Here is a 106,334-nt window from a genome sequence, read left to right on the forward strand (position 1 = left end):
CCAGCGATTAGTTCTTGAGATATCGCGGCAACACCGTTTTCCAACTCCAAAAGCAGATTTGCCTGCTGTGACCTTGGAAATGGGGTCAAGGTCACCAAAACCGACTGGTGTCTGCGGAGTCTGTATATACACCATAGTTCCAAATATGAAGACAATCCAGTGATTATTTCTTGAGATATTGCGGCAACACCGTTTTCCAACTCCAAAAGCAGATTTACCTGCTGTGACCTTGAAAATGGCGTCAACGTCACCAAAACCGACTGGTGTCGGCGGTGTCTGTATATACACCATAGTTCCAAATATGAAGACAATCCAGCGATTAGTTCTTGAGATATTGCGGCAACACCGTTTTCCAACTCCAAGAGCAAATTTGCCTGCTGTGACCTTGAAAATGGGGTCAAGGTTACCAAAACCAACTGGTGTCTGCAGAGACTGTATATACACCATAGTTCCAAATATGAAGACAATCCAGTGTTTAGTTCTTGAGATATCGCGGCAACACCGTTTTCCAACTCCAAAAGCAGATTTGCCTGCTGTGACCTTGAAAATGGGGTCAAGGTTACCAAAACCAACTGGTGTCTGCAGAGACTGTATATACACCATAGTTCCAAATATGAAGACAATCCAGTGTTTAGTTCTTGAGATATCGCGGCAACACCGTTTTCCAACTCCAAAAGCAGATTTGCCTGCTGTGACCTTGAAAATGGGGTCAAGGTCACCAAAACCGACTGGTGTCTGCGGAGTCTGTATATACACTATAGTTCCAAATATGAAGACAATCCAGTGTTTAGTTCTTGAGATAATGCGGCAACAAACTGGTGGGACGGACGGACGGACGGACGGACGGTCGTGAATACTATATCCCCCGCAAAAAGAACAGAATCATATCAAGTAATATAGCTGCTACGTACAAATAGGATTATCCAGTTCACACACATGGAGGTCCACATGGAAAAGCTATCATTTGGCAATACATAACAAAAATAACACAGCTGAACTGTAATTCTACATGGCTCTAACTCACTTAGCATTCATGCTTCTGGTTTCAGAAAACACACGCTTACTTTATTAAATGATAAAAGCTGAAAGTCTAATTGTTCCAGCTCCTTTTCAAAGAAAAATACAAGTACTACCAGTTTGGATCATGTCACTCATGTTTCAGAAAAACCTTCTCACAGCATCTGAACTTTACACTAGAAAGTCCCATGGTTCTAGCTCTGTTAGTAACAAATGTATGAGTACAGCCAGTTCGGATTACCCAACTTCTGATTTAGAAACACAATGTTCCTGCAATAAACCAGAAAGTCCCATAGTTCTAACTCAGTGTAAAGCAGAGTAATTTGTACTTTCAGTTTGGACTATGTAACTTCAAGTTTGAAAAATATGGTCTCGTGTCAAAATAAAAATCCTATCAATGTAACTTCATTTACGTCAAAGTTTGTTGTTTTGGAAAAATTAAAACTTTCCCAAAGTCCTAAACGCCAGTGGAAGAAATATAATTTTCAAACTTTCTTAAATATACAAAGGCATCAGTTCATGGGAAGATTGATATATGTGTAGAATGTTTGGTCCAGAAATACTTAATCATCTTTATGTTATCTCCCATAGACAAACCCAATTTGTCGTCATGGAAACTGGAAAAAAAATGAAATCTAAAACATTAATAAATAAATAAGGCACTAAACAAATTCAAGGCTTAGACTGATGTCTGTGCAAAGTTTGGTCCAGGAATATTGAATGGTCTTGGAGTTATGCTCCAGAAGCAAAAAGTAGACAGCACCCATTGCTGTAGCCCCTTCCCACTTTGCTGTGGGGGATAATCTTTCATTACAAGTGTTTAGAAAATATATAAACCCAGTACAGAAGACTTTCAAGACATGATTGAACATAGTGTTGATGTATAGGCAGTAAAAGGGGGATAATGTCACATTATACTTATGCTTCTTTCAAATGTCTTTACATAGCATATTATATGCAAATTACTTTTGAAATGTACCCAAAAACAAAAAAAGATGCAAAATACAATGTTTTTAAAAAAAGAAAGAACTTTCAATGTCTTCTATATGAAGAATCTTTGAAGAAATAATTTATAAAGTAACTTCTTTTTACTATTTTTTAATCAGAAGTACAATCTCATCTGGCCGCAGTCAAAGGACATATCGGTAATGGCTAACATGGTTTGGTGTATAAAGAATTGGTGGTTCAGAGCAACAGGGATTTGAAGTCCCAAATCAAAGTAAACAGCACTCTGAAAATCCTGAATACTATATGATTGCCAAAGCATTTAAAGCTGCAGACACAAACTTTGACAGTAATTGGATGAGCAGCCACTCGTTATTATGTTATCTTTGGTACCCAAATCAACTATTGCTACGACTAATAACAATAATAAATAATAACTCCATTCTGGCTTAGAGCCACAATCCCGCCCCCCATCTTTGTAAATAACTGAAGCACATGCCTGCCATGGACTGCTATGCATCGTGTGTGTGTGTGAGATGGCATGGCAATCCAGGCCTCAAACAGAAAAATAACTATACACCAACACAATTAACATGAGTTTGGTCGGGGCTGATAAAAATTCTATTCTAAATTTTTAAATAAACTAGTAGTTTGTTTGGTGAAAAGTCAGAACAAAACAGTTATTTCTTTCTAACTCTACTCTTCCATTAAAGGCACTACAAATTATCACAGGTTGTTGAAACAAACACTGCATATTACTTGTCATCAATCTGCAGTTATGGTAGTCACATCAGGATGTCGAGCATGTGCAGTCAAATTAGCAATTTGTGAGTATTGTCTTCTTAAACTAACAAAATTTTCCTCTAGTTGTTCCTTCTTCATATCGGTTTGTTAATTACCCAGTAAAGATAACAGATGCTTATCTATACACAGACTTAACAGTGCATCATAGAAATATTAGATGATGAAAACAGAACATAAAAGAATGGAAAGAATAAGTACCATGACACAACTATTTCACACAAGTCAATCAACAACGGAAGGGAATTACAATTGACATTCACGATGTGACAATAACATGATTTTGGTCTCTCAAAAGCCAATCTACATGTAACAAATAGTACAACAGCACTGTAGTTCACCTGCAGATGTAGTCAACAAATCAAAATGTTAACATACAACCCTTGCTATTTAAACATTTTCTGCATATACTAAAGCCAAAAGTTTTAACAAATATGGTTGGTTGGTTGTTTTGTTGTTTAACGATGACCTCAGCAATATTCCAGCTATATGATGGCGGTCTGTAATTAATCGAGTCTGGACCAGACAATCCATTGATTGATATCATGAGCATCGATCCACTCAATTGGGATTGATGACATGCATCAACCAAGTCAGAGAGACTGGCCACCCAATCCCGTTAGTCGCCTCTTATGACAAGCATAGTGGCCTTTTACGGCAAGCATGGGTTGCTGAAGACCTATTCTACCCTGGATCTTCACAAATATGAAACAAGTATCTAAATTTCCACAAAGTTTCCAAATCTGCAAGAACGCATGTACTATTGCATTTTGTGGAGAAATGGCTGAGCATTGCCTATTAAGAGTTTTTTTTAAAAACTACCATAGTCAACACAATGAAAGTCTCTTTCAAACCTAATTAACACATTCAACTTTACTGGTCAAGTGGTTTAAGAAGATGCATTCTGAAAGAATATAAGAGCATGTTCCAAAGTGCAAAGGTAAAATGAAGTTCAAAAATTAAAATATGACAAAAATGACCCTCATCTGCTGAGTCCAACTACTAACTACACATGTACCAGCTTTTATTACATTTTGAATAGCATTTTGCCATAGCAGCCAAGATATAATGGGATTCAAACCTCCTAATAATTGTTGTGTCATCATTGGTGGGAACAAACATGTGGAAGTTTCAGTGGTTTCTGAGAAGAAGATGTTGTCGCCAGACATAATGCATCATGTATTCTGTCATGTTTCCATGTATTGCCATATATGCTCACAATGACTGAAATTCTGTGATCACCATAACCCCTTCATGGTACCAGTTCCAGTAACTTTTGTACCAACTAGATTCTGACTTGTATTTTTACTCACATCTTAGCTTCATTGTTACGCTATAGGCCCCTCTTTTCATTGCATCAACTCATGCTCTGAGCCAAGATATACATTGATTATGTATTACTTTGTGGTTTGTTAATATTAAAATTAAATATTAATAAGTCATTTAGTGCTTGCTTTTGATAGAAATAAAGCTGTGATTGGTTCTGCTGAAAAGGTTGTTCCATTCCATCAGCAGGACCCCCAATCACCAGCTGCCATGTCCTCCTGGAAATGGTGGCGTCACGGAACCTTCATATTACTGTTGGTCACACATAAATTGTCTGAGGTTATAGTGGGGAGGCAGGTCTGTGACAAGTGGGCTCTTAGACGAAGTAATGCAGGATAAGTATACAAATATATAAAATTAATTTTTAAAACTTTTTTACTCCTTAATGCATCTGTATCCAACGGTATGGAGGTGGTGGTACTTAAAAAAACACTCTCACAACTAGCAGTACGATGCAATTCTTCTGTGCAGATCAGTAACTGATGAACCAATCCTGTCCACGGAACGGTAGCAAGAGTATGAGTATGTCCGGGTAAACAAACAGTAAGAGACAATAGCATGCGCTAGGGTCTAAACACTGGGTCACCAAACCATGAGTGCGTAGAAGCAGAGAAAACACCCTTTAACAAGCGACTAATGAAGCGAGTCGGTTAAGGCTGGCTCTGAACATGATTAATTGCATTTATGGCATCACCTGCTGGGCTACAACCAGCGGTCCTGAAACTGCAAAATCCCTTGACGTCTTCGAAAACCATGTCCCTCAGGTAGTGGCTAGCGAAGACCTCGACCTCGAAAAACATCCTTCCATGATGGCTCTATTTGAAAAATTACTGTAAAAAGCCATCGTCGAAGCAACCGCCCGAATCTCATGGGGGTAATTAGCTCTTGGCGTCTCGAGATTAGCAATCTCTTAAGCCTGAAGGATGACAGCTCGCAACCATAAGAAAATAATATTGCGGCTGACTTCGTTTGTGGATGTCTGAGAAATGGCTATAGTGGGATCTTGAGCCTTTTCTGTACAATAGGTCTCAAATGATCGCCACTTATCATCATAAAGGCCTGGAGTCAAAGGTCTATATGCCATAGCAATGGCCTCAGCCGCTCGTGCCGAATAGCCTTTCTTGCCAAGGGCTCTTTGTAAATGAATCAGACGTGCAGATGCAACCTGCCTGGTGTGCGGTGAGGCCACAGTCCCTCTTGATCCACCAGGTTGAAGAACCTGAAAGTACTTTTTGAACAGAGTGTGAGTGAATTGTCCCCTGATTCTGCAGATATCAGACCACTGTGATGTCAGTGGAAATGGTTAGTTGGGTTTTTCTAAGGCACGATGTGTTATCACCAGTATGAGCACCTCCAACTGTTTGTCAGGTCCTAGGCTGATGTGAGCAGTCCCAGGAGCTCTTGCCATTGGTGAAATGTATTGGGCTGCTGAAGAACGGGTAGCAGATTTAGATTATTATTTTAGGCCGGCAGACCAATCTGTACAAATACACTGCATGGCTAGCGTCAGGTCAGTTGACCTAATTCTGGTATAGTCAGGTATGTTTACAGTCAGCGAGTTCTTGGCACATGAAATTTAAATCAACCTTTGCAGTAACCTTGGGTTCAGCATTTTGCCGGAAATGAGGTTCAAGCTCCACACATATATGTATATTAGACAGAGAAGTGGCGTTTCCGAGTTCTGTGTAGAATGAGATATTTGAACATTGAATGATTACTGATTAAATAGGGAGCAGGTGGTGGGAAATTTCACAGAGCCCTCACTATGAGGCTAGGTGCTGCCATTGTATGAGGAAATGTCGAACCTCCATTGTATGAAAGCCAGTCGGGTCTCGATATCTGGATAGACTTGGCTTAGACAACCCTGTCATATGATGGAGAGTGGAAGGTGCACGTCTTGTAGAAGTGTAGACAGGCGCTGCTGAAGGTCATTACCAACGTTGTTTGCTGCGCTTGAGCCATAGACGCGAATGTAGAAGCTACAATAGTGCTCTGCACTTGAGCCACAGACGCCAGTGTAGAAGCTACAATAGTGCTCTGCGCTTGAGCCACAGACGCCAGTGTAGAAGCTACAATAGTGCTCTGCGCTTGGGTAGCTTGAAGTGTCTGTAGGATGTCGGAGGTCCATGTGGGTGTGGACATCGCCCAACCCGTGTAAGTGGTGGGCTGGGTGGTAATGACAGGGGAGGTCAGCAGGTAAGACTCCTGTGAGACCAACATTTACTTCAAGTGACCGGAGAGATAGCTGAGCCTGGCGCTTGGACAATACCTGCGGATACCCGTTCTAACTTGAGGGGAAGTGGTGAAAAAATATTACACATTAGCCCTGAGGTACAAGGTTGAGTAGAATTTAAGAATCGTAGGTGAGGAACTTCAACTTTTTTTACCATAGCAAATAGTACAACGAGCAAGTATAAATTGAAAACCAATTTAAGTTGAAGTTGTTAATGAATCGATCATCCAATTATAGAAAAAACAAAAAAAACTTGATTGTTATAAAATAATGGATATACGTTGTAAACCAGGAATAGTGTTACATTGTAACAGGCAAGAAAACAGTTGAGAGTGCCAGCAACTTGTATAAATCAAACCAATTTATGGTAAAGTTGAAAGAAGTATGATACCCAATTATAGAGAACAAAGATTAAAATTCAAAATAATGGATATATAGCGTACTATAATACATGTTTTACATTATAAATGCCAATAGACGGCTACATATATATATGCACAAAGCTAATATCTAGCCGACAATGAAATACAGAACGAAAAAGATGTCACATGTGAAATACTGTGACAACTGTTGCCTTCATGTGCTGATGATAAATACTATTGCATATAAATGATGTCAAACCAAACACCACCTGTTCACAGGCAAGTTGTAGATCACGGGAGACAGCAAAAACAGCCAAAAAAAAGGGGACCAATTTAGCAGCAGTTGTTATCAGTCCTATGAAAGTCCCGGGACGTCACCACTTCCGGGATGACATGGCAGCTGGTGAATGGGGGGCCCTGTTGATGGAATGGAACAACCCTTTTTTTCTCTCTTCTGCAGAACCAATCACAGCTTCATTGCCATCAAAAGCAAGCACTAAATGCATTAAGGAGGAATGCAGGATAAGTTAAAAAATGAGGTCTCTTAAAATGAACTGATATTAGTTTTCTCAGACTTTCTTATCCACTGTGAGGATATGTTTGTAGTTGTCCCAACAATATTGTTTTATTCTTTATAACTGAAAGATTGGGGCATGGGTTAATATCTCATGGACTGATGATTAGTTTTTTTTGGATGGGGACCCTTTCCTTGTGGCATTTTGGTGAAATGACACAGACAGTGAAATATGCTTACACATGCTCCCCACAGCCCCAAAGAAGCTATTGCTTGGAGTAATATCAATATTTAAGTGAGCCACCACATTAGCTATATTCACAACCAAGTGCTTATTAGTGGTCTCATGAAAAGAGAAAATACAGGAACACATTTATCAAACACAACAAGACATATCTCTTTATCCATGATAGTAACACAAATCAACAAACATTTCAATCATAGAAAATCATAACAACACAGTAAAACAACACATGCCTCTTTCCACACAGTGAACATGTGTGTAATACATATATTAGCATTAGCTCTCTTTCTGTCTTTAGTGATACTCTTGTAGACAACAGCTCATAGTAGCCTGCTGATATTATGGTAGCCCAGTGCCATTGTTGTAGGCTGCTGCAGCCCTTCGATGTAGTCTGGTTGTAGTTGTTGCCACTAGTGTATTTCATGTATGAGACAGAAGCATTATGTAAAAGTAGAGTCAAAATATGTATCAAATAATGAGTGTATGGCTCAAGTTTAATTTTCAATAGACAAGGAAACCCAATTCAAGTGACCTAAATTCAAAGCTAATTATTTCTGAAAAAGGTAAATATATCTTGATATTATCTGTACAATAACTTCTGAGTACGTTACAGAAAAATGTAAAAGCACTTATAATACATTGAAGATGAGACCACCCCCAAGGTAACCTTTTTTTAATGTTGGCGAACCAAACTTCAATCAGTTCATATCCTGGTAAAGCTAATTATAGAATTTGAATTTGCTATGAGACATCACATTATTTCAAAACACCCAAAAGGAGGCCACATTTAAAATATGTCCTAGAGGAGTAAGGTCCTTGGTTAGTTAGTTACTAGAAAAAAAGAAATGGATGACAACTGTCATGTCTATGAATGGACAGAAGGAACAGTTGGGAAAGACACAGCCTGTGTGTACAGCTTGACTTGGAGGGCCATCACTCACTGATGGTGATGATGGGGTGATGTTGAGGGGTTGTAGTGTTACAATCTCACTCTAATACGATACCTCTCTGCATTAAGATCTGAGGACACCTTCAAAGATTGCATCAGATGAACCCTGAGCAAACTTTGCCTGCCTGATCTAAATGGATGATGCATCGGTTTCTTGAGCCAATCAGATGTCAGCTTTCCAAAATGATTCGACTTCCTTCCTTTACCAGCTCAATTTGGAGAGGGTGTATAACATATCTACCACAATATATTGGCTCCATTTCATTTTATGGCAGTTGGAAGACCCTGATTATATTTGTTTTCCAGATAGAGAAATCACACATGCATGTCTGAATATTTTGCTTACTCATACTGAGAATTTAGAAGCCTCGAGGCTGATTGGCGGATTAGAAAGCTCCCCTGAAGTGACTCCTTATGGAGGTGTCCTTAGATTTTCGCACAGAAAGTTGCCATATTTAAGTGAAAATCTGACTGTAATGAGTTTGGTGATGTGGGGTGGGGAAGTTGATGGGTGTTGGTTCTGGTGGTTAGGGACACTTACACCCCAAAAACAGGCTGCTAATGAATAAAGATAATATTGCAAACGAAATGTGTAAGTAGATTATTCCAGAACATTTACTTTTCAGGCAAGTTTTCATTTAGATGTATTCACATACCTTCTATCTGCCATCAGTAATGTGACACATGGAACCATGCATCCTGAAGACAAAGGCAGTTTATGGTGAATGGCTCAATTTGAACTTAAGATTTGGCAAGTTATGAATGTGTAGTAGATAGTAGGTATTAAACACACTGCACAAAGCAGGCAGCCATCTGCAACAAGCTGACACAGAGAAATATGCACACATTGTCCTGGGATGTGAAGACAAAACAACATGAAAATTATCAAACACATAAATTCCACAAAAAGGTAAAAATCTTGAAGCATAGGGTTTATGTGGCATTTCATGTGCGGCTTTCATCGTTCACTGAAATGCTGTTCTGAAGTGGCACAAGCTCTATGACTGGACCCTTGTCCGTGTTAGAAACCACTGGCACAAAGATCTGACTGACTGGAACAGTGCTGCCTGAAGCTGTCTGAATCTGGAGCTGCACTGCATCTGTTGTGGGGGCTGGGACAATGTTCTGGGGCTGGGTTACTTCCCCTTGCAAGCGGTTGCTGACAGGAAGTGTGCCTGTGTGTGTGGAGTTGCTGAGACTGCTGGGAAGAAGGAAGTCTGTGGCTGCATCTGAGAGGGTGGGTATAGCTGACTGGTTGAGAATAACATGCTGGACACACCCACTGCCCTCTGAGGGCGTGGCAGCTCCTGATGCACCAGTATCCACTACAGGAATCACTGGCTGCAGTATTTCTTGAACAGGAACTGTTTGTAAACCTGCAATGAAATATGAAAATATATGAACATCCCAAAGGGTGAACTGAGTTCTATTCTGGTCTCTGAAATGCATTCATATATAAAGAGAAGCCTGGTTTGTGGGGGGATCAAACCTAGGCCCTCAGGGTATGTAATTGTTTACATTAGCAGTTTATTGTCATCAATGATATGCAGCTGGCGTTTAAAACATCATCTTAACCTATTCATATTATTCACCATATGGATACCATTTCAGGGGGAGCCAAAAACTTAGAACCAAACAACCTGGGTAAGTGGGAAGACCCCACGTATATACAGTCGGAATGCATCTTGTTGTAACTTAAAAGTTATCCGGACATTGGAAATAGCAAGGCATGATCATGCACCATTACCATTTACATTTGGATTAAAAGGTAAGTACAAAATAAGCTGAACTATTGTTTCAAATTGCACTGTACTTTAATAGCGATGACTGTGTGATGAACGGTACTAGAAATATATGTATTTATAAAGTGAGACGTATCAAGTTGTTAGAATCTAAGGTTGTTTGGAACTTGCTTGCCAAGGTGTTAGAATCTACATTGAATAGCCTCAATTGTAATGAAGAAGTTTATCCCAAAGATCTTGTCCTTGTGCATCACAACAACTTCTAATGCCACTCAAAGAAGAATTAGTGTGTTGTTTGTTGTGTAACTGTATCAAACAAGAACACGTGTAATACCTTCCATTTTGAACATGCAATCTAACAACAGAGAGTATTTGCTATTATTGTACCTGCTACCTTAATAGAACACTATGTAACATTGATGGAGAATCTACATTAGGGGCAGCAGTAGTCCTGTACCTGGCACAACATCTGTCTGTTGCAGAGCAGCCTCGTCCAGGCTCACATGGTCCGTACTTGTAGGATTCACATAGATAGTGTTGAAGAGCTGTTCAGCTGTCATGGACCCTCCACTGTCATGTGTCTCTGCTGCTTCCTGCAATAACCAAGGAATACTACAATACATCAGCTGGTAAGGAGGCAGACGCTTCATCTGGAATACTACAATACATCAGCTGGGAAGGAGGTAGACGCTTCACCTGGAATACTACAATACATCAGCTGGGAAGGAGGCAGACGCTTCACCTGGAATACTACAATACATCAGCTGGGAAGGAAGTAGACGCTTCACCTGGAATACTACAATACATCAGCTGGGAAGGAGGCAGACGCTTCACCTGGAATACTACAATACATCAGCTGGGAAGGAAGTAGACGCTTCACCTGGAATACTACAATACATCAGCTGGGAAGGAGGTAGACCCTTCACCTGGAATACTACAATACATCAGCTGGGAAGGAGGCAGACGCTTCACCTGGAATACTACAATACATCAGCTGGGAAGGAGGCAGACGCTTCACCTGGAATACTACAATACATCAGCTAGGAAGGAGGCAGACGCTTCACCTGGAATACTACAATACATCAGCTGGTAAGGAGGCAGACGCTTCATCTGGAATACTACAATACATCAGCTGGTAAGGAGGTAGACGCTTCACCTGGAATACTACAATACATCAGCTGGGAAGGAGGTAGACGCTTCACCTGGAATACTACAATACATCAGCTGGGAAGGAGGTAGACGCTTCACCTGGAATACTACAATACATCAGCTGGGAAGGAGGTAGACGCTTCACCTGGAATACTACAATACATCAGCTGGTAAGGAGGCAGACGCTTCATCTGGAATACTACAATACATCAGCTGGGAAGGAGGCAGACGCTTCACCTGGAATACTACAATACATCAGCTGGTAAGGAGGCAGACGCTTCATCTGGAATGCTACAATACATCAGCTGGGAAGGAGGTAGACGCTTCACCTGGAATACTACAATACATCAGCTGGGAAGGAGGCAGACCCTTCACCTGGAATACTACAATACATCAGCTGGGAAGGAGGTAGACGCTTCACCTGGAATACTACAATACATCAGCTGGGAAGGAGGCAGACGCTTCACCTGGAATACTACAATACATCAGCTGGTAAGGAGGCAGACGCTTCATCTGGAATACTACAATACATCAGCTGGTAAGGAGGCAGACGCTTCACCTGGAATACTACAATACATCAGCTGGGAAGGAGGCAGACCCTTCACCTGGAATACTACAATACATCAGCTGGGAAGGAGGTAGACGCTTCACCTGGAATACTACAATAAATCAGCTGGGAAGGAGGTAGACGCTTCACCTGGAATACTACAATACATCAGCTGGGAAGGAGGCAGACCCTTCACCTGGAATACTACAATACATCAGCTGGGAAGGAGGTAGACGCTTCACCTGGAATACTACAATACATCAGCTGGGAAGGAGGTAGACCCTTCACCTGGAATACTACAATACATCAGCTGGGAAGGAGGCAGACGCTTCACCTGGAATACTACAATACATCAGCTGGGAAGGAGGCAGACGCTTCACCTGGAATACTACAATACATCAGCTGGGAAGGAAGTAGACCCTTCACCTGGAATACTACAATACATCAGCTGGGAAGGAGGTAGACCCTTCACCTGGAATACTACAATACATCAGCTGGGAAGGAGGTAGACCCTTCACCTGGAATACTACAATACATCAGCTGGGAAGGAAGTAGACGCTTCACCTGGAATACTACAATACATCAGCTGGGAAGGAGGCAGACGCTTCACCTGGAATACTACAATACATCAGCTGGTAAGGAGGCAGACGCTTCACCTGGAATACTACAATAAATCAGCTGGGAAGGAAGTAGACGCTTCACCTGGAATACTACAATAAATCAGCTGGGAAGGAGGCAGAAGCTTCACCTGGGATCTGAGGACATCCCTTTAGGGGTCACGTCAGACAGACCTTGCGCAAAATATGACCAACCAATGGAATGACCAATCAGAAGGCAGCTTTCATTAGCTTTATGGCACTAATTTCAAATTGGCGAGAACCCTTCGAAACATATTTTGACAAAGAATCTGGAACATTCTGGAAAAGCTCCTAGATGGATTCAGTTGTTAAACACACAACTATTGTTCGGAATACCCCCTGTTAGCTTTCGTGGTTGCATGATAAGAAATCACATTCCGATGGTCTCTTTCATGATCTGGTAAGCGACACTCTGATTGGTCGGATGAAAGGTCGTTCTGATGTGACCCCTAATGGGATATCCTCAGATCTTTGTTAAGCGGTAACAAGAACTAAGGTCTGATTTTAATGGGATTGGGAAGGAGGCAGACGCTTCACCTGGGATACTACAATACATCAGCTGGTGCTGACATAACCTTAGCAAATCTGGGATACAAACTCACAATCATAGAATTCAGGCAAACCTAAGGAATTTAACTGCACGGCAAATTGAGGCACCCCAGAGAGAGGAGCTGAGCTTCTCTGGGTTGCGAACTACATGCTGCTCCTGTGTATGTTTGTGTGCTAAACTCACGTGTGTCCCTGATGGATCGGACTGTCCTCCGCCCTTGTCATGTCTGTTCTTGTGAGACTTGAGGCTATAGTTGGTTGTGAAAGACTTGTGACATCCCTCCTGGGAACATGTGAATGGCTTCTCACCTGCATGCAAACACAAGGCAGATTCAGGCAAAGGAAACAACAGTGCATACACCCTTAAGATCCGCGTTAGAATGGGCCTTCAGCAACCATGGGGTCGTTAGAGGCAACAAACATGATTGGGTGGTCTTACTGACTGGATGGTGGGTTGATGCATGTCATCATATCCAATTGTTAGATCAATACTCAAGACATCAATCACTGGAATATGTGGTCCTGACTCAATTATGTATCTTCACTTCTTAAAAAGTGTCTTGTTTTCTAATGAAACAGTCCTCAGGTATAGAACATGTCTCTCAGTCTGATAAATCTACTCACACTAAGACCCATGCCCTTGCAGATCATGTACACTCCCATGCTACAAGTAAAGGGACATTTGAGGCGTCGCACGTTTGGCAAGAGACCATTGCATTTGGTTTAGCACATCTAACTTTCGACCTGCGAAATACTATGATGTGAAACTTTGCCCACAGATTGATGATGTCATCAAGTATCGTGTGCCACATAGTTTGTTGTCATCTGCTCTGTTTCTCTTGATTTCTGCCACTGACTTATTCTGTCTCCGTTATCATCGACCTGCATTTGAAAGGTAAACCCTGTATTGAAATAAGTCAACTGCTGGATCTACCCAAGAGCACAGTGCATGGGGTGATTCATCACTTTAGTTCGGAAAATCAGCCACAAACTGGTAGACCGAGGATTTTAAGCAAGCGTGACAGAGGTGTGTTGATTCGTAGTATCAATAGACGATCATCGCTTACAGAAATTACTAACAACTTTAATGAAAACAGGCCTGTATCCAAGAGAACTATTCAGCATGAATTATATCGGGAGGGCTATCACAGAAGGATTGTTCTCAAACTCAAAATCAGAATTCAAGAGGTCAACAGGAAAAAACAAGTTTTGTGGTGCCAATCTAAACTGAGAATGCCAATTTTTGGATTCTGGGATAAGGTAGTGTTTAGTGATGAATCTAAGATAGAAATCGGGACTGACAACCATACTTTTGTGTCGCAGAAGGTGAGAGAAGACTGGTACCTAGGATACCTCAGTCCACCCCCTGGCAAACATCAGAGTGTTATGCTTTGGGGATGCATAAAGTTTGAGAGGGAAAATTTGTGGCCAGTAATTGCTTGACACTTTCCAATCTGCAAGAAGAGATTCGTGACATATTGGATTCTTTGACTGTGAAAAGGGAGCATGAACTATCCTCCAGATTAGACCACTGTGATCTAATGTTTGTGTCACAGAGGCTTTGGGGGAGAAAATCAAAACAGTGTAAGGTCACACTTCTGGATACCAATAACCGGGACCGTATATTAGATCTATAACTTAAAACGAATAAAGAATTGATCTATGTCATTGGAACACATCTGCTATCTTCCAATGCTTTAGATAGTGTATATATAGATGCTCTTGACTTTACCATGGCGCTGTATGATCAATATTCACACGAAGGTGACACTATTCTCCTCGGGGATTTTAATGTAGATCTGTGCAAACATCTTCAACCCACAAGAAAACGTGTGTCATATTTACAGAGAGCACTCACTGAAATTCTATTGTTCCTCTTGACAATCAGTCTCAATATACATTTTCAACAAAGAATAATTCTTCGAGAACTCTCATTGACTATGTGTTTGTACATAAAGAATACCTCCCTTGTGTAACTGGACATATGATTGACACTAGTGTGCCCTACAGTGTGTCTGATCACTCGCCTATAATTGTGTATCTTAATGTCGCCGGTTCCAGTAAACACTATGGTGGTGACAAGTGAAGTTGACTTGATGCTCTACTGGTATGAGACTGAGAACCATCTCCGAGAGACATGCCTTGATTTGTCATGCTACTTAACTCCTGCAGAATATATCAACTCCTACACCGACTTTATCGTACAGGCACTCAAAGATTCATCAATCAACAGTATACCATGCTCCAGATATCGCTCATACCTGAAACCATATTGGAAAAGAGATGGCTTGAAACCTCTCCATAATGAAATGAGACGATGTCGCAGACTCTTTCTTCAACGACGCCAGAGAACATATGCTCAGCGTTTGGCATGTATTTTGCTGACTTAGCTACACCTGTAATGTCTGATTGTTTTGATAACTCTTTTGCTTCTGATGTAACTGAAAGAGTAGAATTAATCGAAAAGATCTAAAAAAATCCTGATGTGGAAAAGCTTGATTGACCGCTATCCGATCCTTTTACCTCCCGAGAGGTTTGGTGGTCAAGTCATTGAAAATGGGAAAATCCCCTGGTCCAGATTGCCTAACCAATGAACACCTTAAATGTGCAGGTAGATCATTATTTGGCCATTTAACTACAATGTTCAATTGCTATAATTAAATATGTATATATACCATCTTCTTATTACGTGGGCAAGATCTTACCAATTCACAAAGGCCATAGTAAGAGCAAGTCTGACCCAAACAATTACAGAGGGAAAATACTTATTAACATAAACCATAACAATGGCTTGTATATTGGTAGGTTGAACCCAATTGCAGCTGTGTGAATACTACAGAGAGTTATCTTGCCATGTGCCTTATATGGATGCAATGTATGGGGGCAACTTACTGGTAAAGAGTATGAATTGCTGGAAATACCACAGCGCTACTTCAGTCAAAAAGTACAGGGTCTACCAAGACTTACATCAAGCGAAGTTGTATTGGATAGTCTAGATCTTATTACCATTCAGGCATAAAAGGATAAACAAGCTCTGCTCTTATTTGGTAAACTGTGTCGATCTAGCTGCGACTTCTATCGACAAAAGATGTTATAAATCTCCCGGTTTTAACATGCTGCGCCTTGTACATAAATACCATCTTTTCCATGTCTTGAATGATTACATAGCTAATTGTAATGTTCCCAGTAAATGTAAATGGACTAGTCTTGTGAATGAAAAGATAAGAAATGTAGATTCTGTAAGGCTTTTGAAACAAATGTGCGACCGACAGGACCTGTTAAGATATACTAGTATCAGGTCAGAAGGTCAACACAGGATTTGGCAACTTTCTTTACGATTTCCTTCAAAGTTTTACGTTCTGTCTAATATGGTCAAAATAGGATGCTCTAAGATAGAATCGCGAGAATGTCATTGCGGAACTGTAGCCCATGACATAGTCAAACACATTTTTATGTCATGTACTATTAATATGCAAGAAAGAAATAAAATGTTCAAAAATATCTTTGATATCACAGACACGAATTCCTTTGTTGACCTTTGGTCAAATGATGATGATGTTATCATGTCTTTCCTCTTAGGTGGACTGCCTCCATTGCATGAAAGACCTTGAGCTTGAGATATGGGGCGAAACTATGTTACTAGTCTCTCATTACATTAACAAGTGGCAACACTTGTTCATACCCTCTTCACTATGACATGTAACTACTTTGTGTAGTTTTAATCTATATTCATGTATCTACAATGTATCTTATATAATGTATCTTCAGTACTGGAGGAAAACAAGACAATCTATCTATCTGTGGTGTTACAAACAAGAAGACTGTCATGATGCCAACTCTTCCTTAAACCCACAGGTAACAAATTCCTTGATGGGTGAGCGACCTTGACACTTGTCACATTCTTACTCTGATATGCAGAGCTATGTCACATGCTCGAGTAACTATGTGGCTTCCAATACGTGATGCGTGGAGGATTTGAACTTCAAGGTGCAGTCAGAGCCTAACAATCTCTCATAAAGTATTTACTGGGACACACTGAGCAGTAGCTTGTGGTGACTCTCGGAGGAGCAAACCTTCAAGTTAAAAAAAAGAGCAACAAGATCCCAGCAATCCCTCAGAACACTATGTGACACAAGGGAAAATGTGGCAAATGTTTGGAGGATCAGAAAATCTTCCACAGAGATATCCCTCAGATTATAGCTGGCGAAGATGTCTGTTCACCAATATCACATGATGACATCTCCCACTGAACAGTTGACAGTGGACCCTTGATCATTGATGCCAAGGCCCTAATTCCATGTAGATTATGTGCCTGAGGAGGATCCTTAGGTGCATGTTGGTATGCTTGCTGGATTGTTTCCCTGAGCCAGAATACCATTGTGTTCTTAGTGACTTCATCTTGGCTCTAAGACTCCAGTGGAAAGAACAGCCACTTCCACTGCTTCCTGGTAGACCTTGTCACATTCAAGTATTGACTGGACATACTGGTAAGTCAGCAGTGTCATCATGCCCCATACCGATCACAGCGGAGATGTCATCAAATCTTTATCTAATTCCAATAGTTGTTGGTGTTTGGCAACAAAACCCAATATGAGGCCCATGTGAAGTTTGACATCTGGTCCGGATAGCAAGTGTTTTGCTGGTGTAAAACAGTCCTGGGACACTGACATACAGAGCACCTAATGGAGGGTGAAGCCTCCAATCCAGGCGATTGTGGTGGTCATCATAATGCTGGATCTCAGTAAGTTGCTGATGTCGATACCACGGACGAGCCAGGATGCGGGACAAGGAGAGACGCTGGTGTAAGACCAAAGCACTAATTGTAGGCATGGAGGGTGTTGGCCTGTCAAGGGCAGGAAACAGCCCCGATCAACAATGTTGCCACCATGGTTGTCGCCCCCACGTCAAAACTCTGGTTCAATTCCCCACATGGGTACAATGTGTGAAGCCCGTTTCTGGTGTCCCATTCCATGATACTGCTGGAATATTGCTAAAAGGCGGCGTAAAAAACAAACTCACTACTAACTCAAGCATCTTGATTCAGAGAAGATGCCAGCCTTGAAACAAACCACGAGGCACAACTGCAGACAACACAGAATGAGGAGACACTCTGGTAGAGGACAGTCCTGGTGACGATAACATCCAGTACACCCGAGCACTCATACTCATCATATAAATAAAAAAGGGAAGAATTAACATTCTGTCACCTGTAAGGACCTGCTTATTAAGGCAACAGATGGAAGTAGTAATGGTGCAAAGTTCACTAAGCTATGATGTCACTGTAATCTCATTGTGTGTTGTCACACTGCAGTATGATGTCATCAAAGAAATGGTGTACATGAGCAATGTAGGAAATTTGTAAATGAGGGATATATGTAAATGTGCATGTTTTTATAAATTTGCATAGAAATATGCAGTCTAAAACAAAGAAACTATGAAATATTTTATCCATATGCATGATGGAGGTTAAAATGTTTTAAAAAGTCAACACTATATTTCATATTTTTATGCAACGCATATTTCCCTATATGCCTGTCTAGTAAAGTTTAAGTTGGGCATGGTTGGTGAAAACTTCTACCAGCACAACAAAACACACAATGACCACATTCTTTGTTCAATGTGAGATCCACTCATCTAGGTCTAACAAATACCTATCTCCGAAACACTTCAATACTCACACACAGAACAGCAGACATCATGAAGCGTTAAGTTCCTATTGAAACCTCAACCAAAAGAAGAGTGAACTGTGATCTCACCTGAATGAGTTCGAGAATGTGTTTTTAGATGGTGACTTGCAGCAAAAGCTTTTTGACAGCCTGTTTCACTGCACCTGAAGGCATAATCACAAAAAACATGTATGAAACTGGCAAAAAGAAAATGTTGTTACTTGTTACTTGGAAACATAACCTGACAAAACAACACTTGTCAGGACTGCACATACTGAAAAAGCAAAATACAGTGATAATTTTTTATTAACCTGTAGAGGTTATGAATTCTCTGATGAAATCCTCCTTGGGGCACTTATTGCATTTTCCTTGCTCAAGAAAATCTACATGACATAGTTGTAACCATTTTCCACTTCGTTTTTGTATGATATATGACCACCCTTACGGGGCCTCACCCTCCACAGCCCGTCACGCCAGGGGGAGCAACTCTCACCCAAATCACTTTCCATATGTCTAATGCTGACGGAATGTGGGGAGGTGGGTGGCCGTGCCCCAAGGAGGATTTCATCAGAGAATTCATAACCTCTACAGGTTTGTAAAATTCTCTTTCAGATTAAATCCTACTTGGGCAGGAATCAACATCAGCTTGGTGAACACCCTCGCGGCCGTGGAGATCCCAAATGGTAGAACCCTGAACTGATTACACCTCCCATCGAAAGAAAACCTCAGGTATTTCTTGAACTCTGGGTGTATGGGTACGTGGAGATAGGCGTCTTTTAGGTCTATGGACGTTAGCCATTCTCCTGCTGAGATCACTGAGCGCAGTGTCTCCATCCTGAAGGACGGTACCACAATAAGTTTGTTCAGCCTTCTCAGATTGAGAATAGGCCTGAACTCTCGATCTTTTTTTGTGACTAGGAAATATGTCGCCCTCGCTTTCCTGTCCCACGGAAACCGGTTCGATCGCAGCTTGCGTAAGAAGTGCGTCGACCTCGGCACGGAGGAATTCCACCTTCTCTCGGGTAGCAGGCACCGGAGTGTGCTTTATCCCGGAGAAGGGGGGCTGATGGCCATCCCTTAGAGTGGACAGGGTCCAGGGATTGGATGTAACTGTCTCCCATTCCTTCAGGAATAGAGCCAGTCGGCCGCCTACGGGGACATCCGGCTGTCGGCAGTGGACCCCGGCTGTCGGCAGTTTGGGCTCTTTAGATACACAGCCTGCTCTACAGCCTGCTCATACCCATAACAGCGCACATCATCTGCAAGGTACAGCTACGAATAGTGTCCCGCGCAAGATGACTGTGAACTTCCCTAAGTTGCGCGGCCAACTCCGAAGAGTCGGCCGGCCCCTCCCCACCTAACTCGCTCTGTACAGCCGACAGATACGTGGAGTGTACGGACACACGGAGCTGTTGGCATGCATTACAATATTGCTCCTCAAAGCATATGTAAGCAGCCTTCAACTCCGCACTGCACGCGGGAAAGGGGGGCAACCGCCGGCCCTGCTTGACCTTAGTCAAGTTGGGGGTCAAAGACCCCCAAGTCCAAACGCATTCATCCACCACAGGTACCTCAAAGTCACCATCCTCTGCAAGTGGGTACTGCTTGATAAGTTCAACAGGTCGAACTTCCTGCGGGCACCCGACAATAGAGGGTTGATGACTTCATGCACCAGGGAGGATAGAACACGGAGCCGCACCTGGGGCGCCTTGCTAGGAGCAAAAGCGTCCCCCGGAAGGCGGAGCTCAGTCGGATCAGACTCGGGCATGGGTTCAGCCACCTGAGGCAGTACCTGGACAATCCTGTCCCGCAAGTGCCTCAACGAGGAAGCAAAGGAAAACGTCCCCGAGGTCCTCCCCCCCTCCTCCATCCACTCCTCCTCTCTCGATTCCGAGCCGAAATTAATCGACTCTTCCCTGAGAGATGAAGCAGACAAAATCAGAAGGGGACGCCCGAAGGCCTGGGCCCTCGCATCCTCGGGCTGCACCCAGCACGAAGCCTAGTCCCGGTCCCGAGGTGCCAGGGGTTCAAGGGATCTCACCTGGCTCTGGGCTAGGTATCCACTAGAGGAAGCCTTGGCCTCGGAAGAGGCATCTGGCTCCGCTAGGGAAAACTGGGCATCGGTAGTACACGGGCCAGCGCCCGCCACCCCTCCGCTGGGGAGCGACCTCGAGCCGGAGCCGAAGCCTGGTCTCAGATGGTCCCCGAGACCAAGTGGCCTGCCTCGGCCGACGCCGGGCATATCACGAGGTCTCGAAGCTGCATCCGGCGCCGACAACGGGGAAGGCTCAGCCCACAGCTCCTACCGGAGCTGAGACTTCACCTCCTCCATCATCGACGCCATCTGCCATCAGTAAGGCAGAAATTTCTGCCAAAGACGGTGCAGGAGAAGGTGCAGTGTGCGTACTACGGGGACCCTTGAGCCTTCTCCCCCGGCCCCCTGAGAGGGAGCGGAGGAGACAGTCTCGGCAGCTTTTTTACCCTTTTTAGATGGGGGGGGGGGGGGGGGATTGTCTTAGCAGATCTGATATCGACCCCCGCCTTTAAGAGACCTTTTAAAGTGCATTAAGTCTACTTGTCTCTTCTTTTGGGCCCTGGGGGTAAAGGCAATGCGTATCAGGCATATGACTCTTCGTCATGCCCATCCTCCGCCAGACATTTCAGGCAGCATTTGTGCCGGTCTTGGGTGGGAATGGATGCAGAACAACCCGTACACAGTTCGAAGGTCTGTAAAAAAGACCGTAATTTCTGAGTTGGGTGGGAAGGGTATTAAAGTGTATCAGTGCGATATAAAGATCGGAAAGATACATGCATAAATTGTGAAACTAGAAGCAAAGGCGTAATGTAGAATGCGATTTGTAACGCGATACTAATACCCAATGTCGTAGTATAATTATAACACCAAAAGGGCGTGTTACGCGCGAAGGTGTAAAACCCGTAAAAAAGGTAAGTGTAGTTATAAATTGTAGTCCAATGCTGTATGATATAACAAAACCCCAAACCGTTTCTAATGGCCTTTGTGTTACATGTATCAGACTGTGGAACTACAATATGGACGCTATTACGACCATTTGAATTCAAAGGTACCATACACTTGGCGTATAATTACAACTCCATAACTTTACAATGCGAGGTATTAAGCCATTGCAATGAAAGAAATGTACCATACATACAGTTTGGTCAGCCATGGTTCTTGTCGAACGATAGTTTCTTATACTCTTTTTGTCTCTTAAAAAAACCCAGCACGTCTGTCTTATACAGATGACATAAGTAAAATGATTTGGGTGAGAGTTGCTCCCCCTGGCGTGATGTGCCATGAAGGGTGAGGCCCCGTAAGGGTGGTCGTATATCATACAAAAACGAAGTTTTTTGAGTGGTAACATTTTTTATTAAGGAAAATGGTTACAACTATGTCATGTAGATTTTCTTGAGCAAGGAAAATGCAATAAGTGCCCCAAGGAGGATTTAATCTGAAAGAGAATCATACATTCCAATGACTACATCAATGTGAATCACTGAGCATGTTTCGTATATTGCTGCTTTGAACAGTATTTCAGTTGCCATGGTTATATCACAGAGTGTCAGCTTACTGTTTGCCAACAGTATCATAGCCGAAGCATACTAATTACTATCATCATGTAATGTGTACAGTGGACTTTCTGACACCACATAGGGTGGGAATAAATGTAAGTTACAAGCTCGAAACCAGTAAACATGATAAAATAGGAGTAAAGTATATTATCCGATTTACTTTCAGTAAGTCTAGCTTCTGTTAAATTACTGTATGTCTGCATGATCTGTGGTAATGGTCACTTTTGCTAGCATAGAAGCACATTTCAAGTCATTAACTTTTTCTTTTTTTTTCAAATTTACTTTCAATCTTAAATTAACTCAAAATATTACAGCTATTTTTTTTACACCAATAGGCTGACATCTCAAACGCACATGAACACATCACATGTGACGTCATAGAGATGTAGATGTACCATTTGTCTTGTACAGAAGTAGCATTTAAAGTTTGGAAATCACGTGCAGCATATGGTGATAAGATTAAAGATGCTATGTGGCAACACTTGACTGATTCTTAGTTTTGTCATAAAATGGTACACATTTGAAGCATCTCTTCTTAACTTACATACTTCTCCATATGTTTCTATGGAATGCGTTTCTTTTAGCAGTGAGTATATATTGTTTTTAGTATTACTAGAAAAAAATACCTTCACACCTGCTAAAGTGAAACTTCAGTGATCTAAATATTTTGTTTTAATAATTGCAAAGTTCCAAAAACCCACATGTTCCGCATATCATGTACATTATGGAAAAGTAGCCCAGTGAAAATGAGGGGTAGAATAGGTCTTCAGCAACCCATGCGTGCCGTAAAAGGCGACGATGCTTGTCGTTAAAGGTGACTAACAGGATCCAGTGGTCAGGCAAGCTGACTTGGTTGATGCATGTCATCATATCCGAATTGTGTGGATTGATGCTCATTACATTGCTGAGTGTGGGGTTAAACAACAAACAAACAAACATTGTAGAGTAAGGTCTTAGACTTTTCCAAGCATTAATTGTCAGGAAGATCAAATTTAGTCAAATCTAAATATTTATTAGATTTGTATACTTATCCTGCAATACTCCTTAATGCAGTTACTGCTGGTATTTTTACAGGAGGGCGACCTGTGAGAGGTCCAGTTGCTGAAGAAAAGTTGTTCCAATCAGTTGTGTGGCAGTTCCCTCACGCAGTCAGCACGTGACCAAGAAGTGATGACATCACACAGAGCACATTACTGCTTCAAAAACAACATCTGAAACTTCATGGGGAGGTAGCGCAGTAAAGGGAGGGCACTTTAGACGCAGTAATGCAGGATAAGTATACAAATGTAAAAAATATTTAGATTTTACTAAATTTTTTAACTTATCCTGCATTACTCCTAAGCATCTTTATCAGACAGTACGTCAGGTGGGCATACCTTTAGATCTGATAAATTCTCAACAGGCACCAGTTTTAGTTGAGAAACTAGAACTGACTACCAAGTCAATTCGTGCAGCATGCAACCTTCTAGTCAGGGGAAAGTTCGAAAGGTTGGCTCCGGACATGAGGAAGACTCAAAGGCACCTAAGAGAGGAGACCTGCTGGGCAACCACCGAAGAACCAAAGCGACAATTTGCAGGAAGTGGCTGGCGAGGACGGTGTCTGAGCAACAGAAGCAGCCCTCCATAATGGTCCGGATGAAGTAGTTGCTGTGAAGCTCCAGGGTAGTATCTTGTCTGGGTTCCTGGCTCTAGGAGGGTCCAGTCCAGCAGCCTCATAAGCAAGAAGAATATGGCCAAAGCCATAGGGCGATCGTGTGGCGGCTGACGTTCACCTGCGATATCCTAGATACTGGGATGAAAAGGCGGTGGTGTTGGCTTCAACGATCCTTGGAGCCTTGACATAGGAAAAGTACCTTACATCGTCACCCCCCATTATCAAAGAGAGGGGCAGGAAGTTTAAGCATCTGTCCACCTGTCCTGGGAGTTGATTCTTGGCTATGAAGTCCCAGCAAAGCCCCAGATGACTAGCTCAATGCTCTGTGCTCAAATCTAACATGGGGAGATGTCCAGAGCATGTAGCTCACTCACCCATGTCGTTGTAGTCAGTGCCAAGATGAAGACCGTCTTCTTGTTAAGGTTGTAGTAAGACGCTGAGTAGAGAGGCTCAAAGTGTGTGGCTCTCAGCAGGGTAAGCACAACGCTCAGGTCCCACGCCAGGCGGAGCTGAACTTGGCCTTCTGGTAAAAGTACCTCAAAGGAGCACCACTTGAAGAAGGTCTGTGTGCAAAGGGGGGTGCCTTCGCCGCCCTTTGCTGAGTAACCCTTAGTGCTTAGAGCTCTTTGCAGATGGACCAGGTGTAAAGATGTGATCAATCTGGAGATCTATACTTTGATGGTGGAACAGCAGGTTTGGCCAATCTGGTAGTTTGAGGTGGTCAATGGCAGATATCTCCATGAGATCCACGAATCAGCCCCTCGCTGGGTACCAAGGTGTTACTAAAGTCAGAGCAAAGCTATGGGTTGGCCTGATCTTTGAAGAATCCTGGGAAGGAGTACTGGAGGTGGAGAAGCTTACGCTCTTAGCCCTTACTACGGGACGATGAATGCGTCCACTGCCCAAGTCTGTGGGTCTGGGATCAGGGGAGACAAAAGGTATAAACAGGGAGTTCTGGCAAGTGGTGACAAGAGATGAAAAACCTCGGAAGGAAGCTTCCATACCCAGGGAGCCGAGAGCGTCTTGTTCCCTGATGGCGCAGGCACCAGACCACCGTGAGGTTGTCGGTGGTGATGAGGGATTAACAGGGGGGTCTCTGATCGTATCTTGCCTTGACGATACATGGAAAAATGAGTTCACCTGCAAACCAATGCCAAACTCCATGTAAACGAAATAAACCCCCTCCTCAACCAATTGCTGAGGCATTGACATTGCTTAGTGGGCAGTCAAAGCTGTATCCAAAAGATAAGGCTAAATATATCTGTAAAACTGTGGTTCTGAAAGATCGCACCGTTGGAAGTAAGGTGACCAGTTCCATCCCCTGGGTGTTATAAAAGCACTTCTAATATCGAGGTGACGACGAAGGGAGATGCCTCGTTACTCCGTCTGTAGTCATCGAAGAACGATGGAACAGTGGTGGGGACAATCATAAAATGGACCCTGTATCAAGTAGATAAAGCTGAATAGATTCAAGTCCTTGGTCTGAAAGATCATACCATACGAAGTAAGGTGATCACTTCCATACCCCGAGTGTTGTACATGCGCTCCTGTTCTCATAACGAGCTGATGATGAAGAGAGGTGACACATTACTCGGAATGTAGTCATCAGGGGTCAACAGAACGGCCGAGGGAAGAAGTATAAAAACGACGCTGTATCTAGTAGCCAAGGCTGAAGATATACATTTCCTTAATCTGAAAGATTGTGCAAAGTAAGGTGTTCATTTCCATCTGGCCGTTGCATAAGCGGTCCTGTTCTTATAGCGAGGTGACAATAAAGTGTGGTGTCTTGTTACTGCACATGTTGGCATCGCAGGTCTACTGATGTTAGTGACTCCATCACATTGATGTACTACAACAGGCATCGTGTTGTCTGGTTTCAGCATTACTTACAAGTAAGCATACAAACCAATCTGTAGAAATACACTGAACAGCTCCCATAAGGTCACTTGACCTAATTCCGGTCAGAGAAGTTTACTTTCAGGGAGTTCTTGACATGTGACATGTAAATCACCCAGCACAGTTTTCGAGAAACTCACATTGTAGCCGAAGATGAGGTTCAAGCTCCACACACAGACAATCACCAGAAGTGGTGTTCCCGAGTTCTGTGAAGGTGTGAACTGGCCAAACAACAGGGTCAAGCAGAGCTTCACAAAATCCTGATCCAGTGCCGAGGTGAGAACAGTTAACAAAGGGTCTGGAAGTGTAGGGTGTTGGGAGGAACCAAAGGCCAGCCATCCTGTCGGCAAGTTGATTCAGGCCAAGATATCTTTTGGTTTGGAAGGAATCTGAAGGATAATCACGATCCCGACGATGTATGAGAATCTGTGGGAGCGGCGACAAGATCGAAATGACTTGGATCAGCATTAGGATATAGTAGGAGAGGACGAGGCTTGAGACAATCTAGGCTGGTGAGGCAAATGTCGTAATTAGAGGCCTGGAGGCTGTGTGTAAGAGTCTCTTTGAGGAACACTGGCGCTGTGAAAGAGCCATGAGCGCCAGAGGAGAGGTGGAAGAGTCTCTTTAAGGAAGGCTGGTGCCTGAGGCACTGTCAACGTACAAGACAGGGATGTCATCGGTAGAAGAATCATAAGCCCATAGGGCATCACCGGTGGTGGAGACGAAGTCGTCAGCATGGGGGACAGCAGGGCAGTGGGGCAGACTGCAACGGGGCGGCAATCTTGATGGGGGAAGGTGCCTCCATGATGTCAAACATCCTGAGGTGTCTAAGAGCATGTTGTGTCTGACGTTTCCTGACTACTTTTAAGTAGAGAGAAGGCTGACAGTGACAAGGGACTGCAATAATCATGTACAAGGTCCTGTACAGTCTAGGCAGGGAGTGTGAGGATCCCAGCCCGATTTGTTCCCATGGCAAAGTGTACAATGAGGCATAAATTCTGTAATTTAAGCAAAGTCATATTGATGTGGAAAACACACAACAGGAAACAGGAGCCATATTGTAACTGAAAAATTGAAAAGTTCCTAAGAGAAAACAATAATGCAAAGGCAGTGTAAAGCAATGCTTAAAATAAACACAAAACATTAGGTAAAACAGAATAATTGACTACCCAAGGCAAATAAAAGAATTCAGAATGCAAGACATAAAATCGCAGCCACATAAATTCAAAATGGCGGATGAGTCACAAACGAGAGGGAAAACGTAATGACATAGGTATGGGAGTACCATAAAAGGCACAACCCATAAATACAACACAATAGAAGAGCAAACAATGTTGAAATAAATAAGCAAAGAATGCTGGAAATCAGTAGAGCTTAAATCACATAATACATGTCGTACGTGTAAACTGAGAAAAGCAGTAATGTGATCTTATGTGACATAATCGCTTCCAGGTCAGGTGTCGACTGTGTGAGGGTACCACTAGTCAAGTGGTTGGAACAACTTTTTTTAGCAGCTGAACCTCTCACAGATCGTCTTTTTGTCAAAAAACAGCAGTAAACGCATTTAGGAGAAATGCAGGATAAGTTAAACAAGAGTTTGCCACTAACGTGGCTATATCCCCCGCCCTTGTTGCAGAATTTATGACATACTTAAATCTAAACAAACCCTAACCTATTTTAACCGAGGTGGAACTTGTCATGGAAATTGTAAAAAAAAGATGAGTTTGGAACCTTAGTCCATCTTGTTGCCATGGAAACGTAAAAAATAAATATTTCTAAAATCTAAATAGCAAAAGGCACCAGTTCAGCATGTACCTGACAGACCTGCAAAGTTTCATGAAAAAATATTGAACGGTTTATGAGTTATGCTCCGGAAACGAACCCAACCCTCACAGAAACTAAGTCCATCTTGCTGCCATGGAAACGTAAAAAATAAAAATTTCTAAATAGCAAAAGGCACCAGTTCAGCATGTACCTGACAGACCTGCAAAGTTTCATGAAAAAATATTGAATGGTTTATGAGTTATGCTCCGGAAACGAAACGTGACGTACGGACATACGGAGGGAGCCCGTTTCTATATCCCCCGCCAACTTCGTTGGGCGGGGGATAACAAGAGTCATCAGAAAGATGACATATCCCCCTGTCAGCTGTCTGTAAAGTAATCACTAGTAAATGTGCAATTCTGTATGTAATGAGTCAACAATTGAATGTTTTTTAAGAAGCATACATTGTTTACCCACTGAATGGTTTTCGAATTCTGGCAGAAAAATTGTAAAAAATAAAAATTCGTAAAAAGAAATATATCAAAATGCACCACTTCAGTATGTGCCTGATAGATTTGCAAAGTTTCGATCAAATACACTGAATGGTTTTCGAATTCTGCCCTGGAAACGAACCCCATCCCCAATTGAGTCTATGTCCAACTTCATTCCATAAAAATAAAAAAAAATAAAAATTAGAAAAATCCCAAAATATCAAAAGGCACCACTTCAGTATGTGCCTGATAGATTTGCCAAGTTTCGATCAAATACACTGAATGGTTTTCGAATTCTGCCCTGGAAACGAACCCCATCCCCAATTGAGTCTATGTCCAACTTTATTCCATAAAAATTTAAACAAATAAAAATTAGAAAAATCCCAATATATCAAAAGGCACCACTTCAGTATGTGCCTGATAGATTTGCCAAGTTTCGATCCAAAACACTGAAAGGTTTTCGAATTCTGCCCCGGAAACAAACCCCATCCCCAATTGAGTCTATGTCCAACTTCATTCCATAATTTTTTTTAAAAAAAACAACTAGAAAAATCCCAAAATATCAAAAGGCACCACTTCAGTATGTGCCTGATAGATTTGCCAAGTTTCGATCAAATACACTGAATGGTTTTCGAATTCTGCCCCGGAAAAGAAAATGATTACCGACGGACGGACGGACAGACTGGCTGATCGCTATATCCCCCCGCATTATATGCCGGGGGGATAAAAATTAGCAATTTTCAGGCCAATGGGGTTCCACTTTAGCAGGCTGGAAATTATTTTTTCTTCAATTGATACTTAAAAACATATGCATATAATCTCAATGAGAAAACAAGAGTTTGACATACACATAAGGTTTCTCTCCAGTGTGTGTACGAATGTGTTTACGAAGATCACTCAAAGTTGTAAAGTACTTTGTGCATCCACTCTCATCACAGTTGAAAGTATTTCCGGAGTGAAGACGTTTGTGAGCACGTAACCTGAAACACAAACAAATATGTACAACTATATATACCAGCAATCTTTCTCATCTACCAAAACAATTATGATAAGACAAATGTGTATCTGGAAAAGGTTATCAAGAGGAAAACAGGGATCATATATCTCAAGTTCTTGGATTACATACACAAGTATCAAAACTAGTATTACAAGTAACTTCTTTTTGAAAACAATTTTTTCATGGAAATAAAATCAGATAAAACTAGTAAAATCTAGATATTTTTTATATTTGTATACTTATCTTGCATTACTCCTTAATTCATTTACTTCTTGTACTTGACAGAAAGAAGAGAGCTCTGTGAGGTCTTGCAGAAGAAGAAGTTGTTTCGACAAGTTGTGTGGCTAATCCCATCACACAGCTCCCACGTCACTGATAAGCACATTACTGCTACATCGTAACACCTGAAGAGGCATCGTGGGGAGGCAGCTCTGTGACCACTTTAGACATATGCCACTTTAGACGTAGTAATGCAGGATAAGTATATAAATATAAAAAATGTTGACATTTTATTAGATTTCATCTTATCCTGCAATACTCCTTAATGCAACTTTTTCTGACGGACGGCATCTCGGCAAAGCGTCTCTCATGACAACCGGCCTTGAGTGACCATTCCTGTTGGAAGGAAATGAGAATATGAGGTATGAGGTATTTCCAGGTAACAGTGCAGTAATAGAAATATAGCTTTAGCTGAAATCTAAGACTGGCGTACCGAGCCAATACAGGTAACATGCAAAAACCTTCTAGTCTGAGGTGTTACGCACCAGAGAGGTGGAAAAGGTCAGCTCTGGACATTGGGGAGCGTCAGTGGTGCCTAGAGGCGGTGAACTGCTGGGCAAACACCAACGGGCCAAAGCTGTGGACGCCTTCCACGTCACCAAGGTGACATCTCGTAGGTAGTGGCTGCCAAGGACAGTCTGGGCGCCAGAAGCAACTTTCCATGACGGCCTGGATGGAGCAATTGCTGTGGACAGCCATGGTGGAGCAACCACTCTAATCTCATGTGGGTTGTTGGCTCTACGAGGATTCAGCCGAGCAGCCTCATAAGCCTGTAGAATGACGGCACTTTGTAGAAACCGGAATGAAGAGACCTCGCTGTGCACCTCAGTGCACACACTGGGCAGAGAAGGAGCTCCTGCTCATCTTTAACACCCACAATCGAAGACAGTGGTGGGATGGTGAAGGATCTATCCGGCCGTCCTGGGAGTTGATTCTTGGCTAGGAAGTCCTAGCACAGCCCCAAGATGAATATCTCCACTCACTCTACTCTCAGATCTAACACATGTGATGTCCAGGGCATGTAGTTCGCTCTCCAGTGTCGCTGTAGCCAGAGCAGAGAGGAAGGCCATCTCCTTGGTGAGGTTGTACTCTGAAGAGGCTCAAAGAGGGCACCCTGCAGCAATGTCAGAACCAAGTTCAGATCCAAATGGAAGGAGTGCAGCAAAGCTTGGAGTTCCGGGATCTTAGTCATCTTACAATCTTCTGGGACAGCCAAGGCCGAGATGAGGGCCATGGTACTGATAGAAGGTCTTGGTCAGTCTGAAAAAGGCCACCCTTGAATTGGAGAGTGAATGAGGGTGTGAGCTCTGATTTCCAAATGTCGACAATCCATCCCAGGTGATGGAGAAGGCATTGCATGAAATCGCTGTGTAGGATGAGTGTTGCCGTGCTGGTGTCATGGTCGGGGAGCATACAATCTCTATGGCCTCTATGGCTATCAGTGTGTTGATATTAGTTAAGACTTGGGGTGGGACTTCCCAGTCGGCATCCTTTACTTCACAGCTTCCCCTTGCTGTCACCACTTCCTCCTAGGGAGCGGTCCTGGCGCGGTTGGTAGTTCCCCGGTGGTCTGCCTTTTTCACGACTTTTGCCATGAAAGGCTGAGGGGTTCTGAAGGAAACTGCATTTTGGTTGATAATTCCTGGACAGGCAAGACTTGAAGGACAAAATTATGAGACGTGTTCAAAGGTTTTGAGACCCGTCGCATACCTGGCGTAGCTGGATACACGGATGACAGTTGAAGAGGGAGGAGGACGAACATTGTTGTCAGAGTACGTTGCGTTTAAACTCAGAATCCCATTCTGTGAGTGCCAGATGGCCAAGGCAATGTGTGGTTGTGAGTTCCTCCAGAGCAGCACGCAGATGAGTTCTCATGTGATTGATCAGTTGCTGTTGTTAGGTCATAATGGTGGACAGATGGTCAACACATTTGGGATGTGGCTCGGATAGAGCCTTGATGATTGCTCGCGAGGTAGATGCTATGGCCGGCCTCCGTCAAATCTCCGTCTCTTCGAACGCTAACCTAGTGTCAGGGATGCGGATTGTAGTAGACTTGGAAGATCCCGTCATGCAGAGGAGGTCACCATCCAGGGTGTGAGCGTCGCCCGCTACCTCTAAAGAGTGGATGGGGAAATCCTTCTTCTTGTAGTGTGGACCCTTAAAGGATGGAGTAAGAGACAGTTTGGCACAGTCCTCCTCCACAGCCGTGATCATGTTTTTAAACATCAGGTCTGGAGGAATTGCGTTTGGGTGGGACCAGATGGTATTCCATTTATCAACATCAGAGTTCCGGAGATGGAGCAACAGCAGAGAGATTTGCAATGAAACAGAAGTGTAAGTACAATGAGTTCCCACCTGGTTGTGTATGCTATATCCTCAATTCCAACCACGTGGGTTACAAGGATAAATTTACGCAAGAAACATGAAAAAAAACACTTTAATAACTATAAGGTAGCACAAGTACAACAACAATAATACAGGTACAAACAACACAAAGATGCAGAACTCATGACATAGAAATCATGACCACGAAATTAATTCAAAATGGCTAATTGGAACAACAATTCGCCTGATATTTAAAACAGTAGACTCTTCTTCAGTTACTTCATAACCCCCATGATCATGTGGGAGCTGTGTGATGGGAGTAGCCACACAACTAGTTGGAAAAACTTCTTCTTCATCAAGACCTCACACAGCTCTTCTCTCTGTCAAAACAAGCAGTAAATACATTAAGGAGTAATGCAGGATATGTTAAAAAATAATTCTGTTCGGTAAATATGGTAAACATTTAAGACTCTCATTACAAGATATTTGAAACTCATATTACTTTAATGTAACAAATAGTGAATCAGTGATGGTCTAAGACTTAGAGGGAATTTAATTACATGTACCTGTAAAGTGTGTTGAAAGACTTCTCACAGCCGGTGATGTCGCACTCATAAGGTTTTTCTTTTGTATGTACTCGAACATGTATTTTAAGACTGTATGAGGTGAGGAAGGCCTTCCCACAGCCGTGCTGGTCACATACAAAGGTATATTCTCCTGTCAACAGACAACAAGCATCACTACACATATGCTGCAACAATGCAGGGGAACCAATATATACACATGCTTACTTCATGTATATGAAACAAGTTGTTGGAAAGAAACACAACTTCTCAACTAATTTTCAAAATTATCATTCAACTTCAGTTACAACTGACAACAACAATAAGTACATACAACTCTTGAAATTCCTTTCATTTCTATAATAGTGTGTACATTTCTCGCTGACATACTTCTGCTTGACATGTGATTGACCTCATATCCATGAAATGAAATGTAGCAGGATATGCTAAATAATCATGAGGCTGATTCACAAACATGAATCAATCCAGAAAGTATGTCTCATTCAGCTAATCAGAGCACTGTATGTCCTGTGTGACCTTCACTGAGGGAGCAGAAGTTATTATTCAGAAATTCAGCAAGGGCAAGCTCAAGGTGCTATGACATATGCAAATCTTTAGGCCTCTGGATGAACATTTCATGTTCAAAGCCAGTGTCCTTTAACTGATGACAATATGTTGGTTGATGTTTTCCTTGCTTGATGTGTCATATGTGACTGTGTAAATAATTGCATTATTTTGGAGTAAAATGGCATTTTGTTAAGACTTTTGCCACTAGCAAATAATTCTGAATACTGTATTTTCTTGAGTATAGTGCGCACCCATGTATAATGCGCACCCCCCTCAAGCGGATTCAATATTTTGGAAAAAAAAAAAATCAAATACCAAACGCAGAAAAAAAAATTACACCATACCCGTGGATTTGTTGACATGGTATTTCCAGTGTAACTCGCTCACGGTAATGTCTTTCCATAGGGGAAAAACCATCAAAACTCATTAATTTGTGTAAAATGCACACCCCTTTCTACACAGCTGTGTTTTTTGGAAAAAAAGTGTGCACTATACTCAAGAAAATACAGAAGTATTTACATCACATTCTGTTTTTAGAAAGCCTATGGGTAGAATGACAAATAATTCTCTCTAACTTTTAACTGATGTTCCATATTTACTGAAGGATGAAATGAACTTCTACATATCCTGAATATTACAATTTTTCTGACAGCATTTGTTTTGCTTCCATGATGTTATTTTTGGTTATTTCCTGATCTGTCATACAGTTACTATATTAGTTATATATCCATATTTAGAATATTTTCAAGTTTTCTCATTGCTATTCACTGTGGTTATTGCATTACATACAATCCCTTGGGAATCTGATTATAAGGGTTGACAGGTGGTCTGACTCAGTGACTTAGTTTATAGTGTGTCATCATACCCAAACGGCTAGATAATATAAATATCACTAGATGGTCAGGTCCAAATTTGATTATTTACATGCGGAAATAGAATTCTTAAAAGAGGTTACAGCTCTGAATTTGAACTACATTTCTGCATGAGGCAAAACAATAAATTCCAGATAAGGCAACAATAAATAAATTATAATATTATCATCCTAGAGCTATTAGGTTGAGAGAAAATTTCTGTTTTACTTTTTATTTCAAAGGACAACAATCTTCACTCTCAGTGAAACAGAAATGCTTAAATATATTTGTGACACAGAATTGTTTCCAAAGCCAAGGTGAATGCATGGATTTAACCACTTATTAGCAACTGATTGCTTTTTGTCAATGTCACCATTCACAAATTTGCTAATCACTGCAATTAGGAAAATGATGAACAACATCATTATTCATTCAACAACAATTATCATCAACATGTCACACAGATTACTTTTCAAATTTAGTAATTATAGCGAAGAAGGTCCTCTCACTAATGGATTAAATCATAAAACAAATCGTAAAGTCACTTTACTCGCAGTTGAAGTGCCTAAGATGACTAACTGTGCTCAAGTTTTTTTTCATGAAGACATATACTCTCACTGGGAGCACCTTTAGAATACAGTACCACATCTTCTCGTGAGGACGGTCTCTGCCGTAGGTCACATGTCTCAAAGACAAGCAACCAGTTCTTGTGAGAATCTGTCAGACGCGAACACGCAACCTTCAGATTGTTAGCCCGACAGCTAACCAACTGAGCTACGTCCACACTGTGAAACAAAGTGCAAATTTACCTAGTCATGCCTACGCTGTTACGGAACTGAACGAAAAGGGTCGAATAGGTGATGGACACTTACGAAGGTTACAGGTAGGCATGGTGTCTTGTGACTTTAGTCTATGGACACTTAAGAATTATCCCGATGCCATTTAGCACACTCGTCCCATTCCGTAATCTACAAGATGCCAAGTGGCGAAGAATGATACGATATGGCGCAAACTGAAAACGGCGTCAGAAGTCAGACGTCGAACTCGCGAGTACACATGAATGACATGGTATTTTATCATTCGTAGGGTGGAATTTGTGACAGAAAAGTATGGTAGGGAACACTGTAAGGATGATGTGGATGATAGTAAGGAATGAGGGAGGCATGTGCATGAGTGATCACACAACGGTGAGTTCGCTTTTGAATCAGTACTGAAAAAATGTAGCCGGTGAAAGTGGCTTGTGTGAATGTTCCAGGACAGTTTCCAGTAGCCAAAGTATTCGACACAAAACCATTTCATCCTTTTTACTTGACGTTTTTCTGTGAAGAATATTAGGAGCCGCTATAGAATCTGTAATAGCCACTAAACGGGTAGATTTACCCTAACCCTAATGATCCTAAAGGGATGATTGATCGTAAAGGAGCTCCAAGGGCTAAGGACAAAGTTCAGGTTATCTAATAGCAAGTAAACGGGTACCTAACCCTAATGATCATTAAGCCAAGGTTGATAGATCGTAAAGGGGATCCAAGGGCTAAGGATACAGTTTGGGTAATCCAATAGCCACTAAACAGCTATCTAACCCTAATGATCGTAAAGGGGTGATTGATCGTGAAGGGGATCCAAGGGCTAAGGATAGAGTTCGGGGTAACCTACCCTAACACTAGCGATATTTGGATGTGTTCAGCGCCAATATAATATCCCTAATAAACTGCATTCTTGTGCATAATAATGAAAATTAATGAACCGAAAAAATAATGTATCTATATTAGTTCCCATTTATAACCATTTTAGCCACTTGAATTACGATACAAACGAAATAAAAAATATATAAAAAATAAAAGTGCTTTCGTAAACTAGCGCTTGCTATAAAATGTGCCGCCGCAGGCTATATTTAGTAAACAAATATTAAAAACTCTCCGTACTGCTTGGCGTATTCAATGGCATTTCATGTAGAGATGATAGATCACTGGGAGGAGCTTATGCACACTCGATAACCCCTGACCTCACAAGGCATTGTTTCCCCAGTGTGACTGGCAACAAAATACTACAAATTACGTCATAGGGTATTGTCATGTGTTTGAAAAGTTTGTGGTACTGTATTCTAAAGGTAGGCCTTACATATCTGATGTTTCTCGCTGATTCCAAATAAGTACAGCAGTGATTATCATACTTACCCCATTACTGAGTATCATTTGTCTGGCAAATGCTTTGATTCACATATAATGCACATTAAAATCCTGTCAAACAATGTAAACATCTCTTCTGGACATACTGAACACATTTGAAACACGATTTTCAGAATCCTTTGGTTCTGCTGTGGACTCTCCCAAGCCTTGACGGTCAACACAATGGATGCTTTGGTTTTTACCACCCAAGGAGAAACTAACATACAAGATAAATTGGAACAAGAAAACCACATCATCACTATCCCCACCATGGGGAACAGTAGAATGTTGTTTGTTCATATAGTAGTGAACAAGAAAACCACATCATCACTATCCCCACCATGAGGAACAGTAGAATGTTGTTTGTTCATATAGCAGTGAACAAGAAAACCGCATCATCACTATCCTCCACTATGAGGAACAGTAGAATGTTGTTTGTTCATATAGTAGTGAACAAGAAAACCACATCATCACTATCCTCACCATGAGGAACAGTAGAATGTTGTTTGTTCATATAGTAGTGAACAAGAAAACCACATCATCACTATCCCCACCATGAGGAACAGTAGAATGTTGTTTGTTCATACAGTAGTGAACAAGAAAACCGCATCATCACTATCCTCCACTATGAGGAACAGTAGAATGTTGTTTGTTCATATAGTAGTGAACAAGAAAACCACATCATCACTATCCTCCACCATGAGGAACAGTAGAATGTTGTTTGTTCATATAGTAGTGAACAAGAAAACCACATCATCACTATCCTCCACCATGAGGAACAGTAGAATGTTGTTTGTTATACAGTAGTGAACAAGAAAACCACATCATCACTATCCCCACCATGGGGAACAGTAGAATGTTGTTTGTTCATATAGTAGTGAACAAGAAAACCACATCATCACTATCCCCACCATGAGGAACAGTAGAATGTTGTTTGTTCATATAGTAGTGAACAAGAAAACCGCATCATCACTATCCTCCACCATGAGGAACAGTAGAATGTTGTTTGTTATATAGTAGTGAACAAGAAAACCGCATCATCACTATCCTCCACCATGAGGAACAGTAGAATGTTGTTTGTTCATACAGTAGTGAACAAGAAAACCGCATCATCACTATCCTCCACCATGAGGAACAGTAGAATGTTGTTTGTTATATAGTAGTGAACAAGAAAACCGCATCATCACTATCCTCCACCATGAGGAACAGTAGAATGTTGTTTGTTCATATAGTAGTGAACAAGAAAACCACATCATCACTATCCCCACCATGGGGAACAGTAGAATGTTGTTTGTTATATAGTAGTGAACAAGAAAACCACATCATCACTATCCCCACCATGAGGAACAGTAGAATGTTGTTTGTTCATATAGTAGTGAACAAGAAAACCGCATCATCACTATCCCCACCATGAGGAACAGTAGAATGTTGTTTGTTCATATAGTAGTGAACAAGAAAACCGCATCATCACTATCCCCCACCATGAGGAACAGTAGAATGTTGTTTGTTCATATAGTAGTGAACAAGAAAACCGCATCATCACTATCCTCACCATGAGGAACAGTAGAATGTTGTTTGTTCATATAGTAGTGAACAAGAAAACCGCATCATCACTATCCCCACCATGAGGAACAGTAGAATGTTGTTTGTTCATATAGTAGTGAACAAGAAAACCGCATCATCACTATCCCCACCATGAGGAACAGTAGAATGTTGTTTGTTCATATAGTAGTGAACAAGAAAACCGCATCATCACTATCCTCCACCATGAGGAACAGTAGAATGTTGTTTGTTCATATAGTAGTGAACAAGAAAACCGCATCATCACTATCCCCACCATGAGGAACAGTAGAATGTTGTTTGTTCATATAGTAGTGAACAAGAAAACCGCATCATCACTATCCCCCACCATGAGGAACAGTAGAATGTTGTTTGTTATATAGTAGTGAACAAGAAAACCGCATCATCACTATCCCCACCATGAGGAACAGTAGAATGTTGTTTGTTCTTACAGTAGTGAACAAGAAAACCGCATCATCACTATCCCCACCATGAGGAACAGTAGAATGTTGTTTGTTCATATAGTAGTGAACAAGAAAACCACATTATCACTATCCCCACTATGGACAATTAGGGTCTGCGTGAACATATTCTCCTATTTTCCTCCATATCAAAAAGTGTAGGATGGTGAAACTGTGCCTGGACCATCTTACCAAAAGCATCTCCCAATGTTGCTTAAACTATTACTTTACGAAGTAAAAGACCGGTTTCCATGGCAACTGTATCACGTATTTGCGAAAACCTGCTTTTAGTAATTGATCACCAGTGTATAGAGAAAAAGTTATGTAACATAACGGCAGGCTAGTGTGCGTTGGGATCTAAGATATGTTTCTTCAATTTTGCCCTTAAGACTTAATTGCATTTTCACTTTGGTAACACCAACTGGTGAAAATTCTTAATATGGCACAAAATGAAACAGACCCACTACTAACTATGCAATATAATTTGAAAAAAGATGGCCACTTGATAGTAGGGGTGATGATACCTGGGTCACAATATGCTACACTTAGCAATACGTATATTTACGTCAAACCGCATGGAAACTTCTTGACAAATATTTCAGAGCAGTTTCAAAAGGAAAAGCTTGCTGTAGACACATATTCACAGCAGATATTTTTTGTATTGAACTTGAAAAGCTAATCCCAACACATTTTGTGATATTTGACTGACAAAAACACTGGGGGTCATTAAACAAGTAGTAAGTAATTTACTTCAGCAAGTGTAACATCTTGTTATTATACCGAAAAAACATATCGTGTATTGTATCATCACATGAAAACCCACGATGCAACGGTGCACCGATGTATCGTTTCACTCCCACTTCATAGCCATTAATGGGTTTGCAAATGTGGCCACCAAGGCGGCCATGTTTAATATGATTGGAATTCTGTGAGCAATGTTTCGAGACACCATTGCTTAGATCATTCAAACAAAGTATCAGCCAAAAGTTATGGGCAAAAATGACAATTATTATAACATGGCCCATGGTTTTACCTTGACTTACAAAAGCGGGCGTCCAGGGTACCCCCAACAATTCGCGTTAAGGGTCCTTGCACGCAATATGAGGGTCCTTTAAAGTAATGAAATAGTGTAGTGTACCATACATTATGATATATAATTACTTTAGAGCCTGAAATATATAAATAATCATGTTGACAGTGGTCATGACTGATGGGTTGAGTATATTTTTCTTATGCGTCCATTCACTACATTTGTGCTTACTGGACACACATTTGTGTGTACAGGATGCACATTTGTGTGTACAGGATGCACATCTGTGTGTACAGGATGCACATCTGTGTACAGGATGCACATTTGTGTGTACAGGATGCACATCTGTATGTACAGGATGCACATTTATGTGTCTTGTAAAACACTGAACGCCACCATGTAAAACATCAGATTGGAATTCTTTGAGCAAGCAAGTTTTAGAGACAGCATATCTTGGATCATTCAGCTCCGTAGGCCATGTAGTTTCAGAGAATATGTCAAAAATGCAAAAGTTAATGACACAGGGACAGGTGAACTAACAATGACATTTTCCATATGTTTAAAGTCGGACCACAAGACTGTGAGAGAAACACCATAATTCGGATCATTCGAAATCGTAAGCGCTAATGAGTGACAGATGACAAAAACTCTTGACTTTCAGTAGGAAGAGCTAAGAATGTACACACAACTCATGCAGTAACCTTCACCTTACTCATTAGAACTTCTTGCAACTACTAACACAGTATCAGTTACTAAGTGCAGAAGTACCCTGCAGTATACCAATCCTGTCCTGGCTGATGAGCTTCCATCTTTGTTTTTAACATGAGAGGGAGAACAACCACTCACTTTGCTGTGGTGTCACTGCCAACAGAACTTGATTTTGGCTTGGGGTATTTTGTATCAGCCGTTTGTCAAAAGATCTTAAGAGAAGGGTAATAAATATTTTGTTTTGGGTTATATCTCAATATACATGAGGTTTACATGATATATGTCCAATGTAAAATAAAATATTTTATGAAATGTTTTTGGCTTTGCAGATGTAACTTGTACTACTTCACTGATAACTACTGATATAATGAGACCTTAATTGTTAATGATGACCTTGACCTTTAACATACATGCTAATGACTTCTGATATGGTACAACTTCCTCAGATATATAACAGCTGCTGGTAACAAACCTCGGTGGGTCTTCAGATGTGTTTTCAGGTTGCCAGGTGTACTGTAAGTTCTTGAACAGTCTTGGAAGTTACATTGAAACCTGTACAACAATGAAAAAGAAATTAACTACAGCAATAACCACAGCGTTCTTGTGTCCATATAACATCACATGCCAAACACATGCATCATGTCATAGCTGTCCCGCTGTGTTTCCATCAGTATATTATCATATATACACCTGGCAGGATGAGGTGGTAATGTGGCTGTTAACTTTCTAGCACCTCACAGGCAGCTTGGACTGTATACTCCCCAGGGAGCTGAGAATGTAAATCAAGTGCACACTGATCCATTGCCTGGGGTAAATATGCACATTATTATTATTATTATTATTAGGGCTCCAAGCCGAAAGGCTGTAGAGCCCTATTGAAATCGTTCGATTTATTATTATTATTATTATTTATTATTATTTATTATTCCGCCGATTTTTGTACCACACCTGGCAAAATAACCACTGGGTCGATTATGTTCTAATTTTGTGTGTGTATGTGGACCGTTGGGTAGTAGTGCCCGCCAAAAACCCAAGGCCGTAGTCCCAAAGGCCAAGGGCAGATAACTAAAAGAACATAATTTTTTGAAGATGTATTTCGCCCTATTGCTCCGCAATGGCTTATCCGATTACTTTGAAACCTAACATGTATCTGCTGCTTGAGCTGCTTGACATTTTTTGTTCTTTGACTTTGGTCATTGGTCACGTGGTTTGGCAGCCATATTGGATTCAAGGTTTTTACAGTGTTTTTGGGGTACCTGTTTTCAAATGCAAACAACTTTGAGTCCACTGCATGAAATGCTTTCAAATTTTCTGAGAATGGTCGCCATACAGAACACATCAAACGTAAATAGCCGATTTTGGATATCCTTTTTAGTTGCGGCCATATTGGATTTTGATTTTGATCATTTTTTTCACCCAAATTTTACTTTAAAGATCATATCTTATAAGGTTCTTAACAGAAACTATGGAAAGTTTGCATAAAGTTTTGATACTATATGTACCTAATTTTTTTCTGGGTTGCATACTGAAAGCACCACCGCTTGGTGGTATTATTTGATTTTAGTAAAATGTGAGACTTGAGTGCAAATACTAAAGGAAGCGCCTCATAAATCTACCATAAACCCCCATTCACTGGCTTTGCAGATACCCAAAAGTTCTCCACAGTCTTCTTCATTATTATGTGTACTAACCTTGACGATCAGGATTAGAATTGGCCTTTTTCAACCGATGCTTGTCTCAAGAGGCAACTATGCTTGTCACAGGAGGCGACTAATCGGATCGGGTGGTCAGACTCGCTGACTTGGTTCTTCATTTTTCAATTGCCAATTGCTATGGTACCTTATTTTTGACAGCGTTGTTAAAAGCAAACCATTTGCGGATTAGAATATGGAGGTCGGAAATGGGTTAAGTACACTCTGGGAAACTGTGGCACACGCCAATTTGGTAGCGGTAATGTCCTGAAAACGGTGACTATCTTTTGACGGAGTTGGTACAAGCAAACCATATGCGGATTCGAACATAGTAGTAGTCAAACATGGGTTAAGAACACACTGGGACACATGGGGTGATGTCTCGCAAGCGGTTCCTTACATTTGATGGCGTTGGTACAAACAAACCATTTAAGGATTCGAACAGGGTCGTAGTTGGAAATTGGTTTTAACATCCCGGGACACCCAGGCACATGTCAACTTAGTCGTGGTGATGTCTCACAAGAGGTTTTTTACATTTGACGGCGTTGGTACAGGTAAACCCTTTGAGGATTCGAATATATGAACGAGGTGGGAAACAGGTTTTAGCACTTTATCTCAACAATGCGACAGGAACCCGGGGCCCGAGGAACGCAGAACGATAATCCATTTGACTGGAGCCCAACTGACAAAGAAGTTACGGCCTGTTGAAGAGTCACCAACCCGAAAGGCTGAAGAGTCCCAGTGTTAGCGTTTGATTTAATATTATTATTATTCCGCCGATTTTTGTACCAGAGCTAGAAAAATAACCACTGGGTCGATTATGTTCACATTTTGTGTGTATATGTGGACCGGTGGGTACTGGTGCCCGCCAAAATCCCAAGGCCGTAGGCCCTAAGGCCAAGGGCAGATAACTAAAAGAACAGAATATTTTGAAGATGTATTTCGCCCTATTGCTCCACAACTGCTTATCCGATTACGTTGAAACCTAGTATGTATCTGCTGCTTGAGCTGCTTGACATTTTTTGTTCTTTGGCTTTGGTCATTGGTCACATGGTTTGGCAGCCATATTGGATTCAAGGTTTTCACAGTGTTTTTAGGGTACCTGTCTTCAAATGCAAACAACTTTGAGTCCACTGCATGAAATGCTTTCAAACTTTCTGATAATTGTCTCCATACATAACGCATCAAACGTTAATAGACGATTTTGGATATCTTTTTTAGTTACGGTCGTATTGAATTTTGACTTTGATCATATTTTTCAACGAAATTTTGCTTTGAAGATCATATCTTGTAAGGTTCTCCACAGAAACTATTGCAAGTTTACATGAAGTTAGTGTGTCATATGCATCTCATTTATTGTTATTGGTTGTATGCTAAAAGTAACACCGCTTGGTGGTAATATTTGATCAATACTTTGGACACCCCTGGAACACGCCAATTTCGTAGCCGCGATTTCCGGTGATATCTTTTGACAGAGTTGGTACAAGCAAACCCTTTATGGATTCGAACATGTTCGAGGTCGGGAATGGTTTTAGAACAGACCTGGACACCCTGACACACGCCAATTTCCTTGCGACGATACCCTGCAAGTGGTGCCTACATTTGACGGAGTTGGTTCAAGGAAACCCTTTGAGGATTCGAACATGGACTTTGGGCACAGTGTTACTTGGAGCCCGCCATTGCTGCTTGCAGCTTTAATTATTATTATTATTATTATTATTATTTTTCACTTATAACTTATAACTGCCAATATGTTATGTAACGTAATGGGGGTGATATGGGTCTGAGTGGGCAAGCAGTCAAAAGTGTCGGACCAGCAAGCACCAAGTGCTGAGATCGTATGCCACTAGTGACTGGGTTGTTATAAGGCCTTGGGACCAACAATGTTTGCAGGTATTGTCACTACCCCTAGTGTACAGTACATACACCCTGGACACATAAAAGAACTGGATTGTGGGAACAAGAATACGAACATACACATGTACATGATGAAACACAAGTGTCACAACCTGTGGTGTCACACCTGGGCAAGTGACTTTGTTCAATGTGCCTCTGTTCACCCAGCAGGAAATGGGTACTGGATATGTAAGGTGTTGGTCTAGGTTAGAAGCGTGGCTATATCAGGCTGTGAGGACAAGAAGGGGTGTTGGTCTAGGTTTGAAGTGTGGCTATATCAGGCTCTGAGGACAAGAAGGGGTGTTGGTCTAGGTTTGAAGTGTGGCTATATCAGGCTCTGAGGACAAGAAGGGGTGTTGGTCTAGGTTAGAAGTGTGGCTATAACAGGCAGTGAGGACAAGAAGGGGTGTTGGTCTAGGTTTGAAGTGTGGCTATATCAGGCTCTGAGGACAAGAAGGGGTGTTGGTCTAGGTTTGAAGTGTGGCTATATCAGGCTCTGAGGACAAGAAGGGGTGTTGGTCTAGGTTAGAAGTGTGGCTATAACAGGCAGTGAGGACAAGAAGGGGTGTTGGTCTAGGTTTGAAGTGTGGCTATATCAGGCTCTGAGGACAAGAAGGGGTGTTGGTCTAGGTTTGAAGTGTGGCTATATCAGGCTCTGAGGACAAGAAGGGGTGTTGGTCTAGGTTAGAAGTGTGGCTATATCAGGCTCTGAGGACAAGAAGGGGTGTTGGTCTAGGTTAGAAGTGTGGCTATAACAGGCAGTGAGGACAAGAAGGGGTGTTGGTCTAGGTTAGAAGTGTGGCTATATCAGGCTGTATTACAAGAAGGGGTGTTGGTCTAGGTTAGAAGTGTGGCTATATCAGGCTCTGAGGACAAGAAGGGGTGTTGGTCTAGGTTTGAAGTGTGGCTATAACAGGCTGTGAGGACAAGAAGGGGTGTTGGTCTAGGTTAGAAGTGTGGCTATAACAGGCAGTGAGGACAAGAAGGGGTGTTGGTCTAGGTTAGAAGTGTGGCTATATCAGGCTGTATTACAAGAAGGGGTGTTGGTCTAGGTTAGAAGTGTGGCTATATCAGGCTGTATTACAAGAAGGGGTGTTGGTCTAGGTTAGAAGTGTGGCTATAACAGGCAGTGAGGACAAGAAGGGGTGTTGGTCTAGGTTTGAAGTGTGGCTATATCAGGCTCTGAGGACAAGAAGGGGTGTTGGTCTAGGTTTGAAGTGTGGCTATATCAGGCTCTGAGGACAAGAAGGGGTGTTGGTCTAGGTTAGAAGTGTGGCTATATCAGGCTCTGAGGACAAGAAGGGGTGTTGGTCTAGGTTAGAAGTGTGGCTATAACAGGCAGTGAGGACAAGAAGGGGTGTTGGTCTAGGTTAGAAGTGTGGCTATATCAGGCTGTATTACAAGAAGGGGTGTTGGTCTAGGTTAGAAGTGTGGCTATATCAGGCTCTGAGGACAAGAAGGGGTGTTGGTCTAGGTTTGAAGTGTGGCTATAACAGGCTGTGAGGACAAGAAGGGGTGTTGGTCTAGGTTAGAAGTGTGGCTATAACAGGCAGTGAGGACAAGAAGGGGTGTTGGTCTAGGTTAGAAGTGTGGCTATATCAGGCTGTATTACAAGAAGGGGTGTTGGTCTAGGTTAGAAGTGTGGCTATATCAGGCTGTATTACAAGAAGGGGTGTTGGTCTAGGTTAGAAGGGCAGCTAAGGCTGTCAGGGCAAGGAGAGGGGTTGGTCTAGGTTAGAAGTGCAGCTACATCTTGCTGTTAGGACGAGAAGGGGTGTTGGTCTAGGTTAGAAGTGCAGCTAAGGCTGTTAGGACAAGGAGAGGTGTTGGTATAGGTGAGAAGTGCAGCTTAGGCTGTTAGGACAAGGAGAGGGGTTGGTCTAGGTTAGAAGTCCAGCTAAGGCTGTTAGGACAAGGAGAGGTGTTGGTCTAGGTTAGAAGTGCAGCTAAGGCAGTCAGGACAAGGAGAGGGGTTGGTATAGGTTAGAAGTGCAGTTAAGGCTGTTAGGACAAGGATAGGGGTTGGTATAGGTTAGAAGTGCAGCTAAGGCTGTTAGGACAAGGACAGGTGTTGGTCTAGGTTAGAAGTGCAGCTAAGGGTGTCAGGACAAGGAGAGGTGTTGGTCTAGGTTAGAAATGCAGCTAAGGCTGTCAGGACAAGGAGAGGTGTTGGTCTAGGTTAGAAGTGCAGCTATATCTGGTTGTGAGGACAAGCAGGGGTGTTGGTCTATGTTAGAAGTGCAGCTATATCAGGCTGTTAGGACAAGGAGGGGTGTTGGTCTAGGTTAGAAGTGCAGCTATAACAGGCTGTTAGGATAAGAAGGGGTGTTGGTCTAGGCTAGAAGTGCAGCTATATCAGGCTGTATTACAAGAAGGGGTGTTGGTCTAGGTTAGAAGTGCAGCTATAGCAGGCTGTGAGGACAAGAAGGGGTGTTGGTCTAGGTTAGAAGTGCAGTGGACAGTGTGTGTGGGTGGACAGTGAGTGTGGGTGGACAGTGTGTGTAGGTCAACTGTATGTGAAGGTGGATAGTGGGTATGAGGACAGTAGGTGGACAGTGTGTGTAGGCAGACAGTGTGTGTGGGTGGACAGTGTGTGTGGGTGGACAGTGCGTGTGGGTGGACAGTGCTTGTGGGTGGACAGTGTGTGTGGGTCAACTGTATGTGAAGGTGGATAGTGGGTATGAGGACAGTAGGTGGACAGTATGTGTAGGAGGACAGTGTGTTTAGGTAGACAGTGTGTGTGGCAGGAAAGTGTGTGTGGGTGGACAGTGTGTGTGGGTGGACAGTGCATATAGGAGGACAGTGTGTGTAGGAGGACAGTGTGTGTAGGTAGACAGTGTGTAGGCAGACAGACAGTGTGTGTTGGTGGACAGTGTGTGTGGGTGGACAGTGCGTGTAGGAGGATAGTGTGTGTAGATAGACAGTGTGTGTAGGCAGAGAGTGTGTGTGGGTGGACAGTGTGTGTGGGTGGACAGTGTGTGTGGGTGGACAGAGTGTGTAGGAGGACAGTGTGTGTAGGTAGACAGTGTGTGTAGGCAGACAGTGTGTGTGGGTGGACAGTGTGTGTGGGTGGACAGTGTGTGTGGGTGGACAGTGCGTGTAGGAGGACAGTGTGTGTAGGTAGACAGTGTGTGTAGGTGGACTGTGTGTGGGTGGACAGTGTGTGTGGGTGGACAGTGTGTGTGGGTGGACAGTGCGTGTAGGAGGACAGTGTGTGTAGGAGGACAGTATGTGTAGGAGGACAGTGTGTGTGGGTGGACAGTGTGTGTGGTTGGACAGTGTGTGTGGGTGGACAGTGTGTGTGGGTCAACTGTATGTGAAGGTGGATAGTGGGTATGAGGACAGTAGGCAGACAGTGTGTGTGGGTGGACAGTGTGTGTGGGTGGACAGTGTGTGTGGGTGGACAGTGTGTGTGGGTGGACAGTGCGTGTAGGAGGACAGTGTGTGTAGGAGGACAGTATGTGTAGGAGGACAGTGTGTGTAGGTGGACAGTGTGTGTGGGTGGACAGTGTGTGTGGGTCAACTGTATGTGAAGGTGGATAGCGGGTATGAGGACAGTAGGTGGACAGTATGTGTAGGAGGACAGTGTGTGTAGGTAGACAGTGTGTGTAGGCAGACAGTGTGTGTAGGCAGACAGTGTGTGTGGGTGGACAGTGTGTGTGGGTGGACAGTGTGTGTGGGTCAACTGTATGTGAAGGTGGATAGCGGGTATGAGGACAGTAGGTGGACAGTATGTGTAGGAGGACAGTGTGTGTAGGTAGACAGTGTGTGTAGGCAGACAGTGTGTGTAGGTGGACTGTGTGTGGGTGGACAGTGTGAGTGGGTGGACAGTGTGTGTGGGTGGACAGTGCATGTAGGAGGACAGTGTGTGTAGGAGGACAGTATGTGTAGGAGGACAGTGTGTGTGGGTGGACAGTGTGTGTGGTTGGACAGTGTGTGTGGGTGGACAGTGTGTGTGGGTGGACAGTGCGTGTAGGAGGACAGTGTGTGTAGGAGGACAGTATAGTGGGTATGAGGACAGTAGGCAGACAGTGTGTGTGGGTGGACAGTGTGTGTGGGTGGACAGTGTGTGTGGGTGGACAGTGCGTGTGGGTGGACAGTGCGTGTAGGAGGACAGTGTGTGTAGGAGGACAGTATGTGTAGGAGGACAGTGTGTGTAGGAGGACAGTGTGTGTGGGTGGACAGTGTGTGTGGGTCAACTGTATGTGAAGGTGGATAGCGGGTATGAGGACAGTAGGTGGACAGTATGTGTAGGAGGACAGTGTGTGTAGGTAGACAGTGTGTGTAGGCAGACAGTGTGTGTAGGCAGACAGTGTGTGTGGGTGGACAGTGTGTGGGGGTCAACTGTATGTGAAGGTGGATAGCGGGTATGAGGACAGTAGGTGGACAGTATGTGTAGGAGGACAGTGTGTGTAGGTAGACAGTGTGTGTAGGCAGACAGTGTGTGTAGGCAGACAATGTGTGTGGGTGGACAGTGTGTGTGGGTGGACAGTTAGTGTGGGTGGACAGTGTGTGCTGGTGGACAGTGTGTGTGGGTGGACAGTTAGTGTGGGTGGACAGTGTGTGCTGGTGGACAGTGTGTGTGGGTGGACAGTGTGTGTGGGTGGACAGTGAGTGTGGGTGGACAGTGTGTGTGTGTGGACAGTGTGTGTAGGTCAACTGTATGTGAAGGTGGATAGTGGGTATGAGGACAGTAGGTGGACAGTGTGTGTAGGCAGACAGTGTGTGTGGGTGGACAGTGAGTGTGGGTGGACGGTGCGTGTGGGTGGTCAGTGTGTGTGGGTCAACTGTATGTGAAGGTGGATAGTGGGTATGAGGACAGTAGGCAGACAGTGTGTGTGGGTGGACAGTGTGTGTGGGTGGACAGTGTGTGTGGGTGGACAGTGTGTGTATGAGGACAGTGTGTGTAGGAGGACAGTATGTGTAGGAGGACAGTGTGTGTGGGTGGACAGTGTGTGTGGGTGGACAGTGTGTGTGGGTGGACAGTGTGTGTGGGTTAACTGTATGTGAAGGTGGATAGTGGGTATGAGGACAGTAGGCAGACAGTGTGTGTGGGTGGACAGTGTGTGTGGGTGGAAAGTGTGTGTGGGTCAAATGTATGTGAAGGTGGATAACGGGTATGAGGACAGTAGGTGGACAGTATGTGTAGGAGGACAGTGTGTGTAGGCAGACAGTGTGTGTGGGTGGACAGTGTGTGTGGGTGGACAGTGTGTGTGGGTGGACAGTTAGTGTGGGTGGACAGTGTGTGCTGGTGGACAGTGTGTGGGTGGACAGTGTGTGTGGGTGGACAGTGAGTGTGGGTGGACAGTGTGTGTGGGTGGACAGTGTGTGTGTGTGGACAGTGTGTGTAGGTCAACTGTATGTGAAGGTGGATAGTGGGTATGAGGACAGTAGGTGGACAGTGTGTGTGGGTGGACAGTGTGTGTAGGCAGACAGTGTGTGTGGGTGGACAGTGAGTGTGGGTGGACAGTGAGTGTGGGTGGACAGTGTGTGTGGGTGGACAGTGTGTGTGGGTGGAAAGTGTGTGTGGGCCAACTGTATTTGAAGGTGGATAGCGGGTATGAGGACAGTAGGTGGATAGTATGTGTAGGAGGACAGTGTGTGTAGGCAGACAGTGTGTGTGGGTGGACAGTGAGAGTGGGTGGACAGTGTGTGTAGGAGGACAGTGTGTGTAGGAGGACAGTGTGTGTAGGTAGACAGTGTGTGTAGGCAGATAGTGTGTGTGGGTGGACAGTGCGTGTGGATGGACAGTGTGGATGGACAGTGAGTGTGGGTGGACAGTGTGTGTAGGAGGACAGTGTGTGTAGGCAGACAGTGTCTGTGGGTGGACAGAGTGTGTAGGAGGACATTGTGTGTAGGAGGATAGTGTGTGTAGGCAGACAGTGTGTGTGGGTGGACAGTGTGTGTGGGTGGACAGTGTGTGTAGGAGGACAGTGTGTGTAGGAGGACAGTATGTGTAGGAGGACAGTGTGTGTGGGTGGACAGTGTGTGTGGGTGGACAGTGTGTGTGGGTGGACAGTGTGTGTGGGTTAACTGTATGTGAAGGTGGATAGTGGGTATGAGGACAGTAGGCAGACAGTGTATGTGGGTGGACAGTGTGTGTGGGTGGAAAGTGTGTGTTTGAGGACAGTGTGTGTGGGTGGACAGTGTGGGTGGGTGGACAGTGTTTGTGGGTCAACTGTATGTGAAGGTGGATAGTGGGTATGAGGACAGTAGGCAGACAGTGTGTGTGGGTGGACAGTGTGTGTGGGTGGAAAGTGTGTGTGGGTCAACTGTATGTGAAGGTGGATAACAGGTATGAGGACAGTAGGTGGACAGTATGTGTAGGAGGACAGTGTGTGTAGGCAGACAGTGTGTGTGGGTGGACAGTGTGTGTGGGTGGACAGTGTGTGTGGGTGGACAGTTAGTGTGGGTGGACAGTGTGTGCTGGTGGACAGTGTGTGGGTGGACAGTGTGTGTGGGTGGACAGTGAGTGTGGGTGGACAGTGTGTGTGGGTGGACAGTGTGTGTGTGTGGACAGTGTGTGTAGGTCAACTGTATGTGAAGGTGGATAGTGGGTATGAGGACAGTAGGTGGACAGTGTGTGTGGGTGGACAGTGTGTGTAGGCAGACAGTGTGGGTGGACAGAGTGTGTAGGAGGACATTGTGTGTAGGAGGATAGTGTGTGTAGGCAGACAGTGTGTGTGGGTGGACAGAGTGTGTAGGAGGACATTGTGTGTAGGAGGACAGTGTGTGTAGGCAGACAGTGTGTGTGGGTGGACAGTGAGTGTGGGTGGACAGTGAGTGTGGGTGGACAGTGCGTGTAGGAGGACATTGTGTGTAGGAGGACAGTGTGTGTAGGTAGACAGTGTGTGTGGGTGGACAGTGAGTGTGGGTGGACAGTGCGTGTAGAAGGACATTGTGTGTAGGAGGACAGTGTGTGTAGGTAGACAGTGTGTGTAGGCAGACAGTGTGTGTGGCTGGACAGTCCTCAAGATTGTCCTTAAATTCAGTTCAAAGGTAGGGAATACCACACACATGGTATCTAACAAGAATGTGTGTGGTATGTTATATATAACCCACATTAAATATCATTTAAATGTAAATACATAACAATTTATTGTTCATTAACAGAGCAAACTAAAGCCGGTAGCAAATCTGGTTCCACATGAACATGGGCATCATTGACATTACTAAACATGCGCATAATAACATGTTCCTTCTGTTGTGGACTCTGAAGATACGGGGTAGAATAGGTCTTCAGCAACCCATGCTTGCCGTAAAAGGCAACTATGCTTGTCGTTAAAGGCGACTTACGGGATTGGGTGGTTAGGCTTGCTGACTTGGTTGAAGCATGTCATCGTATCCTAATTGCCTGAATCGATGTTCATGATGTAAATCACTGGATTGTCTACATGGTCTAGTCCAGACTCGATTATTTACAGACCGCCGTCATATAGCTGGAATATTGCTGAGTGCGGCGTAAAACAACAAACCAAACCAAACCAAACCAAACCTTCTGTTGTGTGCAAATCTGGCAGCATCAATGCTCAAAATCTATATTTTATAATTCCCACAACTTTTGGTAATTCAGGCACATTGTTGTTAGTATGCAGCACAACTGTAAGAAAACTTAAAAAGTCAAACAGCGTGGCGCTTTGAATTTCAGACCAACACTTGGTCACTCGCACCACCGGTATCCCGACTGCTCACTTAAAATGGTGCAGTTTCCTTGATCTATCAGCTAAATTTGTATCAAGCACGTACAGCTTTGGAAGAGGGAAATAAGAGTGCTCGCCAAAGACGTTTATGTTAATGGTACGACCCTACACTAAAGACGTGGAAATCAACAAAATCTAGTCTGCTTGCATGTTAGTGACAGCTTTGAACAAAGGTCAAGGTCACCATTGGAATAAGAAAAGACAATCGTGATCTACTCACAGCTTTTTACACTAGAGACCGATAGGAAATGTTACTGTTCTCATTTGGGATTTTGGGGGCCGCATAAAAAGAAGTCAGACACACTTCTAAGGAGTTTTTTAATGATTTGTATTGGAACTGTTCACTTTGAGTGATCTTGTTGTGCATGTTGTTCTAGCACAAACACCTTCGGAAGCAATGTTATACAATATGCTTCGAAGATGACATTGATGGCACAACCGGATCATCCCACGTAAGTCGATCTATCGATAGTCATACATTGCAAATTGATATAACTTGATTATATAATGTCTGTAGTAGCTCGATGCATAACTAATATAGACTGCAAAGCAAATTTGATGTGTGTGACTATCTTGATTGGTTTAATAAAGAGTTGTAAATATCTCGTCACGAGATTCCTTCAGTTCTGTCTAGTAACGTTTCGTGAAAGTGAATGACGTCTTGTGATTTTTTATGAATGAATTTTTATGAATGAATTAAGTAGTTCTGGGTGACAGAGGTCACGGTTATCCAGTCAAAACGAATAAAACGAGGTCAACCTTGTATGACACACGTTTGATGTACGGATTTTGTATCTTACCACCTGTATCTTCACCACGTGGGTAATAATATGTAAGCTCTGTCACAAATATCTGGATAATATCAGGATATACTTCACATCAACTTGTGGACTGTGTAGTTATTTTATATTATGTTTACCCTACCTATTTTTAAATTTGGTGTGTCCACAAGATTGAATGCACGACTACCCTGGTATGTCTTGAAAACTGCCATGCTTGCTGCATGTGACACTCACCTCTTCACCTCCTTGGCATTAGTGTATGGATCTTGTGTCTCCAGTGTAATGATCGCATGTGACGGGTTGATAGGCATCCGCTCATTTCCAGGGTTTAAGGTCATCAATATCTGGTCGTCAGATATTGTATTATGTATGTACCTACAGAAAACACACACATTTCTATTATACACACTACTAATCAAGATGAAAGAAGAACACAACAATGCAAACATATATCTCTATGATTAACAGCTTCCGGATAATACTTGGTTATTCAGTCATGCATCATTGTCTCCCCAATGGATAATAATTGACATAGTCTAACATAAAGTCACTGAAATAAAGGTATGTACATGCCCAAATAACACACATTTTTCATGGGAACCCACAAGTCTCTTAATTTCAGGGACTAAACAAATCTGTGTAGCACTAATTTAAGAAATGTCTCAACACTTGTGGGTGTCATTACTAATTAGTGTTTACATGCTACTGTGACTTGATCAGAGAGAACGGTGACAGGCTCTTGAAGTCTCCCTTCCCCAACAGCAGCATGACATCCTTAAAAACCACTGACCAGAGGTATCAAATGTCAAGAAAATACATTGATATGAAAAAATTAATCATATATTATCATATATTTCTCCTAAGTTAAAGAGTTCTGTTTGCATCACATGCAGGAATTCCACAATACTAATAATTCTATAAGCTCATCAATATTTACTTAAGATAGGAAAATTTCATACCAAATGCTGATTCAGTCTCATATACAAATCATAATTCATACAAAGACAGATATTTTTCTAATATCTGCATAATAATCCTCAAATATGCATGTACAAAAGCTTAGTACATAACATTTCAAATACACAATACAAATATGAATAAAAAACTACAGTAGTAGTATAGGTAATGGTGACTCTGCCGCAACTCCACTGGAGCCAGATTTATGTACCTATACCACCACTACAGACGGAATTTTTTATGTGTAAATGATGTTGCGATTCAACGATAGTCATAAGAATCAAGTTAAATTGGCTCTAGCTCACCACTACCTTGAGTCAATCAATGATACCATTAGTACAAAAACGATGATGAGACTAAACTAAATTGTAATGAAAATATTCTCTTTTATTTTTATTCATACGTATACCATTATTTTTAACGAAGTGATATTCAACATTTTTACTAAGTTCTACGTTCATTTTACTAGGAGACCAGACTATATACTCTTCTTGGTAATTGGAAAGAAACAATTTATAACCGTATTTGGTTGGTTTGACATCACTGATATAATATATACCTTGTGGTAATTCTCTCCATTTGATAATTTTGTCCCTGAGCATAAATTCCATTATTAAATATTTATGTAAGCATTCTTCTAAATGTTGGTTTTGGCACGGAATAATTGTCTCCCCTGTTCTATGAACTTTTTTTCCTCGTCTTCGCTACTAATACCACTGGAGTAGTATAGGTAATGGGGGTTCTGGACCACTTCCACTGGAGCTGGATTTATTACCTATACTGCTACTACAGGTGGCATTTTTTATGCCAAAATGATTATGCGATTTAACGATAGTCATGAGTTGTATTAAACGAAACATCAATATTAATTAATAATGAATAAAATTTACTATAGCCCACAAGGATATTGGAAAGGTATAGAAGCAATAAAAAAATTAGCCACCGCGGCTAAGGTATCTAAAGATGTGGCCAAGGATTGGTTAAAGAAACAAGCGATGTGGCAAATATATTTACCGGCACCGCGTTATATACCGAGGAAGAAGTTTGATATTTTACAACGAATGAAGTTCATCAGGCTGACCTCTTGTTTCTTCCCCACGATAAGGTAAGACGCAAAACGTATAAATATGCTTTAACAGTAGTGGATGTGGCTAGTCGATACAAAGAGGCTGAGCCATTAACCTCGAAAGATTCAACAGAAGTAGCTAATGCACTGAGCCGCATATATAAACGTGGACCGCTAAAATGGCCTAAGCTATTTCAAGTAGATCCTGGTCGCGAGTTTATGGGATCGGTAACTAAACTGTTAACAAAGCACGATGTCGAAATCGTCCGTGGTGAAAGAGAGGCCCACCGCAGTCAAGCTATCGTCGAAAGATTTAACAGGACATTAGTATGGCTATCAGTATGGGGTAGAAATGAAATCCGAGCGATTGAGATCAACCGAATGGGTGACACGATTATCAGCTGTTGTATCAGCGCTGAATAATGAAGTGACGAGATTAATAGGGAAGAAACCATCCGATGCGATTAAAATGAAATCCGTGACTTCCGAATCTTCAGCACCGAGGAGAGGCAAAGAACGAAAACTTCCAGATAGAGTAAGGGTAAGATATTTATACCAGCCCGGTGAACTCGAGGGAGGCCTACGTCGCGCAACCGATCCCATATGGTCCCTTAAGACGTATAACATTAGTCGATTGGTTACGAAAGAAGGAGAGCCTATTCTTTATTATCTTAAAGATGGACCGGGTAGGGCATTTGTACGAGAAGAGTTGTTCATAGTTCGTATTACCACCATAACCATAAGCATAGGTAGTTACACCATCATTATCAATCCATCTCTTTGTATCTGAGGGGGATAATGATGTCTTGTTCATTCTTAATCCATATATCCTATGATTGTAACTTCTTAAAGAGTTCATCTCGTGTTTGAACGTTCTACCGTTGAATAATGCTTCTTTATACTGTTCGTGTTTGATATGCTTTTTTACAACATACTTCTTAACACCCTTAGCTTTTCTTATCTCTCCATTATCGGACTTCACTATAGGGGTCCCAGCACATTCATCCTTCATGTTACCTAACACCTTTTTATTTACTACGCTGTGCAGTGGAATATCTTTCGGGTAATCGCTCATGTCGTACATATCTATTTTTTCTGCCATATCTTTATACACATCCTCGGTTTGTATTTCCATCAACAAAGAATCTGTGTCGGTATATAACACCTCGCATCTATCGCCGTATTGCTTCTTAAGTTCATTGTAATAAAAGTCATACATTAAGTGTTTTGACAAGTCAAGAATACTCATACCGACGTACACCGGTCTGTTGAATTTTATATTACTCTTCTGCATATGCAACGCGGCTAATTGAATATCTGTTAAAAGCCGAACTGGCTCTAAGTTTCCTGAGTCTTTCTTCCTCATTAGATCTGACTAATTTAACATCAACACGCTTCCTTAGATTCTCCATAGTTTTACCAAATACTGAGTTATTCATGAGCTTATATAGATTCTTTTCCAAATCGCTGGTAGCTATCTTTTTAAATCTGTGTTCAGCCTTATATAGGGCTCCATCCAAGGGCTTTGATCGAACTTTAGAACTCTGTGTATTTTCTTTAGTTTCATACCTAACGATAGATACAACTGGAGATTTCTGTAGTGAACTATATATTTTGTCTTATCCATCAAATTTGGTACGAGTTTTTCTACGTTAGCTAACCTTGTATTACCCATCAAGGAGCGTTGATATTCCGACATCCAATCTTTATTAACCATTAATCTTTCGGGAGCTAGCGGATAACTGTTATGGTCTTTATGTAACGAACTTGGATATTCCAAGTCAACTTCAAGTATGTACCCTTTATTCTCATCATTATTATAGATATCATTCTCATCGACCCACTCAAAACCACCTGTGAGTAAAGGTTGACTCATAGCCCATCCGTACAAATTGTTAGCGTCGAGATATAATATGTGCTTGTCGGGTTTACTCAGATCATATCCTTCCACTAATTTATTATTAGCTTTAGAATACCTTTTGCTGCCATCGATATACCACCTCTTAATCCTTTCTCAATAAACAAGTGCATATCGTAATCTGTGAGTAGTTTTAGTTCTACGCCGGTCTTCTTCAACAATGCATCCCACGATAGTCCGGGACTGGAATAGTACCATGCTGGGTCCAAGTCGTATTGTTTTAAACATGTCTTTCTAAATATCTCGAATATATCGGCGAGTAACAGTACATCGGTTTTTAAGTACAGATCGTGATAATCACCTAAATTCTTACAACCTAATTTATCCCAGACCGTCAGAGCGTGTTCATAATCGGCATCTGTTATTTTAGATTCTGTTAAGATACTATAGAATGATTCGAGGGGTGGTAATTCAGTTTCTTCGAATCTAGACCAATCATCCATATATTCGTAAGATTATACACCTTTTCTCAGCAACAAATGACGAGTTATCTTATCGGTATATTGATTTGTTATCGCGAAGTCATCGGGATTGTTCGCATTACCTAAATTGTCCAGGGAAGATAACAGAAACTGTACGGAGTCTATGAATCTAAGTCCATTACTTTGCTTTATTCTAGATTTCCCATCCTTGTCCCTATAATGTATAGGTTTAGTCAACAAGAACGATATGTATTTTTCCATATTATTAGGAATGCACGTTAAACCGCCGTCGGTCTTTGAGATAGCTTGCATAATGAGATGTGAATCGTATCCCTTAAGGTTATGAAACACAACGGGGATGGGTATTGTTTGAGAATTCATTTTTAGTTTCAAGTTACACTCGTTATGCGCAGCTCCCCGATAATTACCCGTGACGTGACAATGATCTCTTACGGAATCCCCATCCAGGGGTTTATTACAAACATGACAACTCGTTGACTTCTTATGGGCCCTCCAATCATCCCTCGTCATACGCATGGGTTTCTTACACGATAACTTTTCCCTGATTATTCTCTCTTCGTTTTGTAGATATTCTAGGAACTTTCCCACTGCATCGGTACGTCTGTAAATCACGGGAGTGTTTGTTTTCCCATCATACCTTACAACTATATATCCAAACCCACAACAAATATGTTATTGAGTTTTGTGTGTAAAACTACTATCTTGATTATTATCTTGATTATTTTCTATGGGTTTAATAAGCGCTTCGAAGTCGGCGTAAATTACGTACAGTGCACGATTGGTTCCACAATCCAATGCAATTTTGGCAGAATCAGTTAAACTTTGCCATAAAGTGGACTACGTTTATGCGCCGGGACTATACATGTCTCCAAGTAATATGGAACTTAAGATCTGTCAAGTGATAGGCTATAATAATAAAATTGTTATTGCTACCAATCAACAAAAAACAGGTCTAATTTCAGATATTAACACCGAATTAATAACGCAAACAAACACAGGCGAAACGCGAATAGTCAAGCCACAAATATCTACTAACACAGCTACTAACGCACAACCACAACTGCCACCACATATTGCAGCTAAAAGTCTACAACATATCAATGAAAAAACAGCGCTTATAGTAGGTGGAGTTGCAGCTGGTTTACTCATGATTTGGTTAAATAGTTCTTAGCGAACTGATTTGGTTAAATAGTCTTTAGCGGATACGTACAACAGCCCTTCAATTGCTACGATCAGTGCCCACAAGTTTTGACTAAGCCAAGTGGTGGTCTTAGCTAATAAATTCAAGTGCCAGGAAATAATACTCCCTATTATACCGGGAAGTGCAGACGCGGCTTTCTCAGCGAGCTTTCCAAGTGCTGAACCTAATGCTTTTAAATGCTCTTTTTTCCACTCTTTTATACCACCCCTATCAATAGGAGGTGTGCCACCACCTGTACCACCGGTTAACGCGAGAGTCATAGTCGATATAATAAATCCCAATGCGGTTAAAATACTGGCAATGGTTATCCCCTGTTCTCTGAACAATGTTTTAATTTTATCGGCCAGTGTAGTGTCATCACTGAGGACTTGATCGATAGTTTCTCGAATTCGACTGATTTGTGAACGAAGTGCCTTTCTATTACTGGAAGCCGCTTCGAGGTGGGCCGATCTTTCGTCTTCTAAGTTACGCAATCTTTCTGCAACGCGGCGTCTACTAAATTCATCACCCTCCTGTTCAAGTTTTGTTTTCTCATAAGCTATATGCTTGTCGAGTTCTATATTATTGGCTATATTATTGATGAGTTCTCCCCGCATTGTTTGCATTGCCTTGTCAAGACCTTGTAATTCCCTAATACTGAACTCCGAGGATTGTACACTGTCCGTGGAATTATCGTAGTAGGTATCCAAGATTTCTCCGAGTCCGTCTGAGACCAGCTTCGAGCTTTCTTCTAAATTATCTATGGTACCAAGTTCATCACGCACAGTCCGAAGAACCTTAGTAGTCTTCGCGGAAAGTTTTTCTCGTCCTGAGTAGTCTACAAAACCTAATTCATCACGAACAAAGTTGATACTGTGTTTAGTGGCTATTGTAGACAATGCTAGGGGCTTACGAGTAAGATAATGCAGAAGGTCATTAACGGTTTATTGTAAAAGTTCATCGTTAAGATTCATGCCACCAAAGCTGGTTTCATCAGTACCCTCTTTGATTGTACTAGGGTTATCAAAATCATCTAGATTAAAATCATCCATTTTCACATTAAACATAAGGTTACATAATTTCAATATAACAATGTCTTCGCAATACGGACGCAAGTTAAACCCACAACGTAGACTCGGGATCCATTAGGGGTCAAAGCAATTCGTCAGTCTGTAACTATAACTAATAACCCGAGTACCATCGATCGGAATCAAACGCTTCAAACGATGTGTTAGTTCCGGGAACTGTCCAACTAGCATTTATGATTAGTTTGACTTCTACCGATGTTAACAGGGAGCCTGTTCAGAACATAGGTCGTGCTATCGTTAAGAAAATCGCGATTAAAATTAGCGGTAATGAAGTTTTGAGTATCGACGATAGCGATGTATACTATTGTTACATGGATCTCTGGAGAACGGATAAAGAGCTGGAAAACTTACAGTACCAAGGTATTTGTAATCGGAACACATTGAGACTGCGTGTAGGTGCTGAAAATGGTGATAATACCATCGTAAAAGATCTTGCTGTTGCCGGCGCATTAGGTAACTGATTCTATATTCTGCTAGACTTTGAATTACTAGATTCCCACATGCCCTTTTATCAAGCATCCCTGGGCGATAGGTTAGAATACAAACTCACTTTTAATGACTACGGCAGTGTAATCAGAGCTGCTGAAGATGCTAGCTATTCCATTGACAATATCTTGCTGGAGTATGATATGATAACAGATCCTGAATTAGCCAGACAGATTCTTAACCAGTATACAGGAAGTTTAGCCATTTTGTACGATCCTGTGCTTCAACACCGGAAGATCACGAGGAGCAAAAAAGATACTACGTGGAATATCAATCTAAACGTTCCCACGAGATTGTTGATGGGTATTTTAATGTTGTTCGAGGACCCCTCCGATGCATTTAAAAGAAATACAATCTCAAGATTACAAAAGTAGAATTGACTATCGAGGGCGTTCCTAATCAACTATATAGTCAAGGAATGCTAGCGTATCAACAATGGGATGAGATTAAAAAACTCCCTTCTATAAAACGAAGCCCAGAAGTTAACGCGGTCGAGAAAGATCTGTCTCTCGAAGGTGTATCAATGGGTGAATACCTCACCACAAAGTACGTGCTATGGCTCGACATGTGAACCACGGACAATGACCAACTACACGGCAGTGGTAGGAGAATAGAAAATGCAAGCGAGGGTGTTACTATACAGATAACGAAGCTCCAGGAATCAGCTGGTAAATTAAACATATATTTGTACGTGATTCTGGATGCGCAACTTATTATACAGCATGGACGGTTCGTGCAAGCAATCTATTGATGATCATTTACCTAAAGAATCACACTGCGCTATCATCTGCGGGCAAATGGGTTGCGGAAAAACAGCTTTTATTCTAGATATTTTAGAAAGTCATTATCAGGACGTTTTCGATCATATTATTATTCTGTGCCCGACTATAAGCGTTAATATAACATACCTATCGAGAGATTGGGTAATGAATGATGATAGGGTGCACAGAGTTGATCCGGGCGACCGTTTACAAGACTGTTTACGAGTATGTCACGAAAAATACAAAGGAGAATCAACCCTTTTCGTAATAGACGACTGCAGCGCGAGTGAAGAACTGATATGCTTTCATATTTAGCATTCTTCGGACAGCATACTAAGAATAGTGTTTGGGTACTTACTCATAAATACAACTCTGTCCTGAAAGATCTCAGAGAGCAAACCAAATGGGTAGCCCTGTTTCATTGCAAAGACAGAGATTCATTCGAGGAATGTCTACGCGAAAATGTTATTTATACCAAGCCTGAAAGAGATAAAGTCAGAAAACTATTAGCAGCAAAGAAACACTGTAAACTCGTATTAAAAACCGATCAACCAGCTGCTTATGCAATTGCTTAGCAAATTATAGCAAATATGGCAAAATTATAGCAAAAATATAGCAAATATAGCAAAATTATAGTAAAAAAACGATAAATTGAACATTAGTGGTTATTATGACATAATGAGGCTTAAAATCATCATTCTTTCGCAACAGTTTATTATTACGGGCTGTATTGGATATGCCATATTATGTTATGTTAGACTTAAATATCTCCTTAGGTATTACATTATGGAATGCGACGAACTCATCGAACAAATGCTCAAAGATGAGCCAGATCAAGATGTAGATAAATCCTTAGATAAACATAGAGAAAGACTCGCTGCTTTGGCAGCCGGTGGAAAATGTTCCCAATATTTGGGGGAAAATTATACCATCGAAAAAATTGATAACATGACCAGCGAAGAAATTAAAAAACTGTACGCGCGTTACGAGTCTAGACTGGGAGCTACCATGACTAAAACGATAGGGTCGACTATGTTACAACTATACACAGTCGTAGCTAGTATCCCGGCAGAACATTGCATGTATTTATGCGAATCTCTCGAGAAAGACCCATTCATCGAACACGCTATAAGCTCAGTGAGCTGTGAGTTTTATCATAGATACGGAATGTTCTTAGCTCCACTCACCACAGCTTTAATAACGGCTAGGTTTTGTCAATTTAAACATACATGCCCACTTAATAATAATGGAGACTCAATAAGTGACACCACAACAGATTGCGGAAACACAATCACAACAAGTGACACCACAGATTGTACAACAAGTGAACGAGGAAATACAATCACAACAGATTGTGAATGAGCATGCCAGAGTGACGAGGAAGAACCCACAAAAAATCTCAGCCAGAAGAAAGGGCGGGCTGGCGAGGAAAGTGAAACTAATGCATAATTCATATATTGAACATAGTCGTCCGATTAAAACTTGGGCACTAGTAGGAGTTGTTGCTATAGCGGTGGAATGGTTGTTTTATAAGACCGGAGAAGAGAAAACATCACCCCCGATTACACAACAAGTTCAATTAGAGGTTAGCCCCCATATAATGCTATAAGAAGCATGACTACTCCAGTTACAGACGGTAAAATGTTGGTAAATGCAATGTATCATTCAGCGGTGGTCAGTGGCTTGGCCATTGGCTATGCTCGTATAGCTAAAATGATTACTAAAGCCACACCACGCAAGCTAGATTTTAATGGTTAAGATATCGGTATGGCCATTGTTGATAGGATTGGCAATGGCTACAAAAGATATGCTCATCAAACAAGGGCTTATTCCCCGGAGGACATAATGAAGTAATTAAACATTTGAATATATTATATTCATATAACTATGGCAACAATTGCGATGATGGTCGGTGGAGGTGTTGTTAATGCTCTAGCTTTTTCGGGGAGTAATTATCTGTTTTCTACTTTGAGGAAACCAAACGCTAAAGAAGTTGAAGAGGAGTGTAAACGACATAATAAAGCATTAGAACAACTCGAAGCAGCCCAGTCACAATGGACCAGACACAGAATGAAGAGATTATATTTTATAAATGAAGTAGGCAGGGACATTCAATTCAAACGTTTAAGGATGTTGAATCTGCCATGCACGAATACTTCTTCGTTTATGGAAAAAAACTTGACCCTATGCCCAAACCAACAATAAGTCAGTTTTATACACAAAAAAACGCGAGATCGCATTCATCATGTAGGGATTGACTGGTGTGGCTATTTATAGCTACACAATAACTAATGCATAAACCATGACCTAGTTAGGGCGGGCGGGTGAGTCGTATCAGCCATGTCACACTGACTCACCAGTGGAGATGTTAGGCTGGGCATGCATTTAGACAAATGATACTAGAAGTGTATATTTATCACAATGGCAAGAGGCACATCAAGATGTAAATTCATACGCTTGGGCTGATCACAAATTTGTGGAAAGAGTTGTATGTCGGATTTTTGTGGAATCCACTCCATTGCAATTAGAAAAGGGCACATTAATCATTCGTGTTCTGTATGTGGTTCGTCACGATATGGCTGGAATATTGCCGATGTGACGTAAAGCATTAACTCACTCACTCACTCTGTATGTGGTATTTGGGGTCAAAGGTAGTTACTGTTTATGTAAGAATCACGGTGCTGACAAGAAACGGTTTCAAATTATTTATGAGAGGAAAAAGGCTTACCGAAATGAGATAAATAGACTGGGTAGAATTCAAACCAATTAGACATTAGTTCACATGTATTTATATATCACAATGACTTATGTTGTCAGACAGCTGAAAGCTTTAGCAAAGCAACATGGTCTACGTGGATATTCTCAAATGAGAAAAGCTGAATTGATCGATTTACTCGGTTTGGAATCCAAACAAACCCCAGACTGTTAGAGAACTCAAAGCTCAAGCAAAAACCAGTGGGCTGAGAGGTTATTCTCTATGAAAAAAGCTGAATTGATCGCTTTACTAGATAATAATGATGTTGATAATAAATCAGTTGACGATGTTGATAAAAGACAACAAGAATTAAAATTTGTACCTTCATCCGCCGGCATTGGTAAATATATAAGAGGTTGGAAGATGGATATTAATTCCAACATGGATGTTAATGATGTTAAGCCCATCATATCGAGTAAAATTAAAGAGGAATTAGATGATTTACATAGTATAAAATACCAGCTGACGATTAAAATGTCATTGAGTAAAAGTAACGCTGACGATAGCACCGAATATACTGAACCATATTTCCGGAGCAATCAAGAAGTTATAACTGAATCCGATACTATAAATGCATCATTAGATATATCAATTCAGAAAATACAGGAAACTTTAGAACGCTGGACTAATAGAGGTTCGGGTTGGGGTGTGGATAAAATTGATAGTTTATATTTAGATATAGCAAATTATATGCCCTTCGAAGGTGGATCTTATATAGATTTACCCCCGTATTATAAAAAAAAGAAGCCATAATTAATGTAAAAATAAATCTGATGACTTAAGAATGATGATAAGATCTGTATTGTTCCCCGCAGATTCTAAACTTGCAAATAGACCTTCTAGCTATCCCCCAAACGATGGACTAAACCTCGATGGTATAGACGAACCTACAACAATCTCACAAATTGATAAGGTGGAAAAGAAAAATAATTTAGCTATAAATGTTTTCGCACATTCTTCTAAAGGAATTGTTGTACACAGGATAAGCTCCGCTCCGGAACATATTCCCAGAATCAATTCATTTCTGATCGAAAAAGATGGAAATATCATTATACATGGATAAAGAGTTTAAGCAGACTATTATGCGATTAAACAAAACATGCAGGAAAGAAATATTTCTGCGAAAGATGCCTACATGGGTACAGCAGACAAGATCTATTAGAAGCGCATAAAGAAGACTGCAGAGGTGTTGGACAGAATGCTATCAGGATCGATATGCCTAAAAAGGGGAAAAATATATTAAAATTTGAACATTATTGTAATCAAATGCCAGTACCATACGTAATTTACGCCGACTTTGAAGCGCTTTTCAAACCCATAGAAAATAATCAAGATAATAATCAAGATAGTAGTTTTACACACAAAACTCAATAACATATTCGTTGTGGGTTTGGATATATAGTTGTAAGGTATGATGGGAAAACAAACCCGCCCATCATTTACAGAGGTCCCAATGCAGCGGGAAAGTTCCTAGAATATCTACAAAATGAAGAGAGAATAATCAGGGAAAAGTTATCTTGAAGGAATCTCATGTGTATGACGAGGGATGATTGGAGGGCCTATAAGCAAGTCAACTAGTTTGTCATGTTTGTAATTAACCACTGAATGGGGATTCCGTAAGAGATCATTGCCACGTCACGGGTAATTATCGGGGAGCCGCGCATAACGAGTGTAACTTGAAACTAAAAATGAATTCTCAAACAATACCCATCCCCGTTGTGTTTCATAACCTTAGAGGATTTGAATCTCATCTCATCATGCAAGCTATCTCAAAGACTGACGGTGGCTTAACGTGCATTCCTAATAATATGGAAAAATACATATCGTTCTCGTTGACTAAAACCATACATTATACGCACAAGGATGGGAAAGCCAGAATAAAGCAAAGTAATGGACTTAGATTCATAGACTCCGTACAGTTTCTGTTATCTTCCCTGGACAATTTAGCTAATGCGAACAATCCCGATGACTTTGCGATAACAAATCAATATACCGATCGGATAACTCGTCATTTGTTGCTGAGAAAAGGTGTATATCCTTACGAATATATGGATGATTGGTCTAGATTCGACGAAACTAAATTACCACCCCTTGAATCATTCTATAGTAACTTAACAGAATCTAAAATAACAGATGCCGATTATGAACACGCTCTGACGGTCTGGGATAAATTAGGTTGTAATAATTTAGTGGAAGGATATGATCCGAGTAAACCCGACACGCATATATTATATCTCGACGCTAACAATTTGTACGGATGGGCTATGAGTCAACCTTTACCCACGGGTGGTTTTGAGTGGGTCGATGTGAATGATAACCATAATATCAATGTGAATAAAGGGTACATACTAGAAGTTGACTTGGAATATCCAAATTCGTTACATAAAGACCATAACAGTTATCCGCTAGCTCCCAAAAGATTAATGGTGAATAGAGATTGGATGTCGGAATATCAACATTCCTTGATGGGTAATACAAGGTTAGCTAACGTAGAAAAACTTGTACCAAATTTGATGGATAAGACAAAATATATAGTTCACTACAGAAATCTCCAGTTATATCTATCGTTAGGCATGAAACTAAAGAAAATACACAGAGTTCTAAAGTTTGATCAAAGCCCTTGGATGGAGCCCTATATAAGGCTGAACACAGAATTAACAAAGATAGCTACCAGCGATTTGGAAAAGAATCTATATAAGCTCATGAATAACTCAGTATTTGGTAAAACTATGGAGAATCTAAGGAAGCGTGTTGATGTTAAATTAGTCAGATCTAATGAGGAAGAAAGACTCAGGAAACTTAGAGCCAGTCCGGCTTTTAACAGATATTCAATTAGCCGCGTTGCATATGCAGAAGAGTAATATAAAATTCAACAGACCGGTGTACGTCGGTATGAGTATTCTTGACTTGTCAAAACACTTAATGTATGACTTTTATTACAATGAACTTAAGAAGCAATACGGCGATAGATGCGAGGTGTTATATACCGACACAGATTCTTTGTTGATGGAAATACAAACCGAGGATGTGTATAAAGATATGGCAGAAAAAATAGATATGTACGACATGAGCGATTACCCGAAAGATATTCCACTGCACAGCGTAGTAAATAAAAAGGTGTTAGGTAACATGAAGGATGAATGTGCTGGGACCCCTATAGTGAAGTCCGATAATGGAGAGATAAGAAAAGCTAAGGGTGTTAAGAAGTATGTTGTAAAAAAGCATATCAAACACGAACAGTATAAAGAAGCATTATTCAACGGTAGAACGTTCAAACACGAGATGAACTCTTTAAGAAGTTACAATCATAGGATATATGGATTAAGAATGAACAAGACATCATTATCCCCCTCAGATACAAAGAGATGGATTGATAATGATGGTGTAACTACCTATGCTTATGGTTATGGTGGTAATACCGTACCGTCGGGAACTATGAACAACTCTTCTCGTACAAATGCCCTGCCCGGTCCATCTTAAGATAATAAAGAATAGGCTCTCCTTCTTTCGTTACCAATCGACTAATGTTATATGTCTTAAGGGACCAAATCGGATCGGTTGCGCGACGTAGGCCTCCTTCGACTTCATTGGGCTGGTATAAATATCTTACCCTTACTCTATCCTTTGCCTCTCCTCAGTGCTGAAGATTCGGAAATCACGGATTTCATTTTAATCGTATCGGATGGTTTCTTCCCGATTAATCTCGTTATTTCATTATTCAGCGCTGATACAACAGCTGATAATCGTGTCACCCATTCGGTTGATCTCAATCGCTCGGATTTCATTTCAATCCCATATTGATAGCCAAACAAACGCTCCGCTAATGTCCTGTTAAATCTTTCAACGATAGCTTGACTACGGTGGGCCTCTTTTTCATCACTCCTGATTTCGACATCGTGCTTTGTTAACAGTTTAGTTACCGATCCCATAAATTCACAGCCAGGATCTACTTGAAATAGCTTAGGCCATTTTAGTGGTCCTCGTTTATATATGCGACTCAGTGCATTAGCTACTTCTGTTGAATCTTTCGAGGTTAATGGCTCAGCCTCTTTGTATCGACTAGCCACATCCACTATGGTTAAAGCATATTTATACGTTTTGCGTCTTACCTTATCGTGGGGAAGAAACAAGAGGTCAGCCTGATGAACTTCATTCATTGTAAAAATATCAAACTTCTTCCTCGGTATATAATGCGGTGCTGGTAAGTATATTTGCCACATCGCTTGTTTCTTTAACCAATCCTTGGCCACATCTTTAGATACCTTAGCCGCGGTGGCTAATTATTTTATTGCTCCTATACCTTTCCAATATCCTTGTGGGCTATAGAAAATTTTATCCATTATTAATTAATATTGATGTTTCTTTTAATACGAATCATGACTATCGTTGAATCGCATCATCATTTACACATAAAAAATTTCGTCTGTAGCGGTGGTATAGGTACATAAATCTGGCTCCAGTGGAGTTGCGGCAGAGTCACCATTACCTATACTACTACAGTCAATGCCAAAAACATTTTCTTTTCCTTTTTAGTCTACTAGCCCGAACTTGGCTATTTAGCATAATATTTTTGTATCCCTGTGTTATGGGTTTTCAGTTGAGAAACAGTTGTAGTTTATACTAGTTTCCACTCTGAACAACTGTAAAACATATCACTTATAAAAGACAACTTTCTCTTAAACATGTTAAAAAGAAGCCATGATCTGTGTATTTTCAATGTACCATCCCCCATTTTCAATGCTACACAAATCTAGTGAGAGTAATCACGATAAACATGGACGTCCTAAAATTTATGATGTCCGAAAACCTATGATCCGACAATACATTTAAATGTTATAACATGGACTTGTTATAGCTGATCTTACAAAATCAAACATAATTTTACTAGACTCAGGCTTCAGACCAGTGGCCAAAGTCACACACTGAAACAATAAATATACTTAGTACTAAATCAATATTTGCTAAAGATAGGAGAGTCTCATACCAAATGATGACTTTGTCTCGGACACAACCTGAAACAAGACTAACCAAACTTTAATATCCTATGGAAGTCCATAGTAGTTTGGTGTTAAAGTTAAGACTTCTTCACTAGAAGATAATTTGGGCTCCTAAATATTAATTTTCATAAGACAATGTAACACACAAAGTGTAGAACACAATTAAAAACATGAAAGGAAAAGTGTACCAACTGTGCATTTAACTTTTCAAATACAAAATATAAATAAAAGTAGTGGATAACAATAAATAAACTCAACAATAGTTTCTTCAGATAGTAAAGTCTACATCTGAATTAAGACTAATCCAAACTTCCATTACAGATCAGTAATCTACATTTCTTCAGTATCAGGCAGAATTGGGAGATTATCAAGGCTACTTTTTATTATATTTTACAATTTAACGAATGAAAAATCTTGACGTAACTTATTTCCCAGATCAAATGTTAGTGCTATAAAAAGGGTATAGTCTGACTGCATGTACTCAGCACAATACAGTACCAGATCTGATTTGTACAAATTGTATTATGCAAGATGCAATTCAGACATAAGATGAACTAGACGAAAACAAGTTGGATTGTTATGTTACCATTATTTCTATTAACAGTTTATGCCTGAAAATTGAAAGTTTTTATCGGCCCAACAGCAAGTTGATGAAAGAGACGATGACAGTTCTGGTTCCACCATATGCTACTTTGTTTTGAATGATCATTTATTCCAAGAAAAATGGTTGCATTTGTTTCCTTGGCTTCTTTTAGAAATTAACCCCACTTCTTTCAAATGGGCACACCCATCGTGTGTGACTTACTACTATATGAAGATATTGATGACAGATTTCACTGCTCACAGTCCATGCAGAAAGGGATCAGTGATCATGGCTATGGGTAAAAGCTAAAAAGGCATATCAACAAAAAGGCACCTTTCCTAAAAGCGAAAACGGCTACTACTGCCTGGCGAAAACATCACCTTATTTATTTTTTTTACCTTGGTACTGAAATAAATTAAACTAAACTTACTGTGAAAACATCATATGCTTTGATTTAAGTTTGAAGTAAGATAAATGAAATTAAACTCACAGGGTCTTTTAATGGGCCAGTTTTGTGAACTGCTATGAAACACTGCTACTACATATATCGCTCTTATCGTTATTAAAAATAGAGGTGCTCTTTTCGCCCGACAATTAGTACCCGGTAACTGTTTTTGCCAAAAGTGGTGCTGTTTTCGCCCGAGAAATTGGTGATGTTTGAGCCTGCATCCATGGCTATGGGGTAATATAACATTTTGACTATATATGGCTTCCTTGCATTTGGAAGTCTGTAAGCATCATTTAGAGACACCATTGCTGGGAACAGTCAAGCAAAGGTTCAGCTTTTAGGCCTTTTTGTTTCAGAGGAGATTTGAAAATGCAAATGTTAACAATGAACAGGAAAATGGATGCATCACCATGATCAGCTGTAACTTTACTGGAATTTCTGTTTATATTTGTTTCAATTGTGTATTATTGATTTATGTATCAATTAGGGACACTGTCAGGGTTAAACATCTCTTTCTCTTGACAACCACCCTAAGACACTTATCCTTTTCAGCTTGCTGGACTTGCCTACCTTTAGCATACAGTACCACAAACTTTTCAAACATGTCAAAATGCCCTATGACGTAATTTGTAGTATTATGTTGCCAGTCACACCACCGAAACAATGCCCTGTGATGTCCTGGGTCATTGAGTGTGCATAAGCTCTTCCCAGTGATCTATCATCTCTACACGCAATGTCATTGAATACACCCAGCAATATTGAGAGTTTTGAATATTTGTTTACTAAATATAGCCTGCGGCAGCTCATTTTAGCAGCCACAAATTTATGAAAGCACTAATATTTTCAATATATTTCATATTTCTTGTTTTACGAAATTCAAGTGGCAAAAATTATTATAAATGGGAACTAATATACACATATTTTTTTGTCGATTCATTAATTTTCATTATTATACACAGGAATGCAGTTTATAAGGTATATCATACTGGTGCTGAACACATCCAAATGTTGCCAGTCTTAGGGTAGCTTAAAGGGGCACTGATCTAACGCAATTCCCGGACTGGTGGTTGCCTTTGTTATTGTTTTTTTCCCTGTGAGTACCCGGATGATACGCAACGCAACTGAGCGTGACCAGAGACTGGGCTACCATCTGCAAGGACAGCTAAATAAACTTGGAGGCTGGAGGCAATATTTGTTTTATGCATTTTTGCATAAACACTGATTGGTTAACTGTGATCTATAAAGATTCCAACAAAGGGCGCATGTTAAATAATTTCTTCAGCCTAAACAAACAGACAAAAAGAACGGCGGAGCTCATCGGATGTCGTCATTTGGAAATACCCCAGATGGTTATAGTTTAATACTTAAAAAAAGTAGCCATGCAGTGAAAGCATTTTTGGATTTCGGATTGCGTCGATACTACGATTACTACTCCCTTGTTGTCATCCACGTTTTCTGGTATAACCCTACACTTGTGTATTTGTCGTCATTCACTTGATGCTAAGTTAATGAATTTATTACAGGTACCTGACAAAGGTTCCCATTTGGCATTTATTGTGTCTGGGGTAATTATTCAATCTAAATCCAGGTTTGAAGTGAGGTGAAATGTGTGTTGCATGTGGCAGCCCAGCAAGAGATGAATGATCAGTTGATTTACTTTTTTTGTAAATCAACGGATTGTTCCTAGCCATCAAAGGATTAACAGAAAATATGTTGATTGATTAATCACTGTTATCTTGCACAGTGGATATGTCAAAAGTGAGTGTTTACATGTCTAGGTTTACTAAAACAAAGGGAATACACTCATATCATGGCGTGAAGTGCCGATGTAAAAACAACATACATTGTTCAAAGGGTTAACTGATAATATGTTGATTGATTGATCATTGTTATCTATCACTCAATGGATTTTTTAGGAACCGTGGATGTTATGAAAATAGTTGTCATGTGGGCTTTCTCAGCCGACCTTTGAGACTTGACACCTATGTGAAACACCTGAAACAATCCAAGTGATCAGTTGAGAAACGAACACGGGTTATAATATCCCGAAACGATATATATCTTTTACAATATTTGATTGTTACAGAGACACGTGACATCGAATAAGTTTCTTTGTACAGCTGCAGACGAGTGGGATATTGTTGCTTTGTGTGGATATTCACGGATATATTCCTCGAACAGGGAAGCTGCCTAAACTTTATACACATAAATTTGGTAGGTTGTAATTATGGTATTTGCATTTTGTTTTCCTTCATTTGAACCGATTCATTCTTGTTTCTCTACGTCTTGGTTGGGAAATTCTTCAATGCGCGATAGACGTTGTTTTCACAGGTCTTTTCCTTTGTAAGCGTGTATATATTACTGTCAATTTGTAAAATGTGATTTTCTCTGGCAATTTATAAAATGTGTAAATATTTCAGTCATTTTGACTAAAAAATCTGTCCAGATTGATTAAGACGATCAAAAGGGCCTACAAACATCACAACAGATTATTATGTAGGATTAGAAGCCAAACAACATAGAAATGTACTTTTCAACGTAACATTTTCAGTCTCTTGGTGATGACATTAAACATCAAAATGTTTGGAATTCGTTATCATAATAATACAGATGGAAATGTTTTTCAGTCACTTTATAAATTACCTGAATATTTAGACGTTTAATAAATTTATTACACATTTTGACAGTAAAACAGAAAAAAATATACACACTATAAAAAAAGCAATGCTCAGGTGAAATATTTACTTTGTGTTGCAAGTCAAAATAGTGTAAATGAAAATCGCAAAATTACCACGCAACTGACTTATCAAAACTTCGTCACTATTACCATGATTACCGATGCTACGCACAAAGATACCTACATTTCCTTATTATCTCGAAAACTATATTTCATTTTGTTGATCAATGTGACCATACGCCCTTATTACTACCCATAACAGTGACTAATACGCTTACGAATGGTGCAGCAGAGGTTGCAAACTAGTCTAGATTTCTGCTATACATCTGGGTACTCACTGGGAAAAAACAATTACAAAGGCAACAACCAGTCCCAGGGAATTGCGTTAGATCAGTGCCCCTTTAACCCAAACTCTATCCTGAGCCCTTGGATTCCCTTTACAATCAATCACCTCTTTACAATCATTAGGGTTAGGTACTCGTTTACATGCTATTAGATTACCTGAAAGCTATCCTTAGCCCTTGGATCCCCTTTACGATCTATCAACCTTGGCTTTACGATCATTAGGGGTAAGTACCCATTTCGTGGCTATTATAGATTCTATAGCAGTTCCTAATGTTCTTCACACAAAAACATCAAGATAAAATGGTTTAGTGTTAAATATTTTGGCTACTGGAAACTGTCCTGGATTATTCACACAAGCCACTTTCACATGCTACATTTATTCAGTACTGATTGAAAAGCGAACTCACCCGTGTCATCATTAGCCATGCTTATGCCTCCCTTGTTCCTTACAATTATCCACATTATCCTTAAAGTGTTCCCTATCACATTTCTGCCACAAAAATTGGAGCATCTTTAGAAAATAGTACCACAACTTCTCGTGAGGATGATCTCTGCCGTAGGTCACTGGTCGCAAAGACAAATAACCACTTTTCGGGTGGTAGGGAACACTGCATTCCTGTGATTAATTATGAAAATTAAAGATTAAATTAAATTAAAAGATTAAATATAAAAATTAATAATATAGGCGGCTAGGCCTATGTATATTAAATCATAACAAGTCCTCAAACAAGGAAGTCAGTCATCAACGTGATTCCATTTTCAATTTGTGAATAGTAAGAACAATTCCTAGGCCACCCATAAAATAAAGGTCACATTAAATTAGTGGTGGCAAATAAACTACCCATACCCTTCATGTTCGATGGTTGAAAGAGAACTTTCATTTTGACAGTTCTCCATACCAGGAGGGATGGTATCTGACCCCGAATCGTCCACTTGGTTTTGGTCATCTTTTGAGTGAGACCCTAGTCTTTCTATGTAAACTTGGGTCACTGCACTGCTGTCAGTGGGTCCATCTTCGTCTACAAACGTCATTAAATCTTCAAAAGAATCGGTTCCTTTATTGCTGTCGTTGCTATCAGTAAATTCCATAGCGAAAACCGAATGGACCGAACAGAATGTTTCCGGACGTAAACTCTTGCCTATGTTAGAATTTATCCTATTGGTTTACTATCCAGACAAGTGACCAATCAAAGAGACGATAACGCAGGCCAAAGCGGAAGCGGAAACAGAATTGCTGATCGCATAATCGTCCTTTTTCCGGTAGCCATCCAAAATGGTGAGGACGTACAGATACCTGTCTTGCAAATCTGATGCATCCAGTTTAAAATATAGGCAAAAAGGACATACTTTTGTTTTTAATGTTCATTTTACACGTTGTTCTTTTATGTTTACTCTATATTGTGAGTCTATTGTAGACCAGATGTGTGATATGGCTGATTTGTTTAGCCCATGTTGGATACGTTTCGATTGTATTCACATGTGTTGTCACAGATCAGCAGATAGATACCACTAATATATCAAGCATTTCAGTTCCGGTAGGTATCGTCTTTTGAAGTCTTTACATCTCAAATGTACATCCTCTAGCTGTGTGTAAACAACTTGCCACGAATAAGTGGAACACCTTTTCCAACATAATATAGGAGGGGAGGGAGTGGGGGACGGACGACACCCCGACACCACATATACGCGCAAATACTTTTGGCATTGGGGCCTGTATTTAATATGCTATCAACAGTGACCTAGTACTGATGACAGGTATGCCTCCGGATCTCTCGTACACTGGTTTAATATTTCAATGATGTAACTGTAAGGGGTTGTAGTAGGCTCACGCCAAATCATTTACTATCAGAATTATTTTTAAGCATGTTTGTATAGCTAACATGACTCTTTCCTTTCATAAAGCAACCATGAATGACTGTTAGTCTAAAAATAAGTATCAAATTTAATAATGTTAATGCAGCTGCTAAAACAAAGTTAGCCGTGTCGTGATAACGTGCAATGCCATATCAGTTCCAAATAACAATGGCCCCAAAAGGTTTCCATACTTTCTGTAGTGTGCACAACATGTTATCTACAGGGTTGGTGCAGGGATTTTAGAATATTGAGCCTTGTTGTGGTTAACACCAATGAAGGTCTGTAAGTAATCAAGTATGAACCAGACAGACCTGTGATTAAGATCAATGGCATCAATCTATAAAATTGCAATATGATGACATGCATCAACCTAGTCAGTGAGCCTGATCACTAGTGGTGTAACGATACGGCGATACAGTATTGTATCCCGATGCACAGCCCAGAATACGATGCATCGATTTGGAAAGCATGTATCGCGATACATACGATATTTTCATAACACAGTTATACCTACCGTATTTTCTAGAGTATAGTGCGCACTTTTTAAAAAAAAAACACAGCTGTGTAGAAGGGGTTGCACATTTTACACGAATTAATGAGTTTTGATGTTTTTCCCCCATGGAAAGACATTACCGTGAGCACGTAACACTGGAAATACCATGTCAACAAATCCATACTGAAGTTCGCAAATTATTCATGTAATTACACTGTCTGGCTATAAAAAAAAGTTTTCTTTGTATATCTGGACTCATGTTTGTAACTTATTTCATTAATTTTATTCAAAATTCCTTTTAATATTGTTTTAATTAATTTCTTCCCCCATGGAAAGACATTACCGTGAGCACGTAACACTGGAAATACCATGTCAACAAATCCATACTGAAGTTCGCAAATTATTCATGTAATTACACTGTCTGGCTATAAAAAAAAGTTTTCTTTGTATATCTGGACTCATGTTTGTAACTTATTTCATTAATTTTATTCAAAATTCCTTTTAATATTGTTTTAATTAATTTCGGCGAAATCGTGTGTGAAGCGATCGGAAGATCGCACAACTCACCGTTATTAACAGCAACCACGGTCGGATTACCGCTATTGACGCTTTGAAAGGAATTTTAGTTGACAGAGAATGGATACATATATCATAAATGCCATACTTTGATTCGTTAAAAGTCAGATTTGTTTTTGTCGGACGATTCTATGTCAACACGTCATTCTCGCGATCACGTGCACGGGAGCCTTGACTTGACAGTGACAGGTCAGACTGGTTCCATGTAAAAAATAATACCCGGCAATAGCGATCAGCTGCTTCGCTTAGGGTTATTATTATTTTAAATATGTTTAGTAAAAGCTGCATCTAAATTAACAATATATTGGAATATATTATTCCTGATAAAAAAATAGTTTCAGATACAACTTTGCCGATCCTTGCATTAAAATACTGTAAAGTTATATCATTGGCTGTGTCTTGACCAAATCACTGGTAGATTCTAAGAAAACATGTGTACATGTACAGATGATTGCTGTGTCCGGCTTAGTTTACGAGAAAATACAGAAGGTAATCTTAATCCCTGGATATAAAACAATGCCTAGCTGAACAAAAAATACAATTTAAACGGTAAATCAACATGTCTGGTGATTTTTATCTCAAATTTCGAATTTGTACTGACGAAGTTTCATATCACCCGTTCGTTTGCTGGACTTCGCTAAAGTGGTACGGTGTAATTTTTTTCTGCGCATAATATTCAAATTTCTTTTTTTCCAAAATATTGAACCCGCTAGAGGGGCGTACGCACTATACTCAAGAAAATACATGAAATACATGGGCGGATACAGCCTTTTTGAAAAGGGGGGATGCACAATTAAGATCTATTTATTGTCTTTGGTGGTAATTTATACAGAAATAAAGATTTTTTTCGAAATAAAAAGGGGGTTGGAGGTGCGCCCATGAAATACTTTAACAGTTTCAAAGCCAGTTTGTTGTTTCAGTAAAACATACTGTATTGCTGACAATTTGCTATAACAGTAAATAAACACCTTATATCTTCTTCAACTGTACTTGTCACATCTTTTAGATAGCAGAAAGACATCAACTTGGCTTAGTTTGTACCAGTAAACACTGTATTGTGATATGTATCGTATCGCGACCCTCCCGTATCGTTACACCTCTACTGACCACCAGATCCTATAAGTTATCGCTTAAGACAAGCACGGGAAGCTAAACACCATTTATAACCTGGATCTTCTTGGGATGGCGCTATGTTACAGACAAGCAAAGTTAGTGACGTTTTGACAGACTTGATTAAAATACGAAGGCTCCACCTGCTTTGATCATGTTGATGAGTGAAATATTTCTTACCAATTTGTGATGTTTTCAGGGTTATCGAGGACGGAGGAAAGTGCTTAAAAGAGTTACGGCTCCAAAGTCATGGATGCTGGACAAACTTGGTGGTGTCTTTGTAAGTTTCTAAGTTTCAGATAATGAGCATTATGATCTGTACACCATGCACATAGCAGTGATCAGCATATACAATGGTATATGAATTAAAAATTGGAGAGCCAACAAGTAATTATGAACATTTTGTCCTCCAGCTTAACAACTTGCAGGGTATTCTGGATTATAGAATAAATGTAACTAACAGAACCTCATATACTTATCTAAATTTGCCAATTTTCATTAGTCCTATCATGATAATTTCAAAGTAGATTGTGCCCCATCTTAGAATTATTCCATCTTTATAGTAGATATCATTTTTACACACTTCAGTAGGGAATTGCAGAAAATATTCACTCTGCTTTCTTTTAATTGTTAATTTGATTACAGGCTCCCCGTCCCAGCACTGGTCCTCACAAGCTGAGGGAGGCACTACCAATGAGTGTGCTCATGAGGAATAGACTTAAGTATGCCCTCACATACAATGAGGTCAAGAAAATTGTCAACCAGCGACTCATCAAGGTTGATGGCAGAGTTCGCACAGACAAGAACTTTCCCACAGGATTCATGGGTAGGTGGTATTGGTTATTTCACCAAAGTGGTAACATCTAAGACATGCTAGGTATAATCTGACCCACACAACGATGCAAAACATTTTGTTTTGAATTATATATACACAGGGATGAGAATCTTCCGCAGATCCTCAAATTTGTTAAAATCTGATGGCTTCCCTAAACACGCCCAAATTATGGACCACGCTCCATTGCAATGAAGTTTCAGCGGAAAAGGAAAATATCCTTTCTCATCCCTGTATATATACTCAACTGCAAACGAAGCACAAGTCTATAAGGTGTTGAACATACGTATTTTCAAATACTTGTGAACACAATATTTAACAGCTGAGAATGTCAAGCCTACCACTAGCGACTAATGGCGACGCATCTGTGCATCGAGTGCACCAGGCTGTTAATGAAAGCCATGGGAATCTGGGCCGATATGCGTAGAAAAGCTGCTCTCAAATCCGCATCTGTTGTCAGCCTTGGTTAGAAGTCATTGAGACGTCTTTGGATCTCGTCCCACAAGTGTTCTATTGGATTCAAATCCAGACTGAGGGCATGATGATGTTATCCTGCTGTAGGTTGGCTCTAGCTGTATGGGGATGAGCGTTGTCTTGCTGGAATATATGGCTTTTGTGATGGGCGAATAGGGAAATACATAAGGTCTGAGGACTTGGTCAATGTAGCAATGCGCTGTGACACCATTACCCCTCTGTCTGCGCCAATATTTTGGAAGACCACATGCACAGTTCCTTGGTTCAGTCCCATGTCGCCCCATACCTTGATGCTTGGGCGTCCCCATGGGTTTCTTTGAAGCACACAAGAATCTGCAAATCGTTCACATTTGACCTTTTGTTGACACAAAATAACGACTTTCGTCAGATGACATTCCTCCATTGCTGATGACGCTAATGTTTACGCTATGTTGCCCATCTGAGTCATACCTGATAATGTTGATCTGTCAGGATGGGCACTTGAGAAGGTCTCTGAAAAAAGATGCTGCTGCTTATACTCAAGAAAATATACAACTGCTATATATCTTTTTTGAAACAAAATTACAAAATAAGCCTGGTTTACTGTTACTTATAGACTTTAAAAAATGGTTTTGATACTGTTTCAAAACAATTTACACTGGAAGTGGAAAGGGGATGTAGACAAGGAGACCCATTGTCTCCATATCTTTTCCTGCTCATTGCAGAAACTTTGGTAATAATAATTTGTGATAATAATGCCATTAAAGGTATCAAACTGAATAATGTGGAACTGATGAAAGTTTAAATACAATGATTGACACCCTAACACTCCACAAACATTGGATACCAGCGAAGATCCGGGCTAGAATAGGTCTTCAGCAACCCATGTTTGTCGTAAAAGGCAACTAACGGGATCTAGTGGTTAGGCTCGCTGACTTGGTTGATGCAATTGCGTGAATCGATGTTCATGATGTAAATCACTGGATTGTCTGGTCCAGACTCGATTATTTACAGACCACAGTCAAATAGCTGGAATATTGCTGAGGGTAGCATTAAACAACAAGCAAAACAAAGCACAAACATTGGAGAACTGCTATCGGAACCTCGAGTTTTGTAACCATCAGTTTAAAAAACTGATTTCATTATAAGAAATTGGATTTTAAAGGGAATTTACGCTATTAAAGATCTCTGTAATGAAGATGATATAATGCCCTTCAATGAACTTAAAAGAAAATACCAAATTAAATGCACAATTATTGACTCATAACAGGTCCTATTAAACATACCAAAATCCTGGAAAGATGCTATTAGCATGATTAGAAATGATGACATATCTTACATAATCTACATTTAAATACAACTTTGATAGACTTACTTGTAGCGCCTAAAGGCTCCTGATATTTTTATAAGATTATAACTACAGCAAATCTCCCATCAGTAAGTGAAAAATGTGATACCATTCTTGACTGAGATATATCATGGAAGAATGTTTTTATCAGATACAGAAAATGTAAACTTACTTGATTTTCTATGTTAATTTATTCATTCTAGTTACTATCTCTATTTTGAACATGAACAATTTCCACAAACGTGCTGTAAGGATTTAGCTTCACACGTAGTTAATGATGACCCCAATACGCATGGCAATATCTTCCCGAGGCAAGTGAGTTAACTGACTATAAAAGTCCAGTTTCCACCCTTGCCGAACTAGGCTGGTATTATGGAGTTACATTTTGACTGGACTAACAAGTCTATGCATAGTCCAATCAAAATCACGCACCGAAATCGAAATCTGGTTCGTAAAGTGTCATGCAGATTTCGGTCGACTACAGGATTTGCAAAGCATGTGCACCGCTAACTTGTCAACAGATATTTTCTAAATCTTTTCATGTTTTTAATCAAGGTGCTCACTTCGCGTTTTATCACAATATAGATCTTCATTAACGATCAGACCGTCTTGACTGGGCGCCGCCGTTTTGTTTGAAGCAAATGCAAGTGATACGAGAGGTTGAATCTGATTGGTCAATAGGAGAGGCATAGAAAGGACATAACTCGTAATAGCCACTGGTGGCGCTACGATCGAGCCCAGGAATTCCAGCCTAGTTTTCAAGGGTGGGAACTGGACTTTTAAAGTCAGTTAACTCTCTTGCCTCGGGAAGATGACATGGCAAATGTAGCCTGCTCATTTCACCATTGGTTAACATTGTTGCACAACTTTGCCAACTTAAGTTTGCTCTCGCTGTATAGGTATGAAACCTACACCTAATAAGTATATTACATCATGTCATGTTTCTCTATGTAAAACTATGTAACATCATATACTAAATTGAATAAAAAATATTTTAAAAAAATAAGAGATTTGCAGCAACCCGCGCAGTCTGACCAGCATTCAGTCTTCCAACAGACTGTTGTCTCCCGTTGGCAGTTAATCTCGCTATTGCTACTGTATCGATCTAATGACTGGCAACCGAGGGTAGCTTTTAAACCCATAGCTATCTCATGCTACTCATGCTGCACATGTATCTTGATTTGCATGAGGAATGTTCGCAACTGCTCCCACAGTCTTTTGTGGGGGTATGTTTGCACTGCTGTTTTTTGTTGGACCAAAAACACAGCAAGCACATGATAAGTATATATTTGTCAGACATACAACATGTACAAAGGAAAGATACCAGCTCACTGGTTCATGTTGTGTAAGAAACTTGCACCTTCTTTCTCTCTACTGCCGATGGGGTTCTTATGAGTATGAAAGTTTATGTATGCTTTACACTTACCAACCATGCCATTTTATATTAATTTTTATTAATATTAATTTTTTTTGTCATTTCTGAAGAAAGAATTGATATCTTTTATTATTATTTTTTATTTATTTTGTTGTTGGAACTTTTGGTGATTCATGAGGATATCTGAGCCTCTTTGGGAGAATAAGACCTAATAGAACATTGGAATCTTGATTCTGCATTGTGTACCATGTGGTTATGTTTGTTTCATTTTGAATACTGAGAATTTCAAACACCTGATTTTGTTTTAGATGTTGTAACCATTGAGAAGACCTCTGAAAATTTCCGAGTCCTGTATGATGTCAAAGGAAGATTTATTGTGCATCGTATAAAGCCAGAAGAAGCAAAGGTATTTATTCTTGAATCATTATTGGCAGTGTTGTTCAGTTTTCAGTGTTAAACATAAATTGACAAGTTTCATAAATTCATACTGTTCAAGTGGCCAGTATTGATTTCAGCCCAAATAATTATCTTCAGATGGTAGCTGACTGTAGATTTCATGCTTTTGACATTACCAACTTTCACAAGCCCTGGAACTCCACGAAAACAAAAAGTGATAAACATTATTTGAAGTGTATGACTAGTGGAGGCCAATCATCCAGCACTTGTCCACCTCATATATAGTGCTCAAAAGAAGTTAAAGAACACCCAACTTTTTCATATGTAAATCTATGATCGTGCCATGACAGATTAACCTATCCTAAAATGACGGTTTTCATTGAGCATGTCTGTGTTCTGGCTGTAATGACTTGAAGTGAGACATCATTTTTGACACCTTTGAATATTGTTAAGCTGATCATGCTGATTGTGTGTGCAGTCCTTGCAATGGTCATTTCATTTGCTCATTATTACATTGAATTGGGATAGCAACCCTATTGAAAATGTAATTTGCCCCCAAATTGCATGACCTTTGCATCCCTCTGGCTCTCTATCTTCTTTGAGCATGTTGAGATGTTTTATTCACTAGATTCAATTCATTATCCCCTGCCCTATTAAGTTGGCAAGTTCTGTGTGGGTAGGGTTCGTTTCCGGAGCATAACTCATAAACCGTTCAATATTTTTTCATGAAACTTTGCAGGTCTATCAGGTACATGCTGAACTGGTGCCTTTTGCAATGTAGACATTTTTATTTTTTATGTTTCCATGGCAACTAGATGGACTTAAGTTCCAAACTCTTCATTTTTTACAATTTCCATGACAAGTTCCACCTCGGTTAAAAAAAGGTTAGGGTTTCTTCAGATGTAATTATGTCATAAAGTCTGCAACTGGGGTGGGGGAATATAGCCACGTTAGTGGCACACTCTTGTTTGTCTTAGTAAGGTTGGCCACAGAATGTTTTCAGGTTATAACAGTGATAAATGTTTCAGATGGCTCATATCGAAGCCTCTCATGTACTTTTGCATGCCTGAGGTCATAATGAAGCCAATATTATGATCTTTCAGACGGTCGCTGACTGCAGATATCATGCTTTTGGCATTACCAAATGTTAGAAACAGTGTTTTTCAAAAATCATGAAAACTGTTTGACATGTGTGTAGTTCCTTGAAAACATTTCCTAAAAAGACTGATGTTTTCAGTACAAGCTCTGTCGAGTGAGAGGTGTTGCAACAGGCCCCAAGGGAGTGCCATACCTCACAACAAATGATGGCAGAACCATCCGCTACCCGGACCCTGTGGTGAAAGTGAATGACACCATCATGGTGGACATTGCTACAGGGAAAATGAAGGATTACGTGAAGTTTGAATCTGGTGAGAGCTTTTTGTTTATGTCATTAGACCACGTATTTCGTTCTACTAAAAATTAGTGGAATATTAATGCATGTGTGAATTGCTCTGTGTTTTGTGTAAGATATGTATTGATATTAGCATGATTGTAATTGAAGTATTTTAGCTCACCTCAGTCCTGAACTGATGATACTGTAAAACAGGAATTTAATGCGACATGAAAATAATGCGAGCTCTTGATTATCGACATAAATGCGCATTTTAAAAATGCGAGTGCCCATACCCTTTCCTAAAAAATTATGCGCTGGATTTGTTCTGTGTTATTTTAATTAATGTAACCTACGTAAATAAAAGCCTTACCTGAAAACGCTTTGTTTGTTTCAAATAAGGTTTTGAGCAGGAACTGTGAGTAGACAGAGATAAATAAAATAACTGTGCACATTAATCCCCTGTCCTTGCTTTTCCAGTGTGAGATTCCTTCCTTCCTTATTTTAATATTATTTAAGCTAATTGCCCGTATGTTTGATGGCCAAGCGTGAGAATGGTTTCCTTGCAGCTATCATTGTGTTAGTGTTGTTTTAGTTGACCGTCTGATGGTACTAGTATATACATTCGGCCCTTTGATGAAAAGAAGTAGAAAACAGGTCAGTGTATCAAATAAGGGGATTATGCTGATAGAGTATTCTCAAATGAAACAACAAGATTGTCACTAGTTGGCTTGTCTGCTCTTGACAAGCTTGTAAAAGACACTGATGGGATATTTCGTGGCTGGCGCCAATCTGGGCTGCTTGACAGGATGTGAACTGACCACTACTCAACCTCACTTTGTGTAGGTGACTTTGTTATTTTGTCTAGTAATTAATTTATCTATTACCTTTGTGACTGATTGTTGTCAGTGGCTGCTATCAACTTGTAATGATCTGATATCATGGTTTTTGATGTAATACTAGTAAATAATACTGAAGTGATTTATTTCGTTTGTTGATTGTTTCCTTATTTTGATGGTACAAAATTAATGTGCGTAAAATTAATACTACCTTCCGTCACTCGCATTTTTCGCATTCATATCCTGTTTTATAGTAGTTGAGATTGGGAATAGGAAGGGATGTGGCACATTTTCTGTAGGCCAACCATTTTTACTGTTTAAACATTTTGGAAATCCAGAGTCCTATGAACATTGCAAATTACATAAATGATCACAGCAATGGTTTCTCTGAAAACAGTCACAAAAATTCTGATCAAATTTTTTGAATTGCAGCCATTTTGGCTCATAACTGAAATGTTTGTAAATACATCATCGGGTCATTTAATATGCAGCAAGTGTGCCTTGTTCTACATTTGTTGTCCCTTGTATGGTGCACATTGCTTACTGTTTAACATGTATGTAGGAATGTAGGTTTCTTTGTGAAAATATATGCCACCATCCTGTGCATTTGATAGAGGTTGCAGTATGCAAATGGTATGTAGGTATTCTGCAATGTGATTTAGGGCTTGTGGTGATCCGGGTAGGAATGTGTCCTCATTGTGTCGTGGATTGGGAACCCATGGTCATTCCTGGTAAGGATTGGTTCAAAGCAACTTACACTGGTTGAAAGTGGCGACTAAAATGGATTGGATGGTAAGGCTCTGTCAATGTCTCCTGATGGTTCCATGCTCATAATATCAATGGTTATATTGTTTGGCCCAGGCTGGATTATCTGCAAGCCGCCTTCATGTAGTTGTGGGGGCGGTCGGGTAGCCTAGTGGTTAAAGCGTTTGCTCGTCACGCTGAAGACCCGGGTTCGATTCCCGACATGGGTACAATGTGTGAAGCCCATTTCTGGTGTCCCCCGCCGTGATATTGCTGGAATATTGCTAAAAGCAGCGTAAAACCAAACTCATTCTCACTCCCTCTCATGTAGTTGGAATATTGCTGAGTTTGGAGTTAAAAAAAACAAAACACAAAAAACACTTGCCTTGGGTGCCCTAGAGCAGTACTTCAATACAATCATGTTAATTGTCATGTCTTCTGCATCAAATGGTTGGAAATTTCAGTGGTATGTATGACTGTTTCAGGCAACCTGTGCACGATCACTGGAGGCCACAACTTGGGACGTGTTGGTGTAATAATCAACAGGGAAAAGCATCCAGGGTCTTTCGACATTGTTCATGTCAAGGATTCCCTTGGACACACATTTGCCACAAGGTATGTTATTTTAGGGCCTTTGTGTGGTGGATAGTGTCTGCTTGGAGAGCAGACGGTCAGTGGTTCTGTCCCCTGGTCGCGTCATACCAATACAGATGGTACTTGTTGTTGCTTTGTTTGGTGCTCACCATTAATGGGGGGAAATACAAGGCCCAATACAGAGTCTGTATGATGTGTCTTGAGTGGAGTTGTCATGTAATTGTTGCAAAACAATCAGAATTGGGTATCTGGGATACCATGAAGTAGAGCATCAGTTTCTGGATACCATGATGTGGGGCTTTACATCTTCAACAGTGATTATAGATGGCTCATATCGAAGCCTCTCATGTGTTTTTGTCCATGTCTGAGGTCATAATGAAGCCTAAATAATTATCTATCAGACGGTCGCTGGCTGCATGTGCACCTGCTTCTGGCATTACCAAATGATAGATACATATTTGATTAACTATAATTAACCTAGTAAGCTCTTAATAATGTATCTGTAACAATGGAGGGGCAATAACAAAATTTCGAATTTGTATCTGGACAAGTAAACATGGTAAACTGTAAAAAAAAAAATCAACTCTGGAGACAGTCTACTTGTACATAATAACACTCTTACTGCCCGTGTTTTTCGTTTGGATGTACTTTACAGGGGTTTTATAGCCTTTGATAAATGGAAGTCATGATGGCCCACATAGTTTTTATGTTTTGCCTTACCTGACGCTACACAGTGCAATAGGTGTAGCATCAGGTAAGTATAAATACATTGCATTTAATCAGAAATGCTCATTTTGTGGGGTTATGTTTCTAAATTTGATGGTCACATTTTCTGGGGTTTTGTGCACATTTTCCCCCAAAACAGGATAGCTGTGCAGACTATGCGCTTTGATTATTTTCCCCCCTAGCAGAAATGTAGCACCGGAAATATCATGTTTCCAAATCCGTACTGTAATACACCAGTTAGACCTGTTATTGCACCATCTGGTTCTAGTCTTCATGGTAATCTGGCCTTATGTAATCTATTTTAGTTTTTATTTATATTTTCTTTCGATTTTCACAATAATTATGGCGAAATACTGCGAACTGAAAGGCAGATCGAACAAACTCAACATTTACAGCAATACTTTGGAGAACCGTTATGTCAAATATGCAGGAATGCAAAACTTTGAAAGTTTTCATATATCCTTGGCTTTTCCTTTCAAGAAAAGTTATTTCATCCTTTTCTAGACTGTAATCAAACAAAAACCATGACTTTTTACTTATCCTGCATTACTCCTTAATGCATCTGCTTACCATATGACTGAAACAGCTGTGCGATGGTCCTAGGCTGAAGAAGAAAAGTTCTTCTCAATAGGTCTGTCTGAATACCAACCTCACACAGCTGTAACTTGATCATGGCGGTCAATGGAAGTAACGTCTCATCTCCACATAACAGCTTGTCATCAGGCGTCTTCTTTTGGTCCTCAATATTTGGCTTTAATTTGTGGTTTGAACTTTTCTTCCACATTAAATTTCATCTGCAATGGGTTTGCGTATACATTTATCTTATTATGCTCGTTTGAATGTGGTACTTAGTTGTGTGCGCAGGCCTCCATTCACATCCACACATCCTTTTTCAACTTCACCAAGAAGACAATTTATTTCTTGGGTTTAGCCACAGAGGCAAGGGTTAGCAAGTTACATGCACTCTACTACCCATGTCCCGTGTAGAGCATGGTATGCAGGGATTGGTTCACCTCGGGCTGTGCTGACATTCTATTGCCAAGAATCCGCTACCAGAACAATCCAACCTGTCCTTCACCAATCTCTACGATTGTGGGGGTTGAAGATGAGGAAGAACTCTTATTGTACCCTGTGCACTAAAGTTTATTTCCGTTCCAAGACTAGGCATGTCACAACATCATATCTCTGTGGTAGCGAGCAGTCATCCTTCCTTCAGGCATATGAAATCGCTAACCTTGATCCTCCGAGAGCGAACTATCATGAGATCAGGATGGTCAGCCCAACCCTGGCTCTTTAGCAGTTGTACTATTAGAGCAATCATGGAAGGATGTTTTTATTGGAAGGTCCTATACTGTCTTCGCTAACCATTATCTAAGATCTGGCACTTGAAGACATCGAAGGCGTTTGTGGTTTTGGGCCTCTGGTTATAGCCCAGGAGGAAACCAAACCCTGGCGCAAATAATGAACTCCTGTCTTACCTGACCTTCACAGTGTTTTCTTCAGCCTAGGACCATCGCACTGCTCTGTTTCAGTAGATGCATTTAGGAGTAATGTAGGATAAGTATACAAATTAAGCAGTCAATGTGACCTTACAAGGTGTGTCCCAATTGGCCATATGGTACTCTCATCAACCCGTAAAAGCGTGCCTAAAGTGTGATCGAAATTCAAACAAGGAAGGAAACACAACTTTTTCAAACCTATATTTAAGTACTTGTGAATATTTATCCAAATTTACTAAATATCGTCTACATTTTACGGTTGTGCATGGGCAACTGAAGCTGATTTCTTCTCCTTTTGTGTTTTTGTTGTTACTTTTCAATGATCTCATATTATAAGACTTTTCCACCCACTGTAATGTTTGTAGTTCCAAAATTAGTGGCACTAATATCACAAATTCAAATGTTAGACACTGTCGTCTTGGTTCAGTTTTGACCTTAGCTTATCCATTTCATGTTACATTGGACAGACATGTATCGCATAACTTATGAATGTGTAGTGTTAGAAGGGCAAAAGCATTTTCTCAAAGGTTTGCATGTTGACACTGTCTGTTGCGGTATACTTGACCAGGTTCTCTTAAAGCCTGCAGATATTGATACCAGGAACTATATATTGGTTATCTGGATTTCTGTCTGCATAGATCAATTTGGTAATCTCGTTGCTGGATCAGTCTATCTGTGCTGGCTTCATTATTATCATACAACCAACGTAGCAGCTTTCACTGTGGATTTTCTTTCTCTTTTTTATTCCAAAGCAGAATAAATTATCAGTTCATTTTGCTTGTTGATACAAATGATGAGGGGAGACACTGACAGTTGACTAATAGCCATGTCTATGCTCTGTTGTAAAACTTTGCGTGATCAGCTGCCCAACACTCATCTTATAAAATTTCATTGATGCTTGATGATGCAGTTGTCTTAGTCTTGTATTTTAAATTTCTTGATTCCAGAATGAGCTATGTGTTTGTGATTGGCAAGGGCAACAAGCCATGGATCTCCCTACCAAGAGGCAAAGGAGTGAAGTTGTCCATTGCAGAGGAACGTGACCGCAGGATGGCTATGAAGGCCAACCAGTAGATCATCACCAGTGTAAAGGAAAAAAAGTCTATTAAACCTGTGATGGTGCTCAAGTTATTTTGTTTTCTTTAACTGTTCGTCATGACTACCTTCAGTGTAATATAACATGAAAGCAGCGGAGTCAATTTAATGCCACACTTCAGCAATATTCCAACATTCCATGAGACTGTGACCTGTAGGTAGTCAAGACTGGAGCAGACTGTCCAAATATTCAGGTATTGAGTAATGTCTTATGCCATTTGGGTATAACAGACACATACCGGACCATTAGATACATTAAATCTCCTCTTGCTGGTAGTCTGAATATGAAGAATGTTTTTCATATCAGCATTTCAAAATTTTCCATTAATGACATTTTCAATATGCTATGTGCTTAAACCAAGGCTTCAGCTGGGTGTCTATTGTGTTTCTTTTCCAGAGCGTAACACAAACAAGTATTTTTTAATGAACGTTTGTATATATACATGGGCATGTTTTTACTTGGTGCCAAGAATTTGTCATTTTCACATTTCCAGGGCAGCATGGACTTGGTTCAAATAAACTAGATGGATCGTGGTGTCAGGCTTGGTTGATAGCTTTTGGAGGCAAGGGAGTTAACTGGCTAAAAAAATCCAATTTCCACTCTTGCCAAGCTAGGCTGGAATTTTTCTTCTTGATCGTAGTGCCACCAGGTGTTGTTATGAGTTATGTCCCTTCTCCGCACACAAACCATGCCCTCTCTGTACACAATATTACAAGACGTGCAATACCGAGGCATTCACCAGCCTAAATCAACAAACATGCTGAAACCAGTTTTATATCCAAAGTCACAGTACAAGAAAATAATACATAGCAAAACAGTAATGAATGTACCATACCTTCCCGTATACATGTATTAGTGTGCCTACTCTGTGGGTGAGACTGGGGTGTCTTCCCGTATACATGTAATAGTGTGCCTACTCTGTGGGTGAGACTGGGGTGTCTTCCCGTATACATGTAATAGTGTGCCTACTCTGTGGGTGAGACTGGGGTGTCTTCCCGTATTCATGTATTAGTGTGCCTACTCTGTGGGTGAGACTGGGGTGTCTTCCCGTATACATGTATTAGTGTGCCTACTCTGTGGGTGAGACTGGAGTGTCTTCCCGTATACATGTAATAGTGTGCCTACTCTGTGGGTGAGACTGGGGTGTCTTCCCGTATACATGTAATAGTGTGCCTACTCTGTGGGTGAGACTGGGTTGTCTTCCCGACCACATTGCTGCTACTTCCTATTCTTGGTATCTGAATGAAACATATATTTATATACACTGATTATACAACTGTATCATTTACATAAACTTTAAAATATTACTCCAGATCCCGTATAGTACAGAGAATATTACACCGAACTTATCACAAAAGCATTTAAAATATAGCCTGTTCCGTAAAACAACACGTGCACTCTTTCTCATTCATACAAGAATAAAGAGGTGGAAAAGTAATATATTAGTAATTACAAAAGCTTACAATTTATTAATCTTGTTTACCACATTTACTTAAATAGATTGTAACTGAGAATATCAAAATATTTAACAAGTTTAGTTAAGTTTAATATTACAGGTTTAATATACTGCAACATTTGAATGCAATAACATCCAATACAAATATACACAAACATATTAAACAAACCTGATTTAGATGATTTTAACGTTTAACGTGTCAACTTGTCTGTGTAGAGTGTTTGCAGACTGAGTACCGGTACATGCAGTGAGAGTTGTTTGGTTTTGTATTCAAGTTGATATTTCCGCTATTTGAAGTGTGCAGTGAGGCCGTCTTATCAACAGTCATTTCTGACACATAAATGCAAAGGTTTATTAATTAAGTCAACTCTCATTTTTGCATTTATAATTAACTGCAACGTTAATTTTGATTTACAGAAGTTAAAGAACACCAGATTCTTTCATATGGGTATGGTTAGTCATGAGAGAAAGCGATAGAGCGAGAAAGCTCTACATTGATGCCGTACATTAAAATGTTTTTTGCTGATTTTCAGTGATCCATTCCTATAATTCTCACCGCTATTTTGCCTCTTGTAAATGGATTTTTTCAACATTTTGTAGTAGATCAATTTGTAACATATACATACATAATGCTGTCTCGTCTAGTCTGTACACACGCGTGTGTTTATATTCTTATTGTGTAGTATATAGCAAGATGCACAGACTACAACAGAATAGTCGCTATTCATATTTTCACTTCGTTAATAATACCACCCCATTCTTTCCTTTATCTTAAAACTGAAACTTTAAAGCATAAAATAAACTGGAAAAAGTATTTACATATACATCATATATTGACAAATAATTGTCAGTATTATCAGCCACTGTTTGAATTGTTTGCAATGTCCAAAGAATTATTTGTCGGTCAACAGATATGAATATGTGCTCCTCCGATTTCGGGATGACAATTAAATTGATAACGATGCATGTGCATTATGCAGACAAAAGTTAAACATGTACAAAGTTATGTTTCTCTTACTAAATACAGATCGAGAAGATATGTGTCTCTGCCTTAAGTCACATATACGACTTTTGAGAGCGTCATTAACCCGTAACCTCATTTCTTGGACAATAGAAATGGAATGCATTGTAAATATTATTTCTAAACAAACTTAAAATTCCTTTCGATCAAACTGTCTTCGGGAACACAATAACACACACATACACACATAATTTTGACAAAAGTATACTTAAGATATACATAACATATTACCATTATTAGACTGATGTCTGATTTAACACGTGTTTTAGATAATCATATTAATACACTTCATATTGTTATAAACTTTAACTATGTGGCCACACTAATATAGGATGTCTCTCCTTATATGAAGTTTACACAAGTACACATATCAACTGTGATAACGCCACATGCAGCGATTGGGGCAGTGGGGTAGTCTAGTGGTTAAAGCGTTCGCTCGTCAAGCCGAAGACCCAGTTCGATTCCCGACATGGGTACAATGTGTGAAGCCCATTTCTGGTGTTCCCCGCCGTGATATTGCTGGATCATGGTTAAAAGCGACGTAAAACCATTCTCACTCACTCACTCACAGCGGTGTTTATCAAATTACTATATACAAGTAGATATTCTTGTAGATTTGCACAAGAGACAAAATACAAGTTGATCATAAACCAAATGTCAAAAAAAATATTTACGGACAACAGTATGACACACTGTAACATAATATTCTACTCAAAACAAGTTAAAGAACACCCACAATAATGAGATTGTATTTTGCAATACAATCAGCCATGACTAATTAACCATTAACTTCGTTTGAAAAGTATATATTTAGATTTTTACCTGATTTATTTAGAGCGTGTTGCCATGATGCGCCACGCGTGATGGTCACATAAAACTAAATAGGGCCATAAATCAATCAATTACATTTTACGCAAAAATCTGTGGATTGTTTTGAACTCACCTAGGTCTCTACAGTTAAATTATTTTCAAGTAAAGAGTGAGAAAAGTCCAACATTCCCTCCCAATTAAAACAAATAACACATGCGGACTTATTGTGGTCAAGAGGGGATATGGCTTTACCGCGAGAAAGCCATGTCCCCTCTCGGCCACCATAGACCAGCCCCATAAGGCACCTGTCACTGAATATGAGGCTGGGGCTGGACCTGGACCCAGAGAAACAATACAGAAGGCAGGCGAACTGCTATTGTAACAGTGAGGCCTGTTACATTGAGTGTTTGAGCTAGGACTAAGACTTCAGGTTAAAATAGAAGCTGAAATTAAAATAAACTTGTTAATATATGCATAATAGCACACAACTACTTAGGCGCGGATCGAGTGGAAAACTTCCTTCCTTTTGTTTACTACAATCTCATTAAAATCAGATCTTATAATAGTTCTCGCTACCGCTAAACAAAGCTAGCGAGAACTATTATAAGATCTGATGTTAATGAGATTGTGTTTACTAGTGCATTTCGTACAAGGATATTCGCTCCAATCTATGCAAAAATGCCGAGTTCAAGAGTAAAGTGTCTGATCTGAAACAACGATCCTGTATTTATTCTTCCTTGAGAATTCACAGGGTTTCCCCCGTGAATGTGGATGTAGTCTGTCAGTGTTTACATCAATTCAAAACGTTTCATGCAAAACGTCAAAATGTATCGTTCATACGGCACGCTTGTGAACATCAGTATCGCGGTCACGGTGACCAGTCTCTCAGTTTTTTACAGATTGTAATATCGATCTCATTAAAATCCGATCTGAGAACATCCCATTACGGGTCATGGTCACCAGCCATACTGAAAAAGTGAATGAAATGTGGTACGTGTGTAGTTCGTAGTTGGGCTCCAGATGTTTGTTCGTTTTGTGCATATGTTAAACTTTGACCAAGCTGTAAAAATCACTCCAAGGCATATTGGCTCTGTCAACTTCTCCCTTGAAAGTGCTGACAGACTGAGAGGAAGCTGAACTGGGGCATGTTTCTTCTTTTTCTCATTTTGATCAATTCATTATATTTTTGTGTTTTGTTTTTTAGTTCTCCGTATAAATGCAGGATATGTTTGAATATACGCTAATAGACATGTGTATTTTAAGTTGACAAATTAAAGAGAGTTACAGTGCCCATGGCACTATTTCATAAATATTTTAGTCACGGATATACGATATACCTTCTACATACATTCATACAAAATGTCAACTTCATCCATCCAGATTTCAGGCCTGGTGAACCAAAATCTTGAAAATACTTCCGATCGTTTCCCCCCCTAAAAAGTTGTATATATCATATGCATTGCCGCCCAATCCTTTTAGTTATGAACTGACGTCCAAAAGAAACTTGACCAACTGAAAATATAAATTTCAGACAAAGTATATATTTTTTTTCGATGAAGTCTATCTAAAACACATAACCTAAATACAACAATAGTGTATGCAGAAAATGTTAATCGTCTGTTACATGTTTGCGAGATAACACGCGAAAAAGTGAAAAAAACGTGCACCACGGACAACTGCAAATGCACGTGCGGGTAATGGTATAAAACGATTGCAACGGCAAGTCAGACATCCAAAGTGATAAAACAAAACAAAAGAAATGCCACCACTCACAGTCGAACAACGTGAACGAGCCTTGGGTATGGTACAGATTGGAGCCACCCCCGCCCATATTGCACGAACCTTCGGTTGCTCCAGTGTTGCCGTTACCAACTTGATGCAACGTTACAGACAGACAGGGCGGACCGCTGACAGGCCAAGAACAGGCAGACCCAGGGTGACCACGCCCCATGATGACCGGTACTTGCGTACCTTGCACCTCCGAAATCACTTCCTGATCGTGACGTTATCGGCGACAAATGCCTTAGGTCACAGGGTTAGTCGACAGACAGTGGCCAGGAGACTCAGGGCTCATGGAATCAGGGCCTTTAGACCATACAGAGGACAGCTATTGACAGCGCAACATCGTCGTCTGCGATTGAGATGGGCCCGGACTGTACGACGTTGGCAACGACGTTACTGGCAGAGGGTTGTCTTCACTGACGAAAGTCGATTCTGTATGTTTAGGGCTGATGGAAGACAACGTGTTTACCGCCGAAGGTGTGAACGAACGGCGGCGTGTTGTGTGCAGGAGGTCGTACCATATGGTGGAGGGAGTGTCATGGTGTGGGAAGGGATTTGTGGGCAGGAGAGGACACCGCTGGTCATCGTTGACGGAAACTTGACAGATCAGCGTTACATGGATAACATTCTTCGTCCAGTTGTCCTACCATTTCTCCAACAGCAGCCACGTGTTGTCATTTATCAGCATGACAACGCTAGAGCCCATACAGCCAGATTTGTCACTAAATTGCTCGCCTCGCAGCCAACAACGTCAACGCCCTGCCGTGGCCTGCACGCTCACCCGACATGTCCCCCATAGAACACCTCTGGGACTTGATGGATCGTCTTGTTCGACAACGACTACACTCTCCAGCCTACCGGCGAGAACTGGCCCTCCAAAAAGAATGGCGTCAAATCCCACGTGACCTCATCAGACGACTGACTTTTTCTGTGCGTCGAAGAGTTTTTGCGTGTATTGAAGCATTTGGTGGTCACACATGCTACAAATGACTTGTTATTGAACCTGAGCGATTGTTTATGTACTCTGCCTATTGTCCATGATTCTGAAAGCTCGAGTTTCGTACCACACCCAACTTTGGGGGGGGGGGGGGCTCTGACGTCATTGTCATGATTGTCATTTTCAGTGTTGTTTATGTTGATATATTGGCCTTCTCAATACTCTTTACTTCATGCATATTTTGTTGTTGAGCAAGAGTGATTTCAAACTGTGGTAAAGGTTCTTTTGGACGTCAGTTTATGTAATCTTCAAAAAAAGAAACTTGACACTGACTTTCAAAATGTAATATAATGCGATTGTTTCCAAATAGGACATAGAAACCATAATTGAAACACTGTTTGAAAATCAATGTACACAATGTTCAAAACATTAATCGTGTCACCTAGACAGACACACGTACACGATACAGTTAATGTCACAGGGGTACAGAAAATGTCAGTATCGTTTGTGCCCACCAGGTGCATCAATCACCTCTTGACACCAACGACCCTTGCAATCAAGTTGTCAATAACACGCTGTTGGATGTGCTGCCATTCTGGCCAAGGTAATGTCTGGATGTTGTTGTGGTGTAAGAAGTCCTGACAAACACGTGCAGTATGCCGTCGAGTGTTGTCCTGCTGGAACTGTCTGCCATGAACGTTGACGTGAGGAAGAACGTAAGGCTGTAGGATCAAGTCTCTGTAACGCACACCTGTCAATGCACCTGCCACATGCACGAGAGGCGTCCTACCACCGTGATGAATTGCGGCCCATACCATGACACTCCCGCCGCCAAATGGGACAACCTGCTGCACACAGTTGGGGGCGTAACATTCACCCCGACGTCTGTAGACACGTGCGCGCCCATCAGCACTGTGAGTAGGAAACGGGACTCGTCAGTAAACATTACATTTCCCCACCTTGCACGTTCCCATCTAACCCTCTGTTGGCACTGTCATAGTGACTGATTTACGACTACCATTGTCTGAAGTACATTTGATTGCAAAGGCTAATTACCCTGTAGCCATGACATGTATATGTCTCCGTAACTTAATTGTCATTATTTATAAGACACTAATCCCCGTTGTTAATCCTCACCAACATTTCATTGTATATTGACCGTCAGTCAGCCTGGACTACCATATCACTTCCCTTTAACTACTGCTTTTTTATAGTATGGCATTTATTGCCCTAATTGATCATCCCATGAACTGTGTTGGTTAATCACGCCCATATGTCCCATGTCCAAAGCAATGTCATTGTCTCTTTGTCTGTCCATTGTTGTTCATTACTATATATGTGCTACCATTACACAGTTACTAGGGTGTTAGTCAGGCTTGGTATTCCGAGTGCTGGCATAGGGACGACCTCGAGCAGGATGTGCTGCTCGTAGGAAACGCTCACCTCTTGTACGCCTGAGCTGGAAGGTCCGCTCATTGCTGTGTTTGTGTTGTCAGAGCAGGTATTCCGCTCATTGTGCAATTGTTGTTTATTGTTTACATGTTGTACATAAAGCGTTCTGGGACAGTGATGTCGATTTTCTCCTTTATTCCCCCAAGAGCTAATTCCCCGTCAACACGAGCCGTTGACAACTGGTGGAGAATCCGGGTATTTTTGTTGTTGGGTAGATTCTGCAATTTGATGAGAAATTCAGGTTTGTTGTTCTTGACTCGCCGCTTAAAAACTCTGTCTGTAATTCGGGTAGAGCTGGGTTGGTTAGGAGGCAACTATGTAGTTGTTTTAGTTTTCAGCACTGACGTTGCAGTTTCTATATTAGTTGAGGTCTGAGAACCAACACTGGCAAACGAGACCGGTTCGTCATGGTCCCAGTGTTAACTGATGGGGACTTCTCAGATTGACATGACGCATCACTGTACGTAGATGTTGCCTTCTTGTTGATACACTTGGCAACTGTACTGACACTATTTGCGTTTGGGGTGCTCAGCGAGGGACATTCATTAGCATGGAGTTGGGCCGCCTTTCTCTTCATATAACTGTTAAGGCGTATCCTACTCGCGGCTGTACATACAGGTGCTGTCGTAATACCAGACTGACTAACAGTAAAGATGTAAACATATATATACACTACTGGACAACAATAGACAGACAAAGCAACAATGGCGTTGCCCTGGACATTGGACTTATGGATATGATTACAGACACGGCCCCAGGGAAAATGGATTAAGGCTATAAATGTCATAATGTGAAACGCTGTGTTAAGACAATGGTACAACTGACGGCTGTTACGCATGGATTACATCATGTTAAATAGTCCAGATTTCCTAAATGATATGTTCTCAACATTGTACAAAAGGGATGCTGTTCAGAAGCTACAATTTTTTAACATTGCGTAGAATCCGGCTGGAGTAACTCTTGAGTTAACTCCCGATCTAGTAACCTCTCTGTATGCCTAACACCCTGAAGAACAATCATCAACTCAAGCCATGAAGAAACAAGATTGAAGAAAACAACAGGAATCTCTCCGAATCTCTCAAGATTTCGTTCATACACAGGACCTAAGAAGTATACATGCCTATCTCACAGAGATACTGACCACAGCCATCATCATGCAGATCCTGCACCATATAGAAACCGCCTCAGGGGCAACTACAAGATGGACTAATTTGTGTTTACTTACATGGACTCAATCAAGGATATATATTGTGTGACTGTTGAATAGTGCAACCAAGTATGTTTAATCAAAGCCAGTATATTAATGCCAAAATGTGTCTTTCCAAAATTCAGTTTTGTATATGTGCAATATACTCCAAATTATATGTTTAGTCAAGCTAGATCTTTGAAGTTATTGTGTAGGTAATCTTTGAAATGTCTCCAGGCAACGCCAGACATATAGATACAGCTAGGGCCCAGACAAACCTAAGCTGTAGGGTTATCGAGTCACACCTTAACGCTCGACTCGTAATTTCAAAAATCTAAACGACAAAATTTGTAATTTGTATTTGTTACAAATTATTAATGTGCACAGTTTTGTACAAAATTGAATGTAGTGTCTAGGACTTTGAATTCAGATTAAGGATATTCTTGGGTGAGCCACCCCCCCACATGTGTTAATTGTATGTCAGTAATTAGTAATTAACAGCACAGCAGTATTCAGCATTTCAGAGTTTTGATGTCGGAATTAAGGATGTTTATTTCTTGGGCATCGCACCGAAATATCTGGGCAAGCTCCGTCAAAGACACGAGAAGTGCACCCATTGTACTTAAAAGGGCAATAGTACCCACAAGTACCGTTTGAGTCGCGTGGTAAAGCTAGACTCCTGGTTTCAAATTTCTTTATGTGAAATATTTGCTGAGATGTTTAATTTGTACTTTTTATGACATATCTCATTATCATTATTCGGTACTGAGTCTCACCGCCAAGCCAGACTCCTGAATTCAAAGAACCTCAATAATAAATTTATTGAATCTGTCCAAAGCGGTAATTAACTTGTAGTGAAATTGCACATTACAAAGGTCACTTTCAAACTGGCACTAAATCAAACTGGCAAGATGATCACTTTCATACCGTCATTGGATAGGTACATGTGCACAAGTATTTCAACAATATCCTGAACTCATCTAACTAATTATGTTAACCTTTAGCACTGTTGTTTCCGTCTGTGAAAACGTGTCACACATATCAATTTGTACTTGTTTAAGCTTGGGGTCCAAGCTTCACGGAACGGAGGGAAGTTGTCATAGCGACTGATTTACGACTACCATTGTCTGAAGTACATTTGATTGCAAAGGCTAATTACCCTGTAGCCATGACATGTATATGTCTCCGTAACTTAATTGTCATTATTTATAAGACACTAATCCCCGTTGTTAATCCTCACCAACATTTCATTGTATATTGACCGTCAGTCAGCCTGGACTACCATATCACTTCCCTTTAACTACTGCTTTTTTATAGTATGGCATTTATTGCCCTAATTGATCATCCCATGAACTGTGTTGGTTAATCACGCCCATATGTCCCATGTCCAAAGCAATGTCATTGTCTCTTTGTCTGTCCATTGTTGTTCATTACTATATATGTGCTACCATTACACAGTTACTAGGGTGTTAGTCAGGCTTGGTATTCCGAGTGCTGGCATAGGGACGACCTCGAGCAGGATGTGCTGCTCGTAGGAAACGCTCACCTCTTGTACGCCTGAGCTGGAAGGTCCGCTCATTGCTGTGTTTGTGTTGTCAGAGCAGGTATTCCGCTCATTGTGCAATTGTTGTTTATTGTTTACATGTTGTACATAAAGCGTTCTGGGACAGTGATGTCGATTTTCTCCTTTATTCCCCCAAGAGCTAATTCCCCGTCAACACGAGCCCGTTGACAGCACCAAAGCAGACGGTCCGCCAGATGACGTGGGGTCAATACATGACGTCGAACAGGTCTTCGTGCAAAAAGTCCAGCCTCCCTCAGTCTGTTGCGTACCGTTTGATCTGATATTCTGTGTACCTCAGGGATCTGTGTGGTTGTAGACGTGGCTGTGGTAGTGCGGTCTCGGAGGTGTCGCAGCCGGATGTATCGATCTTGTGCTTGGGTTGTCACCCTTGGTCTTCCTGTCCTTGGTCTGTCGTCAACTCTGTTGGTGTTGTTGTATCGGGTCCACAGAGCGGAGATTGTCTGTCTGGATACGCCAAAGTGCCTGGCCACTTCTTGCTGAGCTGCTCCAGCTTGTAATCTCCCAATGGCGTTGTTCCGTTGAGCTGCATTCAGTTTTGGCATTCTGTCACCGCCTCTACTGCCGTTTTAAGGACTGTATGAACAGCAGTTGATGTGGATTTTTATACCCATTCAGCAGGGGTGCCCTCATGCCTAAACGGAGGATCCTGTGCTGCACGTTTTTTTACAGGCGGTTGCGTTTGGATGAAGCTGTAAAATTGATCCCCAAACGCTACGTTTATGTGCTTTGCATGTGTTTTCGCGAACATCATCTTATTGTTTGACTTATTTGGTTTTCATTTAATGTAATTATTTTAGATATTTGGCAAAAGGTGGTTTTACATCTAAGTCAAGTTTCTTTTTTTGAAGAGTATATATTTTGAGGGGGGCGTACGGGCGGAAGTCATTCCAAAATCCAGTTCACATACTTTTGTATAAAATTGTTAATTAGTGAGTGCTGGACTATTTTGTATTTGGATAATCTTGATGTGTTGTCTATCGTAGTCTGCTGGCACCTTCTATTTTCACTACATACATTGAAACTTGAATGACCTGTGAATCTTGGCATGCTTGTTTTTAACTATTAACCTTTGCATAGAATTTGTGTAAAAGTAGCAAGGATGAGGTTAAACGTTTAATAAAAATTCTTAAAGGTTTCGCTGGAATTTGACTGCTAATACATTTAAAAACTATAATACTCCTTTATATTTGATTTACAAGCTATACTGATAATCATGAACATTTACTGTAGGCCAATGCACCTATACATAGCCTTAGGGAGGGCCATTGAAGTTGTACTTGTGAGCCCTTCATTACAATGTTTAAGGTCATGCTTAATGTTATTGGAGTGACTTTGTCTCTGAGATTGTACTTCAATAATAATCGTTCGAGTAATCTTCACTTTTGATAAAGGTACTTTATGTGAAAGCACAAGATTAGTCTGTTAGTCTCTCTCTCTCTCTCTCTCTCTCTCTCTGTGTCTGTCTCTCTGTCTGTCTCTCTCTCTCCCTCGTAAAAACGAAAATGACATATACTACACATTGGAAGAAGGACACATCACTGACCTGTGTTTACATCTACTACTGTTTTCATAATGGAAATGGGACTGTTCAAAGGCTGTGCCAAAGTTGCCAGTGTCTTTTTGTAAGTGAGATCAATCGAGGAAACACTGATCCCCTGCAGCCTGTGCTGAGCGTCACTAGCGACTAAATGGATCAGATGGTGACGGGTCAGGCTCAGTGACTTTCAGCAATCACCGGACTGTCTGGTCCAGATTTCGTTATTTACAGGTGGCAGTCTTATTGTTGGAATATTAACTATTGCTTGAATAATGCCGAGTGTGGCGTTAAACATCAAAGAAACCAACACATAAAGGTAAGTGAGCGAATGTCATGTCCCATTTGTCCAGCATTAGCTTCTGTGAGACATTTCTCTTCTGAAACCACTTGTCCAGCTTGACGTGCTTGTTCCCACCAATGATGACACCAGAATTTGTTCCATTGTTTCAAATCCCATCTTGAAACTGGTTGCCAAAAACAAACAGAGCCATTATTCGGCCAATTTTTAGCTAACCTGACTGAGGTCAAGTAATGTCATGTCATGGCCTGACCGGCACCAGCAGTCCTCGCGAAAACATCTCATACACCACTGAACCAATGAAGCTGAAAGTTCACATGTTGTTTCCATCAATGCTGTCACTTGAATTTGTTCAAATGGTTCGACTCCGACATGGCAGCCATATTGAAAACAACTATTTAAAGCCATTAGCCGGTCATTATTGTACACAGTGTAATTAAGTTTGTCACATTTGAAGTAATAGTGGGATTAAACTGTGTTCCGCATTATATAGGACTGATATATTGTATAATGACTAGTAATAAACGCTAAATTGGTTTGTATGCAGTCAATTCTTTCTAAATATGCACACATTCCTTCTGACTTTTAAATATATGAAAAAAGCTAAAGATTCAGTCAACTTCAATGTAGGCATGATAAGAGCCTTTCTAAGAGCTTACAATGTGTCTTTGTATCTAAATACTTTCTGCCAAGGCTCCGGTTCCAAATCGAACATTTTGTACCCAATCACACATGGCATCCACGTATAATCCATAGCGAGTGAGTGAGTTGGGTTTAGCGCCACTTTTAACAGTATTCCAGTTATATCGCGGTGTGAGGAAAGCCCCAAGTGATGCAGGTCTCAGACGTTCACCACTTCGGTGAAACACACGAGCACGGGTGTGGTGCTGACAAACCTAGAAACATAAGTATAATTCATATGTAAAACATGGGAGACATGTATACTTTGGGCATTAATTGAATTTGTTCCCCTGAAATGAAAAGCCACTTCCATATCTAAACATATATACACTGGGGCTTGTACCTACCAAGTGCCTATATATCTTGATACAACAGGTACCCAAAATAAGACCCGTGAAGATTCGGGGTAGAATAGGCCTTCAGCAACCCATGCTTGCCGTAAAGGCGACCTTACTTGTCGTAAGATGCGACTAACCGGATCAGTTGGTCAGGCTCGCTGACTTGGTTGATGCACGTCATCGTATCCCAATTGCCCGGATCGATGTTCATGTTGTCAACCACTGGATTTGTCGGGTCCAGACTCGATTATTTACAGACCGTCATATATCTAGAATATTCCTGAGTGCGGCATTAGGCCCGTTTACACAGTGCTGATTTTTGCTCCCGTTTGAGATCAGACAGCCTACGACACGAAACGTGAAAAAGTCGGATAACTGTCCTCAATGATCTGGAATGTCCTATCATTGTCTGAACGCAGTCGTATACGTTCGTAACAGAGTCCAGGGGATCAGGAAAGGTCCAGAGAGGTCGCCAATCACTCCCGACAGCATGGTGCGTCCCGTAACATTCATAAGACTCAAGCCGATTTTGTCTAGTCGGATTACAACCGTGTCTGTGTCATGACAGATTGTGCAGTATCGGATCAAAATCGTAACAATGCCCTGTGCTGTCTGGACGGTGTCGTATGGATCGGGACGCTGTCGTGATGAACGGGCATGAATTGTTCATTGCCGTTTCTTGTCGAGTGAGTCCAGATTGCGGCCAGATCTTATCGAATGCGAACCGTCTTTGTCGGTTAACTGTCCCGTCACTCCCTGATCTCTGTCGGATCGCATTCGGGAGAATCGGGACGCTGTCGGGACAGATTCGGTCGTTTTTTACCATGCGGAAGATACAGATCGGATCAAATTCGGATTGAGAACGGGAGAATAGGGACGAATTCGGCTGAAACGCTTCCTGAACAACTTGATCTGATTGTGAATTTCCCGCCACGAATCAAAGGATCTTGATCAGACTTTTGACAAATGTTAATCGGGAATGGTTCTATCAAGGACGGCAGTAGAAGCCCTGAATGTGTGACTGAGCCCTTAAACAAGAAACAAAACAAACCCAAAATGAGGAAAGAAATTTTATAATTGAAATAGGAAAGAAATATAATCTAATATCATGTTATTTTAGTTGTTGCTTGTAGCATATATTTAAGATATTTGGTATATTAGCCGTAATTGTTTAGGTATGAAACAGTTTTGTTGAGGCACCGTACGAGATCAACCAATCAGCGATCGCAACATGATGGTTACCTGCGTTTTTATCTTTTTGCATTGAGAACAAAATATTGAAATACAATGCATGACATTTTAAGCGTCAAAGTATGGCATCTGTGATGAATGTATCCATTCTCTCGCAACTACATGGTTTGTTTCCAAGGCGTCAAAATCGGTTTCCTGATTGTGGTCGCTACAAATGACCGTGAATTCTTGCTATCGGCCGATCACTTCACCACAATTTGGCTGAAATTAAATATAAAATTTAAAATAAATTGAAAACCAAAAGCCAGATACACATTAGTATAATAGACAGGGCCTTGTGCGGATTTGTTGATACTTTAAACGTTTGTGCACGCACGCGGTAGAGTCTTTGCTTTGGAGGGGATCAACACTCATGGTCTTCATGTATACTGAGCACCCATGTACACAGCTGTACCTTTTGTACTGTGCAGTATTTATTTGTGATCTGAATATGGACAATGTACTTCGCAGACAGAGGATACGCGTCTATCTACGTGAGAGCAGGACGTTAAAAGTAAACAGAATTGTGTTGTTTGGGTGTTTTTATTCATCTGGTAGATTGACACACACAGAGATTTTTTATTTCCTCCAGATGTCATTCCGAAGATTACAATGAAAATATATTCAATTACACGCGGTTAACAAAATAAAAAAGGCATAACATATTTACAATTACACACAGTTTATCAAATTCAGATACCTAAATGATGACAGATTTTCACTAGAAGATATATATCAAAAGATGCCTTAGTTTGTACAGATACGAGGCGAATTGTAGTATAATAGTTTCCCAGGTGTGTTGATCCAGATTGTGAGTAAATTTTGTTTCAGCCCCAAATAAGACTGATAACATATCTGTGTCGTCTTGCATTTCAAAATCAGCATATTTTTGAACGTCAAGTACGTCAATGAGAGAAGAGAAAAACGCATTTCTTTCTGATATCAGCGCTTCACAGTGTAAAATAATGTGGCTGTCATAGTCGAAAGCATGCCTATTACAGAGCATGCACTCTTTCGAAAGTTTACTGCGTGATGAGACTTTCACACAGAGTTGTAAAGCAGGTCGATATTCCGGGTACAGAAAAGCTAATTGCCAAAGTACATGGTACGTTAATTTCGTATGAACACTCTTATAACGGGACATGCTTGCGTTATTTGATACATTTGTGAGCCATGATTGTTCTTCGTATTTGCATATAGTTTCGTTAACACGATTTCTCCATTTCAATTTTGGAGTGAAAGTACAGTACTGAGTATATATACGAAGGTAGGGACCCAGATTGTATTTATCAAGTGTTGATTTAAGTTCTCCACTGATTGTCTTTGAATTGACAGGGCTTGCAATGGACGCGCAAAAAATATCTTTTGCAAAGTTATTACAGTTCAGATTGAATAAACGACCAAGAAATAAAAGTTTGCATTTATCAATATATGCAGTAATTGTCCAAAGTCCAAGGTTCGAAATAGTAGATTTTGAAGATCTTTTATCAAGACCCTGTACAATGCGTGCAAAATATCTTTGCGTGCCTTCCAACAGAGCTGCATGTTGACCCTTGATGTCATAGAGTAATTCACATCCATAGGGGCTGGTTTTGAGTATCATTCTGACCCATATTTTCCCGCTTGAAATCGGATGAAGATCATAACTATTGTCATAGCGACTGATTTATGACTACCATTGTCTGCAGTACATTTGACTTCAAGGGCAATTTACCCTGTAGCCATGTCTCCATAACTTAATTGTCATTACGTTTTAGGCGCTAATCCCCGTTGTTAATCCTCACCGACATTTCATTGTATTTTGACTGTCAGTCAGCCTGGACTACCATCTCACTTCCCTTTAACTACTGCTTTTTATAGTATGGCATTTATTGCCCTAATTGATCATCCCATGAACTGTGTTTGTTAATCACGCCCATATGTCCAAAGCAACGTCGTTGTCTCTTTGTCTGTCCATTGTTGTTCATTACTATATATGTGCTACCATTACACAGTTACTGGGGTGTTAGTCAGGCTTGGTATTCCGAGTGCTGGCATAGGGACGACCTCGAGCAGGATATGCTGCTCGTAGGAAACGCCCTGAGGTGAGCTGGAGCTCCGCTCACCTCTTGTACGCCTGAGCTGGAAAGTCTGCTCATTGCTGTGTTTGTGTTGTCAGAGCAGGTATTCCGCTCATTGTGCAATTGTTGTTTATTGTTTACATGTTGTGCATAAAGCGTTCCGGGACAGTGATGTCGATTTTGTCCTTTATTCCCCCAAGAGCTAATTCCCCGTCAACATGCACGTTGACACTATTTAATCCTAAAGATCTTAGGGAGTTAATATTTTGTCTTGCTTTCTGACAGTACTTTTCAATTCTTGTTTTACAAGACAGATTGTATGTTAGAAGTATTCCATCATACACCGTAGAATCAATTGTAGTGATGTGTATATTACCCAGTTTACAATGACAGTTAAACCCCTAGCGTTTTGCTTTGGCGAACACAATTATTGCACTTTTTGATGGGTTATATGTTAGGCGCCACCTTGAGGCATATGTATGTACAATATCAAGGGATGTTTGTAAGCCTCTCGGCGATGCGCTAATAAGTGTAGTATCGTTGGCAAGCAAGACTGCAGGAATATCCATACCATATGCACGTATTCCACATTGTGTTTGTCTAAGGGCTGTAATGAGGTCATACATAAAAACAAGAAAAAACCAAGCAGAGACTACTCTGCCTTGGCCAACACCTTGTTGAACCATATATCTGTCTGATTGTTCACCTTGGTAGGAAATATAAGCATAACTATTTGTGTAACAATGATGTAGTAATTTCCATGTATTACCTCTAATGCCCAGTTTATGTAGTTTGTAAAATAATCCATCCTGCCATATCCTATCGAATGCTTTTTCATTATCTAGGAAAGCTGCATAGACTGCAGAGTCCCTTTGTATGTAATACTGAATGCCTTCGATCAAAGTAAAAACTGACATAATAGCTCCATGTTCTTTTCTAAAACCAAACTGTAGCATATCAGGAAAGTCTGGGTTAAGCCTACATAGTTTGTCTTCTATACGTTCGAGCAGTATTTTTTCAAAGAGCTTACAGAGACATGATGTGAGAGTAATACCTCTTTAATTTCGAGGGTCAGATTTTTCATTCTTCCCCTTATATATTGCTATGACCATACTAAGTCTATAATCATAGGGTATATATTGTAGGTGAGGTGAAATGTGGTTTAACGTCGCGTCCAAGATTATTGCACTTATATAGCGACGTGCATGCACGTGTATGTGTGTGTGTGGCTGCTTGTACTAGTCCGGACTGATGCCGAATAATAGTGCTAGCACACTGAGATACCATGCCGCAGTTTAACATGAATACCCCACTCAGACACAGTATACTGACTCCGAGCCGACCAGTCCTTGTTTAGCCCTTGTTTAGGTATCTCGACCACCCGCCCTCATTGTTTTCTAATAGTTTTATAAAAAGAGTTTATATCAAGTTCAGCTGACCTCTCAATTTCCGTTAGGGTATTCTTTTTGTTGGACCTTTTCGATTTTCGATAGAGGCGCCTGAAGTGTCTCTTTTCAGTTTTATAAGAGATGCGGGAATCTGAGTTTTCTTCCCTGGGTTTACCGTTATTTAGCCATGCACGTCGAGCAACCCTCATACGGTAATGTGCATCATTTAGTCCATCAGGTTTCCAGAATGGTTTAAGATAAGGTTTATATTCACATTTAGGGATACATTTGGAACTTGCAAGTAACAGGCATTTACGTATATGGTCGCTATATGTGTCAACATTTTCAGGCTGACAAGACATTGGTACATGAGTATATCATCTTGACTTGCTTTGTTCCATTTTGGAACAGGGGGGTTAATATTGAGATTATTTCAACAAAAGTCTCTCAATGACATAGATAAAAATAGATGGAAGGTGATCTGACACCGTATAAGGGTATGTATCTATAACATGGAGATCGGTAATATGGTCTTTTATCCACGAGGGTACCAGGATATAGTCAATCATACACTTTAAGGTGTTATCCTTGGATCTACATGTATAACGTGGGGAATGGGTTGCGAGCTCACTAATGATGTGTAGGAGGTGTTTAGTTTATCATAACAATTTCATTGACAAAACCCATATCTGGTAACAGGAGACAGAGCCTCATGCCCTAAAAGAGGGGTGGTGTAACAACTCAATTAACAATGTCAGTATGGAGAGTGACCACCATTTGCCTTGACACAGGCCAGGCAGCAGCGGGGCATTGGAAGACACCAGATGATTGAAAACAGCCAGGGTGACGTTGTTCCAAATGTCAACAAAATATTGGCCCAACTGAGTTAGTGTTACAGTCCTGCTGTAGGTGTCTTCAATCTCATCCCAGACATGTTCTATAGGGGAGAGGTCTGAAGAAACAACCGACCATGGCAGTTCAACAATGTTATGCGGCCTCAAAAAGTCTGTTACAACACGAGGGTGGTCATTATCCTTTTGCAACCTGACGTCCCTGCATTTGCCCAAAGGGTAGAAGATGATCTCGAACGGATTGTACCTAGTAGGTAATTCAAATTGTCATTAACAACCACACTGAGTAAAGCAAGCGTCCCTAAACCGTTCTCCTGCGCACATGTAGTCTCTTGCATGACCATCAGAGATGTCCAAAAACCTGGACTCATCTGTGAACAACTTACTGTCCCAGTCTTGTCTTCTGAAACTCAGATGGTGCCTGACGGTGACATGGAAGCAAAGTAACTCCGGAATTCCAGCCTAGTTCGGCAAGGGTGGAAACTGGACTTTAATCTGTTAACACCCTTGCCTCAGGGAAATGGCCTGTAAATGGTCAAGTCTGAACCAGATTGATATTGTGAGCAACAATCCACACCATCTGGGTATGATGACACACAATCACCAAGTCTGACCACCTGATCCATTTGGTTGCCTATTACAACCAGCATAGGTTACAGGAGACCTATTCTATCACAGATCCCTACAGTGTCTCCCCCTACAATAGGCTGATATTACTGACATGTGCTGAGGCATTACTTGGGAATTTGTCATTACCAGAAAACAGAAAACAAATATGAAACAGGTAAATTAATTTGAACACAATTTTGTTTACAATCTAAAGCTTAAGAAGCTACTTTGGCAATATAATTTGTGATACAATTTGTGATTATCAGTGTGCAACAGTGGGATTTCCATGAAGTCAATGCAGCTGGAACACTGCAGAATGCAGAAGGACCTGGATGCCAAGGTTTTCTTACACTTCTGAAAAGCCATGAAAATGACAAATACTATCCAAAACACATGAGGATTCCATTTCCATGGATTATTTAATTGAGTGCACCTGCCACGGTGGAGGA

General features: G+C 40.8%; 2 protein-coding genes and 1 non-coding gene across 4 annotated transcripts; 2 read left to right on the top strand and 1 right to left on the bottom strand.

The window, feature by feature from the left end:
* Positions 1 to 6,902: 6,902 nt before the first annotated feature.
* Positions 6,903 to 72,472, bottom strand: LOC139474139 (metal regulatory transcription factor 1-like). Its single transcript, XM_071257020.1, has 9 exons — positions 72,205 to 72,472; positions 51,888 to 52,028; positions 40,057 to 40,136; positions 32,246 to 32,396; positions 28,927 to 29,058; positions 18,773 to 18,846; positions 13,201 to 13,325; positions 10,591 to 10,726; positions 6,903 to 9,767 (listed from the first exon to the last, which is right to left on the bottom strand). Exons 1-9 carry the CDS (start codon positions 72,444 to 72,446, stop codon positions 9,337 to 9,339), a joined length of 1,512 nt encoding a protein of 503 aa, XP_071113121.1. The 5' UTR covers positions 72,447 to 72,472; the 3' UTR covers positions 6,903 to 9,336.
* A 126-nt stretch (positions 72,473 to 72,598) lies between these two features.
* Positions 72,599 to 86,690, top strand: LOC139473569 (small ribosomal subunit protein eS4-like). Of its 2 annotated transcripts, XM_071256227.1 has the most exons (8): positions 72,599 to 72,633; positions 75,590 to 75,670; positions 76,036 to 76,216; positions 79,707 to 79,804; positions 81,032 to 81,203; positions 81,569 to 81,584; positions 83,235 to 83,364; positions 86,516 to 86,690. In XM_071256227.1, exons 1-8 carry the CDS (start codon positions 72,631 to 72,633, stop codon positions 86,609 to 86,611), a joined length of 777 nt encoding a protein of 258 aa, XP_071112328.1. In that variant the 5' UTR covers positions 72,599 to 72,630; the 3' UTR covers positions 86,612 to 86,690. The 2 variants fall into 2 exon arrangements, with proteins under 2 accessions (XP_071112328.1, XP_071112327.1); XM_071256226.1 differs by lacking the exon at positions 81,569 to 81,584 and having other exon boundaries at positions 72,601 to 72,633.
* LOC139476149 (small nucleolar RNA SNORA16B/SNORA16A family) lies at positions 83,667 to 83,801 on the top strand. The gene has a single exon (XR_011654072.1). It is a non-coding gene; the product is annotated as a small nucleolar RNA SNORA16B/SNORA16A family (small nucleolar RNA).
* Positions 86,691 to 106,334: the final 19,644 nt, after the last annotated feature.

This window comes from Haliotis cracherodii, unplaced genomic scaffold (genome assembly GCF_022045235.1).
Source record: "Haliotis cracherodii isolate W230 unplaced genomic scaffold, xgHalCrac1.p SCAF_3, whole genome shotgun sequence".
NCBI lineage: Eukaryota > Metazoa > Mollusca > Gastropoda > Lepetellida > Haliotidae > Haliotis > Haliotis cracherodii.

What these genes read in the sequence shown, in the direction of transcription:
- LOC139473569 (XM_071256226.1), top strand. An exon ending in TAAAGCCAGAAGAAGCAAAG is followed by an intron (nt 79,805 to 81,031) that starts GTATTTATTCTT and finishes TGATGTTTTCAG; the next exon opens with TACAAGCTCTGTCGAGTGAG. An exon ending in TTACGTGAAGTTTGAATCTG is followed by an intron (nt 81,204 to 83,234) that starts GTGAGAGCTTTT and finishes TGACTGTTTCAG; the next exon opens with GCAACCTGTGCACGATCACT.
- LOC139474139 (XM_071257020.1), bottom strand. Translation starts at nt 72,446, where the DNA reads ATGGAATTTACTGATAGCAACGACAGCAATAAAGGAACCGATTCTTTT. An exon ending in TCTTTCAACACACTTTACAG is followed by an intron (nt 29,059 to 32,245) that starts GTACATGTAATT and finishes TTTGTGTTTCAG; the next exon opens with GTTACGTGCTCACAAACGTC. An exon ending in ACAGACAGATGTTGTGCCAG is followed by an intron (nt 9,768 to 10,590) that starts GTACAGGACTAC and finishes ATTTCATTGCAG; the next exon opens with GTTTACAAACAGTTCCTGTT.